Genomic DNA, 142,883 nt, shown 5'->3' on the forward strand with positions numbered 1-142,883 from the left:
TAACTTCTAGTCTCTGCACCTGGAAATGACCCTCCTTTGCCCAGGAGGGGACAAGGCACAGGAGAGATGCAGACAGAAGTTCTTGCTGCTGCAGGCAAAAGGCTGGGGCAGAAGGCTGGTGACTGTGATTTCCCTGCCTGCTGCTCAGCCTGCTGCCAGGAGCATTGCCAGGGCAATATCCTGCCCTGCTCCCTGCTCAGCCCACAGAGCACGATTATTTCATTAATCTCATGTCATCTCCTCCTCGGTTGATCCAGCTGCAATATTGCAGAAATAACTTCCCGCTGCTCCCCGAGGAGGAGCAGACTTCAGAGGCTGGGCGAGTGCTTCCCCCTACTCCCTGCTCACAGTGGGCTGTGGACCCCAAAGCTGCCAGAAGGCTTGAAAGTCTTTGATTCCTTCTAACTCCTGTAGTCAGGGATGCATAAAAAGTGGCTCATGCAAAAAAAAAAAAACCCAAACAGTTATTATAATCATCAAACCCTTCAAATTCCCAGGGCAACTTAGCGAGGTCTAGATGAAGTCACGTCCCCATCCCAGACTCCAAAACGTCACATTGCATCGGCCGGTGGCTGGCAGATGCTGTCAAGCAAGTGGTGTTGCAGATCATTCCCCATTCTCTTTGTGCACCTGGTTTCCTTGGATGCTCATCTGGTTTCTCCCCTGAGTTACTTCCCAGACCACATGCTGCTCCCTCTGTGCATGCCATCCTGATGTCATGGTCCCTCTGGCTCTTGCCCGGGCAGGAGCTTCCACGGGGTGCTGGTTTGTGGAGCCTCATTAGCTACAGATAAATGAGGAGTCAGGTGAATTCTTACTCCAATTCTTAAAATGCTGTTTTAATGCATAATATATGTCCGGGGTAACTGTTTCTATTTAAATGTGGGGAAGAGCGCACTGCTGAATTTTAAGTACGTTATCACAGAAAACAATGACTGTGCCGAGTGAGTGACACGTCTAATGAATATAGCAAGGGGAGCAGGGCTGGCATTACCACCCCCTCGTGCTGGTGCAGCCTCAGTTAGCTGCATGAGGGATGTTTTTCCCAAGCATAGTAGTGACAAATTATATGATCAATACTCAGGCTGATCTGCGGTCTAATCTTGCTTAGCCCCAGTAAGCCCGGGATTGATCCAGATCTAATCTTGCTTATCCTGGACAAACCCAGGAGCAGATCCAGATCCTGAGGTAATGCATCCCATGCAAATCCAGAATGGCTCTATTGATTTGCTGGCGTTGTCACTCTGGTTTCCCCTCATTGCAGAGGGGTTTATCAGTGTTATCTGCCCCTTGATGTGTAACGCAATCAAAGCAGTTGATGAAACTTGATGAATCTTGATTAACTGTTGGCAGTGAGTGTTGGGCGTCTCCAGCTGCAGGACTGTGGTGGCTGCTGCAGCTGGGAAACCATGAGACTTCCTATGCAAGAGCAGTACAATAGAGGGAGGAGGTTAAGTGCTGGCTGGGAATCAAGGCACCCTCTGTTCTCATTTCACCTGAGCTGAGGGAATTTTTCTTTGCTGCCAAAGGTGGTTATGGAGTCAGGGATGCCTGCAGAAGGTGCAGTCTGTGTTGGTGAGGCTCTTGCTCCTGCTTAAAATGCTTCTTGGTCTCCTCTCAGTCCCTGGAGGTTTCCACCTGTGGCTTCAGTGAGAGAAGGGCTGTAACATCTGATGTCCCCTGACTTTGCTGCATTGCCCTGCAAAGGCTGGTCCCTGAAGCCCACCATCCCTGTGTACAGCCCATGGGCTCCAGCTTGCACAGGGCTGCTGCTCCTGTGGGTCAATGAGCTTCTGCTGCAAGGCCTTCCTGTGACTCTTATAACTTCAGGAAGGAAATAAAAAAAAAGAAAGTAATTACCTTCTGGGGTGGAATTTCTCAAGCCTTTACTCAGCCCACCGGGGAATTTGTCAGGAACATGGACTGTGGTTTTATTCAGCGATTCCTGAGTTATACCAGCACTGGGAAAATGGCATGTCTTGCAGCTTGATGTTGTTGTGATGTCTTTGCTCTCAGGTTTGAAAGAAAAATACCAGACCCCCAAAATCTCTCTTCAAAACATGAAACTTGCCCTTAGCTTAATTCAGTGGAGACTTGAGCAGCTGCTCCTGCATCTTGGAGAGAAAAAAGGCCTTGTGCTATTAACATGTCTAAAGAAATTGGATGTAGAAATATGAAGGTCCCTCGTCTTTTAAGAGCTGTACTCTGTGCCTCCGGCTCCTGGCTTCTACATGAGCTGTGTGGCATTGTGGGATGCAAATAGGTTTCAGGAGCTGACCCTGCTAGGCTGAAAGGGGAATGTTGTGCCCCCCAACCTTGAGGAGAGGTGCTGTGAGGTGATGGGGGCTCTCTCCCATCCTAAAGCTTTTACAGCCCCAGGCAGGTGTGTTGTCAGAGGCTGTGGGACTGAATCCTGGAGGCTTGATGCCAGAGCTGAGCTACAGCTGTGTCTGCAGCCTGGACCCATATTTTTCAGAGTGCTTTGATCTGAAAAGTGCTTTAGCAGTGTAAATATAATGTAGAAGGTTTTCAAATGCCCCAGAAATGTTCTCCAAGAAAATATGCTGCTTTCCCCCCCTCCTTTCCCTTGAACAGGAAATAATTCCAAATTCATCCAAATGTGCTTTTCTAATCAAAGAGGCCACTTTGTACTTCTGAATCCAAGGGGAGGGGATTGGAGCACAAATAAAACAAAACTCCTTCTCAGTGCTGCATTTGTGAGACTGATCTCCCATGGCTAAATCCATCTGTGTTTCTCCTTTGGTGAGAGCAGGAGGATCTTCCCACTGCAGCTGGGCACTTCAGATGCTGAGCTGGTGCATGGGGAGAAGGATGAAGTGCTGGAGTAGCCCAGGTTTCTATGGCAGTGTGTGCAGCAGCCGCTCTCCTTATCTTTCCAACTTGATCGGGAGAAATTGCTTTTGTCAATTTTAATTTCAGCTGAGTTGAGCAGGATAAACAAAGGGAGGTGCAGGAGAAGCAGATGGTTTGTCACAGAGCACGGAGCAGTCAGGAAGACTGTGCAGCTTTTTATAGCATATAATGGCCTTTCCTTGCATCTAGCTATCCGTCACCACGTAATTCCCAAAATAAACTGGGATTGTGCAATATATGTGAGGTATGCAAATGTCACAGCAGGTCTGGAGTATTCAGCCCACAGAAGTTTTGGCAGTGGTTGGGAGCACCCACACAAAGCTTTCTGCTGGTTGGTGTCAGCTCTCGGTTTGGAAAACCCCTGAGGAGGCTTGGGCTAGGAAGGAATGCTCTGCTAAGCCTGGGTGAGACCTTTTTCTGCAGCTTGGGAGATGTGGCAGTGACACTGATGCTTCTTGGTGTAACCAGGTTTAATAAGGGGTTTGTGTCTTACCCTACAGTTCTCCCTTCTGATTATACCAACCAGGATCATGCAGGCCCCCTGGTGACTCCACCTGTCTCAGGTCAGGAGGGGACTGAAGAAGCAGGGGAAGGAGACATCTCATGGCCCTGTTCTGTGTTTCCTTGCCTCACATTCGTGGAGCTTTGTTAGCCACACAGGAATTGTTTGGAGGGTGGAGAATCTGTGCTTGCTGCCTACAATGACCTTTTACCTGGACTTGGGTGCTCCCACCACAGGGGATATTTTGGCCATGGGGTGTCTCCTCATGCCCTCCAGCTGCATTGACCTCTCCCCTTCTCCTCCAGTGCTGGTCCCAGGGTGCCATCGTGTCTGGGAAGGTGTCCTGGGCTCATGCCCTATGGCATGTGCAGGGCTGGCAGGGGGCTGCCTGTGGCTGAGATGCCCCAAGGCTGCTGCCACGGCACCGTGTCCAAACCAGCTGGGGAGATGTGATCTTTCCCAGAGCTGGTGCACTCGGAGCACAGTGCAGATTGGTGGATATTTGTTTCAATAAGAACCATGCTGGTGTTTGCAAACCCTTTTAAATTGCTCTCAGCAAGAGCTGCTGCGTTTGGAGCAAAGTCTGCTTCCAGAAAAGCCTGTGGAAAGAGGAGGTCTGGGGGGCGGCAGTAGGAACCTGAATCCTTGCCAGGTTTCCGTCCTGCAGAGCCTGTCGGGGCCTGAGCAGGGATGTGCTGTGGCTGCTGTTTCCTTTGAACAACGGGTAGGCAGTCCCCACTCTGGAACATCCCCATTAAAGCATCCCTGTGCAATTTCAAATAATGAGCAAATATGAAGAAAATCAAAGAGTGTTTGAACTTCGTTAATGAACAGAAAGAGGGCTAAATGTTTTCAATAAACTGTTTGCTGCAAATTTGCAGAATACCTAAACCAACTCTGTCCGTTCCAGCTCAGGTTCTGCAGTGCCTAAAGCCATGAAAATCTCAGTGCTGGAATGATGGGAGCAGCCAGAGCCCGATGGGCGAAGCTGCTGGTGGTGGCTGTGACTTCTGGAGATAGGAGACTTAGCCAAAATCCCAGTAAGTGTGTTCCATTTCCTGGTGTGAACAGGAACATCTCTTTAGGGAGAGCAGCAGGGAACAGCTCGCTGGTGCTGCTGGCCTCGACAGCAGCTGGAAAAAGGTCCTGGGCTTGGAAGAAATCAAAGTTCAAGGGAGGCGCCTTCGGGCAGACCGGCTCACAATAAAGAGGATGGTCCCCATGGCATTTTCGTGCACTGCAAAGGAACCGTTTAGTATTTATTTCCCTTTATTTGTTGTTTACAGGAGGCTGAGAAGTGGTGTTGCTGCTTCGTAGGGTCCACCTGAACTCCCGGCCGTGCAGGCAGAGCCGGGGCTCCCAGCCCGGAGCAGCAGCGGGCTTTGTTTGCGAAGGCAGCCGGAATTTCAACAAGCTGTGTTTTCATTCTTCAGGGCTGGAAACCTGATCTCTGTCACGGGCTGGCTGCTCAGGCCTTTTCCTACGGACAGACAGACAGGGAAGGATAGCTGAGCCCCCGCCACTGCACCCTCCGAGCTTAACGCAGGCTCGGGGTGCCTTGCGAGGGTGGCTCACACCGGTGGCTGCCTCCACCGGGACCCTCGGTTGTCACTCGGTGCCAGCCCTGGCTCCACAGCGCCGTCAGCTGATTAGCTCGCCAATTAAAGTAAATCATGATGACAAGGCTGGGGTATATGTTAGATCTCTGCCGTGGGGGGTGTGTTTTCACGTAGTGTATCACGTAACTCTGACGCGTGGTCTCGGTGTAATTGTGACTTTTCCCTTTGAGCGTGGTGCCTGCCTTAAGTTTAATGGTTACTTATTTCCTGTTTGCAGGAGAGCTTGGTGCTCTGAGTAAGTCACAGCTTGGCTGCATGAGGGTCCTGGATGCTGTGTAGAGAACCAGGGAATCATAGAAAGGCTTGGATCAGAAAAGAGCTTAAAGTTCATGTCGTTCCAACCTGCTCTCATGGCAGGGACACCTTCCACTAGACCATGTTGACCACAGCTCCATCCAATCTTGCCTTGAGCACTTCCAGGGATGGGGCATCCACAGCTTCTCTGGGCAATCTGTGCCAGGGCCTCACCTTCCTCTCTTTTAAAGAAATTCTTCCTTACATCTAATCTAAATCTCTCCTGTTAGTCTAAAACTGTTACTCGTTGTTTTATCATTATCTGCCCAGGGAAGAAATGTGTCAGGAGGATGTGCATGTGGAGCTGTGCTGTGGGCAACTGCTTTCTCTGGGATCCTGGCATGTTCCCCACAGGTTCCAAGGGTGGATCTCTGGTCCCAGCTCTGCAAAGTGCCTGGGTATCTGTCCCCAGGCTACTGCCACTCACTGCTCTTTACCCAGAGCTGGGGGTGATGGCAGTGGGGTGTCTCCATGCTCCAAACCTGTCCTGGACATATCCGTGTGGCACCTGGTGCTGCTCCTGAGTGTGTCACATATTGGAGCAGGTCTTGCTTTAAAGGCAGCTCCTCCATCAGGTAGGATGCTGTCCCTCCTCAAGTGCCCTGCCTTGCTTTCAGGGGTGACTCAAGACTGCGGAAACACAAAATTTCCCAAAATGCTCTCAAACAGAAGACTGGTCCCTTGGTCTTGTTTACATCACCTGTAAACAAGATGAACCCAGAGAGCAGATGCACCTTTTTGCTGTTAATAGATTAAAATTATAGATGATCACAAAATAACAGTGCAGAATAAATGCTTAGCTGATGTAAATTACTATTTCCTCCATTTCCTTCCATTAGCCACCAGCCATTTACCCCAGGCAGAGCTCTGTCCCTGGGAAACACCCAAGCTGGATGTGGAGCAGCAGGCTGGGTAAGTGCTGGGGAAGATAGCACTGCTGATGGACTGAGATGAGATGAAGTGAGAAAATCAGAGGGACTGGGAGATGGAGGATGCTACCTGTTATATTATCTCTATTTCTTAAAAGAAAAAAAAAAAACGGAGGAAAAAAAGGCTGAAAGCTGTTTCTGCCTTATTTGTGGTCTTTGTTCTGAGTATCACTTGCTACAGGACAGGATTTGGCCTGCAGAGCAGTAAGGAAAGTTTGCAGCATTGGCAACAACCCGGTGATTCAGGAGCAAGCCCTTAAACAAGATTATTACTCATTTTACCAGGCACAGCTATCCATTATGGTTAATAAAACACTGCATAAGTGATTCTCAGACTGACCCAAACGATATGTCTTGTGGCCCAGCTGGGCTTACTTTTATCCTGAGCCTCATACTTAGGATATGTTGGTGTCCAGTAGACACCGAGATGTTGGTACCTGAGACAAGATCTGTCTCTTACTTTCCAAAGAGTGGTGTGAGATGCTGGATATGCATGGCTGCCACCTCCCTGCTGTGTCCTTTTCTGGAGGATAGGGTCCATGTAAACTGTGTAGTACATTGTCTCAGGGTTCTGGGGAGAAAGCAGATCCACCCCAGGTTGGGCACCCTGCACACCTGCTCCATGGCAGGTGGGTGGCCTCCTAAGGGACCATGCTTCATACTTTTGCACTTCTGGAGATGCAGCTGCTGTTTTGGGTGCCCAGAGTGTGGTGTTTCATCAGCCCAGAGCAAATGAGGTCAGCAGGCTGGGGAAGGGGAGGAGGACCAGCCTGTGCTGCAGAAGCAAAGCTTTGTCCTGGCATTCCTGTTGGAAATGAGGCCCAGGAACTTGTTTGTGGAGGTGCACCTGATGCAGGGATGGTGATAAGGCTTCCTCCATGTGCTCATGCTGCTGAGCAGCCTGTGCTGTGGGAGGACAGAGCCAACAACCCTGCCTGTACATTGCCTTTTGCATCCAGCATTCCACCTGTTCTGTGAGGCACCGGGAACAGCTCGAGGAGCGCTGGGGCAGTGGTGTGAGCTGGTCCCTGCCAGGATGCTGTTACCCCACAAATAAGGAACAAGCCCTTGCTCTGAGGTGTGCTGGTGGCTGGCTGGGGGGCTCTGCTCTAGGCCATCCATCTGGCATCTTTTTGAGACACTGTGCTCATTTTTTCCACTGTGCCAAAACAAATCCTTGCAGACTATTAATCACTGGCTTGGAACACCATCCACCCAGGTTCAGTTGTGATAAGATATGCCAGCCCTTGTCTGACATCGTGTAGCCATTTCAAGAGGACATAATTACAGCGATTGTTAGGCATTTTTCTAACTTTTTCTCCCTTCCCTCGCAGGTAATGTTATGTGACAAATCACTTTCCCTGACATCCCACATCACTGAGTGCTCAGCTCAAACACCGCTGGTGTCCCGGCTGTGCTGCAGTGTGGGAACATCAGGCTCACTGCAGACAGCACAGGTGGGGTGCCAGAACGTGAGAATCTCAGTTTGATGGGTGAAAAGGATCCACGCGGCGATGCTGGGGCTTTGACAGGGGTATTCTGCAGTTTCCCTATGTCTGCAGTTGCAGGAGCAGCAGGGGGTGCCGGAGAGGAGGGAAGCACACCATGACTGATGCCTGGACTGCTAATTGCCAGGTGTAGGATAAGGCAGTGTTTGAAATGTCAAACCGTGGGATGCTGCAAAGTCAGTACCAGTGAGGAACCATAGCCAGATTGCCCAGTGTGGGCACCTTGGTGGGATGGAGCCGTGTCCTGGCCCTGCAGCTGCTTCTCATCTGGTGCTATGTGTCTCCATCAGCAACTCTGGAGCTGGGGCAAGTTGCACCAGCTGAGGAATGCTGCCGAAATCTCCCAGTTGGCACTCAGCATTGTGGCAGGAGGCTGTATATCCCAGAAATGTGCTCTCCTGCCTGTTGGCATGCTGGGCAGGAGGCTTGTGGCTCAGGGGTAAAGGCAGATGAATGTCTGGGAGCTGTCAACATTCTGCCAGTGCCAGGTACCTAATTTGTGCTGGAAGATGGAAGAATTGTGCTCTCTCTGACCCCTTGCATGGGGTCAGCAGCAGATAAAGTAGCATGCAGGAATAAAGGGGAGAAAAGTAGAAAGGGGAATGTAGAATAAGTGATTTAGTTGTGTTCATGACTGTTTTGAAAGATGGGATGGGCGTTGCTGGAGCAGCTGTGCGGAGTTGGCTAAGCTCTATGTGCTCTCTGTGAAGCTGTTCAGACTAGAGGCACTGCACTTCTCTGTTTCACTAAATCACTGTCCTTCCCCAGGTGTCTTTATTCCCCGACCTTCGCAATCTGTTTGTCCACGCGGGGACCCGGGGACTGAATTAAGATGTGCTATTTGTAGGCAGGGTGGAAAGAGCAGAGATTCTGCCATCACCCGGGATAACCTTCTCCAGCAGGCGGGTCTCCTGCAGAGAGAGGTTTGGTTGCCTCTTAATTCATCCATGGCAGTGTTGCCTTGTAAACCCTGAGGCCGTCTGTTCTTCACCTGTGCGGGGAACAGCACGTGTGGTTTGTAATCCAGGCAGGCGTCCAACGCGCTGCGCAGAAGGTCCACCATGGAATTGTGCACTGAGCTGCACTGCCGTGCTCCCCCGGCTCGGCTCCCACATATGCCAGTGGCACACGTTCCACTTTCCTTGTGCTTCATTTTCTACCCTCCCTCTTCTCTCCTCCTCGCTTTTAATCTTTGCATAACTTGTGCAGGCAATTGCAGGGCATTTAGCGCATGGTGATGTGTGTTTGGGGCCTGAGCTGGAAATACAGCTCGTTATCTGGAGTGGATAATATTAAGCACTTCTCTCTGTTGGCCATTTGATCACAAGGTTATCCTGTTTGATGGTTTTATACCCTGGAATTGATTACATGGGAAATGTTTAGCCAGCATGCCTGGAACCTGTGTCTCCCCACAGGCTGCCAGGTGCAGGCGAGCTACAGCACTGTGGGGAGCCACTTGTAGGGGGTGACAAGCAGCCCTCTTCAGACCCTCAAGTCAGCTTTTCTTGCAAGCTATGGGATTAAATCAAGCTGCACAGTGTTTTGGTGTGATCCTGCAGCAGCCAGTGGGGCACAGGGTCACAGCCAGTGAAGTGGGGAAAAAGGCTGTATCACTTATTACAGCCCCCTGAATCATGCAGCATTTTTTGTTTCAGATCTTGAAGGCTCCAGATAGATCTTAGAGCACCTTCTAGTACCTAAAAGGGGCTGCAAGAGAGCTGAAGAGGGACTTTGGAAAAAGGCATGGAGTCACAGGACAAGGGAGAATGGCTTCAGGCTGACAGAGGGTAGATTTAGATTAGATGTTAGAATGAAATTCTTGCCTGTGAGGGTGGGGAGTCACTGGCACAGTTACCCAGAGAAGTTGTGGATGCCCTGTGAGTGTTCAAGGCCAGGCTGGATGGTGCTGTGAGCAACGTGGTGTAATGAAAGGTGTCCTTGCACATGGCAGGGAGGTTTGGAAAGAGATGATCCTTAAGGTTCCTTCCAACCCAAACCATTCTGTGATGCTGGCTGCCCTTGCCTTGCTATTGCTCTGTGCAGGCTGCAGAGAGCCAGCCACTTCCCAGCTCCTTGCTGTGCCCTGTGCTGCCTTTGTTCACACAGGATGTGCCTGCTTGGCTCCTTAGGTACTTCCAGAAAGCACCATCCGACTATTTCTCCCCTTTCCCCACATTTTGCTGCCAGGCAGGCTGTGTACATCGGGAGTGGGTCCAGCGGGCTTCCTCTGGTCTGACACCAGTGTTGGAGCGGAGAATTAGCCCTGCACCTGTCACTTTTTTAATATAGGCTTTAAATCTGATTATAACTGCCTATCTGGCACTGCATTATGTGCTTCATGATTATTCAGCATTATGTAATCTTTGATAAAAGATGCTGCATCAGTAAAAGTGAATTAAACTATTGAGTGATAGGAGTTTATCGAATTCCTCGGAGTGATGTTGTCCTCTCTTTGGCACTTTAACCTCTCCTGTGGAAGGAGTGTGCCAGACGCTGCCCTTGCTAACAGCCAGGAAACCCTGCTGACTTGGGTGGAATTGCAGGAGTACAAATAAAGTTAGATTTCAGCTTAGAAAGACAGTTTTTTATAGTCTAAAGACTCAATATTTTACAGCAGCGGTCCCTTATCTGCATTATGTGCAAACTGCTAACAGAGTTACACAGACAGATGTCTGCAAGTCCTGAAGATGCTCGATAAAGTTTGGCTCTCAGAGGGCTGATGGGCAGAGCTGGCCAAGATCTCTTCACTTCAAACCCTCTTGAGAATGGGCACTGAATTCCCACAAGATGAAAGGGAAAAAAAATGGGTTTAATTCTAATGTCTTATTTTCCAAATTCCCCCCTAAATATAAAATCTCGTATTTTTCTCCAGTTAGGCCTTTCCATTTTCCTCCCACAGTAGATGCCTGATGGATGAATGGTCTAGGGATTTTGCTCTTAGTTTTCTTATTTCTTCATTTCCTTTTTCTATACTGCAGGTTGGTGTTTTTTTTTACTTTACTGTGATATTAGAAACATTGCTAGGAGAAAAAAAGCACAAATCTAAACTGTAACTCCTGACACCAGATGCTTTGAAAAGCTTTCAAGTTGTGCAGAACTGGATAAGCAAAGAAAGGAAAAAATAAATCTACATCATTTATTTTATTTCACCCAGGAGCTAAAAGGAAAAGGTGCTGGAAAGGGGAAAAACAACACTTCAGAAACATGAAATTAAGAGAAAGGTTCTGAAAAATTAAAAAGATAAAGTTCCTCCTTGATGTTTAAAACAGATTTCAAATTTTCAAACTATTTTGTGCACGTTCCTGCAGAGAAATGGGATGCTCGGGGAGTTAGAGAGGGCTTTACTCCCCCCATGCTGTAGCAGAGGATGTGAGCGATTGTTTGGGTACCACCAGCAGGGTCAGGATCCATAGGGGCCTTGGACAGGGAGGGATGCAGAGTGGGCATTGAGCCCCCAAAGCCCACCATCCTCTGCAGTCTCACACCCCAGGAAAGGCAGGGATGCGAGCAGGAGCTGGTCAGGCAGGAGATGTTTGTGGGCAAGGGCCCATCCCCTGCTTGTCCTTTTCCCTCATCCCTGCACAAGGAATGTTTAATAAAACCCCTAGGCTTGCCAGCCCTCTTATATCATAGTTTTAAATATACATGTTTCAGATGCTGAGATTTACTCTTTGACAGGTACAAGAGAGACAGCTATAAATGCTGGGTTGGAAAGCAGACATCACATTAGCACTCTAACAAAGGGCTGCAAGCTGCAACGCTTGCTTTTGATCAAAAGCTTTCCTTATTCTACAGCGTGGGCAGAACCAATATCTCCATTCCATGCTGCCTGGACCCATCAATGAGGTGGGTGACTGGCAGGTCATGGTGCTGTCACATTCCTCAGCCTTCAGGCTGGCCTTGTGCCCACCCTGGACCCCCAGTCTGATACTGAGGTCATCAAGCTGGCTCCGAGGGGGGTGATTGCAGCTCCACAATGGCAGCAGGACTGGAGCATGGTACCACAAAGTGGGCTGCTGTCTTGTATGGAGAGCTCTTGCAGGTGGTTTGGCCAAAGGGGGCATGGGGACCACTATGCCACCAGTTCCCTCCCTCCCAGCCAGGCCACCAGGTATTGATGCTAGGGACATCATCAGGTGCATTGCAACAGGAGTGTTGGGCTTTGGATAAACTAATTGTGTTGCAAGGAGTGGAGCGAAGCTTTTAGATTTCAGAGCCAAAATGTGGCATCTTTATTAATGTGTCTACTTGAGTTCCCTGGGACGCGATGTTTTCTCCTCACCCTGGCCATCCATCTGAACTGATAATAGGACTATTAATCCATTTTGTTGACAGCACGCACAGACCTCCAGTGAGGCAGGAGATGGGGAGGGGTGGGGCTGCAATTGATGCTGTTTTGTTCCAAAGGGATCTTGTCACAGCCTCTGGCAAACTGAGCATTAGCTGGAGGTGAAAGGATGGAGTGTTAACCAAGGTTATGGGTGATCTGCAGCTGGCCAGCTGTGGCCTGGCTTCTCCTTGGTCAATTGGAGAGCATCCTGAAAAAAGCCACTGAGATAAGAGATGTTCTACAGAAGCCAAACCTGCAGGAGACCTTGTGCTGCAGGGCATATCCCACTGTGCAGGTTCTACACTCAGCAACCTCAGACCTGTCATTAACACACCTCTAATGCCCCTCCATATCTGTAGTGAAGTTTCTCAGAATTCAAGGCCTTTTCAGCTCTGCCTGGTACAGCATCTATCATGTCAGTGATTTTCTCTACAGTAGCAGAAGTACATATATATAAAAGATATGCATTTTTTTTATTTATTATATATGTGATATATGAAGAAATATTTCAGTGGAAAAAGAGCTGGGAAACGAGGTGCATCCCTGCCCAGCTCTTACTCCTCTGCACAGTCCCTGCCAGTGGCTGATCCCAGGCGCCTTTATATTCAGACTGATCCTGTCTGGTTTTAAATATCTCAAGCCACAGAACTTTCTCCCTCCAGGGAACCACGTCGCAGCCTCATAATTTTCGCTGTCAGCAGAGGGGATTTTTTCCCCTGTGACATTCAACCTAAATGCTCCATTTCTTCATTTCCTGTCATCCCTTCTGGTGATGCCCCTTGTACTCTATTAAATAATTCCTTCCCTCCCTCTCTATTTACTCCAACCAGATCTGTAAGGCTCTTAGTTTGTCTCCCCATGGACAGCTCTTAACCAAGCAATATATATATTTAAGCCTTTTAATCTTCTTTCAGAAATCAGTCTCCCTGTGCCTTTGATCATTTGTGTGGCTTCCCTCTGAACTGCCGCCAACACGTCTGTGCTGAGGGAGCCCTTCACTCCGGCTCTGGCCACACCTGAGCCTCCCAGTGCCTCCCTCTGCCCTCGGATGTGCCAGGCCCAAACACCAGTGGCTGATCCATCCTTGCTGGCTTTATGCACAGCATCCTCCTGCATCCCCTTTGCTGACCCCCAGGCCCTTCACTGGGGAGTTGCTCCAGCACTTGGCTCAGCCCATCCTGCTGTTGGCTCCTGCTTGCCTTTGCCTTCCAGCCGCGCTCACTCACATCTGTCCAAGGCACAGCTCCTTTAGCTGCTTCCTGCCCATATTTCTAATCTCACTAGGCCCTTTTTGTGTTAATTTTCTATGCTTGCTGGAGCTCACAGCACCTCCCAGTATAGCATTATCTGCCAAATTCATTAATGTGTAGTTTACTCCCTCTTTCCAGGTCATTAATGAGGGTATTAAATGAGAGCAGCCCTAACCTAGATCCCTGCAGTACCCCATAAACACCTCCCCCTGCTTCTAATTACCCTTTGTTTATGATCCTTCAGCCAGGTTTTCAATCCACATGGCACAGTTCAAGTCATCAGAATTAATTTTTCCATGGAAGACTTCGAAAAGGCTTTGCCCCTTTGTGCTGTCCCCACCTGCCGCCTCCCCATGTCCCACCCCTTCCCCCCCGTGGGTCACAATGACCTACGATGCTGCTTTCCAGAGAGGGTAAGGAACACCTGGCAAAGGCTTTTTCCTCTGCCGGGGGATGGCGATCGTGGATGGATGCTGTCGCGGGGAACGGTGTCCCCGGAGGCAGGGGGTGTCCCGGTCACCTTCCAGGCTCTCTTGCAGGCGGTGGCGGCCCGTGGCCGTGCTGTGCCGCCCGAGGGGCTCCGCCGTGCGCGGGCCGGGCCGGTCCCGCCGCAGCGCCCGCGGGCGGCCGCGAGATGGCGCCGTTGTGCCTGGGAAGGAGCGGCGGGGCCCGACGGCGCGGCCGGGCCGGGCGGGGCGGGGAGCGCCGGGCCGGGGAGCGCCGGGCCGGGCGGGGACACCGCGCTGTGCCCGCGGGGCGCGTCGCCGTCCAGGTGTCGGGTCCCGCTGCCAATCGTCCCGACGGGACTTGTGCCGCCGCAGATCCGCCGAGCCTCTGCCCCGCTGCCCTTCCCGCCGGCCGGCCGCTACCGACGGGTGGGCTGCGGGGCGGTTCGCGGCGTGGGTGCGCAGGCACCGGCCCTTCTTTAACCCCCTGGCGGGGAGCGGCGTGTTGGGAGGTTTCCGAGCCGGGCGTCGATGGCACCCGCGATGCGCCGGGGTTGCGCCTCCGCCCCGTCCCGGTGACACCTCCCCTGGGCCCCGTAACGAGACCCCGGGACCCCGCGTACGGCGAACGCGGAGTCTCGAGGTGAGGCACCGGCACACGGACAACGAGACGCTTTATTTCATTGTTAGGAGGAGGCGGCACCGCGGGGATTTGCCCAGGGTTCAGCAGGGCGCAGCGAGCGCTGCCCGGGATGGAGCCTCCCGGGAGCGCCCGGCGTTCCCGGCTCCCAGGAGTGTCACACTGTCCAGCGGGGCGGGCTCCCTCCTGCCAGAGAGGGAAAGAGACCGAACGGGCCTGGGGGCGCTCCGCGCGGACCCGGTGGCCCTCCCGCTGCCCGCAGGGACCCACCGGCGCCCCGCGCGATGAAGAAGGATCAGCCGGTGACCGCGGCCGCGCAGACAAAGCGCCGGCGTGCGGGCAGCTCGCGGGCAGCGGGGCGAGCTCAGCGGCGCAGGGCAGCAGAGACAGCAGGGGCAGCAGAGGCACCCACGCTCCCGGCTGGGCGGCAGGTCCGTCCCCATCCCATCCCGTCCCGTCCCGCTCCGCTCGGCTCCCGGGCCGCCCCGGCCCCGCCTCCCACCCGGCGGCGCCTTCCCATTGGCGGCGGCGCGGCGGCCCGGCCACGCCCCCGCGCGCCCATTGGCCGCGGCTCGGCACCGCCCGCCCCCGCGCCGCCCGCCCCCGCGCCGCCCGCCGGCGCTCCGGACTGCGGGCAGTGGCGCGCGGCCGCCGCAGCGAGCGCCGGCGGGAGCGGGCTCGGCTCGGCGCGGCTCCGCTCGGCTCTGCACGGCTCCGCTCGGCTCGGTACCGCTCGGCTTGGCAACCCCGCACCCGCTCGCCATGCCCGGCCCTTCCGGGGCGCCGCCGGCGCGGAGCGCCTGAGCGGGCGGCGTTGGCGTGTGCGCGGCGGGACCGCGGCTCCCGGTGCCCGCACCCGCCCGCCCGCCCGCCCGCCGCCGGGGCAGCCCGGCGGGCGCTGCCCGCATGAGCGCGGCGGGCGCCTGAGGCGGGCGGCCGGCGGCCGTCGAGGCGCGGCGCGGCGGGCGGAGGGGCGGCGCGGCGATGGGGGCTCTCCCGGCACTGCTGGGGGCCGCCTTGCTGTGGGCCGGCGCTGGGGCCCTCGTCAACCTCAAGTACTCGGTGGAGGAGGAGCAGCGGGCCGGCACGGTGATCGCCAACGTCGCCAAGGACGCCCGGGACGCCGGGTTCGTGCTGGACCCCCGGCAACCCACTGCTTTCAGGGTGGTGTCCAACTCGGCCCCCCACCTGGTGGACATCAGCCCCGGGTCGGGGCTGCTGGTAACTAAGCAGAAGATTGACCGGGACCTGCTGTGCCGACAGAGTCCCAAGTGCGTCATCTCACTGGAGGTGATGTCCAGCTCCATGGAGATCTGCGTGATCAAGCTGGAGATCAAGGACCTCAACGACAACGCACCCAGCTTCCCCACTGACCAGATCGAGCTGGAGATCTCAGAGACAGCCAGCCCTGGTACTCGGGTGCCACTGGAGAGTGCCTATGACCCGGACTCGGGCAGCTTTGGTGTGCAGAGCTATGAGATCACCCCCAATGACCTTTTTGGGCTGGAGACCAAGACACGGGGTGATGGGTCCCGTTTTGCTGAGCTGGTGGTGGAGAAGAGCCTGGACCGTGAGACTCAGTCCCACTACAGCTACGTGATCACGGCGCTGGACGGTGGTGACCCGCCCAACTTTGGCACTGTGGAGCTCAGCATCCGTGTCATCGACTCCAATGACAACAACCCGCTCTTTGAGGAGCCGGCCTACACCGTCAGTGTGCCTGAAAATGCCCCACCAGGTACCCCAGTCATCCGCCTCAACGCCTCTGACCCGGATGAGGGTACCAATGGCCAGGTTCTCTACTCTTTCCACAGCTATGTCTCGGAGCGGGCCCGGGAGCTCTTCCAAATCGACCCCCAGAGTGGCCTCATCACGGTGAGCGGTGCCATCGACTACGAGGAGGGTCATGTGTATGAGCTGGATGTGCAGGCCAAGGACTTAGGGCCTAACTCCATCCCTGCCCACTGCAAAGTGACCATCAGTGTCCAGGATGCCAATGACAACCCGCCCCTCATCAACCTGCTCTCTGTGAACAGCGAGCTGGTGGAGGTGAGCGAGAACGCCCCGCCGGGGTACGTCATCGCCCTGGTGCGGGTCTCGGATCGTGACTCCGGGGCCAATGGGCGGGTGCAGTGCAAGCTCCTGGGCAATGTGCCTTTTCGACTCCAGGAGTACGAGAGCTTCTCCACCATCCTGGTTGACGGGCGGCTGGACCGGGAGCAGAGGGACCAGTACAACCTCACCATCCAGGCCAGGGACAATGGCATCCCCTCCCTGCAGGCCACCAAGTCCTTCACAGTCAAGATCACCGATGAGAATGACAACCATCCCCACTTTTCCAAGCCCTATTACCAGGTTATCGTGCAGGAGAACAACACCCCAGGGGCCTACCTCCTCTCAGTCTCTGCCAGAGACCCTGACCTGGGCCTCAATGGCAGTGTCTCCTACCAGATCGTGCCCTCCCAAGTCAGGGACATGCCTGTCTTCACCTATGTCTCCATCAACCCCAACTCTGGAGATATCTATGCTTTGAGGTCCTTCAATCATGAACAGACAAAGGCTTTTGAGTTCAAGGTCTTGGCGAAAGATGGGGGTAATCCCTCTCTGCAGAGCAATGCCACTGTCAGGGTGATCGTCCTGGATGTCAATGACAACACCCCTGTGATCACAGCCCCGCCGCTGGTCAACGGGACAGCAGAGGTGTACATCCCCAGGAATGCAGGGGTCGGCTACCTGGTGACAGTGGTCAAGGCAGATGACTATGATGAGGGTGAAAATGGCAGACTTTCCTATGAAATGGTGGAAGGAGACAGAGGATTTTTTGAGATAGACCAGGTCAATGGAGAGATAAGGACCACCAGAGCTTTTGGGGAGAATGCCAAGACAGCCTACGAGTTGATTGTGGTGGCTCATGACCATGGGAAAACATCTCTCTCGGCTTCTGCCTTGATTTTGATATACCTGTCTCCAGCCCTGGATGCCCAGGAGTCCATAGGATCTGTTAACCTCTCCCTGATTTTCATTATTGCCCTGGGGTCTATCGCAGCCATTCTTTTTGTCACCATGATCTTCGTGGCAGTTAAGTGCAAAAGGGATAACAAGGAAATCAGGACCTACAACTGCAGGTAAAGACATATTTGTTTCTGTGCACCTGTGGGTCTGCTTTGATTTTTGCCATCGCAGTTACTTTTGCATTTGCTGTTGCATATCTGGTGGGGGTTGAGGGAGGGAGGTAGATTTGCTTTAGGAACAAAAGTGAGGTTTCCGTCCCTCTAAGAGAATTTCCTGCGAAGCTTTAAAAAATTGTTCCCTGGGAGGAGGGTAGGAGAAATCCCTGCCGAGTAACGAATCGACTTAATTGTGCGGCTTGACAATCTGTTGCAGCATCCCTGATTTTCCGCGCTCCGTCGCAGGGAGCGGGGAGAACGGTTTTACTGGGGGCATGGCTGCTTCCCCTGAGCAGCCCCCTACCCCCAGCACAGCTCCCAAGGGCTGGTGATGGGGGGAATCCCCCCAGCCACCGCAGCATCTCCGCAGCCGACGGTGCGAGCGGCGCGGTGGCATCCCTGAGCCCTCGCTCGCCGCTCAAAAGAGCTATTGTGCGCCCGCTGCGGCTCCACGCCACGGCCAGCGATGGGGCCAACTGCATAAAATAGTGGCCACCCCCCCCTCGCCGGTTGTCCCCGGTGCGCGGCTCCAGCACCCGGCATGGCTGGCTGGGCTGGGAGCGATGGGGCGAGGGAGGATTTTTGCAGTGCTGTGTCATTTTGCCCTGGCTGGATGCGTGCTCCGGGGTCCGAAATGCCGGCGGGGAGGTCAGCCCCGTGCCCGGAGCCACTGAAAGGCTGATAGGGGAAATCCAGTCCCCCTGAATATGTAACAGCCTGGCGATTATTGTCTCTCTTTTACTATTCTCTGTGTTACACAAGTTAGGAGACAAATGCTAACCACACATGAATATCAATCAGATGCCATAAAAGAGCAGCTGCAATGCCTCATAAATGGTTTAATCCTGTTACTAGTGAAATAGCCATGACTTCTCCATTCCTTTGGCACTGAGTCGTTTCAGAAGGGAGGGATGGAAATTAATTTTGCTCTACCTTGGAAACGCACGCTCGGCCCTGGCAATTCAGCGGCGCGGGGGGATGTGCGGTCTTTAAAGTTTTATTTACGCAGAAATAATGCCGGAGAGTTCGGGTATTGTACCCCGTTTTCACAGTGTAAAGTGCGTATATAAGCCTTTTTGCTCGATGGGGGAAAAATCATCTGGAAATAAAGGTCGGTCTGTGCTGTATTATGGGATGTCTAGCTTCAAGTGAAAGCTCACAGACCAGATTTCTTGCCAGCTCGGCCCATTAAATGAGGATAGGACCTGAATGGATAAAAATCATGTTGTGGTGGTGCCCCTAACAGCTTCCCACATATGTATAAGCGCTGGGTTTACTGTGACGGCTTAGGGATTAATGAAGTGCGGTTTAATTAAATAATTGGTCAATAGAGAAAGGACAGCAAAATGAATGCCTGCAGGAAATAATTGGGCTCTCGCATTGCCAAACTTAAACATTTAGGTAAACAAAACAATTAAAGCTTCATCAAGCATTGTTAGACGAGTCAGCAGCATATAGATTGTTGGCACAACAGAAATCCCTGCCTTCCCCTGATTTATTTGCACACTCAGGGGGATGCTTGGGCTGTTATCAGTGTGTCTGAGCAGAAGTCAGCTGCAGAGGTGGGGGAGCACCAGGCAGGCTCAGCAGTGGCTTGTGACCATGGGGCACCCTCTCCCCCTGCCTTTAGGCTTTGCAGTGCCTTGATTTAGAGATTCTTCACAAGAGCTGCTGGAGAGTCTTCAAAAATGCATTAATTTATGAGGCATATATGAGGGCTCTTTGACTTGGTGGCATTTTCATGCTCAGGCAATTAGCTTTCTGGAACAAGAATATTTACCCAATATTTGCCTTCCCAGATAAACTATATTATTTATTCATCCCATTATTTCTGTTGCAGCTATTGGGGTTTTTTTCTTTCTTTCTTTCTTTTTAATGCTGTTATCATAAGAAGAAGAGGAGCAAAATCCTGACTTTCAAATGTGTATTCTCACTGTGGTTAGCATTTGTGTGCTTCCCTGGGAAATACTGAGCTGCCCAATGCTGTGCATGTACAGATTCATGGCAGGGACTGTTTTGTTGCTCACTACAGAAAGAGGAGCCACAGACAGTCTGAGCTCAGCATACCCAGCTAATGCAAGGTGCAAATAATTTGTCATTATTTGCTTGGGTGGCGTTTTGCAGTAACTTTTTTCCTCCGATGTTTTGCAGAACACAAACAAGTCACTTCATCAGTTGATTCTTTTGGCAGGTGGGAAGCAAAGAGGGAAAGCAAGGCAGAGGAAAACAAGCGTTCAGTAAAAAAAAAAAGGTCAAAAAGCAAAATTTCTCTTTGCAAAACACGATTGTTGTTATCTGATTTCCAGAAGGTAAAAGCATTTCCCAGCAGAAGGGGATGTGTGTGTCAGGGGGTGAGAGAAGAATGGGATTCAATTGGAGAAAAGATTTCGAGTTATCAGGTATAATCAGGAGATAGTCAAAACACCAGCAATTTATATAAAGCATTAATAAACAAACAGCCTTTGGAGTGTGAGAGAATAGAGTTTGCCAGCTAGGTCTGCTTCTGGATCTGCTTTATTTACTGCTATGGAAGATGAACTGGGAAAGAAATCCGCTATTCATTTTGAATTTTCATTACAAGGAGCAAATTAAATCACTTTTAAAATCCTTATTACGCATGGAAATGAATGCAGGTACCCTTTTCAGTTCACAGATTTTTAACATCTCCATTTTTCTCTTCTGTAGGCTGGACTTTACTCCTAGTAACTAAATATCAGCAATTACAAACACTAGAATAAAACAGGGGCATTTTTCCTTCCCATTATTTTTCATATTTGACCCGAAAACGTTACACATACAAAAATAAGCTGAAGACGGTGTCGTGCCACCAAACCCAAAACATGACGTAATGTGCATGACTAAGAAACCTACATGGAGAAGGGGGCCAAGCCCTCTGGGTTTCTGCATGTGTATTTAGCGAGACAGGATCTGGGATGCTCTCAGCTTCTCATTTTCTTTCTGTCCCCCAGAATTGCAGAGTACTCCTATGGGCATCAAAAGAAATCAAGCAAGAAGAAGAAGATCAGCAAGAATGATATCCGCCTGGTACCGCGGGATGTGGAGGAGACAGATAAAATGAACGTTGTGAGCTGCTCCTCTCTCACTTCATCCCTCAACTACTTCGACTACCACCAGCAGACCCTGCCTCTGGGCTGCCGCCGCTCCGAAAGCACCTTCCTCAACGTGGAGAGCCAGAACAACAGGAACGCCGGCTCCAACCACATCTACCATCACACCTTCACGGGGCAGAGCCCCCAGCAGCCCGACCTCATCATCAACGGGATGCCGCTGCCGGAGGTGAGTGCAGGGGGACAGCCCGAGCCCTGGGAGCGCCGGGAGCGCGTCTGTGCCTGGACTGTGCGGACTGCGGAGTGTGGGTCTGTTTGTGTAAGCGCTGCCAAAACGAGGTGTGGAGCAAACAGGCAGTGGTGGTTTCTGTGTGCTGGACACGCCAGGGCATGGGAGTGATGGAGGGTGGACAGGGGGGAGCAGCACGTACCCACATTGTACCCACCCCAGTGTGTGGCTATGGGTGGATGTTTCACCCCCAGACACTGCAGAGAAGGGCCCAAGTGGGGATGGGCCAGGCCAGGCTGCCTCAAGGCTGGAGGTGGCTGCTTTGCAGGTGGATTTTGAGTGTGGCAATGCTCAAGGCAGGAGACACTCGTTGCCTTCACAGCAGTTTTCTGTGTTCTGAAGTTTTCAACAACAACAGTTGTTGAAAGTGGTGTTGGTGGCTGTTACTCTGGAGGCAGCTGGTTGTATTGGAGACGCTGACAGCACAGGATGCCCCAGTGGGATCACCTGTACACCTGGCCCAGTGCTGTTCCCTCATCATGCAGGACCCTTGCTGGCATGGGAGGGATGTGTGGTACCTGCCGAAGGCAGGGAAAGGGGCCACTCTGATCCACTCCATCCTCATCAGTTTCTTCTAATTCTTCAGCTTTCCTGTACATCACAGGCATCATTTAATGTTGCTTGTTTGTCTCTCTTTGAGTTATTGTTTCGTATTAAGCAAAACAATCAAAGGTTTGTCATGTTTCCTGCTTTGAACAGGATAACAAAGCTGAAAAAGCAGTTGAAATATTTATGGCTTGCTCTGTTTTGTGTTGAGTGTGCTGGTGTAAATGCAAAACGATGTTGCTGAAGTCGGTGGAGTTGCTTCAGATTCATCTTGGTGCTGTGGGGAGCAGAGCCTGGCCCTCTGTGAGAGTTTGCAGGGCTGCTGGAGAGGGCTGGTGCTGCTGGCCTGGTCCTGTGTGGCTGTATTGGCAAAATGCTCATTGAACCCTGGTGTTTAACCTCTGCTGAGGCCATACAGAACCAGCTCTTGAGAGGCTGTGGTCCAGTGTTGGCCCAGTTTTGGGCACTTGCTCTATGGGAATGACCTGGATATAAGCATTTGTATATTCTTCTTGCGTGTTTTCAGCCACAGAGCTGTGTAGGCATTTCTGCTCCCAAATGCCCTGATGGGTAGAGGCAGGGACTTTGCATCAGAGTCTGGATGGGAGCAGTTTGGGATAAACCAGTCTCTGGTAAAATAAGGCAGAAGAGCTGCTAATGAATCCACCAGCTCCTTGTGCTGTGCCTGGGCAGGCTAGGGGTGGGAAATACCACCCTTCATGTATTAGGGGGCCTCCACTGATGCTCAGATTTGCCTGTGCTCTTCGCTGAATACCAGCTGGGGCTCAGGATGCCCAGCTACCTGGGTTTACATCCCAAGGTTGTGGGTGAGCACCGCTGTTGGGATGCTGGGGGCAGCAGTCCCTGAGGAATTCCTGCCTTCTTGGAGCAGTGTCCTTTGGAGAGGGTTCTGGTGTGCATCTCTGGCTGGTGCCTTGCTATGGGCACTGAGCACTGGAACATCTTGTCAGCCTCTGATTCACTGCCACCAGTCATAAAATCCATCACATGTTGGCACTATCCAGAAGTGCATGCCAGCAGTGGGAGGTCTGTGGTGGCAGGGAGGAGGGAAGGACCATCAGGAACATCATAGCTCAGCTGATAAAGTTAACAGCCAGCTGCAGGCAGAAGGCAGTGCTGCCCATGCTTTTCCTCCACACAGCAGATAGCCTGAGGTCGCATGGAATGTGCCCTCCAGAGACTCCCCTGCTTTGTCCAGCCTCATGTGAGGGATCTGGGACGGTTGTTGTCTCTCCCTGTAGCTCCAGCTCACCCCATTTCCCTCAGGCAGGTGGGATGCGCTGCAAAAAGCCAGTACCTCATCTGGAGAAAGAAGTTTGTCTCTTGTAATAAGTGCCCTGGAGTGTCAGCAAAACAGCAGGAGGATAGAGGGAGGCTCACCAGTCCTGCAAAGGGACCAGCAGCTCTTGGGTGAGAGAAGCATGTCCTGGTGGGGGTGTGCTCGCTCCCTGGGGATGCTTTTGGACAAAAGGGCAGGGCCAGGGCAAGGGGAGGAGAAATCCCAGCTGGAAGCTGTTTGGAAGTTTGGTTTAGGGTGGGAATGTTTATTTTTTTGGCAGAGTCCCAGTGTTATGCTTTCAGCTGTTGCTGGGGAAGTTATTGCGCTGGAGGTGTGGGTTCTACTGGCTTCTAAAAATCCCAGCGACCCACTGAGGATGAGGAGGTTCAGTAGTGACTAGAGTGAGAGCCCTGTCCTAGCACACAGGGTGACATGGAAACTCCATAAAAGATGCTTCCATGGAAGACCATCCCAGCCTTTCACCCCCTGTAGCCCATCGCTGCCGTAGCAGGCGCTGTGGTGTGATGCTGTGGCTGTGCAGTGTGCTATTGGTACACCTCTGGGTGATGAGGATTTAATGAACACAGTTCCTGCCCAGAGCTTCCAGAGCCAAACCATTCTCTGCACATCATCCAGTGGTACTTTGTCTGGGCTGGTTTGAATCGCCTCCAGTGATGAAGCCGCTGGCATTTCCCCTGGGAGCCTTTATGAGGTGTCAGCATCGGGAAGATATCACTGCTGCTCCACCTAGGAGTGACTTTTCCTGATGGGAAGGCAAAGCATCAGTTGATAACAGATAAAATACAGAGGTAAATGTGTTGCTGGCCGTGTCACTTAGCATATGATGGTTGTGGCTGGGGGTAAGTGATTGCCTCTGCAGACATGCACTGCCCCAGCAGCGGTGCATTTGTGATGTAGCTGGTCTTTAATGTGAGGCTCATTTAGTTTAACAGTCAGGCACCTTGAAATAAAAGTCCCCAAGGATGGCTTGTTTGTGGAGCCTCAGGAAATGTTTCTTCCCGTGCGGTGGCAGTTCTCTGGGACTGGTGGTGCTGTGCTCGTGCTGGCAGTAATTGGGTTTGTTGGTGCTCCCCACCTTTTCCCTGCTGATCCAGAAAGGATTAACACTAGTGTCTTGTGGGGCTGCAATCCCACTCTGAGAATGCAAAAGAAGTTTGAAACCACCCTTAATAAGCTTTTCCCTTTGGGTGGGGTCAGGCTCGGCTGCTGGCTCTGCTTGTGCCAGGGCACGGCTTCCAAGAGAGCATTGGGAGGCAGTGGGGGTTATCCTGGGGTGTTCTGGCCCTGCTGGGGTTCAGTGGTCCCTTGGGTGCTGGGGTACTGCTTGGGAATGCCTGCCTGCAGCCTTTGAGCATCCTTGTGGCTGTAGGCAGTGATGGCAAAAAGCATTTGTGAGTAGCTCTGGTGATCATGACTGACAGCGGGAGGCTTGGCCCCCGTTAGTGTTTTGAGTTGTTTTACAGGAGGGAGAGTGGGACATGTTGGAGCTGCAAGGGCATTGCCGGTCAGAGGCTTTGCTGCTGCCAAGGGCTCTTTTTTATCTTCCTTCTGAGCTGGAGGACAAGTCACTTTTGAAACCAAAAGGGCTTGTTGTCAGGTTTTGCATGTATATTGCTGGAACTTGTACCAGGAGATTAAAAATCAAAATTAATGGGAGCCATTAGGCAGCTTCCTTGATAAAAATGCATGTTGCATTGGGATGGTGTGGAAACCGGTCTGAATGCCGAGCCTTTTAGGATCCCGGGAACGCGACTTGCATGTAGAGCAGCCACCCTTGGGTAACACTTACATGCCTGGATTTTGACTCCAGGGTTTAAAAAGTAAACAGTGTATGTGTAATGGCTGCATCTGTGTTTCAGAGACAGTTTTACATCCCAAATCTGCACCACTGTGGGAAACGGTACCAAAGCCCTGTTTGCTGTCCCGGGTTGGGGAATATACCCTGGGGCATGGCAGCTTACTCTGCCCCTTGGTCTCCCCTGGGGCCACCGTGGTGGCCAGTCCCAGACAGGACCTGGCATGGGAGAGGCGAGGAGGTGTGGAATGGGAGTGGGAGAGCCTTCTTTGCCAGACTGGATGTGCAAAGGTGGAATTAGCAAGGAGGTTCTTCACTGGGGGTCTGGGATGGCTCCATCATGGCAGCACTGGGGAAGGGAAGCAGCAGTGCTGACATTACATTGTAAGCAGTGTGTGGATCAGTCATAGTCTTGCTCTGGTGCTGCTTTGGTAGGTCACTCTGGAGAAGTGGGTCAAGATGGAGCAGCCCCTGACCTGACAGGACCCGAGTCCTCCAGGCACTCACACACCCGGTGGCTCCCAGACCTGGATCTGGAGCTGGGGGGGGTCATGGTGATCTGCTGCCTCCTGAGCTGATGGCCACCATCAGTAAGATGGGGAATTACTGGTTTTAGTGATAATCCCAGTCTAATCCCCCAACCTTGATACACTCCTGTGTAATCCTCACTCACACTGATTTAGTTTGGGCTCCTCGTGGCTGCAGGGATTATTTGAGGGAGCAAGAGTTGCAGGATAAGGCCCTGTTGGTTTCAGATCTGCTTTGTACTACCTGGAAAGTGTTCTCCTCACTGTGGGAAATGGTTTTCTAAGCACAATAGAGCAATTTTCGTTTCAGGCAGCACCGGCAGCTTTTGCTCTGGCTATCTGATGGTGTTAACTAAAGCACATTTCTACAACACACAAAGATTTTTGTTTTGTCAGAAATGAAATCAGCGTGGCTGTTTCTCTTTCTCTGTCATTTCTCTACTTGTCAATTCTTTCTTCCCCTCCAGCTTATCCTCTTCTTCTCCGCTAGCCTTAAAAAGCCCCCAAAGTGTCTGTTATAATCACATTTTGTGTGTTACAACCAGAATGAATGTACTCACTTTAATATGCTGGGTTTGAGGAAATCAGTTTCTGTCTGGTATAACAGACAATTTGTTATAAACCATGCCATTTAGAAGTGAAGGGCCTTGCTTTAGTGCAGCGCTGGGGAAACGTCATGATACATAATTGGAAGGGATTTGGCTTGTTTCTGAGTAATGCTGTGTATAGAGCAGGGGGAAAAGAAAAAAAGGAGATGATTTCCAACACGGAGAAAGTTTGTGGTGTTGAGACATGCCAGGCAGATGAAATAAGGCTTATTTTCAGCAGGGATAATAATTAAAGCATTATCAGTGATGATGTTCCACTAGCAGGAAGGCTGACTTCGCAGCCAGCGTTGCCAGTCTTGTTTTCTCCTTGGGAGGTCACTGTAACTCAGCACTTTTTTGTGCCTGCGACGTGATGTGCACCGCGACGGGTAAGCACAGGTCACAGCTCTCTTCCTGCCTTGGTGTTTCGTTGCATCCCCCTCTGGGAGCCAGCCCCAGCCTTTATCCTCCAAGAACCCATCGGAGAGGAGCAATGCTTTCAGCTTTAGACAGCCACAGGTTATCTCCACCCTGGGGACAGCTCCCAGTCCCTGTCCGGGCAGCCAGCGTCACGCTGCATCGCCGAGGACCAGAGCCTCTGGGGTGGGAACCCCAAGCCTCCCCGGCTGCTCTCCCTCCTCACTCCAAATCCCAGCAGATCTCTCAGCTTAACTACTCCCAAAGTGTTTTGTGTATCGCTGTAGGTTCCCTGACCTCTCCAAGCGTTGGAGGCTGACATTATGGAAATCAGCCGCTTTTTATTCCATTCCGAGGTCAGCCTAACCAAATTATACATCTCCTAATGTAATCGCTCCAAGCTGTTGTATGGAGAAATTCATTTGAATACCTTGCAACAGAGATAAATACACCAGCTCCCATTCATGTTTAACCACGACACCCTTGCTGTGCTGGGTCTTAGGGAAACCTTTAGTTCAGCACGCACTGGCTTTTCCTGAGATCACAGAATCATTTAAGTTGGAAAAGACATCTAAGATCATCGAGTCCAACTGACAGCTGAACACTGCCAAGTTCACCAATTAACCATGTATTTTTTTGTATTGATGATGTGGGGCTGTGACCCCATCCTGACAACTCTTCAGGTTTTCCAAGGGTTTTCCAGCCTGCAGTAGGGTCCTGGTTGGGTCGGATCAAGGGGGTTTGCTCCAAGGGTCCGTGGAGGATTAGGGCTGGTGTGTGGTGTGGTGGCAGTAGCCATGCTGTATTTAACAGTAAAACCCCTCTCCTCTGACAGCAAGACCTGAGTGCTCCCATGGATATGATTATATCGTTATGTATTACATACTGTGTATTATATCTTATATATAATAGGTCATATGGTACATAGAATCACAGAATCATTTAGGTTGGAAAAGACCTCCAAGATCAAGTCCAAACATTGACCTAACACTGCCAGGTCCACCCCTTGTATCCATATTCAGGTAAAAAGTGTGTATAGAAGTTTTACATATTGCAATGAGTGTAGAGTGTCATATAATCATATACATCTCGTTCGTTTTTATGCTTCTGGTTTGGGTTTTATGGTTCATTTTTACTGAATGTAGAGAGGCTCCTCTTGTTTTCATATAATCCTAGAATGATTTGGGTTGGAAGGTTCCTTAAATATTTCCTCTTAGTAAATTTGAATTTCTGATTCATATTTCTGATGCATAACTTGTGAAGTCTATAAAAAAAGATTTTGCATGGCAGATAAGAATTTTCCCTTAAATTGGGAAAGATTTCTACTAAGCTTTTTGTAAAATTACATCAAAAGGGTGATCTTGTATGCTACTTGTGGGCTTTCTAATAGCAGTTTCCAAGTGAACTTGTGTTGTATTGAGAAATTTGAACTTTGTGGTTTCTCCATCTCGTTTCCTTTACATATAGCACACGCTCATGCAGAGGAATTGTTGAGGCCAAGTGCAGTAGCCTTTGAATAACCTTATGTGCATCTGCTTGGCTGGGTGGAAGAGCTGTATTTTCCAGCTGCCATCTCCTCAAGTCCCTCCTGAGGGCTTTGAGCCAGAGAAGCTCCTCAGCCAGGTGCCCTCCCAGGTCCTTGGGCTCCTGCCCTCCTTCACTGTGCCCTGCTCAGGTTTTTTCTAAATTCCCATCAGCCAGCAAGGGCAGAGCCCGGCCCACCCATCATCCCCTGCCTGCTTCCATCCACAGGCTCTGCCTGCAGGGTCTCCAGGGATGAGCCCTCCATCTCTCTTGCTCCTGGGAGCCCTCTCTCCTGACCCCCTTGTCTGCTCTGACAGCAGCTCCTGCTCTCATGTGAGGGCTCAGATGGGCAGGACCCCCATCCCTGCCTGCTTCCTCTTTCCTGCCAGCCTGCCTAGGGGGCTGGGCACGGCTGTGCTTCAATAAATTATTAGATATTGTTCCCAGTAGTGGCTATAGTTGAGTTCCAATCATTTTCTGTTAATTAAAATACAGGATGGTCTTATTTGTAGCATAAACAGTTGTAATCTGTGTACTTATAAGTGTAATTATAATTTAAATTAGAGCGTGCTCTGAATTGGTGATAGATGGGGTGCTCTGCAGGCAGCGCTGCCCTGGCTGTCCCTAGGAGAACATCACTCCAGAAAGGGACACTGAGGCTGTTGATGGCTCCCAATTTTGCTGCTCCTGCTGGGGCAGAGCTTGCCAATGGCACCTGTTGGAGGGTCTGCTAGAGAAGAGAGCACAGCATCATTGCTTTAGTGTCTCCCTCTAGTTTCTTGTCTAAGTTTGGAGTAAGATAGTGGCTTATGTCAGCCAGACAAGTGATTAGTGCTGAGCTGTGAAGTGACTCCCTGTTTAACATGGAATTATGGTGAGTTCTCCTTAGGCTGTTGAAGGCTGGAGTGCAGTGACTGCTGATGCTGGCAGATGTGCATGGCAGGTATTGTACTTCATACACACTCTGATGGAAACCTGGAGCATCCCACAGGTAATCCCAGCGCTCCACCTGACACCTCATACATGGGGCAGGTCAGTGATAAATGGCAGAGGTCAGTGTGTGCTGGAGCCCTGTAGATGAGGTCCTTGTCTCAACACCCTGTTGGTCACCAGAGACCTGGGTGTGAATCCTTCGTGTTTCTCATGGGTTTCTGGAGCTTGTTGGATTATACCATCTTTTGTAATGGCAGGTGTATGCCACAGGGCAGGTTTTAAAATTCCCGTGTTGGAGGATTGCATTAACCCATCCTAAGTCAGGTATGTAAAATTCCATTAAGCGAAACCCCTCTGGCATTTTCTCACCCGTGCTCGAGCTCTGCAGGCTATGCTAATGCAGTGTGTTTGCTCATCTATTAGAAGGATGATGGCTTTAAAATAATAACATTTATCTTTGGCAGCAGACCTACAATAGTGCACTCCGAGTACAATTTTGTGAAAGGCTCTGCAGATGTTGCCTCATTCAATCTGGGTCAAAAAGAGTGCTTAGAATCATAAAGGTTAGAAAGAGATCAAATAATTCGGTGGTTTTATTGCTGAATAATGTACTTGGAAAATATCATTCACTGTTATTAGACTAAGTGAGTACAGAAAACACAAGACTCAATAGTCATTTCTCAGTATTGGCTGATTTTACTGTTTTTATAATGTAGCTAAATTCCCTGTTATTGATTCTAGCATCGATTATCGATCTGGAAATCTAAATGTATGTGATGGTGGGAGTACACGGGAGTTAGACAAGTAGGGGATTAGGCTTCCACACCTCCCTGCAGTGCCTAGTGCTGGGCAGCAAACCCGGGGGGGGGGGAGATTGATGCTGCTTTTGGGGAGCTGTCAGGGTTTTGGGAGCTGTTTTCTCAAGCAAAGAAGAAAAAACAGGAAAACACCCATTATGCGTGTTCTTTTCCATGCCTGAGAGCTTATGTAAACTTGGTGAGACAAACCCAGATGGGCTGGGATGCCGGCACCAGGACGGGGCTCGGAGCCCACGCCTGCGCCTCCCATCACCTGCTCCCTCCTGGACTTTTCATATTCAGATTCACATCTGGATGCTCTGGCAGGGACCCAGCTTAGGCTACATTCAGTAAGCAAATCCGCACGGCTGTTGGCTTAGAAACAGTATCCAAACCTATCTGCCCAGCGAAACACTTTTCCAGGCGTTTGCAAGCGGTTCCTCTGCTTTCTTGTTCTCCCCCAGTGTGGCTGTGTTCCTAATCTGCGGGAAGTACTGTGCTTGGACTGAGATCCCTCCCTGTACAACAACTAATTGCAGGGGTTGGGTTAGTGAGAGACCAAAGCTGTGTCCCATACGGGCTCTGCATCCCGTGGTGAGCCCAAGGACCAGAGCTGGCAGCATCGCTGTGGGAGCCGCAGGCTCCTGCCGGGCTGGGGCTTGTTCAGCCATGCAATGGATTCTTTTGTTTGGAAGAAAAAAAGATGAATTTTGGAATATGTTCATCTCTTGTTCTTTGCACTTAGTTGTTGTCAGCATTAATATGCCATTAACACATGCTCATTAGGAGGAGAATGATTGTACCCTGCAGAGTATGGGGGAAACCTTCATTAGGCACTAACATATTGAACTGAGCTGCAAACTTCACTTGGGAAAACTGGGGAACGTTCTGCTCAGTATCAAGTTTCTCTAATTTCTGCTTGTTGGTCTGATAAAAGTGCCTCATCTCCTACCATGTGTATTTGGCCAGGACTAGGGGGAGGGACATGCAGGAGAGCCTGGGCTCAGGTTCCAGCACTGAAATCCTTCTCAGGACCTCAAATCCATCTTCCCTCAGATCTAAGATGTCCTCATCAGAGCTTATATTGGCACACAGCAAGGACACGAGCGCATGAACCCCCTCCAAGGGCCCTGTTGGCTCTTCGGGCTTAATGAGATGAATTCTTCGCAGAGCTGGGAGATGCTCTGGGAACAGATTTGTTGAGAAAGGAGGTGTCATTTCTACATCCTCGCTTTTCACACTGTAACGACGTTTTAAGCGTTCATCTGGCCTTGCTGCCTCCAGTCTCAAGCCATAACCTGCCATGTGTGACAGGGCAATTGCTCGCCCCGGTAATGATTACAGCGGAGCCCGGCGTTGTTCCCTTGTTTGCTCGGAGCGTGGCAGCTCGAGGCATGTGCATGGTGCTCTCTTAAAGTCAATCAATAAGAATAATTGCAAGTTCAGGTGGGGGGGAGAGAAGAAAGGGCTGCAGCAGACAAATATTTGCCGATTAAGACCCTGTTTACATGCAGATGCCTCTGTGATAGGCAAGAAGGGACGTACAATAAGGACCATAGGTGGTATTTAATCAGAATTTATTCTAAATGGGGTGATTTCTTAGATTTCCTCAGAGTTGGCAGCTGTCCTCTATATTAAAAGTGAATGTCATGCCTCCATCTCTGCCCCACTGCCCTCTCTGCACCAGAGTTTTGCAGGATTTTTTAGTGTGGGTGCAGTCTGGTCCCACCCCCCTTTGCAGAGGAAGAATGGTATTTGTCAGGCCTAGGTTTCCTGTCATGAATGTGATGAGAGCACAGTCATGTCAGGAGCTCAGGAAGGTGCTGGAGGAGGTAGCCCCTTCTTCTGTCTACAGCAGCCTCAGGAGCAATGATGCTGGGCTGAGTGATGCCTGCTGCCCACAGGACAGCAGTGTGCAGGATCTCCAGCCAGTTGTGGGGAAACCCAATCTGCAGGCTGGAGGATCTCTCTGTCTTCAAAGATGGAGAGGGCTAGAACTGCCCACCCCCAGCTCACGTTGCCTTTGGTGATCTGCCCCCCTTTTGTTACTGATCCTGAAACCTAACAACAAGGAAGTGTGCCAAAACCAGAGGGGTGACCTCATGTCCCTGACAGGGAGGGGACTGAGGTAGTGAGGTGAGATACCAACACGCAACAGGTCAAGCGTGTGGAAGGTTTTCAGTGTCTACCAGTGCCATCATTAGAAGTCCAGCACCGTCTCCTGGTGGCTGGCAGGGCGGACGGACGGACACTCCAGCCGTTGAGGAGGCAGGTCGGTGGCTGTCCTGACTCAACCCAACTTCTCCATGGTTGTTCCTCCTCCGACCCTAATGACGTCTCCCTCTCAGCCTGCTGTGCTGTCTGCAGGCAGAGCTCCCACCTAATCACATCTCTCCATGTTGGAGATGTGGCAGTGTCCGTTTGCTGGATGCTGCATGACTCATGTAATCACCATGCGAAATGCATCATTCATAAACTGTTTAGTGCGACCTTTTGTACAGTAGCACTAATTATTATTATCACAGAAGCCCAGTAAACTAGACTAGTAATTATCAGGGATTTATTTGAATGGACAGCTAAGCTATTCTTGGCAAGTTAGTCAAAGCAGTTGTCATGACAGCCACACAAATGTGTCTTATGAATTGGGTTAATTAGGGTAATTAATAACTGTTGTTTTGCCCTTTTTAACAAGGTATGACTTAGACGCTATCAAAAAATAGCAATTGTACCTAACAGAAATAGTCTTCTTCTAGCAGCATCCTTCACATCACAAAGTAAAAGTAGTAAATACCTGTTGGGTTGTTGTTTCACAAAGAAATGTGTCATGCATCCTTCTCCTTGAGAAAACGCAGAAGGTTAGAGGGTCTGTTGTAATTTTTCTGCTGTGCTTCCTGTCCTGGGCAGTATTACCTGGAGATTGATCATCCTCATTATTGATATTATCATTATTTGTTGTAATGCTGGGCTGCACTGAGCCATTGTCGCAGAGAGGCCTCTGCTGTGCCCGGCTCCTTGCAAGTGGTGAGGGCAGTCCCAAGGTGCTTCTGTCGGTCAGAGCAGGCCCCACAAGGACTTAAAGCCAATTTCAAAGTCATGACCATAAATTATTGTTGTTTTGCTGATGCATCGTCACCATCGTCGTCAGGACAGCGGGTGCCAAGTTACCGCGTCCTCGCTCAGCGGAGCATCTGCTTCTTTTGAAAGGAGGGTTTTGCTGAATAAATGGTTTGGTTTTCATAGAATATCCTGAGTTGGAAGAGACCCATGAGCATCATGGAGTCCAACTCCCGGCTCTCTCCAAAAATCACACCATGATTGTTGTGGTTGTTGCTGATACTGAGCAATGGTGGTAACTAAAGCTCTTAATAACCAAATAGCACCAAAAAGCCTAGAAAGGAAAAAAAAACATAGTCCCCATCCCAGGGAGCACCCTGGGCACATCTGTCTGCCTCATAGAGGGTTGTAGCCCATGCCAGTGGTCTGGGTGTTTACCAGCACAGAAGCACCATCTCCCTGAGGACTGCAAGATTTGGTGCTGATTGTTGAAAATGGCCCAAGATTGTGGATGCATCTGAGGAATGTTATGTAAGTTTTGTAGAAAAATGACCTGAATAGATGAGTGAAGGCTCTGGCTGGTTCTCCAGCTGCACCGAGCCCTGTCTATTTATATCACCTCTGGGCTTTCAAAGCCCTCTTTTAACTAAAGCTTATTTGATAATGCATGGTTTTTTAAAAAGAAAATAATAATAAAAGAAAAAGGAGGAATAAAAAAGGAAAGAAGGAAAGTGGGAAAAAAAATACCTAAAGAAAAACACCTCTATGAAGAAGGTAGGGTTTTAATGAAGAAATATTTTATACCATTCTCCTACAACCTTAGGGCTAATAGCCTGGAACTGGTACTTTGGCTCCTTAAAAAGCCCAACAAGACAAGCCAATTACGGCCTCTGAAACATTTTTATTTTTAGTTCCTTGTAATAGCAATTTATCCTTGGCTATGGTACATTAACTGGAAGGAACAAGAAGTAGTAAGGTTTTGGCATCTTTGTAATAACCAAAGGGCTGTGTTTACCAGGCTGTTAATAACGTGAGGTGGCTGCGGGCAGGGGAGAGGGCAGTGTGGGAATGGAGAGGGGCATCCAGGTCTGATCCCCTAACCTGGCAAGTGCTTTATTATCATTTATTTCCCTACAGTTTATTCTGGAAGAACACAGGTTCCTGATGGGCTGAATTCCTCAGTTGTCTACCACCTCTGAGCTGGTAGCATGGCTCAGAGGGGAGGAAAGGCTCTTTGGAGGGTGCTGGTGTGCCCCCAAGGGTGCTGGTACCTTTGGGAGGCAGTGGATTTTGAGGGGGGATGAGCTGAGCTGAGCTGGACTCTGCTCATGGTGCCGTGGTGCCAAGGACAGCGATGGCAGCAGGAGGAAGGCTGGTCCTGCTCAGGTTTACAGCCAGCCTCGTGGCTGCAGGGTAATTTTGTGGGCTGGAGAGCTGTGTTTTTCTCCCTGAGTAGGGAAAAAAAATTAAAACAGGGGAAAACTGGTTTTGATAAAGAGTTTTGTTGTGAGCGAAATTCCCTCGAGGCTTTGAGTGGGAGCTGCCTGAGGCTGTCCTGATTGCAAGCCTTCCCAAGCAATTCCAGAGAAACAATGTAAATGATAACACCATAAGCACGAAGGACAGTGTTTGCCTTGGTTTTATTATCCACCAGTGCTGGGGGATTTTAGCTGAAGCCAGGTGGGAGCTGCTGGTGTGGAGGTTCCACTCCAGAGCTGGGTCTGGATGTGCATGGCTATGTGCCCTGGGCACGCGTGGGACCAGATCCAGCCTCGGGTGAAGCCACAGGATGAAGACATCTGTGGGGTGTGTAGGTGACATGTGAAGCACTGTCTGCTTGCCCAAAAATCAGAAGAAATGGGGTTTGCACTGAAAAATGGGACAGGGCCAAGGTCCCTGTTCCCCTTGACTGCCCTGGAACTTGTGCACATTTGGGGATGCATCCAGCGGGGTGGCCAGCCTGGCATCCCGTCACTCTGATGTGCAGAATTGGCAGCAGCATCTCACACCTTCTCTATTTTTAACTGAGCTGCAATGATTTTTGGTTTTTCTTTTTCCTTCTTTCGTTTTCTTTTTTTATATTTTTCTTTTTTGCAGTGACAAATCTGTGATTTCTCCTGTTCCCTACAAAACGCATCGGCCTGACCTGCCTCTCCAGAAGGTGAATGACAAGGAGTTTTATTTAGCCCTAGCAATGGGAATGTTTAAAAAAAGGTTCATCTGTTATATTTGTTTTCATTCCTAATGGCAAGAGGCAGGGAAAGGACAGTTCTGAAAGGTTTTTTAACAAATCTGTAAGTCATGCCCCATTACCCTGGGGCTGCTGATTAGATCCAGATTGTTTCTTGCACTACTTAGGGAGGGGTGTAGTCTGTGCTGGGAGCTGCATGCATGAATCCATTACACATCTGAAAGTCCCAAGCATAGGTGATGGGAAAAAACCTTTTATTAGGTTTATTGGCTTTATATCCCTGCAGGGAATTTTCCTTGGCGTATTAAGGCAGCAACCCAGTGCAGAAGGCTGTGCCCCAGGGGGCCAGCAAGCTGAGCCCCATGCCCTTCAATGGGCACGTGGGAGGGAGGCATTGCCCCTGCTGCCCCCAAATCCCTCCTGTCCCAGCCAGGAGGGAAGCTCTGGGCAGCTGCTAGGGCATGGTCAGACTCCTGGCTGCTCTTGGTCCAGGAAATGTGTCTATAAGCTCTCCCCTGGAAAGCCTGCCTCACTTCTGGGTCAGTATTTTGTTTTTCAGTCGATTTTGAGGTGTGGTGTCAAACAGGTGCCTGCCCCAATCGTTCTGATGGAGAGACCCCTGTGCCACGTCCACCAATGAGTTCTGGGTTATAGATGCCATCTGGATGTAAGGCAGGTTTTTAGGATTGCATTTTTGCTCTTCAAAACCATACTGTGTATATCTGATCTGTTGACAAGTCCTGCTGGGTGACACTATTTATGGCTTTGTGGGGTGCAGTTTTGTTTTTGTTGTGTGTTGCTGCTCTTGGGATTCAATCTGAGTTTTTAATCCTATACCCTTTTTTGAAATCACTTCTCAGCAGCTCCTTTCCTCTTGCTTCCGATCCATTTTCAAACAAAAAATGACAAAGCCTATATTTATTTGGGGAGGGGACAGGAGTTCAGCACGGATTAGTGGGATAACTGCACTGTAATAGTCTGGTTTGATACTTCTGCTCACTCTGATGAGCAGAGTGATGCTAAAATCACTCTCCCAGTGATTTCTCTGCAATGCTTTTTATTTCATCAAGAGAAAATGGAGGCTGGACTCTTTTCCTTCGGTGTTTAATAAAGTCCATCAGAACAAATGCCCTTTATTTAAGCTGCAGTAGTAATTAGAGGGTTGGTGGTGTTAAGTAGCCATAGAGTCTAGCTCTGAGGAATGTTCATTGTACCTCATTAAATTTGAAATTACTGCTTAAAAGACCAGAAATAAATATTCTGTTTATATTTCGGGGATAGTAAATCTAAATGGATGCTGTGTTTGCACATCCTTGTCTCTGCTCGTTCCTGCTGAAGTGAGCGAGGCACTGCTCCAGTAGACTTAGGCAGCAATCAGAGTGTCTGCAAAACAGCCCAACCCCAAACCCAACCCTGGTTTCATTGATCAAGGGCAGGAAAATGATCTGCTGTATTACATCTAATTATAAAACATCAATATCAGATGCTAAATGCACTTACTTTTTCAGAGACGCTATGTTGGTAGTTCACAGTTTGCAGTCTCCTGTATGGGAGGCTTTGGCAGCAAGCTGGGTGTGGGGAGATGGCTGCAGAGGGAGATGCCAGAGGTCAGGTCCTTTCAGCTCTTCCAGGTGACTGGCTCTTAAATGCTGCTTAGAAGCTGAATCGCTTCATGTTTTCCTTCTGTCTTGCCTGGGGCTGTTGATGGTCAGAGGTGTGTCCTCTGCCCCTCTCCCCCGACTTGTGCTCTGGTGCCCATGTAGCTGGAGCTACTCATGGACACAGGTGGACAAGACAGGTCCTTTCCAGAGGCCCTGAGCCTGTGAGGGTCTCAGAGCCACAGCACAGCTTGGCTTTTGGAGGAGAGGGTGGTGGGCTGCTTGGGGGTGACACAGGCATCGCTCTCCTCACCGTGTCCATCAGCATTTGCTGACTTTCCCCCACGGTGGAAGCCCCAGTAGCTATTTGGGTGAAGTTTGCACTGGTGTTTAACCCAAAGCCTTGGGCTGCTGCTGCTCTTACATCTCTGACACAATGCCAGGTAGTTGCCAATTCTGAAAAGTTAGGAAGTGGGAAATACAGGTCTGCTTGCTGACACACCTTCCAGGCTGCGGCCACGGTGCTCAGACCCTCACACACGGTTTCGGATGTCACAGATTCTGCCAGTGCCTGAGCAGAGCTGGTGGTGAGTGCAGGGAAGGAGGAGCAAAGCTCTTCAAGTGGGTCAGGCACCGTGTATGGTCGCTGGTCCTGGCCCCTGACCCGCACTCTGAGGCAGCAGTGTCCTTGTGAGCAGCCAGTAGCACAGGGGCTAATTACGTGGCATCACACACAATGGGAGAAAATCTCTCCTGACGTCCTTTGTGATCCGCTCCCAGCCCGGAGCTGGATCTGACGAGTGTTCCACCGGTGTGCAGAGAGAGACCAGCTGCAGTGCTGGGTGTGAGAGCATGAGGACCAGCCTGGCTGTTCCTCTCAGGGCCACGGGGTTAGATTTCTGTGGGGTTTCATACAGCGCCTGCTCCCAGCGGGAAGGAATCTCAGACCGCTTGCTTATTTCCCATGGGCTAAATAAGCAGCTTGGTAAATGATAATGACTTTCCCTCATTGCTGATGCGTACTTCATTTGACCTGGGCCCTACTTTGAAATTTTCTCTGTTTCCCAAGTGCAGCTGGAGTGTTCTTATTTAATTTGCATGAATTCTATATCACCCACAATATAATTCAAACCATAAGAATTAAATGCTGGCGAGATCTCCTAATAGGCAGCAACAGTTCTATTGCAGATGCTGGAGGCTGTGATTGAGTGGCCCATGGAGAGCAGGACCGAGGATACAGAAGGACCAGGAGAAGCGGTCTTGCGAACCCTGCCCTTCCCACCAGGGAGGCCCAGTGGATTTTTGGGAACAATTTGCCATTTCTGTGGTCCCCTATGATGCCTACAGCATGGAGGGAAAGTCAGGAGACCAGTGCTCCGGGTGAAGATGTGCAGGTTGATGCAGAGGATGAGGAGCCGTCGCATGTTTCTGGAGGACTTTCTGAAACCCAAAAGGAGAGATGCACATTGCAGCCTTGGAGAAAGGTCCGCTTTGTTTTTTAATAATAAAGGGTGACATGCAAGCTTTATTAACAAGGCACGTAGAGGAAAAAAAAAGGCTCAAGGGATAACCCTGAAAAAGTGGCGCTAAATGTGTCATTTTTATGAAGCTGATTTTGTGAAGTGTCCCTACATGCTTTGGCAGGAGGTTGCAGCAGGTTTACAATAATTTGTAGAAAGATAGAAATGTTTTCACCCTGAAGTGAGAAGAAGGGCAAAAAAACCTTTGTTGAGATGCTTTAGAGTCGTCTTCTGAGGCAGAAACTGGCAGAGGGATGGATACCTGTCACTTCGGGTCAGGAGAGATGGGTCCAGCTTTGAGCAACTGTGGACTTTGCTGGGGGCTGATGTGTGGACTGAGAAACCAAACTCTCCATCAAGAGCCTGGATCCAGATGCGGTGGTGAAAGATGGATTTTCACCTCCATGGATATTAGTTTGGAAAAAAACCCCACATTTGAAATAGCTGAAAAGAAGGAAGAGTCGTAAAGAACCAGATCCTGGGCATTTGCCCTGAGGCGAGCAGGCTACATGGGCATGGCTGTGCTGTTCTGAGCCTGCTGGCATGGCCCAGGACACATCTCTCACACCCTGGGGACCAACCCCAGCCAGCATCCTCTGTTTCTCCAGCAGTCCACAGCAGTGGTGGTGTCCGGAGTTGCTGCAGCCTGCTGACCTTTCCACTGGCACTTGCATTAATTCCCCTTAAACCACCTTTGGATCCTCTGGGGTTCATTTCTTTTTCTAAGGCAGAGAGTGAGCAGTCGTGTTGCTAACAGACCTTTTGCTGTCAGGGAAGTCACCCCCATCGATATCCAGGTCAAGAAGAGTTGTTCTGATGTTTGTATATCTTTCCTTTTTTTTTAAATTTAATGGAATTGGCAGTCCTCAACTGAAAGCAACCGCTGGGGGGAAAAAAAAGTTTAATATTTCCCTCCTGATTGCTCGATTCTGTGTCTGTTGTTATATTTATATTTGTGTTGCTAAGGCAGCGTTTAAAAACATTTTTCAAATTAGGCACTGGTAAGCTGTATGCCGAGCCAGGGCTCTCTCATTGATGGCATTGACACCAATATGCCTGCATCTGGAGAGCAAATCCTGAGCCCAGAGGACAGCAGGATTTCTCTCCTCCAAGAGAAATGCAGGCAGAGACCACAGACTTTATGCTAGGTGTTTATCCAGTGCTTTCCAATGTCTGGAATGTATTGTTTATTCATAGCACAGAGGCTGAGGGGCTGATCATGACAAGTGTGAGTGTTCTTTATTTGTGTTACAACGAGCAGGAGATAAGAGTTGGCAGCGTGTTTGGGAGGTCCTTGCCATACCCAGCTCTGAACATGGAAAGGAGAGGCTGGACTTGGGGCTGGGCTCCCCTTTGATTTCTACAGGAGCGATGCTGATTAGTGAGACAGTGACAGTTTGTTTGCTTTTGCCAAAATAATGAAGAAGATGAGGGCCAGCGTCTTGATGATGCACTTGATGAAGAGCACACTTTTCATCAGCACCAGCCAGCCTTACCTTTTCCCTCTTTTTTGTACTTTGAGTTTGTTCTTTGGGTCTCATTAAGAGAGGGAGCGGAGCCTTTCCCAATTAAAATGTTGAAATGTTGAAGATGCTCTCCTTCCCATCATTTTGCCTGTGTTTATAAGTGATTGCACCTCGCAGGATGAACTAGAATTAAATCAAGTGAACTTCGATCGAATAATGCAAGCTATAAAGCAGCCGTTCTCCATGAAAAATCTAATTTCTTTTTTATTTTTCTGTTTTGATCCCCTAGTCTGCATGGAGATAACCTTGATGGATAATCCCATGGCTAAGGAAAGGTCTTGTAAACCGCTGGGCTGCCCTGTGTACTGGCAGAAGCATGCTGGTGTGTGCAGGACGGGCAGCCCACCCTCATGCCAGTGTGGGCAGCACAGGCAGCTCTCACCAAGGGTGCAGACCCTAGCCCGGGGGGAAGCGGATTTCCCATCCTTGTGGCCACGTGGCTCCTTGTTTTGTCTGAAATCTGGAAGCAATTAGCATTACTCGTGCTGTGTCCAGTGGCAGGGGCATTGGAAGCCTGGGAACGGATGTTGTGACCGACCCCGCGGGAACCCGCTCGCTCTCACGTGTGGCTGTCCGGGGTTGCATCAGTGACGTGGTGCAGAGCATCCCGAGCAGGGGGGCATGTGGGGCAGGGAGCTCACAGGAAGGACGTTACTCCAGGCCATCAAACATAAATCATGGGGAATTTACTCGTCGGTGAATGGTTTCAGAAGACCAGGATATGGTCTTCTTTTTTGGTCTGAAATCAATAGCAAAGCTCCCAGTGATGTTGGTCAGAGGGGGATTTAGCACCAGGTCTGTATCTGGGCTGTGGCAGATGTGATGGCACCATGTGTGGCATTTCCTCAGCCTGCGGAGGGGTTTTGGTGGCAATGGTCAAGTGTTCCCTGCAGATGACCTTGGGTATTCCTTGGCCCTGAAGCCTGGGTAGTGCGGTGTCACTGCTCTGAACATTTTAAAGCTCTGTGATGTATTTGTATATATTGAAATTTGCTGTCTGAGTCCTCTTGCCCACCTGTCCCTCTTCTGGTTTTCCCAGGGCTTAACTGTGCACATACAGGGATGAAGGTGATGGAGGTAGTGGTGGGTACAAGTGGTCTTGCTGCTGCCAGGCATGGCAGTGGGGCTGGGGATGCAGGGATGGAACCAGCTGAGGCTCTGGGGTTGTGGGAGCTGTTCCCATGTCTGTGGGTGCTGGGTGATAGAGGGGGCTCCCCACTGAGCAGGGATTGTGTGGAAACTGGCTCCCATCCCTCCTGCCCTACATTGTTCAGCTGCCCTCATTTCTTTTGTGGGGCTGAGATCTACACTGCGGCTGCTGTGGGTGGATGCTGTGGGGTTGCATCCCTCCCTCTGGGATGGCTGCGTCAGAGTTGATGGATAAACACAGGATCAGGTATTTTCTGCAGCATTTAAAGTCTTGGGCATCATATACTTTAAAAATACATGTGTCTGTTTGCTCCTGAGCTCTAACCATCAAAGTCGTCCAGCAGGACTGAGGATGCAGGAACTGCAGGGACCAGTAGTTTGTGCAGTAAATCTCCTGCGTGACTCTCCAGCAGTAATTACTGTGTGAAAGTAATAACTGAGCTGTGCTGAGTGCTAGGCCAACTCCCCCGGCTCGCAGCTCCTCGTGTGTTTCTCTCTGGGAGGTTCCTGTTTGGTAAATTAGATATTGTGCTGTACTTCAGAAAAGGTTACACTTAACCAACGCTGCCTTTGCTTTATTTTCTTGGCAGAGTGGTGTAACCTCTGCTGGGGTACGATTGGATTTCACGTTCGGCTCTGCTGCAGCAGCCCCTCTCCCTGCCTCCTGCCATTGTGATTACGTTAGCAGCAGACTCTGCTTTCCTTTATTTATTGAGACATTAAAGATGCATGCATTTATTTTTACCATGTTCATAATTGCCATAAAAACAGGCCATAGTATCACAGAGAGGCTCTTTGGGAAGGCGAACAACCGTGGGGATGGAGTGAGGAGGAGCCACAGCAGAGAGGAGGCAGGACATGGCTCTGGGGCAGGTGGATGTCCCTATTTCTGTCCTGAGAGGATGCTGCTGTTGTCCTAGAGGAAGGAGGGCAGAGCAAAGTCTACCTGTTCTGCTGCCCAGGAGGCAAGGAGCATCCCCTGGGCTGGGGGTGATGCTGGTGGGAGCCTAGATGGGATCTCTGCAGATCTGGGGGTCTTTGGGTGGATGGACAGGTGGACTGTGGTGCCTGACTTGTACAAAGATACCTGCATCCTCCTGGGTCCCTGAAGCTCAGGAAGGATCCTGGCCCAGCTATGCAGATCCCACCATGTCCCACCACATGGCATCCACTGTGACTCACCATGCATCTCCTACCACATCCTGCCATGCATCTCCCCCCACCACATCCTACCATGCAGCTACCACTGCATCCCACCCCACAGCTCCCATCATATCCCACTATGAAGCTCCCACACGTCCCACCATGCAACAGCCACTGCATCCCACTGTGCATCTCCCACCATGTCCCACCATGCAGCACCATCACATGCCCCCACATGGCTCCCACCATGTCCTTCTAGTTGCTTTTTTTGGTTGTTTACCTGCTGCCAGCACCAGAACCCTGGCACTGTGTAATCTGAGGTTATAAGATGCTGCTTTGAGTGCAGAGCGAGTTAGTGGGTTTTGCTTGCAAGTGACAAGTCCTCTGACTTTTCTGCCCTACTTTCACTCCCCTCCAACTTTTAAGCATGTCACCCATTGTTTGCTTTTTTATTAATAACAGAGTCCACTGTCTCTGCAAATGAAATGATGTAAAACAAAGAAAAGTGCCCGCATTAAATTCTCTGGCAGGGGATTACCTTGCTGGCATTTACATATCTATGCAATAAATATTTTAACATGTTAATTATACACTAATAAGAAAAATACCTTTTGAACTTTCAGTCAAATTGACACACACAGAACTGAGTTCATCAGGGAATTAAAAGCAATTAGTTTTCTAACAGAGCATAGGCACATTGTTTCTTCTCTGCAAATTGTTCAGTGGTCACCACCAGCCTTTCTTTTTGTTGAAAACAGGTGGAAAGACTAGGGAGAACTGGAGTTTTCCATGCCTGGCTCTGTCCTGCTCGCAGGGGTCTGTCCCATGGTGTGATGCTCTTTCCCTCTGGCAGGTTTTCATCCTGGCCCTGCAAACCTGACTGTTCCCAGTCACGGAAATCAGACTTGTAACCATCTCCATTTTCTTTTCCTCCTTCCAGACTGAAAACTACTCCTTTGATTCCAACTACGTGAACAGCAGAGCTCATTTAATAAAAAGGTACGTAGGCTCACTTGGAGGCACTTGGGTTTGCCCAGCCAAGTCTTGAGTGTTTAATGTCCTTCCGTACTGTGTTATATACTACTTGCTTATTTTAATATGCAAAACTTTTCAAGAGTAATCATTTGATTTTAAAAACAGTACTTACGTCCCATTAAGCCCCCCTGCTCTTGGTTTGCAATAAAGGAAAAACCTTTTTTCCTTCTCTTTGGTTCCTTCACACCAGGAAGGTGCAGTGAGTGAGGTGGAGTGCTGTTACCCTGACAACTTTCAAATTCTGAGAGTTTATTCCATTTGATTGCACAGGAATAAAGGGATAGATTTGGGTGGTGGGATCTCCCTGCCATGTGAGGCGGGGAAAATTTAAAGAAAGAAAGTTGTTTGGAGGCAGGTAGTTGGGTTGTGTGCACCCTCACTGTTTTAGTTTGAATAGCGAGGCAACCAGCACTTTGCTAGGCTTGTTTCTTCCATGGGTAAAAAGGAAACAATCAGTTCAATTGCAACTTGGCAATTGCCCTTGGAGGAATTTAGCCCTTTGGATGAAACACTGGTCTCCTCAAGGCTTAGCAGTGGTGAGGAAACGTCTCTGGGAGGTTAACGCCGGGGTTATCTGGATGAAACCCACTGGATTGTGTTAAACTAGAGGTGAGCATCCCCCCGCGGGGCAGGGGGTGAGGTTTGCCGCTGCCTCCCGGCGACTGCCGAGGCAGGGAAAGGCACTGACACAGCACGATCAATACTCATCAGGAGCCGCCGCCGCGCAGGGCGGGAGGACCGGCTCCCTGCGCAGGATGCGGGCGCAGAAGGTGGCCGGCAGCTCTTTGCCCACCTCCCCTCTGCTCCCGAGGGACCGGCCGAGGTGTGCGGCGAGCGAGCCATGCCCGTGCCCGTGCCCGTACTCGGTGGCTCTGCAGAAGGCATCGCTGAACCAAGGGTTTTACAGAGAGCAGGAGCCGGCTCTGAAGTGTTAAGATCTGATCTGAACAGTAAAAATATCCAATTATCTGCCTGGCTGAGATCCCATTTGTTTACATCTTAAAAATCTGAGGAGTAAGGGAGCTGCGAGCGCATTGTTTAAGCAGCGCGGGTTCAGCCGGAGAAGGGCAGGTATATTTGCCTGTGTGGCTCGTGATGTTTAACGATGCTAATGCGACTGTGAGAGTTGGCTTGCCTACACCACGCTGCTCCTCGCCAGAGAGTCTTCAGGCATGCTGAAAAAAACCCAAATCTATTAATCTTTCCTCGTTCACACCTAAGATAAAGGCAAACAGCGCTCCCGCCTGCCGCAGCGGGGCTTACTCCGAGGCTGTATTGTTTGGGAAATGCTGCTGCCGCTGATTCCCCCAGACCTGCCCATCCTTTAGAGAAGTGTCAGCCGCAGAAACATGTCGTGTGGCTGCTGCATTACGGTCTGGTTCACTGCGGGGAAGATAAATGCGTTGTAACACGGGTTGCCTGTGCATTATGAACAGCAGCTCCGTGTAGGACAGCGGTTCCCCTCGCTTTCTACCTTTGTCTTGTATCTTAAGTACAACGAGTGCCAGGAATGCTGTGCAGACATCTGAGAACAAAAAATATTTTCTGTAACATACTGCTGCATCATTTTCATCCTTTGCCTTTATGAAGATGTTTTAGCTCTTCTATCTTTGGTGAGTGAATCTCCTCAAATCCAGCACTTAATTAATCTATTTGTACTTTTCCTGTGTTGTCTGCCTGCTTCCCTTGCTCATCTACACGCACACAAATGAATTGTAGATTTGTGGTGCTTTCTTAACTTAAAAATCTTTGATGTAGCCTGGAATCAAAGTCAGTGGCTTCAACAGGGACATCTTTATTTAAAAGGTAATGTTTGAAGGTTTACCAATTTGTATGTATTTCAGAGCTCCCCCCTCACGCGCTTTTGCAGAGCATCAGATGGTAGGTGGTCTGCTTGGTTTCCGTGGAGACACAAAAGGGCTTTTCAAAGTAATGAAAATCTCCAGCTCTTTGGGGCTTTGAAGCAGAGGCCGTGTCTTCCACTGATGTTTCACACCAAACCAGCCAGCGGGAAAGTTCAGAGTGGTGGGTGCAGGTGGATCCTCCCAACAAGTGCAGATTTCCCATGCTAAGGCTGATTGTGGAAGGAGTGCAGAGTGGCTGTGCCACCCAGGGCAGGTGCATCTCAAGATGTCCCTGATGCTTGCTGCAGCCCGGTGTCCTGGGGCCTTGCCCCTCTCAAGGCGCTGGGGAGCAGCAGAGGGGACCCGAATGCTTCCAGAAATGCAATTCTTCATAGAGTCTAGAATGGTTTGGGTTGGAAGGGACCTCAAAGATCATCTAGTTCCACTCCCCTGCCATGGGCAGGGACACCTTCCACTAGACCAGGTTGCTCAAAGCCCTGTGCAACCTGTCCTTAAGGACTTTCAGGGATGGAGTATCCACAGCTTCTCTGGGCAACCTGTGCCAGTGCCTCACCACTCACACAGAGAAGAATTTCTTCCTAATATCTAAATCTCTAAATCTTTCTCCTTTCAGTTTAAAACCATTCCCCCTTGTCCTATTACTATCTGCCTGTGTACAAAGTCACCTTCCCTCTTTTCGTAAGCCCCCTTTAGGTACTGGAAGGGGCTCAAAGATCTTCCCGAGGCCTTCTCCAGGATGACCAATCCCAGCTCTCTCAACCTGTCTTCACAGGAACCATCCCTCTAGCCTGAGAGCTGGGTTCTATGGCGTGATGGAGCTGCTTAGCCCTTGGGGGAAATCTGGGAGCAGCTCAGCCCTTGGATCTCCCCAGCAAGTGGCTGTGCTTGCAGGGGCTGTCAAGGATGTTTGACTGTGTATCAGATTTAAAGCTGTGTGAACTTGGACCCAGAATCACTGGTCTGTTTTTAAAAACAAGAATGGCATCATCATGATGAAAAGAAATTCCCATTTCTAGGGTGACTTTTGTTTTCAAGCGTTAAGTGATTAGGATTTGACCTATAACCTGAAAAAATGGAGTTTAGATCCTATGTTGTTTCAAGATGAAGTAGTACAATATGGGGGAGTCAAGTTATAGACACAGCTCACTTTAATGTATATTTTTAAAATTTTATTTCAAATCCTGTTTCACTCTCAGCTTCCATAAGAGCCACAGCAGCTTGACTGTACCCACAGGCTCACACCATACCCATGGGCAGAAGAGATGGTGCAGGCTGGATGCTGTGTTTTGGGGTGCAGAGGTGCCAAGCAGGGGGTGCTTCACTCACACCCCCTGCCCCAGCTCTCCATGCCTGGGGAGCAATCCCAGGGACCTTCCCTTCCCAGCTTACTGAGGTGTCAGGGCCACCTTGTCCCACCCAGTAAGTGACAGCTGTGTTTTCCCAGCAGCTCCACGTTCAAGGACTTGGAGGGGAACAGTCTGAAGGACAGTGGCCACGAGGAGAGCGACCAGACAGACAGTGAGCATGATGTGCAGCGGGGCCTCTACTGCGACACGGCTGTCAACGACGTGCTGAACACCAGTGTCCCTTCCATGGGGTCCCAAGGCCCTGAGCAAGGTGAGCCACTGCCCTGCGCCCTGGGGGGCTTCTCATCACCCCCCACGTGACCCATCTGGTGGCTCTGCCGCCTCAGTAGGTGTGCAATGAGGATGCTTAGTGCTTGCTGGGGATAATGCTGTGCATCGTCAGAGTGCTGGGTAGATATAAATTAATCTTCATGCCACGCCTGTCAGGTAAGCAGGCAGTTAGGATTATCCTCTGTTTCACAGGCAGAAAACTCAAGGCCCTGAGCATCTGCCCGACCGTGAGTGAGCGAGTGGCAGAGTTGGGATTAAGGCAGGAGCTACAGGTGCTGTGCCCAGAGCTGGTCCCTGCCCACACTCCCCTCTGGAGCACTGAAGGTGTGCCCTTGTCCACATGCTCCTCTTGCCAGCTCTGGAGCTTGTATGCAGGCGCCCTGTGGGCAGCTTTTCCAAAGGTCAGCACAGCATGTAGGCAATTAGTCAGACATCCCACGAGGGATTAGCTCAGGCCAGTGGGTGAGGGTTTGCATCTTTTCCCCTGCATAGGTGGCAGGTTTCAGCTCTTGTCATCCCCATGTGCAGGGGTGAAGCCCTGTTCTGAAATCAGACTGGTATTAGCTAGAGGAAAGAAGTCAGAAGAGTTCAGCTGAGCCCAAGTGTCGTTTGTACTTGGGCATGAATGTCGCTTTTAATGTCTGAGGGATGCAAACATCCTATGCAAACATCCTGTCTTTTTCAATTAAGAAGCCTGAATGCGGTTTGGTGCTCCAGCGCAGGGGAGCCTCGGGGCACTTGGCTATATCTTGAGATAAGCTGTAGCTGAGGCTCAACTGGAAGCCCCACTGCTAAAAGACTTAAGGATATGAAAACAAAATGCTGTGATTATGAACTGGTCTTCAGCTGTTTAATTCAATTCATGGTAAACATCATTAAAAGCCTTTGTTTTGCTGTCATAAAAGAGTCAAACGAGGGAGAGAGAGTTCTTGCCATCTGCGCCACCGAATGTGAGTTTTTTTCTGGAGAGAAGCTGATCGCTGTATTAATTCTCGATAGAGTCTGTTAAATGGCCGTAGTTAACCCTGTAAGACTCCACGAGGAGGGGAACGCAGAGGTCACCTACCCATTCCATGCTGCCAGCCACACTAATTGGAGAGGGATGGCATCCGCAGCGATAATGTATTTCCAGACAACCCTACTGTGGCCAAAGATGAAAAAAATTAAACATTTATACAACTGTACAGTGGCAGTTTAATTCTCTGCGGACCGGCGCCGTGTCAGAGAATGCAGGCTGATAGCTATCATTTATTATTCTTCTACTACAAAGGAATGCTTTTTCATTTCGATCAGGAGAGGGTTTCCTGACATGCGTTTGCAGTAAGGGATGACTGTAGGAGCAAAAATGTTCATAATTGATTCCCATCCTGGTGAATGGTCTGAGCAACATCTGTTAATTTTTTGTCACATTTCTTCAGCAAAAAAAACAATCTCAGTGGACTGCAGATAGGGTTTTACAGGGATTACATTTCTGATAAGTCTGCGTGCTGGCTCTGATAACAATGCAAATAAGTTAAAGAGGATGAGTTGAAGGCAGAGCTCATTGGTAGAGTCAGATGGAAATAAATATGGTTCACTCCACTGTAGCGTGGACTCCTCATTGCATGTAAAATACACCCCAAAAATCAGGCGTGTTTCCAGAAGGCAACTTCCAAAAGCAGCCTCTGTCTGTCTCCCAGTCCTGCAATGGCTGAGGGGATTGGTGCTCCTGGGTCTGGTTTATTTTTGGGAGGAAAGTATCATGCAAGTGCTGCATTGCCATCCAGCTGCACCTGCAGGCAGGTGTGCTGGGGCCAGCTCTCCTGTCCCTCGGGGCCCATGCTGTCTTGTGCAGATGAGCAGGGGGGCTGCGAGGTTACTGGGGTGTTGGTGGAGCAATGAGAGGAGCAACACAGCTGGGAAAGTTAGTAGTCAATGTCATAGAAGCTGAAAAAAAGGGTAAAGAGAGTATTTTCTCAGCTGATTTGTCAAGCAGGGACTGCAGAAAATAATCAGGAAAATCAAGATGCTGAGATGATGGTGATGACAGTGGTTCCCACATGATTAAAGCAATGGTTTTGGCAAGGTAATTTTTACCCGATTTTGGGACAGAGTGGCAGGGTGGAGAAGAAACATAAGAAGTTCAATGACAAAGATGTGCAGGACCACTGGCTGACTATGGCCCTGAACACACAGTCTGTGTCTGAAGGGGCAGCCTGGTGACTCATGTTCCCCAAGCTTTGCTTTTGCTTGCTGTCTCTGCCCAAACTGCATCTCATGCAATCCCAGAGAAATGGAGTGGGAGAGTTGTTTTTGTTGGAATTTGCTTGTCAATGGTAGTGATCTCCTGGCTGGGAGCTGGTGAGGTACACCTTTGGCCAGTCTTTGCTGGTCTTAGACTTCAGCGTATGACACCACAAAAGTCCTGTGTGAATGGCCAGCTCTCAGACTTTGTCCCACCAATTTGTGAGTCTTTATCTGCTCGGTGGGTAAGCGTGGATCTGCCAAGGCAGGCAATGGTTGGCAGAAATCCTTGTAGCTGGGGAGTAGGGAACAATCCCTCTGTGGTGGCTCAGAGTGGTTAGTGTGGACCTGTCTGGCCAGCCTTTGCCTACTGAGATGCTGGATTTCCTGCAGAAGGAGGTAGGCTTGGATGGGTCCAAGCTCCTTTGTCTTCTTAAACCAGTGCATGAGCTGGCACTGGTGGTGGGTACATGGGCATGGAAGCCCCAGGGAGCTGCTGGTGCTTCGCTGCCCTGGTGCCACTCTTGGGTGGGAGTGACACCAGATGCCAGTCCTGCTGGCAGGAGCCCTTTCTCCTCCTTTGGGAATGACCTAGACTTCCAGAAAAATGGCAAACCACAGTGTGGAGAGTGTTGAGCTTTAGTGGGTAGCAGCAGGTCATCAGAAATACTGCCTGGAGCTCAGCCACATTGCTTATTTTTGGAGCAGGACTTCTGCCCAGTACCTCTTTACCTCAGGATCTTAATTATTGATTATAAATTCATCAGATGAAAAGATGGCTTTAATTGCTCTAATATGTACCCAATTTGGAGTTCATTATCGCCCAGAATTGTTTTCCTTCCCTTGCTAATTGATACCAAATGGGATGCAGAGGAAGGCGGGCACTGGTGCCGCTCCACCTTCGGTGATTGCCTCGCTGCCGTTTAGTTGTTTGTGTATTTGAGGAGGTGTTAAGCACTGCTAGAAGTTTGTATGCATTCTTTTCCTAACGGCGTCCTCAGCTGAACTTCCAAACGGGTTTGTCTGAGAAAGGGCTGCTTTCAATCGGCTGTTGGATCTTGGCAACGTTTTGGGTTGACTGCAGAAGTCTGTTGGAGGATGGGGATAAATCCTGGGGTCCCTCTTCGTGTCTCGGCCTATTTCACTGCAAGATGGGGTGGATTTTCTCATTTGTCTTGGTGTAACCTTGACTCAAAGTTCAGCACTGGAGGGAACTCTGATTTCCAGCAAGGAGACCCAGCAGCACTTTGCCTCCCTGGACAGCGGTGGGGGATGCCGGCATTCGCGGGAGCTTTGCCATCGGGTTTGAAGCTCCTGACACCTGTTCCTCCCAGCGACATGGGGGAGTCTCAGCATGAAATGTTTTCCAACGCTGTAGTGTGGTGGTGCTTTTCCTGGGAAATGGCAGTGAAGACCAGATGTTTCACAGGGTAATTGAAAATTCCATTTTATCAGAAAGTGTTTGCTGTCAAAAAGTTTTATCTTTACTTCAACAAAGAGGTTGATTAGATCCCTCAGGACCTGAATTAGCATCTTTGAGGCTAGATACTCTGTTTTGTGATTCAGGTAGTTATTCCTCCCTTGGTTTTGCTCATACTGGGATTTTTTTTCTTTAAATCCCTTTGCCCTCTTCCAAACATAGTGTTTGTGCAGGTTTGGCTTGTTTTCTTTGTGTGGATGTATACCAGCACCTAGATCTGCTTAAATGCATTCTATTACCTTTTTCACCTTGCCTTGAGCGAGAGCCATTCTTGTACTCTATAAGTTATAGGAGCTCTTGCCATCATAGAAATCAGAAAGGAAATATTTCAAATATATGTTTTTAATGTTAGAAGCAACAGATTTCAAACTTATCTTAATTCCCAGTGCCAACCAGTATTTTAACCATCAATTGTAGAAAGAAAATCATTGGTCCAATGAGGCAGTGATTCTCTAAGTAAAAATAGAAATAGAAAATATGAAAATAATAAGCACACACTAATCATAAAAAAGACAGTGTTAGAAATAGTCCCTACAGCCATAAAATAGTGGAAAAGCTTTAAAATCAAAATGAGAGGGTTTTTAAGCAATGTCAGTAATGGATCTCTACAGAGAATTGCTTCTAAAAGCATCACTTCCACTTTTCTGGTGCCAGATCAGCAGTAAAGGTTTGCGTGAAATGTCATCTGAAAAGACCTGATCCTGCATACATTTCCACATCTGCGTAACTTTGCTCACAGAGGTGGTTTAATTGTGTCTGAGTCCCATAAACTCCAGCAAGATGAAGGGTTCTTTGAATAGAAATGGGTTATATTTAAATGGTTATGTTAAGTCTTCTTTATACTATCACACAATATAGAAATAAGCTTTGGACGTGAAGTAGAATTGGGCACATGATATTCACTGAAACTTTTTTTGCTGGTTGTATCCCAAATTATTCACATATACCATCATTTAGGGGATCATGTTTTATCTAGAATATTCCAGTTGGTTCTTATGCTCATCTCCATACTATCTGGGTGCATTTCAGCTGTGAATTGAGAACATGACTAATGTTATTAACTGGAGGCAAACACAGGTATTAGAAACTGTTGATTTTTTAAGCTGATTTCCAGCAGTCGTTCCACCTGCATCTCCATTTTACTCTGCAGAAAAGGCTTTCTGTAAAGGTGTATGTACTTGAAGACCTAAGTGACATATTCTAGGGCTTTGGAGGCTGCATTTCTCTGGAAGTTTCTACAAATTATTAAAAATACCTACTTTCTTGTATTCATATATGCAGCACAAGACATAAAGTATAACATTCATATGTGAGTGACAGCACATCCCTTAAGATGGATAAATGCTGTAAGCTTTCTTTGCAGGGCAATGTCAATTATTACAGCTCTCCTGATTTCTGTATTATTGCACAGCTCTCTGGTAAAGCAGCCTCAGTGAGCTCAGTGGTGCTCCTGCAGTGGCCAGCGTGGAGGGAACAATCAGCTTCTCACAATACTTTGAAACCCCAGAGAAGGATTTTTATGATGAGTGGGTAAGCTGGGCTTTGGGAAGAGGAGTTGATTGTCTTATGATTCCTGACTTTTAAGTGATTACTTGTTGAGCATCTAAGTCAGCTCATGGATGGCTGTGTGGTGGTTACTGATGCTTTTGTACATGTTCTCTCCGTCCTCCCCAAACTCCTGCTGACGTTGCCTGACTGGGATTATGGGGGAACATAATATGTTTTGTTAGACCAGTGAGTGTAACTGGGAAAAAATTCTGTCAAGTGCTCAGGCTAATGAGTCTCTCTTCAGGATGTCCCTCATCATTGCCAGGTATGTGCTTAGCTCCCTCTGCAGAGGGTGTTGTGGACAGGCAGAAATGGACAGAGGGACAGGCTGCCCCACAGATCGGCTCAGCTCCCGTCACCACCACGTTGTGTCGCAGCAGAGCAGGTCACTCGAGGAGGTTTAATCCATGCACAGATGTTCTGGCTGGCATGGACAGATCCCTTGTTGCTCTTCCTTAGTTTTGTAGCTCTGTAACTTTGAGCACAGCTTGGAGAAGTCCTTGCTGGATAGTGATGGTGGGGCAGGGGTGACACTGAAGTAATATCTGTAGCAATGAGTGAAGCAAATCGCTTTTTGCAACAGCAGAACTAAATAACAAACAGATGTGCAACCTCCTTTGTTTGCATAAGAAGCATTATCCTATATCCCACATTTGTGGCACTCTTCCTTCAGTTTTCATGTTCCTTCAAAGGTAGTTCTTGCAGTGTCTTCATCGCTGAATTTACTTCATCCAGGGTCACAGGAGTTATAACCTTTAGATCCTCAAGTCCTTTCCCTCTAAGCACAGAGAACACTCACCAGATGTGAGCATTTTGGCAACTTCGAGAGGAAAATTAAAACTTGAATCTGTGCCCTGTTGTGTAGGTTTGTAATGGATGAATGATCAGCCCAGAAAGTTGGAGAGTTTCTAGTGTTTTATTGTACTTTTTAATGAGATTTTGTCAAATTCAGTCATTGCTTACCCATATTTTTGCTGGGTGACTGGAGAGCAATTTATAGAAGATATGAAGAAGTGCTATTTCTGATGAGAGAATTTCAGCTTCTATTTGTGCTTGGTTTTGTTAACTGTTCCTAAACTCCAGCCCAAGCAAAAGCTTTGCAGAGATCTTTGTCTCAGGGTTCAGCTGAAGGACAGGGCGGCTCTAACCCTGGCTCTTCCAAAGTATCCTTTTCTAAAACCACTACCCAATACTTGGATTTTTCAGATACTTTAATACAAATAAACAGTTCAATCAAGCTTGCAGCTTCCTTTTGCCTTAAAAACAAGTCAAAAAAAGGCTCAGGTGGACATTTTTCCCCCTCTGTCGGTAACCTCTGAGGAAACCTTTAACACTTTCTGTCTCACAGCAGTTAAGCTTAGCAAAATGGACAAGGTAATGGTCACCAGATTTAACAGTGGGGAAGGTATATGAATAAAACCAAACCTTCTGCTAACGCAGCAAGCCAGCACTTCCCAGTCTCCTCCTGTAATCAATCTACATCGTTAATGACTCTGAAAACAGACTGAACTGCTGGGGCTGGCACTGGGAAACTTGCATTACAAACTAACCATCTCTTATTAACCTTTTGGTGTTTCCTTCACAACACTAATTAGAGCCAAATAAAACTACTGTTTGTGAAACTCTTAAGTTAAAATATAATTTTCAGAGAAAATATGGTAAACTCCAAAGCTCCTGTTTGCTTGGCCTTTCTTTTTAATTATGATGGAGGATGGCTGTTACTTGTTTAACAGAGGCTTACATGATTAATGCTGCAATGTTACTGTAATTAAAACAGCAAAAAAAGATGTGATTGGGGCCTGTATAATTTACAGACATCTCGGCATTCTGGTGGCAGAGCAGCTCTAAGTGTTGCAAAGAGGAATCATAAAAATTTATTCTAATTAAAATTGCCAGATTGACTAAACAACAGGTGACTTATGTAACTTGAGCGACTTGTGCTTGGAGTGAGAAATCATCTGAAATCAGTGAATTATACAAAGCTGCCTATTATTCTACTAAATGGGAAAGTGTGTGCTTACCATGGCAACCTGCATCAATTTTGCAGCCGCTGGAAAATACAGGGCCCTTTATTAAAGGAATAATCACCACAAACAGCGCGCTGACCGTCGGCTCTGCGGGTGCAGGGCACACGGCACGGTGAGTTCAGAGCTGCCTTCTGGGCACTGGTGGTTGCCATCGGGTTAAATCCCTCCCACGGTACTGAAACATGCACCCAGCAGTGCGGGGGTGATTCGGGTACGGCGCTGGACCGGACTGACGTCTCCAGAGGGGCTCGTACAAGTTGGGTGCCTGTTGTTTCTCCCCTCCAAAAAAGCGGTGTAATTAAATCAGTATCTGCAATAATGATAAATCATTTGGACCTCTCTTAATTAGGCTGCATGCTGTGGAGAGCTGTAGGGCAGGGCCTGCATCTCCCCTGGGTGCAGGGGAAGGAGCCCGCCCGTCTCCAAAATATGGTGATATGGGCGAGTGTCTAAACTGCTCCAGTTCCTGCAGATAGCTGCTGAAGGGAGACACACCACTAGGTTTGTATGTAGGTTGTTTTACTAAATGATCTATGTAATAATATATAAGTCAAAACTCTGTAATAATTGGCACCAAACAGCAAAGAGAACTTGCAGCTTTTATCTGTCTTGAGAGAAGTGCTGCCACTCAAAACTTGCGAGCGCTATATTTTATTTCTCATACAGCATATATGAATGTAAGACTAGATATTTTTAAATGGGTCACAGAATTATTAAGGAGTTTGGCAGCCCTTCCTCATGGTACATGCAGGTATGCAGGGGAGCGGGTGGGCTGGGGAGCAGGAGTGTGGGCTGTGCCAGGCTCTGGCTGGGTGTGTGTTGCCTTTGCGCAGTGATTTCCCTTTCTATCCTGCATTTAACCCCTGTGTCTGTTTGGAAAATAAGTTCTCCATAGCAGATATTATAGATATATGTTAGTCACAATGCATATAATAACAGTAAGCATAATGTGGCCCTATTTTTGCTGAGTATCTGTAATAGTAATGATCAGCTTCCCAGCTCTCAGCATTAGCTCTCTTAGTGTTTTTATTTTTCAGCAGAAACCCTTTTCTGTTCCATTTTCCATATTGTATTTTTCACCCCTTTTCAAGTGTGAAGAATGACTTGCTTTGTAACCAGCTTCATTAGCTACCAGCACGTTGTGTTTCATTACCAACATCCACAGCTGGCTGTGGGTGATGGCACATGGCAGTGGGTGACCAGCGGTCACTGCTGTGTCACCTCACCTTTGGGCAGTGACAGTCACACCTGGAGCAGGGAAGTGGAGCCAGGTCGAGATGGGTTGGGCTTGAGGTCTGGGTGTCATAAACAGGGGGACATCTGGATATGTGCAGTGATTAGCTGTAGTGAAATCAGAGCTTTATCCTGAAGAAATCCTGGGTTAACTCACTCCCTGCAGGAAAAGGAGTAAATTGAACCACAGGGAAAAAAAAAAAAGGAGAAGAAAAAAAAAAGATGAAAAAAACCCCTCTCTGAATTGAAGCAATAGGAAATGAAAATTGCTGAGATATACTGTCATGTGGGTAGTGGTGCTACCAACCTTGTGCTGCAGTAATTACCTCTATGCATGCAATTTGTGCTCGGCTACGACTGATTTCCCACATCATCCGGTGCCCAGGCTATATTCAATCAGTCCCAGCTGGAGAAAACTATCTTGGATCATTTGGTGAGATTTCACCACAGATGCTACCTTGCATCTTAGGGAGGTGCTGGAGAGCTCTGTGCTGCAGAGCTGCCCTGGCACATGGCTGGAACTACGGGGACAGTCATGGGAGAGTCCTTGTGGCGAGGGGGTGCTGTGTCTTGTGGGGTGCTGAGGACATGCAGCTAGTGGGGGTGGAAGGCGAGGAGCTTCTGGCAGTTCCTAGGGTGAAGACTTGGTGCTGAGTGCATGCTGGAGAGAGCAGGTTTTGTGGTTGTTCTGCGCTGTTTTATGTGAAAAACGTAAGAGCGAAGAGCATTGAAAATTTTTGTGAGAAGCCAAGAGAGGTGGGTGTCCTCATCTCTTGCAAACCAAAATAGGTCGAGCACTTGATTTCCTCTGACTGCTTTGGAAGTGTCGGCTTCATTAAAGAGATGAGGCAGAGGAGTAGCTGGTGCGAGTGCAGCTGACGTCTGCTCGTTTCCCAGTCAGCTGGTTGAATGGCAAACTGCTCCCGAGCCAGGGGTTTGACCTGAGAGAGGAACGACTTCCTCAACTCAACTACCTGTGCTTCTGGGTTTGGTACAGCTCAGTGAGAAGTTATATAGGGGCAGCTCCTGTTTGGGAAAAGGCATTTGGCTAGAAAGGTGAAGTTAAAACTGTGCATAGTAGTAATTCGGGAAAAGTCAGAGCGCTGGTGTTTTGGGAGCAGTAGCTGCATTACCGGAGAGTATAAATACCTTTGGGGATTGTCTGGCACACTCAGATGTGTCCCTGGGTGGGTACTCTGTATATATTTGACTTTTTCACTCTCTCTGTTTACCAGTCCATCAACATCACAGAATGGTTTGAGTTGGAAGGGAACTTAAGGATAATCTACTTCTAACCCCCCTATAATGGGCAGGGACACCTTCCACTAGACCAATTTGCTCAAAGCCTCATCCAGCCTGGCCTTGAACACTTCTAGGGATGGGGCATCCTCATCTTCTCTGGGCAGCCTGTGCCACTGCCTCACCACCTTCATAGAAAAGAATTTCTTCCTAGTAACTAATCTAAATCTGGCAGTCTAGAGCTATTCCCCCTTGCCCGATCACTCCATGCTCTTGTCAAAAGTCCCTTCCAGCTCTCCTGTTGCCCCTTTATTTGTTATTTGTGCCACTGAAACTGCTGCTTACCAGCACTTTTCAGTGAGAGCCATGTTTTCTTGGTGCCACTCTCTGCTCAGCCTCACTGTGTCTCCATCAGCAGGAGCCATCCCTGGAGTGCAGGACTGCTGTCTGCCTCGCAGCTCCTGCCGGGTGACTTCCATGTCCTGCATCTGTTCTGACAGGCGGTGCTTTTGCAGCCGCTCTCTGATTAGTTTGGGTCCCTCAGATGCACTGATTTACAGACCTTTCCTCTGCAGTACAGCTTTTCTCGATGACAGTCCATGAAGCACATGATAACTCAGCAGCCTAAATTATTCAGGCAAATTGAATGTGTTTGGCTTGTTCCAAACTTTTGTTTCCTTTCTGCGCTGTCAGGAGCACAGGTAGCCCTGATGCTTGTATCCAACTTGTTCAACTGCCAAGGAGACACGAACAGCTCAAGTATAACCCATGTTTTACCTCGTTTGTCACTTATTTACACCTTCTGTTGCACTTTTCCTGGGTACTTCTGTGCTGCATAAAAATGTTTATCTTGCACCGAGGGTTGCTCCCCTCTGGTACACTGCTGGGATCTGGGAAGTCTTTTCATCTTGTGGTGAAAATGCCCCTGGAAAATCCAACAAAAATTCTGTGTCTGTTCCACCCTTTAGCCATGTGTCCTTTTGTGGAAGTATATTCACTCATGCAAATATTTTGACCCATTAGTCATCACCGTAGGATCCAGAAACCTCACATTCACGAAGACAAGTAATTAAAATGAATAATTCTACCTGCAATTCCCTCATTGCCTGACCTCTGCTTTTTCAGTCTTCTTCCATTGTTACTGAGTAGATATGTTCAATTAATTCGCCATAAAAATCCACACAAGCCCTTCACTGGGCAGACGTGCCTTGCAGGGACCACTGAGCTATGGCAGGCAGGTGGAGAGGTGCTTTGTCAGTGCAAACATGTCCCCTGGCTTTCTGGGGGCTGTTCTGCATCAGGAGCTTCTGGGTATGGCTGAAAGTATCAGCTTTCACCCTCCAAACACGTCTGGAGATTTAAGACCTCGCTCAAAGCCTCTTGAATCCAGCACGACTCTTTCAACTGAGACCACTGGGCTTGAAATAGGACCTGAGAGAGAAAGCATTCTCAGGGGATGTGCTCTGAACTTTACTTGAGGCAGTGGTCATCTAAGCCTGTGTTCAGAAGTGAACTTAGGGAGGAGATCTCTGCTGCTGAGCCTCTCCCTAATTCAGCGAACAAGGCAGAGCTGCTGATGGGGGATGGAGGTTTGCCTTGGAAAATTCCAGCTGCAAATGAGACGCATGATTTTAGGAATTAGAATAATTACCCCCTGGAACAGGTTCCCAAGGGATGTGATATATTCTGTATCACTTAGAGTCTTTAAATCACATTTGCATGTTTTTCCGAAAAGCGTGCCTAGTCACTCAAAGTGAAGGGCTGTGCTTGAGAAGCACAGCGTGACAGAGCTGAGCATCCCGTGGTTTGCAAGGGAGCAGAGCAGGGAGTCACCGTGGTCCCACATGGATTAAACTCTGCAGATCCCTGGAGGAGTGGGTTTTGGCACATCCTCAAGAAGAACTCACGACTGTCCCCTTGGCTGGCACTGTCTGCTGTGCGGGAATGTGCAGAACTGAGCAAGTAACCACGCTGGGGATGATTCAGAAGTGAACTCCCCCAGCCAAAATCTGCCTTCCCTTTCCAAACACACTCAGTCCCTTCCTCTGAATCAGATATCCCCAGGCGCTGAGCAATCCTGGCTGTATCAGTGTTTCCAGGACCTTCCCTCCCACCGCTCCCTGAGTGATGAGAGTGTTTTTGAAGATCTCATTTCCTGGCCTTTCCCTTTCATCTCTCCAAACAGCAAGTAAACGAGCAGCCCTTTAGTTTTTAGTTACTGCGCTGCACCCAGTGAGCTATCAGAGGCTGTTGACGATGACTTTTCTCTTTTCCATGCTCCTGCCTGCAGGATTTGGGGAGATAATTCATTTGGTCCTGGTGCTTTGTCAACTTTCAGCAGTTGTAATTGCCTAATGATCAGTGCTGATGCTGTTGTTAAGCCTGTTAAAACTTTGTCCTGCTGAACAGCCAGACTGTGCCTGTCTCATCATGTTCTGCCTGCTGTGATGACTGGGGCCGCCTTTGATGCTCCCTCCCCAGCCTCAGCTGTGGTTCCTGCTTCCCATCCACCTCAGCCACTGCTGAGGGGATGGATGGATGCAGCAGGGTGCTACCTATGCTAGGGAACCACACCTGGAGTTACAAATAGCTGAAGAATAATCCCACAGAGAGCCAGATGCTTTCCAGGATGAATCTCCTCTTGCCTGCCCCAATGCCCATGCCAGCCCTGAGGAACCTGGAGCTGAGTGGTGAAGGTGGTCCATTGTCTGCACCCTGATGGGGTGGGTAAGAGAAACTCTCTGGAGGGGGCTGTCACTGGTAGGACATTGCTTTTTAGCAACCTGCATCCCATTTCTGTTCTTCCTTCTCTCTGGTGCCTTTTCCACCCTCATTATAATTTTTTTAGGGCTCTAATGGGCCACGTTTTGTGCTCTCACCTTCTTTGCTATGCATCTGAGGTGCCCAACTGGCTGGTGCCATCTCTCGAAGCCCCCGACGCTCATTTTTGCCTCTTCCAAGGCTGTTTTTTAATGGCACACACTGAACATTAGTGCATTACCATCCCTTTTCCAAGAACAGTCTCCATCCACTCTTCTCTCGTCCCCCAGTGCCTCATCCAATTTAATTAATTATACTTAGTATATTACGCATCCTGTCAAAGTTTTTCCTTTCCGAGGTTTAATGGTTTTTTAATTCTAATGCATGCTGCATGTGTAAGTGTTTTAGAAATGAGGAGAGCGTGCAGTGGCAGAGAGGCAGCATTACATCCGAGTGCCGCAGACAGCCAGGGTGGATCCCTGTAGAGGGGCTCCAGCGGAATTACTGCAAGACTGTGCTGCCTGCCTTCCCCTTACATCCCCTTTCTTGTGCTAGGGGGGAAAATCAGGCTGATTCCCACTGCAGAGGGACATGTTTGGGTTAAACCCACCCACTTATGGTGCGTCTTGTGATCCTGCTATGGAAGCAGGTGCCTGGCCAGCAGCTCAGCCCCAGCACTGGCCACGTCTTCTCAGCTGCTGCAGCCGTGTGGTGAACCCCAGTGTAATGAACTTGACTCTTCTCCTCGCACTAACTCTGTCTGAAAGCACCAATTACGTCAGTCATTTCAGCCCTTCTTTATCCCTTTGAAGAACAGCCACCTTAAGGATGTGGTGGGTACTAGACTAATCAGGTAACGCCAGCCAGGGCTTGTATCTATCGCTCTTTATTTCCCAGTCACAGTTAAAAGGTTTGGTCAGGAAAGTGGTTCAGGAGGAATGACTTTGTGGGGTCTTATACCGACTAGCTTTGGGTACTTCCAGATAAAACCTGCTCAGACTAAGAGGGTTGTGGGTTGGTGGTTGTTTTTTTCTTGCCTGTCAGTGTTGCAAAGTGCTTAGGTTTTGAAAATCCAGCTGGGCTCTGTCTGTCTGTCACACCATCACTGGGAGTAATGATGCTGTGGTACATTTTAGCTGACAGCCCTGTGAACCGGAGCCAGTAGCCAACACAATCCAGCCTGACCTCAGGGCAGTGCTGCAGGAACGTGCCTTGGGAAACCAGAAATCATCGGAAGCTGTGCTGGCAGAGTCTGGGGCAGAGCCTGCTATGCTCCAGCAGCACTGGAGCAGCCCATCTTGGGAAGCAGGAGCCTTCTATCTCTGTGTTGGAGCCACAGCAAGGGATGTGTGGTAGGACCACAGGTGGTGTGCAGACCCCCCATGTAGGACTCGGTGTCACTGCCTGGGTGCTTGGCCGGGAGGACTGGAGCTGTGGAGCCAACTGCTTTCCTTGTAGCACTTACGGAAGTCATGAAAATCTCCCCGCAGCTCTGCAGTTAACAGCCCCAGACATACTCAAAGGCTTCTTCTCCATCTCACCCCCATGGTTGTAGGGCCAACAGAACAGAATGGGATGGGATGGGATGGGACCCCAGCTGGATTGCTGGAATTGAGGTTGTCCATGACTCACAGGCAGTGTCATTTCCCCAAGCTTACAGTGAGGTTTTAGATTTTATTATTGACCTTATAGTAATTTTACATGCATGTTTATCTGCACTCTGAATTAATGAAGGTAAACTTAATTGCGGTAATGAAGTTTCATCTAATTAAATGGGCCAGATTCCCAGACTTTGACAATTCTGTGATCTCTTCTGTTGGCCATGGGGCCAATCTGACCTGCAGCTGGCAATCCCTTGGCATCGGTGTTATCCTTCATTGCTGTGGAGCTCGAGCCTCCTTTGAGCTGTCTGTGTAAATCCATGGCCATGCAGAGAGAACAGGAATGTCCTTGTGAGTTGTGGTGCTGGGTCAGGCACTGTTGGGTGCTGGACAGTGTAGAGAAGCTTTTGCAGACCTGTCTCTGTGGCCACCCCATATCCCTTTGGGTTTTTCTGATGCACTCGCCACCCTAGGCCAGTATCTCAACAGTACATCTCTGTGTTTCAGATGAAAAGATCCACCAGCATGGAAAACTCCCATGTTCATCCGAAAAAGCAGAGCACCAGGGAAGGCATAATGCTGTGCTCCAGGGTGGAGGCATGAGAGGTCAAGGCCATGATGAGAGATGGCCAGTAACCAATATTTTGGTTTTCTAAAAAAAAAAGGGGAAAAATTCCTTTGCTATCTCTTGACGATGGGGAACGCCCTATCGTGCTGGGAAGCCTTCCAACTCCCTCCACTCTTCAGAGCTGCACACTTTTAGAAAGTACAAAGAGCTTCTCATAACGTTTTGCCTTGTGGGTATGTCTATGATTAATTCCGTGCAAGCATTACTGGTGCAATAACAATACTGGAGGTCCTAAAACTGAAAAAGGAAACACATTTGGCTCGTACTTCATACACAATCACTTACACTTAAGCTATTGATAGTTGATTGGGATCTGTAGACTGCTGGGCTGGTGCCACTGGGTTTCTGAACGCATTCAATAGCTGGAACAGACAGCGAGGCTGTAGGTTTTGGCAAGCTGTAGGTCTCATTAGTCAGGCTGACTGTATCTGACACGAGAGATTCCCATCCACCAAGATGAAGCTCACTTCCCTAGGCTTTGGCTGACATCCCAACAATATTTACATGAAGGACAACAGAGGATCAGTGTTAGATTAAGGCTCTGAGTTTCCAGTAGGCAGACAGTTAAATATTCTATTGAAATACTCTTTTGATTATTTAGATAATAATGAAGTTTATGCATGTCCTTGAGAAATCTGGGGAACGGCAGTTGTTTTATGCTAAGCATGCAAAGATGTGTTTAATCTTGATAATAGGAGTAAATTATGTATCAGCATTTATAACCTCGTCTCCTTTATTTCTCACTTGTTGTGTGGAAGCACCAGAAATGTTGCAGGGAAGGGAGAGCTGTGCTGGGCGGGTGGCAGGAGGAGGGGCCAGGCAGCATCCCGCTCCTGCCAGAGCCCTGGCCCTCTCATCCCTGCAGAGGGAGGATGAGTATGGGTTGTTCTGCTTCATCCTGGCCACGGGAGGTGCTGGTTGCAGTAATATGTTCACCATGAGCCTCCCAAGCAGCAAACATCCACATGGCTGCAGTGAGGGCAGGGATGCTGCTCCGACAGGCGCTGGGCCAGGAGCTGGCCCAGTACAAGCATCTGGGAATTGCTTCTTATCTCCCCCCACTGTAATTTCCGTTTTCTTGAATTTTTATCAGAATTGTTGAGTAACTATTTTCTGAGCAATGCCTAATTTTGAATAGGACAGAGTAATAATTCGATTTATTGCTGCCATTGGAATGTAGCTGCCTGGCTGGTCCTGCATTACCCTGACAGAATATGTGAATTTGTTTCATCTTTGACAATAGCAGAGAACAGTAACCTTTGGATTAATATACTTTCTAAAGTCCCATTAAATGGAAGGCAGCTGGTGTCAAAGGCATAAACGGAAACAAAGTTTTGCTCCCAATTGTGGGAAATATGTTTAAACAGACTAGAAATGTTTCCATCTCTGCAGGGTATAATATACTCAAATGGTTGCATTAACATGAAAAAGTATAAGAAAGAGTGTATTTAGGACAATCCCTCTGTATCCAGTGTTAATGAAATTGAATTCCAGTAATGAAGTCAAGGGGTTGTATTCTGCGCTCGTGCAGGCAGTGCAGTAGCTGCCATTAGCATTAATGGGAGCTGTGCTGATGAATTACGGAGCTGTAATGGTTCGAGATGGAAAAGGTCTGTCAGAACCTGGAGTGCTCTCCTCTCCGAGGACAGGATCCTGCATCCCGACATCAGTTAGGATGCTAATGAGCCCTGTATGGAGGCATGAGTAGTGGAGTTTCAGAGGTGAAATCTCTGCCACTCAGGGGCCAGCATGAGCTCCATGGACCACTTAAGAATAGGATTAATTGGAGTTTAAATGGTGTGTTCCGCCAGTCTTCTGAAAGGGAATTAATTTTTCCTTGTGAATGAGGTGGGGTTTGGCCTGCGGTCCCGGATAAAGGGGAGCAGCCAGCATTAAATTACATTCCAGCCCATAATACCTTCTGGGTCTGACTCTGCTGTAGTGCATGGCATGCCCACACACCAGCTTCTTTTGCTTCAGGTGATCACCATCCTTCCCATAGCTGCCTTCTCATCCCAAAGGCATCAGTATGCCCAGGAAGGCATTTTTCTAGAGAAAATCCTTTGCATCAAATCTATCCTTACCCTCTGGTGTGCAGCTGCCAGGCATCCAGGTCTGTTTGTTTGTCAGTCTTCATTCATAATACAGGGACCATTCTGCAGAATAAAGGGAGTTATTAATGGTAATACAGAGCCGGGGAAGAGGTGAATGGGCCAACCCTTGGCTGGTGTAAATCAGTGGGAGTCCTTGGTGCTTCCTGGGAGTGGTCTGTGTCTGCAACAGCTGGGAAGGAGCCCCCTCACAGCTCTCCCTTGACCATTCCAGAAGCACTGCCTGTGAGTAGCATTCAGCCATGGGTCCTTATCAGCAATTGCCCAATAAATTAATCTAATTCACATCTGTTGTTTCGTTAAAATAATTACAGTGCTTTGTCCAAGCACTGTTGACCTTCTGTGTCGGGACAGACAATCCAGGATTAAAAATAGAGCATTTTTAGCTTGCATAAATCCCAAATAATGGTGAAAGAGAGGAAAAGAAAGGCTCTTCGTTGCGGTAAAGAGCATTTGTCACTGTTCCTGGTTATTAGTATCCTCCCAGCATTGTGCAAGGGAAGCCACGCCAGGATTGCATTGCTGCATTGACTGGAGATTTCCTATTAGGAAAGGCAAGGAAGGCTCTGTAAAGCCCATAGGTCAAAAATGTAATACACTATTCCCCACCTCTTGTTCCCTGATATTATGCTATTAGAGGAGATAAGGAAGAGGTGCAGAGTCTTAATTTACAAGGAAATAATGAACCATGGCTGGGGACTGTTTGTATTTTGCTCAGGCTTGTTATTTTATCTGGAGCGTAATGCAGTGGATCACTGCTCCTGAACCAGGAACAGCCTCTCCTCTTGGAGTGGAGTGGAAGAGGGCTCTGTCAGGGTGGTGGGTGCTGCACAGGGGCTGGGGGGCCACACCTTGTGCCTTGTGGCATACATCCTTGAAAAAGTGAGGGTGCTGGAGTTGAAAAGAAACCCCAAAATAGCTGGAAGAGGAATGTTAAATAATGCAGTTGCACATTGTCCATGAAAGATGGCTAACCATGAGTAAACATCCACAGCAGTGTTTGATCCCTTCGTGTTTACTATTTATTCATGTTTATTATTCATAAATTCCGTCACAAATGTTGGGCCTGCACCCCAGTGAGACATTTGCATTTTATTTTAAGTTTGATTTCCCCCCCCCCTCAGTTTCATGAACTGAGATTTAATGATTTGCTTTTCCACATCCCTCCCGTGCTGGGTCTCCCTGGTTCTCCTCTCCTTGTTTCAGGAAGAGATTTCTAACATGGAAAAGTGATATTTGAATAGATTCCCCTAAGGCAATCAATTTACTTCTAATTTGTCTGGAACTAAGCTTTTCTTTGTTGCAATGAGAAAGGATTGAAACTGCTGTAAAATTTATTAGCTTCCAGGAAGATTTTGAAATGAATTTTTTAATGATCGTGCTGTTTGCTGTACCCAGGAGCAGTGTCATCATGATTACAGTATAATCATATGGTTGCTGAAGGAACACCGAAATGTGGAGATAAAGCCAGGCTCCTGCACAAGGGTACCTGTGGTACCAGCCCAGGTACAGGCACTGTGCCTGGCACTGCCACAGGGCTGGGGATTTGGGCTGGGGCCACTCAGCACGATGCTCACCTATGTACCTGCTGCCCCATGCATGTCCCAGCAGGCTCAGATTCTTCCAGTCACTCTTTTTTTTTTTTTCCTTATTTTTCATTTTCAAGCAACTCCTCCGCTCCTTTTCCTTGCTCCCCATGTAATAGCACAAATGAGCTCTACTTACTCACCTCGGCAAAGCTGCTCTGACATGGATTGGATTGAACTGAGCGGCTGTTTGAAAATGGAAACTCCAGGGACTATTGTCATCGCCCAAATTGCACCTTAGATTGTATAACAGCACATGTCATCTGGCCATTTATCAGGAATATTACATTCCCAGGCACTTGCACCTTGCTACGATTTAACTTTGTCTCTTTGGCCAGTGCTGCAATTCTACTGGAGATAATTCAATTGCTCTGAGAGCTGAATGGGCACCTCACACACCCGCTCCGTGTTGTTCTGCTGCAGGTATGTGGGTGTTGAATAGGAGACTGGAAGATTTGTACACCCTGGACATTCCTTAATCCCTCCTTTTGATGAGGGGAGATGCTTCCTGTGTGGAGGCGGAGGCTCTGTTGCTTCACTGACCATCACATAACCTCTGCTGCTCCTCCTGGGCTCTGGCTCTCAGGCATCCATCCTGTCTCCCTGCTCTTCTGACCAAGAGCTTTCATAGTGGGATTGGGAAGGGCTGAGAGTCTTGGCTGGGCAGGGGGTTTTGTCTCTCCTATGAGGTCTTTCTGCAGCTGCTGTTTTTTGGCATCTGCTGCCTGGCTGGGACCCACAGGCAGCACAGTCATGGCTTGGGGCTGGCTGGGGCTGGTTTCTAGTTGCCTTTGTGCTGGTCCTCCAAGTTGCTAGTAGAAAAGCTTTGAAATCTGGAGCTCAATGTAGATTTTGCTTTGCTTGTTGAGAAGCATATTTATTCCAGAGGTGGCTGTAGGTTTTATATTATTTCATATTGGCTATGTGAGAGCTTATGTTTAGCAGTGACACTTTTTTCCTGCCAAGTGTGACTTCAGGATAATGCTTACCTCTTGATGAAGATGCTTCTGCCAGTACATTTTGTACCTGGGGAACATTTTGAAAGTGACCTCTGAAACAAGGTTCGGGATTTGTGCTGGGTGAGGGCAGACTGGCTGAAACAGGGACATTGCTGCTGCAGGACCCGCTCATCTTATATACAGCCATCACCTGTGAATGACACCTGTGCTCAGGTGAGCTGCTCAGCATCTCTCCAGGCCACCTGGGTGCCACATGGGTCTCCCCACAGCCCAACTGGCAACAGGACTATCACCCCAGTGTGTGTAATGTCCTCAGCTCATTAGAAAGTCCAGCCCAGCTCAGGACAGCTTGCACAGCCCTGGGCCATGGTGTTCCCCATCCCAGGGCTGTGGTGTTCCCCGTCCCTGGGTCATGGTGTTCCTCTTCCCCTGAGCCATGGTATTTTCCTTCCCTATGCTGTGGTGTTCCCCTTTCCTGTGCTGTGGGGTTCCCCTTCCCCAGGCCATAGTGTTCCTCATCCCCAGCCCATGCCATCCAGTAGGTCTCTGCCAGCCTTGTTGGGTCTCACCCCACTCTGCCCCTCTGTTGTTTCTCCCTCTCACCCAGCCCAGTCTGGCAGCAGTTTCACACCAGCTTGCTCAGCCCCCTGCTATCCACACAGAGGTGAAGAGCTGCCTGTTTTGTCTGCCTGCCACTTATCATGTCATGCGTGTGCAGTACTTATTACCTGGGCTTTGCTCCTTGCATTAAGAACATTTTTTAAGTGCAGACAGTAACAGTCGTATTGACTAGGGCAGACCTAGGGCTGTAAAAGAATTTCCTGTTGTCCTATTTCCGATTGTTAAAGTGGTAAAAAAAAAAAGACAGAGCGGTACAGTAATGTGAATGTGAATGTGAATGACTGTCCTGGGTGCTGTCAAGGCTGGGTGAGTCAGACTTGAGCTGCAAAGGGCAGCGCCAGGAGTGTGCCCGGCGGCTCCCTGCCTGTCTCTGCTTGGGGAAGGAGGAGGATGTGAGGTAACAGCTCTGGGATCAGCCACTGGAGAAGCCCAGACCCCACTACACATGCCTTCTTTGGACCTGGGATAGCAGAGGAGTGGTGTTCCTGTGTATCAACAGGGCTTGCTTGTGGCATAAAAGTAGTATTTTATATCAACTACAGGGGTAAGACTGTGATGGATGGGTAGCTGAAGATCTCCATTCTGCCACGGAGAAGAGGCTTCTCCTCAGGGCTCTGCTGCCAGGTTAGGGCTTCTCTGGGCAGCCTAGACACATGTTGTCCCCGAGAGCAGGATGGTTCCTGACTGCAGGATGTGGTCTTAAGGCTGAGATGTGTGGTGGGGACAGAAGCAGAGTGACAGAATGTACTGTGGAGCTACCTGTTGTCTCAGGTCTGTGGGTGATGGTGACTTCTGCCCCTCTGCCTGTCAACCCAGCCTCTTTCAGTCCTGTGAATGTTCCCTTCCTAAAGTAAAAGACTGAAACACTATAATTTAATGTAATGCTTTTCAGCTCTTCTCCTCCCTGCATTTCAGCTGCTGCTGGTGTAAATTCTGGTGTCCAAAGCTGATCACCTCCCTGGCAGATAGGCTCCACACTAGGTCTTCAGTGAAACTGCTCTTAAAGCATGGATCCCTTTCTAGGCTTTGAGTAGTATCCACTTGCAGTGATCAGGGAAGTCCCCCTATTGTTTTTAACTGTAAAATGTGCCAGGTTAGAATAAATGGATCAAGGCAAGACAAACCTGCCTGTACTCTCTCTGGAGAGCGGTTTGCCTTGGCTGGATAGGTTCGGGGCTGAGACGTAATGCTGGGTGAGGAAGGTGAGGAACAGCAGCTCCCCTGTGCCTTCCCACACTGGACCAACCAGCCCAGCTTGCTCCCAGATCTGGCCTTTCATGTTTGTGGAGAGACTGAAGTGATGTGTGCTCCAGCAACGTGCCCAAGGTCACACAGCACAATAAATCAGTGTCTCATCAGGGATGAGAATCCAAGATATTTCTGTAGCCCCTCCAGCCATCACCAAGTCCTCTGCTATCACAGCCAGAATACACAGCTTTGTATGCCTGTGGCACCCTTTTGAAGTTAAGCTGTGGATAAATAGGGAGACAGCAACACTTTCTGGGCAATTTTTTGTTTTTTTTTCTTTCTATTTTGCTCAAGTACTTGAAATTAACAGAATCAAAGTATAAGATCATGGGCTTTTAGAGCTTGGTGCAGGTTGTTCTGTGTGCAGGGCTCAGGGCATCCTGCTCTCAAGCTGCTGTAAAGGCAGCTGCCAAAACCCAGACTTCCTCCCCTCCGCCCAGAGCCACGCTCCACACCACTGTGTCACTGCTCTGATGTAGAGAAAAAACCGATCTTTTACTCATAGATTTTTCAATTAATTGGCTTCTTCTCCTTTAAAAAAAATCCTCTTTTGGTGTTATTTTTCTTTTTTTTTTTTTTTTTTGAGGTCTGCCTTTTACTCGTTTATTCTCTGTAAGTGTTAAGCTGCTCATATTTTGGTGCATTGTGTTATGTGCTGAGAATTTTTATCAGCCGCCCTAGTGCTCGAATGTGGTGGAAATACCAATGTGTCTGAGGAGCGGAGGTTATGCACACAGATGTACAGAGCATCAAAATGAACGGTTTGCAGACAGACGGGGAGGAAACCCAGGCTGAGTCTGCACCTTTGCCACCTTCGATCCATCAATCCGGCACCGACCAAGCGCGGTCTCGTATGGGTAACGGCATCAGTGCTTTAATGCTGCTTTGTGTGTGTGTAGGTTATGGTAGGAAGGAAGGTAGGTCTTTGCGTAGGGAAAGGTTGTGCTTTAAGAGGGCCAGCCGAAATTACAAGCTCTTATCAAATGAAGGAAAAGCCAAGACTGAAAAGCAGCCAGGATCCTGTGGTGTTCGGCAGGAGCCACAGTCGGATGCTCAAAAAAGGCTGGGGATGGTGAAACTGCTGGATTTTATTTCCAGCTTTGCACTTGGCTGAGCCTGGCTGCTTCCTTGGGCCCCAGTTTGTCCATCTGTGATGTGGGGGTGAAGCTGTGCAGTCCCTTGGGGTCGGCCGGCAGCGTGGGAATGCATGCAAGCACCAGGCGCAAGGGTTTGCACTTGCCTGGGAGCCCTTGGACCTACTCATGGAGGGTCCTTGTAAAGGGTTAAACTACCACTCCATATTTCAGCACTGTAAAGTGGTGTTGGGACAGCCCCAAGTCAAGAGAATGGATCTTTATTGCTCTCGTATGAATAAAGCCCCAGCACTGGGAATGACACATTTAATCTTCAGTGGAGTGGACAATCTTGGAGATTTATAAAGCCTCTGTTGTGTGGGAGGTCTGTGGGGATCAAGCAACAAGTTAAAACGCACATATACACCAGAACCAAAAAGCACCTCCCTTCCTCCCTTTTTCCTTTCCTCCCTCTGTTCCTTTCCCACCTCTGCAAAAAGTCAAGCTTAAATGTCACGTCAAACCAAGCTTAAAACATGGTGGCCTTTAACGCTGGTCACTAAACCCAGGAACCACTGCCTCTGAGGGCTTGATACACAGACAGACCTGCTGTGATGGATTTGCTGCCGTCACTCCTTCCCCAGGTTTCTGGTCTGGCGGTGGCAGGTGACACACAACCTGTTGGAAATTGAACTCCAGTCTGTAGAGCAGCAAGAAATGGCAGTAAAATTCCTCCTCCAAGCCTTGCCTTAAAATCAGTTGCTGTTTGAGGTAGAACCACTGCAGTTTGGGGTAGGATCACCTCTCCTTGGGAGCGGGGGGATGCGCAGCACCCGGCTCAGCATGGTTGGTAGAAACCCCCAGCTGGGCTCCCCTCCTCACCATCCCATCTGTTCTCCCCACGCAGATCAGAGCGAAGGATTTCATTGCCGGGAGGAGTGCCGCATCCTGGGCCACTCGGACAGGTGCTGGATGCCCCGCGGTGCCGTCCCCAGCCGCGCCAAGTCCCCCGAGCACGGGAGGAACGTCATCGCTCTCTCCATCGAGGCGACGGCGGTGGACGCGGAGCCTTACGCAGACTGCAGCACAAAAAGGACCTTCGCCACCTTCGGCAAGGAGGGCGGCGAGCCCGCGGCCGAGGAGCGGCTCGCCAACCCCAAAGGCAAAAGAACGGTGGACCCGCCCGCCTGCAGCCCCAAGGTGAGCGGCGCCGTCCGCGAGGCGGGCAACGGGTGCGAGGCCGTCAGCCCCGTCACCTCGCCCCTCCACCTGAAGAGCCCTTTGTCCGGCAAACCGGCGGCGCCCTACGGTGCCGGGCACTGTGCCGGCAACCGGGAACGGGAGCCCTTTGGGAACAGTGGCCCTTCCCGGCCGACGGAGGCAGAGCCCCGGGGGGCGGACAGCGAGAGCAGTGGGCAGGAGGGCAACCCACTCCTGCAGGAACGCCGGGAAAAGGACTCGCCCGGCGCCCGGAGACTAAAGGACATCGTCCTCTGAGCAGCACCCGGCGACAGGAGGATGAGGATGCGGATGAGGATGAGGATGAGGGACCGCACGACTCCCAGCGCAGATTGTTTTTATTGCTTACCAATGGTTCACAGATTGCTGTATTTAAAAGCTTTCCCTAAATGTATTGTTTATAAATGAAGCTATCGTTAATGTGACAATCCCACTTGTCTCGACGGGCGGCAGGGGTGTGCAGCCGGAGCGGAGTAGCCGGTGTTTTGCTTTGCCGGGAGGCGGCGGGTGGCAGGGGCAGAGGCGAGACACCCCCAGTCCTCACGAGTGCTCGGTATCCCCTCCTTGGAGTTTATATATTTTTATATCTCGAAAACAAAGATAAATTTCCATTCCTGGAAAAGAATTGAGTGGCAAATTCCTTATTCGGACATCTTTAGTAACCACCCCGGCGGTTTTGTAGTCTGGACAAAGTAGCGGCTGTTTCTTGTGTGCGACTGTTCAAAGCGACAGTCGGGTGAGTTTCAACATTCACCCAACGCGAGGTTGTTTGTATTTTAAGGTGTTGGTGTTTTGCTATGGACACCCCTGCAATTATGAATCCTTTTGCTGTCACATGCTTATCTGTACTATTATTGTATTTGATATTGCAAATTACTGTATGTCTGGTGATGGCAAAAGGCTTTCAGGCTTAAAAAAAAGAATTTAAAAAAAAAAAAAATCACAGTCATCTTACTTAAACTTTGGGGAACCTGCGGTTTGCAGCCCCGGTGGAGCAAGCGCTTCTTCCAGCCCCCACCATTGCCTGCAGCCTCCCCTGGCTCTTGCAGGGCAGTGACAGGGCATTACGGGAGGATGTTTTGGGGAAAATCCTGCCTGGATTGCAATTGTCGGATGCACTGTGCTGAACTTTTTCCCTTATCCATTTCTTTTGCGCAATTTCAAGGCAATGCATGGAAAGTTTTTTTCCAGAAGTTGGTTGTTTTGGTTTTTTTCCAGTTCCCAGATTTAGATATCCCCTGTCTCCAATCATTTCCAAGTCAAAGAGATGGAATTATTTAAAAGATCTAAATTACCTTCTCAATTAGACACACACTTCCAAGTCAGCATTTCCCAGTCACAATTACGCCAAGTGTATGTATGTATGTGTGTCATCATGGCATGGATTTTAGACTGTTCTGATTTCTTTCTATCCCTGCATCATAAATAAGTATGGAATGAGCAATAGTGATGTTAATTTAGGGGCAGACAGGTGATATGTAACAACGCTACTAATTCAATTAATGTGCCTTCTTAATGGAGAAAAAATTAAAGTAATTCATTATTTTTTCTCATAATTAAGGACTTTTTTTGTGTGGGTGCAAATTTACTCATATAAAATTGATTTAAAAATTGAGCTACTTTAATAGCCATTTTGTAGAAGGGAGAGAGGGAAGGGATTCCACAGCTCTCTGCTCTCTTGCAGTGATAATTCCTCAGTGAGGTATGAGTAAGGTAGGAGGATTTCAATTAGTGTATTATTATTTTTACTATTATTTTTAACCCTTCACTGAACAGATTTTTCCTACCCTAAATAATGTTTCCTAGAATTTAAAATTGATTATGAAAGGGAAAATATATAGCTCTTGCCAATGTTTGCTGTACCAGCAAGTTGAAATTAGTGGTTTCTAGAGAAAGAGTCTTTCTAGGTCTACATATCATAAAGTATTTGTTACTTTGATTTATTTAAATGAAAACAAGAAAACAATATCCAATCATTATCACCCTCAAAATAAAATTAAACTCCAGGCATTTGTTTTTTTCAGGACAAATTGATCTTGGCTGAAGCCATAGCCAGTCTGAGACAGGTCCACAGTCAACCTGTTCCCCCTGCCACTTGCTAGGTCCAGGAATTGGGAAAGAATCAACAAAAAACAGTCATCTAATGAAATTTGTTACACTTCCCTCACTGGTGTGATGACTACCTCATTCAGCTCCCATCCCACGTATTAATGTGATGTCCTGCATCCCTCCAGAAAGCAAACCGGGGTTTTTTCCCTCATGTTCTGGATTCTGAGCCCATTTTTCAGGGATATGTTGTTTCTGTTCCTGCCGTGTTTCCTGCCTGTGTACCGTTACTGCTGTCATTTATTTCTGGGGTTTTTTTTCCCCAAATGTGTTTTTTATTATAACACAAGCAAAGAAGAAAGGGGCTGGCTTGAAACTGTTGGAGTAACTGGGTGTTCTGTAACCATCAGGCTGGGTTTATTCTGATGTTACCTGGTTTTGTCAGCTCTGGGAGGTTTTCTGGGGGGGGGAAGCTTCTCATATTTGTTTGCTGAAAGATAGAGCCTGCGATGCCCCATATATCAGATGCTCTTGGCTTCACAGGGCAACAACCCCATGTGTCCCCATCGTCTGCGCTCCACCTCTGCCAGGATGGGACCCAGCTGCCCCATGGTGGGATGGGGATAGTGGCTGTCCCCCCCTCATCATCCCCAGCTGCCTGGAAAAGCACCGGCCGTTAATTTCTGCCGAGTGTTGCCCTCTGCCTGCGGAGCTGCCACCACCAGCCCAGCATTTTGGATGAAAAATAGATGCTAACTGAAAAGGAAGAGAGAAAAAAAAAAGGAAAAATAGAAACATTTCTCTAATTTACCCAGAGGAAACGTTCCTTGCCACTCTGAATAAAAGCACAGCCGAGAAAGAATGTGAAATAATTCTCTATTAAAAGGGGGCATTAAAGAGGTCAGTAAACCCTTATGCCTCCAAGAAAATCGTTTAAACATCAGTTTTCTGGGCTGACCCAGGCTGCAGCAGGGGATGCTGAGCAAGGGGCCCTTCCTTGGTATGGCCTCCCTGTGCAGGGCTGAGGAGAGACCCAGGGAGTGGCCCCAGCTTTGCTGCCTTGGCCCTCTCCAGAATATTTTGGTACTCCTGTCACTGTCCCTCTGTGTCACTCGAGATGAGTTCAGGCTCCTGGGCAAATCGCAGTCTCGTTTTTTTTCCTAGTTGCATCAGAACTGGCCATGCAAAAAATGTTCCAAGCTGCAGGGGGGCGGGAAGGCTTTTTGGGAGAGTTCCAGATGTAATTACTGTGCTTTTTAATAACTTAAACCTGTCCTCAGATTTGGTTTAGGAAAAATCGCTGGGATCTGTTGGTTTCCTTCAGGCAAACTTGCTCTGCTCCCCTGTTTATCCAGGAGAGCAGCAGCCACCGACGATTCTCCCCCGAGCATGACGAGGACCCATCTGGAGCAGCCCTGGGGCTCGGGGCTGGGGGGCTGTACTCTTCCCTGCTCCCTGGGGAGCCCCTGGCTTTTCCCACCCTCGAGGCTGCAGGACTATGCCAGGAGGAATGGTGGAGGGCTGGGAGGGATGACTGATGGCTGGAAAAATCCCCCTTGAGCACCGTCCTACTGAGGTTGTTTCCGTTCCCTGTTTGTTGTGAGCTGGAGGTGGCCTGTGGATCACACATTGTGCAGAAGTGAATTCCTTTCTTTTTTTTATTTTTTTTTTATTTTTTTTTTTTTTTTACAAATAGGAAACAAGTTGCTTTTGTAAAGAACACACTTGTCTGATGGGTATGTTGAAATTATTCTTGGGGGGAAAAAAAAGAACTAATTATGAATGGAAAACACATTTGTCTGTCATTGGGGAAAATTGATGGTCTTGTTGCTACAGCTGCTTTTGCAGCTATGGGTAATCTCTGATCCAACCTGTGAGCTGCGGTACCCGCCGGGGAGAAGCCCAGCCGCCCCCGCTGCAAGCACTGCTGAGACGGAGCCTTCGCCGGCATCAGCTGATGTTCAGCTGATCTAAGCTGGGAGAGAATCTCCAAACACACCTCACGGAACTGGCTCTCAGCAGCACACGCCCCCTTGCAGCCTGGCGAGGCCGGCGGTGGCTGGGCTGCCGCGGGACTGAGCGCGGTACGTCTCGTCATGGTGTCTCCGTTGCCGAGTATATGAAGAATAAATTGTTGTATATGCTGATATGTATGTTATGTACATTTTCACAGTGATTGAATCATTGTAAACAACAAAATGGAAAAAGGAAAAAAAAAAAAAAAGAATCACCATTCTGTCTATTTTATGAAGATGATAAAGCAGCTTTATTAAATTATTACGATTCTGTTTCCAAATGGTGTACCTGCCACATTGGGATTTTTTCATCTGATGAGAACTTTGTTTTCCACCTAAATGTGATTTTCTTTTCTCTGCTTTGAGCATCTAATGCATTTTAGTATTAAAGCAATTATTGAATAAAATGGAAAGTAAGTGTTTGGTTAAATGTGCCTGAGTGGCTTTGCTTTGATGGGCTCCAGGTGCTGGTCCTGCAGAAGCCAGCACATGGCTGGGTGCCCTGGGTGCCACCCCAGCCCTGTCCCTGTCCCACAGCTGATCTGCTTTGGCACCCGAGAGGCTGAAAACCTCAGGCAGAACTTTCCTAGCCCTGAGGAGGGGTCATTACCATCCCTAAAAGTGACCCACTGGGGCAGGCAGGCTCTGAGTTCCAGAGTGTCAGAGCCCCTCTCCTCACCCCTGTGAAACTGGGCATGGTGCTGGTCCTTTGCACTGCCACTCCTCACCTTCAGGGGAAACACAACTATGACAGGGTTGAGCACAGGTAGGAAACACCTCCAAAACACATTTCTCCACTGAGACATGGCAGAGGAGAAAAGACTTTTCCTTAGTTTTTCAGGAGGGTGCTTTGGAGGCTGTGGCGAGATTGTGAGGAGCATCCACTGCCTCTGAATTAGCAGGCTGTTTATAGACCACTCTTACACACGGAGCATCTGAGCACTTTGTGGCTACAAGGCTAAATGCTCCCCCCAATGGACTCTGCTCTGTCAGGGTGACACCAAGGTAGAACTGGAACAGAGCAGTGACATGAGAAGCCCCTTCCCTGGCTTGGGAAGATGCTTGAACTGCAGAGCTGAGCGTCACCCTGCATAGCTGGGGCACACAGGGAACAGGGGTCAGCTGGGGTTAATCACGCCTGGATGGGCTCCCATCACTTTAAACCCTCGGTAAAGGCTCCAGTGATGCAGCAGGGGCTGTGGTCAGCTTTGGCACAGGTGTGTGTTGGCAGGGAGACCCCAGGTAACAGTTCACAGCCAGCCCAGAACCAGCACCTGCAGCTTGTTTGCACTGTCATTAGTGAGTCATTTGGTAGGTGGGGAAAAGGAGATAAATCCAGGCTGTGGAGGGGAGGTTGGTGGTTGTTTGGAGGTTTGTACCCTATCTGGAGAGGAATGTTGCTGTTGCTGCAGAGTGATGCCTGTGCCCGAGGAGGTCGTGAGCTGTTACAGCAACCCCAGGCTGTGACCCTGCCTGCACCGAGGGCCCAGGGCCAGAGCTGTGCCAGCACCACGGACTTGTCTGCCAGGTAGGAGCTGACTCTGTCTGGGGAGGAATTGTCCCAGTGAGCTACCCTTGAACATCAGCAGTGGGAGGTGGAGGAAGGCAGCAGCAGCGGGGCTGCCCAGGCTGCAGTGAGGGTCACTGGGGGACTGGTTTGGGGTCAATGCAGAGCCCCAGCCCAGGGCCAGGTATGGGCTCACTGTGGGCTGAGAGACAAAATGGGGCTGAAACCGCCCCGGAGGGAGGACTCTGCTTGTAGCATCCCAGACCAGCCCCCATCCAGAACCTGCCAGGGCCCCGCGGATGCTGCGCTTGCTCCTGGTTTAATACCCTCCCTCCACTGCAAGACCCATCAGCTCGCTGTGCCGGCTGTGGGCTGGGAGCTCGGAGGTGTCAGGTTGGAGACACGTCCCTGCTGTGTTCCCCAGCCGGTTGTCACTGTCCTCTGTCCCCGCCGGCGCACCCGGAGGAGTTGCAGGGTCTCCTCTGCTGAGACGGCTGCGGGACGGCGGCGCTGGGCTTCAGTAACAGCGCCGGGAAGGGCCGAGGTGGGCGGCCGGAGGGCGGGATTGAGCGTCTGCTGCAGACAAAAACGGGATCCTGCTTTCATGCGTGCCTGTCTGGAAACTCCACTCGTCCCTAGGGATGTGCTGCATCTCACTGCTTGGCGGCTGCTGGGTGCTGAGGGAAGGATCCTGGGCTGCACTGAGCCCCAGCCAGGTCTCTGGGGCTGGGTGGGGGGACTTGAGCCAAGCAGGTCTGTTTCTGGCTCTGGTTGTAGCATGCACAGCTGATAGATAACAGGGACAGTCAGTGTGAAGAGCAGGGTGCTGCAGGTGGGCTGGGCTACCTGGGGAACTGCTGCCCACCCAGACGTGGGAGAACCCATCACTGGTCCCCTGAGCTCCCCAGTATCGCTAAAAGAGGGTTCCTGGGGAACCTAGAAACCTTGGCTAGCTGTCACTCTCACATGGAAGAGAGGTTCTGGGGGTGCTGTACTGCACCCCAAGATACAGATCCCCCACCCCTGTGCCCCCTGCAGTGAGGGGCTCAGCCGTGAAGACCAGCTTGATGAAGCCAAAGAGAATAAATTAGCAAAGAAAGCAGTCAGCCCTCACTGGGCAAGGTTCAGAGCTGGTTCAGAGACTCGAATCTCATTTCTGTTTCTTCTGGACATTATTCTGTATTATATTTGATGTTAAACTGGAATATCTAAATAGAGCCAAATTGGATTAACAAGCAATGACTTATCATACGCTTTGACTGTTAAGCCCACAAAGACAAGAACAAATAAATTGGAGGAATCAAAGACCTAAAAGCACAGAGCAAAAATATATATAATATATCTCTGTTTGGAGCAGATCTCTGCAAACACGGAGTATTGTGGGTAGGGAAGGGGGGACAAATGTCCCCATCCTGCCTTTCTGTCTGAGCTGGACTCAGGCTCTGCTCCCATGCCTGCTTGCCTTGGGCAGGAACCAGCATCCAACTTTCCTGGCAGCCCCAGTAGGCTTCCAGTTGTTTAATTTGCAGCTGCTTTTTGTTTTGTGTTGTTGTCCTTTTCTTTTGAACGTGATGTAACTGAGTGTCCCCAAAGAGCCATCAGAGAACAAACACAGGCAGGTGTACAATTATAGAGCTCACCTCTGCTGCTGCATACAGCCCTGCTCAGCTCCCTCCCTGCTCTGGCCCTCGGTGGTGGAATGGACTGTGCAGGAAGGATGGCTCTTTGGGGACAAACTCTGGGCTTTAGGGTAGACATCACACTATTGGCGGGGGTGTCTGGGCAGGTTCTGTGGGGACGTGGCTGGTAACTGCTGTGCTGCAGCGTGATCAGTCACTGCAAGCCAGCCTTTAAAATAAAACAAGCCAAGAAAGCAGCACTGTAGTGCTGCTGTGGAAAACCCTGCCATGGCACTTTCCATTAATACAGATAAAAAATTGAGACACAGGGCAAACAATATTAACCCCATCACTGATCAAGCTTAAAAGCTTTTCCCAAGAAAAATTGTCTCTGGATTGCAGTTAAATAATGGGCAAGGGGGTGGCTGGCTGCAGAAGCCTCTGCCACAGTGCCGACATGTCCTCCTGCCCAGGGCATGGGAAGGTGGCTGGGGTGGCAGCAGAGGGTCAAATACCAGGCTGTGATCCCTTGCAAAGCTTTAGGACAGAAGAAGCTCCAAATTGCCCCTGTGCTTTAGGAGGAGATGGCACACAAGCAGATCATCAACCTTGGCAGAGGCCAATCTATGCTGCCTGAGGGTGATGAATTGTTTTCCAAGGCCAAAATAAAAAGGAATTACGATAATAAAACCTCCAAGAGAGAAACTAAGTGTAAGGGTTTCCAGTTTCCCAGACAGGAGAAATGGGGGTTAATTGATAGGAGCTCACATTTCCCCAAATATGGAGGAAACTGGGGCAGGGGCTCCCTGTGCCCTTAGGGCAGGGTGTCCAGCTTGGCCCTGCTCCATGGATGCAGCAGAGCTGGTTTTCCCTTTCTCCCCGAACCTCTGCCTTCTCTGCCTTGTGTTCACTCCCAACCCCTTTTGGAAGCAGCAATTGTGCCCATGAAGGTGGATGGCTGTATCACCAGTGCATTTTGTCATTGCCAGGCTTGGCAGACATGAGCCCCCAGCACGTCGGACCCGCTCACCCACTGTGGTGCTGATGCAGCTTCATGGGTCAGGGGCCACCTGGGAAGGGCTGGATGTGAGGTGGAGGATCTGGGAAGGGGGCTTCAGGGTTGGTGACTGTAGCAGCTACATTCCAGTCCTGCTACAAGAAACCCTCTGCTGCTCTACTCCCTCAGTGCCCATGCAGAGAGCTGGCAGAGGCGGGGTTGTTTTGACTGGGAAAGGAAAAATGAGCAAACAACATTCTCCAGGTTCTTTCTCTTTTTTTTTTTTAAACTTTCCTGATAAGGAAAGAGCCTTTTTTTAAACTACCCTCCCTGCCTCTGCTGCACACCGGCTCAAAGGCTGTTCTTTATGTATTTGATTCTCTGCAAAATTGATCTTATTCTCTTTGGAGGAGTTAGGTTTAAATCACAGGATGAAATTCTGGCCACAGTGAATCAATAACAAATCTCCTATCAGCCTCAGACTGGGGTTGAGACTTTGGACATGGAGCTTCGGTTCCCTGTTTCCCAGTGGGAAATGTCATTTTTTGATGGAGGACCTTTTTGTCCTTGCCCAGCAAACGAGTCCCAAGGTCTCCATTAAAGCACACTGGTTTTGCTGTCTTTCTGTTCCAACCCTGCCTGCCTGTGCTTGGGACTGAGACAAGGGCTGAAGTCTCCAGTTCCAAATTCCAGTGCAAAACCTCCAACCCACTGTTAGTTCTGTCCCTGGCCCTCCTCTGGCTCGTTGTCTGCCTCTGTCAGGAAGGTGCTTGTGGGTGTGAAGGCACAGCATGGCAATGGCCGGTCTGGCTGGGTGAGGCAGGAGATTTGCTCAGCCATTGAGCTGTGACTCTCTGTACCATCCCTCCTCCATCGTTTGTCCCAATCTCCAGACCCCAGTGTGGTTCTGCATTCTGCAGTGCCTCTTCTCTGGCTCGTGGCATAAGGAGTTGCCCAGTACTGTCACCCACAGACATCCTAGGGGGGGTCTCCTAGGCAAAAAAAAGATCCTTTTTTACTTTTTTGGTTTTTTTAAATCCTTTCTTTTTGTTGCCATAGTAACTGCATCCCACCTCCTTGAAGGTGATGGGGGCTGGCTGGACAGCCCAGGCATCTGGGCCATGGGCAGGATGCAGCTCCTGACATGAGAAGGGTAATCCTGGGTCCCCTCCACCTGCAGTGGGCCTGGCAGCCACATTTCTGGGGCTAGATGGTGTCAGGGTCCCAGCTCCACAGAGATGTCCCCACAACAGCCACGTCTCCCCTTCCCACTGCCGGCGGCGTGCGGCTCCCCCGAGGCAGATGGTACAGCAAAGCTGTATCTTTATCTGAGGATACTGAAAGTGTTCAGCTGCTTTTGAAGTCTCCAAAGAGAGCTGGGATATTTCTTGATCTGCTCTTAAATAAGTCATTGCCACTGCTGTTAACTCGCATTAAGCGCTGGAAGATGCCGGGTGCGCGGGGAGAGGCGGGCGCAGCTCGGCACACCGGGACGGGAGCCTGCCTGCACGGGGCACGCAGCCGCGGGGCCCAGCCTCGGGAACAGGCTTTGGGGTATTAAATATTTGATGTGCGAAGTTTATTTTAGCCTGAGCCAGACAGGAATCACTGTGACTCCAGAATGCAGCCTCGATGGTTTAGTGTTTGTTTTGCACCTCAGTTTCTCGTTTCCCTGTCACACCCAGTCCTAGCGCATCCCCGACCGTGGGGGCTGTGCCTATGCCCTGCCTGCTGCACACAGCTGCTTCCTTGCCTCCCTGTACATCCCCACACGCGTCCTGGGGCATCACATCCCTTCAGAGGACCCTGACAGAGGCGTGCCTCACTCTTTTGTCTTGAACGAATAACGGTTGGCACTCAGATATCCTTTTTTTCTGGCCCTTTGCTTGCACTAACTGCTAGGAGCGGGGTTTGCAGAAGGCTGAAGCAGTGCCTGGTGTCCAGGAGGCATTTGGTGTTAACAGAAATGTTGACAGGTCAGACTGTGTTTTTTAAATGCTACTTTTTCGCTTTTGCCTGTTCCCCTTGGACTCTCTTCCCACCCAGTAGCACCTTTAGCATTTATCTCATTTGAGTCCTCTAAGCAAGTCTTATCTCTACATTTATTGCATCTTTGGGAATAGTAATTTTCAAGTCAGCTTTCACATTACTCCATATTTGTTACTAGTCCTCTGTCAAGGGAAAACCTGGCTCTTTATTAGTTCTCTGCCTGATACAAAACATTTAATTTGAACAGAAACCACCAAGAGAGAGATACATATTGCTTTTCATAACCAAAGTGTCAACATGTTGACCAGACTGTAGCTGAAGCAATCTTTACCATATGGTGGATTTTTATACTTGAACGTCACATCTGCATCCCTGCTGCCTCTCCTTTCATTCCAGAGATGCTGTGCTGGTGATAAAAGGCGCTGTCTGCGTGTCCTTCCACAACACAATCACAAAAGGACCCCTCAGCAGATAAGAAACTAAACCAGAGATACAATAGCTGTGGCTTCCCACTGGCTTTCTGCTCAATAGCTTTCTGCTATGCAGTTAAAAAAAAAAAAAAAAGAGAAAGAAAAGAAAAAAAGAGGAAAAGAAGGAAAAGAATAGCAATGAAGGAGCATGTGTTGGGAAAATAAGCCTCTGTAAATCTCAGGGAGGGTATGGCTGGAGAACATGCTGGGAATAGTGACTAGAACTGGGCTGAAACAAGATGAAACTCTTTTATCCAGATTCCTGGTATATGGGATGTTCCCGACAGCTTCACTGAAGCTCAGGGACCTTCAGAGCATTCAGACTTGGTTTTCAGGAAAATGGGGCTATGTTAGCGTTGGGTTTTATTGCAGTATAATGCAAGAATCTGTATTAACCTCTCTCAGATCCTGATAGGAACAGGATGTACAGTTTCTAGCTTGAAAGCTTGTTCAGAGCCCCAGTTGGGAGGCACCTGTCTGTATCTGCACAACCTGTACCTGTGCGAGCAGCAGGCAAAGGTTGTGCACAAACTGCTGCCAAGGCGGGGTCAGGGCTGTGCTGACTGTTTGAGAGAGCTCAGAGCATTGCCTCTGATTTCTGCTTGCTCAGGCCCTGCCTGTCCCAGCTCCTGACTGAGGCACTGACTCGATCCTGGTCCCGAACTATTCTCCCCATCCCTTCTGAAGGATGCCAGGAGCTTTGTTCTTTGAAGTGTGCTGCGAGCATCCTCCTCTTCCTCCTGGCAGCTGAATTTCTTGGCATGCCCTCAAAATTGGCTACAAATGCCCACTTTTCTTGTACTGAGGATGAACAGGCTCTATCACCAGCTCTTTCCTTTTCTCACCTGGGCTGGTGCAGAGCTCTGACCTGTGAACAGAAGAACCAGGGCTCCCATCCACTTCCCACCTCCACACTGGGCATTTTAACTCTGGTCTTTTCTTATATGCTTGCTTGTCCTTTTTTTTCTACTGCTAGGGCCTCAAGTTTTGCCCATCTGCCTTCTCATGCCATTTTCCACATCCCCACTTCACAGACCCTGTGGACTTCCCTTGGGTGCAAGGAATGCCAGGGTTGGGCTCCATGCTTGGCCTGTGCCCCAAACGCTTGCCTCAGCATTTTGCATGCCGCAGAGGATTTTATTGTAGTGCTTTAATGGGAAGTCATGCAGCTCTGAACCCCAAATACACAGCTTTGTAAGAGTAGTGGCTGGAGGAATCCGCAGATAATTCAGTCCTGCCTCCCTTAAGTGAAATAGGATGTTAATACAATACAGTGGAGAATCGCTAATACAATCCTATTTTTATACTAGCACTTTCATGTCATATTAGAAGAAGATTCGACTTTTAGATCTTTTTTAGCAATTTAGCACAGTGAGGATTTCATTATACTGACAGAACTATTGACAAAAAGAAACACATTAGAATTGGGAGGATAATGGTCCTGGGGAAGAGGAAGTTTTGCAAGGCTTTTCATTTAAAACTGGACTGGGCAAAGTAACAGGCAGTGTGCTGAGGGGAATAATCCTGCATTAGCAAAGGGGTGGACTGGATGACCTTTTAAGTCTTGTCACAGACTAATAGAAGTCGGAGATGGAAGAGACTTTTAGGTCACATCAAACGCTTCTTCCAAGCCAGCACAAGATTATTTCTCGATATATTTGATGGTGTTTTTTTACCACTTCTAAAAGTTCTAAGTCACGAAGCTTTCTCTCCTAAGGAGCCTTTTTCACACTGTTTTACTCAGTAAGCGTGCGCTTAACTTTGCGCGCTATCATTAATTCCCCTGAATTAAAGTTGTTAAATCCTGCAGAGACTTAAATTGGATTACTCGCAGCCTGCAAAGTTAAGCACCTGCATAAGACTTTGCAAGAGGGAGGTTTTAACAGATCTTAGCATTAAGTTCTTCTCACTTTTCCACCTTAATCTTTATTTTACTTCACAGCCCTCTCACCTTTCCTTTGCCTCATTCAGCTCAACCTCTCCTCTTCCCTCCTCCTGATGCACAGACAGTTCTCACCTTCCCTGAGGTTGGTGATGTCAACCTCTCCTCACCAGGCTGACTGTGGCTCTGCAGGCATGAGAGAGATGGAGAACTGCCTTGCCACCAGCGGTGTGGTTTCTGGCACTGGATTTAAACTGGGATGCTCTTGCTGCACCGAACAATTAAAATGGTTTTCCCACCTCCTGCTCCATGGCTGCTTTGGAGCAAGAGGAGAGGGAAGCACCGGGGCTGCTGGTGCTACCCAGCAGGTGATCTGGCAAGGTGGTGAACTTCACTCGCCATGGCTCTGTGACAAGAGGAGGAGAAACTTTCCCGTTCCATCTGCTCCCAGTCTTCTTGACTAGGTACCCACTTTCCACGCCGGGAGCAGATGTTCCTGCTGGAAATAGGCTTCTCTTCTGAAGTTGGAGCCATCACTTTGCATTAGAGCCTGCAAGCCTGCTTTCTGCCTTATAGTGCTTTCCCTGCTGACAGGGTGTGAGGCACAAAACATTTTAAATGAAGATCTTTACAATTGTGAACATGCTGCAATAAATATTAATGCTAACTTGTTAAATGGCGAATCAGCAATTTATATAATGGCTGGGGATGCCTCTCCTTAAGTGACACATGGCAGTTGGGTGTTGCTCCGTGTTTCCCAGCCTTGTCTGGGAATGGGTGGAGATGAGTGTTGCCTGTTCTCCTGATGCCCTGGGACATGGTCCTTGATGCTGTGGCACACCTGCCACCCTAGGGACTGCAGCACAAGTGGTTTGCAGTGAGGACTTGAAGCCCAAGCTGCTCTGGCTGGTTCCAGTAGTATGCCAGGGGTGCCAGACATTTCTCTGTGTGAATCATGTATGAGGGTCCGAGGGCTGCCCTGCAAAGCCCACTTCAGCCTGGCATTTCAGGCATGTTTGCAGCTCAGATTCCCTCTTCCTCTGTTTATTCATCTTGAAGGGACAGATGAGACCCTTCTGTACCTCTGTGCTGGAGGGTATAGATGTGTATTGGCAGAGTTGGCATAACTGTTGAATAAAAGGCACCTCAAAAGGGTGATCTATTGCTGTTAATTAACATAATACATTAATATGAGGGAGATCTGAATAGGCCAACCAAAGCAAATGCTCAGGTTCTGTTGTTTCCCTGGTGAGCTCTGGGGTTGTAAACAGTTTGACCAGGCTCCAGCCCAGCTCTTTGGCTGCCTCTTGCCTCCTGAACAGCCGTGTATTGTCCAGGCAGGAGGTGGATTTTCAGCAGAGACAAAAGCAAGACAAGTTCCTTTTTTAGATTTTAAGCTTGAGTTCATCCAGAGGAGACAATTTACTTCTCTTTGTTGTTTCCAGCATCATTCATCCCTTCTGTTTGTGCTCTGTAGAGGCTGAGCCTGGGATATCATCTGAAAGAAGTTTCTCTTTCAGGATCTTTGATGTTAGGTTTGTTATATGTATATTTGAAAAGTACTTCTGCAATGACAAAGCTTGGTACTACTCCTGCTGGGCTGATGTGTGTGTGAACCTTGCCAGTGAGTGGCAGTGATTAATCCAACAGCACCATGTGCTTTTGTTACTGAACCACTTGCAGTGTGGACAAAGCAGCAGCACGTTGAATTTAAATTGGTGACAAATGGGATGGAGTAGTTTTCCTTGTCCTCAGGTGTGGAGGAGTTTGAGGGGGGCACTGGTGTGACCCCCACAAATGACCAGGCTTTCATGCCTGGGCTGTTGGGAATGGATGGGCTCCTGCTGTTTTGCCAGGGGAGGCTTCCAGCTCCCAGCCCTTTGTGCCCAACGAGGCCAGTCCAGACAAGGCACGTGAAATGCTGCAGTGACCCAGATGAGCCTGTGAAGATGGGCTGACTCGTGGCCCATTATACTGATTTCAAAATGAAAAGCCCTCCACATCCTCTGCAGGTGGCTACCCCCAACCAGGAAGGTTCTGTTGATGCCTGGATCTAAATCATTGCTCAAACACCTGCCCTGCATCACACAGCTGGATCCTTTGTCAGCTCCTGCCAGGGTGCCATTGACTCCAGGTTTGCTCTTTAGCACCTTCCCACCTATGAGCAGAGCAGAAGGTGGCTGTGCCAGCCCATTTCAGAACTCGGCTCTGTGCTCAGCCTCCAACACAAGCCAGCAGCAGATTCTGGGAGAAGGTCTTGGAAACTAAGGCTGAGCTCTCCTACAGCAGAGCCTGCCGGCTTCCATCAGTGAGAGACACTGGGATGCCCTGAGCCAGGGATGGCAGCCAGGCTGCCAGGCCTGGTAGCCAGCTGATCCACTCCCCCGTTTACATATCTTGTCTCTTTTGAAACAGCTTGTGCCCTTGGCTACCGCAACATCTGGTGGTAATAAACTGTACCATGTAATTGTGCTCTGTGTGGAAAAGGGTTTCCTTTTTTTTCCCCATTTAAATTTATTACCTAATAATTTCATATGCCCAGGGATGGCTGGGAATGTCATTGTGGCACTGGTGGTAATTTGTGGGGTGTTCTTTTTGCCACAGTCTGTGGTGCTGTAGAAGATCTGATGCCCAGGGGGACACACTGAGTGCACCGAGAAGGCCCAGGCGACCTGGCACGTGGCCCTGCCAGGCTCTGTGTCCCTGTTAGATGGGGCTGAAATCTGCTTTTGTTTGCTAGATGCTAGATAAATAAAATCCAGATCTGTCACATTTGCTGCTAATTGGCTTGCAAGGACTGCTTGTTTGAATTGTGGAGCTCTCACAGAAATGGGTGACCTTTGGCAGCGCTAATGTTTCCCGAGAAATCCCCAAAGCTCCATGCCTTCCATCGCTCCTGCTGTGAAATCTGGTGAGAGGAGCTGTTGCCTTGCTCTCCCATGCCTTCTCCCCTCTCCCCTGCTCTCTGATGCCTTCCCCCCCTCCTCTGCTCTCCCATGCCTTCTCCCCTCTCCCCTGCTCTCCGATGCCTTCCCCGCCACTGCACTCAGCTCCTCTTCAATGACATTGCCAGGAATGCTGCTCGTTAATTAACAACGAGTTAATTAATGAGCAGCAAAAGTCCAGTGCTTGGAATTGATAAGAAAGGGCAAGCGAAGAAAGCGTTGCCACTTTTGGTGGCTTCTGGGCTGTGTCTGCGGCAGCATTCAGGGCACGGGAACATCTGTAGGTTTTTTGCAGGCTGAGCTGCATCCTGGAGAGGAGCAAACACTTCCCTGCAGGAGAAAATCCTGGCATGGCTTGGATGGTGATTTTCAGAGGACCCTGATGTGGGGGGCAGTTGGGACACAGGTGCCAAAGCAGGGTGAGGAGTTGAGTGGGACAGCACCCCAAACCTGCCCCACAGCACCCAAAACCTACCCCACAGAACTGCCTGGAGCTCAGCAGGATTTGTGCTTTTTTCCTAGCAGGGTACTTGGCTGTTTCTTTCCCGTCCATTCTTGCAATGTCTCTTCCTATTATTCCTTTATTTGTATTGATTTTAGTTCACTGGAACCTGAATTGCTTGGTGTGTAAATAGCTGGAGTCTGGCTTTCCCTTCTGTGTGGCTCTGATTTGGGGTATAATCCCTCAAACAAAATCTACCCTGAGGGGTCAAGCCCCCCATGCCAGCCCACCTGTCATGTCCCTTCATCCTTGCTTATCCTCCCAAAATACCCGTGGGTTCTGCTCCTGGCAGGGAGTTTTGGGTGATGCCTGCTCAGCCCCTGCTATTTGTGCTCTCAGTTCCCAGCTTAACCACGGTGATTTACATGGCAACCCGATGAGGCCTGGCATTTCAGTGCCTTTATGCATTTAGCGGCATCAGCTCCCATGTAATTTAATTGTCTGTGTTTTAAACATAAATCAGCAAACTGTGGGCTGGAGCAGAGCAAACTCCTCACTGGGCATGGAGACTGCTCCTGCTGCCTGCCCCTCTGGTGAGACACAGCCCATCCTGGTGTCCCTGCTCCTCAGGGATGTGCTGCAGCAAAAATTTAGGCTGTGGGTGTTTCACTTGGATGAGCCTCCCTTTGGGGCTCCTAATTTAGGTCAGCCTGGAGCTGAGTTCTGTGAACGGTGAGACTGGGAGGTGGGTTCCTGCATCCCCCTTTGGAGCAGGCTTTGCAGCTGGGGCTGCCACCCCCAAAGCCCCTTAGAACAGGATGTCTCAAGGTCTCCCCTTTCAGCCAGTTTTTTCTGAACTTGGCCAAAGGGCTCAGAATTCATTAGGCACTGTGACTAATAGTCATGACTCAAACAGCCTCATTTCCTGAGGAAATTGGGCTAAATGCTTCCCCCCCTTCCCCATAAGTTCATGGAGAGCCGCTCCTCTTGTCAAGGCTTTGATCACCCAGAGTCAAGCATCTGGGTAAAAGGGTGTTTGAGTTTCACTCTTTCTTTGTGCAGCAGCTCCCTCATTTGAAGAGGGTGAGAGTAGTACCCCTGCTGCCTGCTGCTTCATGTAGCCCCAGGATGTGGTGTAGGGGATAATGTGCCAACAGTGTGGGAATGGGAATGAGAATGAGGATGTGCTAATTGGATGGAGTTTGGGCTGAGGGACAGGCTCCCCCTGCACTCCCCTTGGTGTATCCCTGCTGGCACCAGGGGATTGCTGCCGACAGATTCCCACTGCCGCAGCTGTGTCCCTGCGAGTGACGGTGGGAAGCGCGCGCCAAAATCCTCGAGGGCTGTTGGCCCTGCTGTCCTTCCATGCCCAGCAGGAATGCTCTGTGCTGGCCAAGGCCACTGGTTCCCATCACGGCCAAGGCCAGGGATGAGCTGCATCTCCCTGCCAGGTCCCTGGGCTATGGGGGGCAAACAGGGAGATGATCCCATGCTGGGCAGGTCACAGCTGCAAGCTGAGCAAGCCAAGGTGATGCTTTTCCCAGACATCCCACAGCCTACTGTGCCTGTCCTGCCTGCAGTCCACTACAGCCACTACAAAGGTGGGAGGGGGACTGGGATGAAGCTGCTTGTGTGGCCACCCCAGCAGTCCCCTGCACATCTCTTGTGTTCCCTTCCTGTCCCCCTGGCCAGCTGCCTCCAGCCCACAGGAGTAGCAAATATGTCTGCAGTGAATGAATGTGTGTTTCATCTTTCTAAATGTTTTGCTTTGCCCTTCTTTTGCACTCTTCCACAGAGGATTTTGCAGGCTCTTTTGAGTGTACAAATTCTCCTAAGCAGGGTAAATCAAGGACCAGAGGGAGGTAAAAAATAACTTAGGAGAAAAAATAAACCTTACACTGCCAGGTCTTAGCAGATGTATGCCAGGGTACATGTTATACTCCTACTAGATTGGAGCTATGGCAATAAGGATCTTCTTTACACCAGCTTTTTGTAAGCCTTTTTGTATGCAAGGGCTCCCTGTAGTGTAAAGCAGCTTTCCTGCAGCAGTACAGCATCTTCACACATATCTGGGGTGGGAAGGGGCTGGGAGGGTTGTGCTGCAGAGCCGGCCACAGCCGGGCAGAGCATCCTGCCAGACAGGGCTATCTCAGCGTGGAGCCTGGCTCTGCAGGCGACAGGAGCTGTGCTGCCTGTGCGTGGTAGGAGCAATGTGTGGAGCTGATTACCATGGTTAATTCAGCTCCGTGATTTTCGCTGGAGGAGGTTGGTATTTTGGGATGCATCAGGTGAGTTGGGGTGAGCCAGGCCGTGACCTGCAGGCACTCCCACAAACACCTTAGTGGGCTGGAGCCAGGAGGGCACAGGGTAGCTGAGAGCAATTTATTCCCTTAACTACATTCACACTCTGCAGGCTTGAATGGAGAGTTATCTATTTTTGTGTGCTGGGTTTATGCCCATGGAGAGGCTTGTCTTCTGTCCTGAACGCAGATCAGTTGCAGGAGCACGTGGCTTGTGCTGAGCAGTCACCTTGCCTCCCGGGATGGGCTGAAGGTGGCTCTGCTACATGAGAGCAGATCTGTGCTACAAACCCTCCTATTGCTGTGGCTCTGCTCTTTGTGGCTGATGCCAGCTGAGTCCCTCCTTGGTGGTGCCCAAGGGACTGCTCCCCCTCCTTAGCAGGAGAGCTTGGGAAGGCAATGCAAGCTGGTGCTGCTCTGCACCCCGAGGCAGAGGGGCTCCAACGGGGACCAGGGTGCAGGCCAGGTAGGGTCCTACTGGGGCACGTGGGCATGAGTCACTTGCTTACAGTAAAAGGATTATCCTTGCTGGCATCAGGGCTGGAGTCCTTGTGGCCTTGTGCAGCCACAGTTTTTGCAGAAAGAGGTGGAGTTTTGTACAGACACTGATGGCTCCAGAGGATGTGAGAGTGATGCAGAAACTGCCTCCCCCTACAGACTCGTGCTCCCAGTCACACTTATAGCAGGTCTTGCTCCAGCTTACCTGTGGCTGAGGGATGCTCTGAGCCCACTCCAAACCCCGATGTACAATCTCTCTCTCACCACCCAGGTCAGAGCCATCTCCCAGCTGGAGCTTTTGCTGCTTCCAGCAGGGCCCCTTGCATCCCACAGGAATGTAGGGAGGGTGGTGAGCACGGCCACCATAGTCCAGCCACTGCCTGGAGCCTGGGCACGGAGGGGAAGGTGCTTCTCGGGCTCTCTGCCTTTCTCATCAAGCAGCTCCTCTATAATTTACGAGGAGCCTCTGCTGTATGAATATTTCCCATAATGAGCAGCAGGCTCATTTTCACACTTTTCCTCTGCTCTGTTTGTTTTATTTTATTTGCTTTTATCATGGGAGATCCTCTCTCTGCCTCCTGCCTAGCCCCGCTCTTCCCCCTCCCGGTGCCGCGGTGCTCCCTGTCCCGCGTCCCTGCCGCTTTGTTGGCTCCTTTCAGGGGTCAGCGCCGGCCTCGCCGCGGCGCGGGCAGCGTGGGGCAGGGGGAGCAACAAAGGGAGGCAAAGAATCCTCTTCAAAAGGCCGGGGAGGAAGGCAGGTGGCCAGTGAGCATCGGGCAGGAAGACAAAGAGCTGGGAACAATGGGAGCTCCGTGGAGCACAAACACTTGCCGCTCTCATTATCCACCCATTGCCGAGATGAGTCACAGACGGGGGATGAGCTCCGCATCTCCGGAGTCGGAACAGGGGAGGAATGGCTGGATGTAAAGAGCTGGGTCCTCAGAGCACAGCACTTTGGGGTGGTTAAGGGACGGGGCTCCTCCGGGGTGCAGGCACTTGGACAGGGACAGCCTCAGCCACATGAGTACTGGGGCCACCTCCAGGCTGTAAGGATGGGGCTAACACTGATGGCCAGATGCTCCCCAGTAAAGCCAGGAGGCAGGGACTCCTCAGGGGCGCTCCATGGTTGCCATAAGGGAGATTTTATCTCCCGATGGCTCTTAAATGGCTTTGGTGTCTGCATGCAGCCTGAAGAACAGGTCCTTAGGTGAGAGAAGTTAAGATGCACTTCAGGCATTTCCCATGGAAATCTTCCTGAGCGGCTCCTGTCCTCAGCGGGACCATGCTAAGCTGCTTCTGGGGGGGGAGAAATGTGTGCCTTTTGAAAGATGACACTGTCAGGAGTAAAGTAGAGGAAAATAAACCTCTTAGCCAGATGAATTCCGCAGGTCAGGCATTGGCTGCCAGCAAATACAGCGCTAATGACTTGGTTTTTGTCATGTACCAGGCATAACTATTCCAGGGACCTGCCAGTAAGCAGATGAAGAACAGGGGCAAGTTTCAGCTTAGAACACTCATATTTAAAGGTGCTACTTTGTGACTGTGTCATTTTCTCCACCTTCTTCCATTCATCCATCTCTCTCTGTGATGAGCATCTGTTTGTGTCAGAACAAGGGGCTGTTGACAGCACTTGAGCTGAGCTGCTTTGACCTGCACTTCACTGTGCACAAAGGCTTTTCTCTTATGGTGATTAGCTCTGTGGTGCAATATTAAGGCTCTGTCTTCCTCCTTACTGCCTTTTGCAGAGTCTGTTAGGTGAGGAGCTTCAAAGGGCCTTGCTGGAGGGTCCTGCTGCTGTCTGACTCAGATCTGCTGCTGCCCTCATTCCTCCTGGAGCAGGAAAACATCTGACTCAGTGTGACTCCATCAGAAATGTGCAGAGGGAGAAGAGATGCAGGGAAAGATTACCATGTAAAACTAGGAGCCATAGACTCTGCAGTGTTGTTCTGGGTGAGATTAGACATTTTTAAGGGCAGTGGCAATGCCGTGAGTTGGAGGAATGTGGAAGCAAATTTTCAGGAGGAGACATGGAGGTGCCTGTAGGAGGCTCGGGACCACCAGAACTCCCCTCTCTGCCTGTTCTGTTGCTGGCTGCTGCTCTCCTTCATCCTGCAAAACAGTAACTGTGGGCCCTTCTCAGCACCGAATTAGCTGGGAAAGAAATCCAGTGTACTCCCAGACTGTGAAGGTAAACTGTTCAGTGCTTGAAGGTCCTTCTGAGCTATTTCATGGACTCTCCCATAGATGGAGATAGTATTTTTCCTACATGCAAAAACCTTGATTTCACATTGTTTGGGACTCTAGCTTTCTGGAAACATTTGGGAAGTGTCTTGTATGACTCCAAATGTCTTTGGGCTTTCCACTGTCTTCTTGACTCCTGCTGACATATGGACCAGAGCACAGGGTGACCATGGGCTGAGTCCCACTGGGCAGAAACATTGACTGAAGCTGGATTTGAGCTTCAGCACAGATTTTGGACTTGCATAGCACACAGAGCAGATGACCTCACAGGGACCACTCTTCCCCCACTTATGTGTGACTAGAGAATTAGTGGTCACATTAATCTCTTCCCAGTTCTTTGGTAGGATCTAAGAAGGAAAGCCTTCCCCTCCATCCCTTTTCTTTGTTAATTAATTAAATAAATAGAACCCTTGAGCAAATGAAATGTCATTTCACATTCAGGCAAATACATTTAGGTTAGAAATCTAGGTCAGAATGTAAATTATCTTGCTACCTTCTTGAAGGTGAAGTCCCTGAAATGCACTCAATTTAACTGAAATTGGGGATTTCCCAGTTTTTGCAAGCACTTTATTTTCCTTCTAATGAATACAAGGAAAAAAACTTTTCTGAAACTGCCAGGGGATACAATCTATCTCGAGTGGCTGTAATATTGTATAATAAAATAAACCTTAACAATACAAGCCTTATGCTCTTAGAGCCTCTATTTTGAGCATGACATGTAGGGTGTTAAATTTGGTGGAAAATCTGACCAGAAGTCAGAAAATCAATTGGTTTTTTTCAAGATTGCTGCTTGATGAAGAGGCTTTGATTTTGGTGCCATAGACAAGAGGGACCTATGGATGCTCCTCACACAGGGCCAGGGATGCAGCAGAGTACAGCAAATTTCCTGGTGCTGGTGGCACTTCTCTGTGCCAAAGTGTGAGGACCAGGGCTAAGTGCACGGGAAGGCAGAGAGAGAGGGATTTTTTCCCCAGTGCTCCCATCCCCTGGACAGTGCTTTCCCTTTGCCCAGCTGAAGTAGTCCCAGCCTGCCCAGCTTAGCTGGACATGAGCCACTGGTGGAAGCTGCAGCAGGAGTGAACACAGGAGGGAACACATGAATTCAGTCTTGCATTTGATAGGAAAAGACAAACTTCCAGTATTACCCTGGGGCTACGACCATTTGGACAGCAAGAACTACATTAGCACTGTAAATCTTTTGTAGGAAGGTACAACCAGGAACACAAGCTGCAATCAGTTCTGAGGAATTCTATGGCAGGAGCTCTCTCCTCTCAGTGCCCCCTCCCATCTCTTATTCAGGGAATTAAATCCTTGAGTGTTACTATTTACCACACAGTCAGTGTTTGTTTGTCTCAATGTTAACATTTCCTTTCTTTTTTGTCTTTAATCAGCTGCAATTATTCAGTTATATTCATGGGTAGCACTAAAATAAAAATAGGTGCATTATGAATATTAAACTCCTGCAAACAAAGCCCGGAATTAGATGATTCGTGTGCTTTGTGTACATAGGTTTTTCTGCTTGGAGTATACAGTGAGCCATATATTTTTCCCCCTCCTTTCATGCAATGTAAACCCTGAAGGATTCACAGGGAAGGGAGACAGAGAAATTCTGGGTGCCCTCAGAATATCATTGTGAGGTGCTGCTCACAGTGGAGTCTGCAGAGAGGAGGCTGCAAAGATGATCTTCAAATTGCACATCTGGATTTCAACTGGGAGAGTGAGGACAGTGGAGAAATGCCTTCCGCTGCTCTTCCCAGAGAGAAGATGTCTTGGTTATCTCCCATGCCTGAGCCCTGCCCAGGGAAAGCCAGCTCTCCAAAGACATGGCAGAAGGATCAGTCCCTCGGCATCCTGTATGCATTTGCAGCAAGTCTGATTTTGAGGGTCCTCTCACAACCAAGTCCCTCAGTGTGGTCTCTCATTAGGAACTTACATCATCCATGGCTTTGGGCAGCAGTGGAGTGGAGGGTTACAAAGGGTGGAAGTTTTTTTGCTCTAGATCACTAGAAAACAGAGCGGGATACCTGAGACTAGGCTTTAAGAAATTTGGGATCTCTCCCTGCTGCCATGATGCACCCCATCATGGGTTCCTCTTTGTTGGCTGCACTGGGGAGAAGTTGGACCTGACGCTCCTACCTCCAACCAGGGCTGCTGCCCTTGCTCCTGTGGAATGCTTTTGTGGGCAAAGCCAGGATTAAACACTAGCTTTTCCTTTCTCTTCTTCTGCCTTGGATTCCCTCGGGTTTGTCGAAGGAGAGCTAGGAACCAGTGCCACAGCCTGATGATCCTGCCATTGTTCATATCCCATGTCTTGTCTGGGTGGCTGGTTCTTTACATTTTTAATGGTATTTTGTATTGCTTTTCTTGTACTGCTCCTGGATATTTTGCAATATGCATCTTTGTGGATGGATGCAATGAATCAATAACGAATAATAATCTGAGTCTAGAGGGAACAGAGTTTGCAAAGCAACTCACCATTCACACTTGCTGGCAGTGTGATGAGAAATCTCCACGATAAGGCCGAGTAGAAAGAAGATTACCTGGGAGAAGGACAAGAAGGAAATCCAATCTCTGAAAATGAAAATAGATTTTTTTTTTAAGTGCTGTGTAAAATTATACATTTAATTCTTTCTCTTTTAGCATCAAACCTTGCAGCAGATTGTGCTGTAGCAGCTTCCTTGCTGCTCCTGCTTTCTAACTCAGGAGCTGGGGTGTTAGCCACTTATTTTTCCCGGTACTGCTGTAGTTTTCTATCTTGTTCCTTAAAGGATTGGATTTGGGAGGCTTTTAAATCACTCCAGTCATCTGGGGTGACTGGTGCCTTTGCTGTTTAAGCCCTGCAAGCTGTCCAAAGGGGAAGGCTGCCATCCTTAGCCTGGCTCTGAACAGCCCTTGACACAAGCCCATTCCTGGGGCTGCACCTCCCGCCACTGTTCTCCTTTGAGCTGAAGATGGACTGTGCCTCTCAGGCTGCCGTGCCCTGATGAATGTCCCCAGTGTAAATAAAATCTGATACAGGGTCTCGAGCCAATGTCCACGTTCATCCCTGCTCCCTCCTGCTGCCCACTCTGCAGCCGGGACGATTGTCTCAATCTATCACAATTACGAAGAGGCTTGAACTAAATAACTTCGTAAAGATCCACTGGGAAAATTCATTGGTTTGAGAGCTTAGAAATGGATTTTATTTACAGTGTCCAGAGAGCCACAGAAAAGAGCTGGGCCCATGAGCTGGGCCATGGCCATGCTTGGGAGAAGCCCAGCACCATTGTATGGGCTGTCTGTGCCCTGTGTCCCCCCTGTCCTTACCACCCACCAGCACTGGGAGACCTGAAAGTCTTCTTGGAAGGGGATTCAATAACATAGAAAAACAGAATGGTCTGGGTTGAAGAGGACCTTAAAGATCATCTAGTTCCAACCTCTCCATACCATGTTTAACCCCACCTTTACTGGGAATAAAGGGATAGAAGGGATTTTATGTCTTAGAGGATTTGATGGCAGTGCCTCTATCGTGGACAAAATTTTCCAAACCCTTTCCTGTCTGGACTGCCCCTACTCCATTTTCAAAACTAATGTTAGCATGGGAGGGCTGGACAGAGATAGGATCGTGTTACGGCAACATAACAAATTACCTCCTGTCAGCCGAACCGTGATAGCCGGGTATGGATGTGCTCTTCCTCTGTGATCTTTCACTGACATTTAAACTAAGCTGTTTTAAGGATTTAAGAGCAGTCATAACAGGTCATAGCAAAGGGCCAGCCAGCCTGGGAGGGGCTCTGGCCGCAGCCCTGGGAAGCGCGTAGGAAGAGGCAGACCCACCCCACTGCCTCCCTGAGGGCTCTCACCACCCCCAGCGCTGCGGTGGGCTGGAGGAGCTGGGATGGGATGGGATGGGATGGGATGGGATGGGATGGGATGGGACACTTTAGCCCACAAGGGAACTTTCTCCTACTCATTTCCTTTCTTTTCTTCAAATCAAGTAAATTTTTATCATCTGTAGAATCCTGTGATGAGATATTTCAAAGCTTAACCCCATGCTGGGCTTAGGGAAGTTTCCTGGTTCAGTTTTTGATGTTCCATGGATCATTTCTGCTGTGGTTTGGGGTGCACACGTGTGACAGTTGATGTGTTCCTGTGTCCCAGGCCATATCCCTGGGCTTAGCAGGGGTGAGGCTCCTAAATCCCACACATTTTGGTGCCTAAACCCTGTGCATTCCAGGAGACTTTATACAGTGGGTTAGGACCAGCAAGCACTCATTGGGTAGGGTGAGATGCCCATTCCCTTCCCACCATGTGTTTTGATGGATCACTGCGTGCTGCTGGGGGTGTGCTGGGCAGAAACAGCCTGACCCTGCTCCAGTTGTGTCCTTGCTGTCAAGCATTCCAGGCAGAGTGGCGCATACAAGGCATAATCATTTGTAAAAAAATTATGTGAGTGGTGGTAGCTGAATAAATCATGCTTATTTGGTGCTGTCTGAGGGAATGTGCCCCACATGCCTACGCCTCGTCACTCTCTGGAAGGCAGTCGTGCATGCTCTGTCGGGGATAACACTTGTTCCAAGTGCTAAATGCCAATTTGGCTTCCTTCGTCCATTCCCATTTTACTACAATTAACTGTCTCTCTGCCGAGTGTGATTGTGGCAGTGAGTCTGGGCACTGGTTGGATCCTGGCTCTGCTGGAAAGGGGCTGGTCGAGGTAGGGAGTGGGCAGGAAGTGGGGATCCATCTCTGCCAGCATCCATGTGGACTGCTGCATTGTCCCTGCTGGATGGACCTTCCTTCCCTTGCTAATTTAAATATGATCATCTTCATTTAGCTACTGCACGCAAATCCCTAAATATCGTAATTTTGATTGCCTCCCTGGCAGTTTAAAGGATTATATCTAGGTTATTTTTAGCTCAGATCATTTCCTTGATCTGATTTCCAGGCTCTGCCCAGAAGGAGCATGAGGCAGGTGGGATGCAGAGAGAAGCCATGGGGGCTGAGTATCCTAGGCAAGGCGGCAGCTGCAGTGAGGGGTGAAGGAGGGACCTCCAGGGTGTAGGCGCAATATTTCCATCTCCTGGAGAGTGATGAGTTGCATCATTGCAGCACAGCTGGGCCGGTGGAGGCGGACTTGGTGCTGCAAAGTGGTCCCTTGTTTCTTCATGGGTTTGGGGAAAAGCCCTGTCATTTTCTTCGCCTCCCTCTCAGAGCCAGTTTAGGACAGAGAGGAGGTGCAGAGCACCCTTCAGCAGCTCTAGCTGCCCTCTTTCCTTTACCTCCATCCAGCTGGCACAAGGTTCCCATGCAGCCTCCTCCCTCTCAGCCTGAGGAGGGGCATTATCTCCTGTGCTTCAAAGGCAGCATCAGCAGCACAGCAAGCCCCCTTGCTCCTTTCACTGGGGGATTTAGCTAATGCTCTCTCCAATCCATTTTGCTGCCCTGCAGCTTAGTGTGGATTTCCATCCCCATCTCGTCAGCCCACTTAGGGTGTGCAGCCCTCTGCCAGATTGGAGGCAGTTCAACCCTGCAGGCAGCCTGCCCATACTGAGGGCTCCTTAGGGCTGAGGCAGAGACAAGGGTGCTGAGCACCAGGGAAGCACATTGTTGAGCAACTCCAGAGCCAAGAGAAGAAGTTTAAAAAAGAAAAAAGCCTGTTATGTCATGTTCAGGCTCCAGAAACCCCTGCTTCTCCCTCCCTTGTGCCTGCACATCCTGGGGGGCCCTGGATTTAGAGCCCATGGAAGAGCAGCAGTACGGCAGCACCAGCTGCGCCATTGGTCCAAGTGATGGCTCTCAGCCTGGTGAGGCTTCCCTGGTGATGGAGCAGGAGGTCTGGATTCATCAGTCATGTCACATTATATTATGTGATGCAACGCAACATGGCATGACTGATGCAACCCAACGTTAAATGTCATAGAGCAATGGATCAGCTCAAGGCTACGGTAATTTTATGTGCCCATTTAATCTGGTATTTAAAAACAAACACTCATAGCAATCTGCATCACACGCTACATTTTGCAAAATTGAGCAGCAAATCTGTACCAAGCAAATTATATAATTCTGTCATCTCTCAGCCTTATGTACATGTGTGTAAATACTGCAGTCAGATTTAAATTGGTGTCTGACTTTCCTCTCACACCATGAGCATCACCAGATGCTCATCAGCCTCGCAGAGCTGTTGTGGACTGACCAGGGATGGGGTCTCCACTCTTCAGGCAGGGCTGTAGGCAGGAACTGGGGGCATGTCCCACTCCACTGGGCTGCCACTCGTCACCTGCAGATGGAGCAGCCCCTACCGTGGCCTGCTCCAGGTGAATCAGCCAGGCTGGTTTAGGTCAGCCATTTACACTCTTAAGCTGAAGATGATAAAAGGTTTTGCCTGAAGCTCGTTTTGGGCATGCTTGCCTGAGCTAAGGAGTGTGCAGGCATGGGGCATGAGGTTCTGCCCCCTTGGCACAGCTGCACCCACAGCTGTCCACAGCTGCACAGAATTTTGGTGCTTCCCTCTCCCTCCTGGCCTGCAGATGCATCTGCTGTGTGCCCTCTCCTTTCTGAGGTGCAGGCTATCCTGCAGACTCAGTCTTGTCGTGTCTTTCAAAGCATTTTGGTGTTTTGAAAGGGAAAAGCCTTCCTGTTGTTCTTCCTCCCAGCTCTGTGTCTGTGTGGCCTTGGTCTGGCTCTGCTTGGAGAAAAAAAAAAGCCTTAAGTGCTTGCTTACTCCAGTCCAAACGAGGGAAACACTTGGACATGAGCTGAATTTTAAGCAGGTTTTTAAGGGCTGTCCTGGGATGCTTTCCCAGATCAGACCAGGGCAGACCTCTCCAGAGCAGGGACCATTCCTCCTTTTAATGGCTGGAGCAACAATAATGGTAATTGATGCTTCCCCAGCCTGTCGTAGCACCGTCAGATTTTATGACCAAAAGAAGTGCTTCAGTCCTTTTGCCTTGTTGGGCTTCTCTCCCGTGTCCCTGAGCTGGGACAGTAAGGCAGTGGCTCTGCAGACAGGTTCCCAGCCCCCTGCCTGTCCTGCCCAACCTGCTGGGCAGCGATTCGTGGCAGGTAAGGCTGCTTTTCCTTGAAGAAGAAAAAAGGAGAAAAAAATCATCGAACCGAAGTAAAGGAGCAGACTCACACCCAGGTATCTCTTCCCGTGTGAGTGTTTTCTGGTGGCATGTGCTAAGGATCTGCCATTGGCATCAATCTATGTGGATTTCTGCTCATTCTGTCCCCAGTGTCTCTCACCTTTTTGGCACTTGCTGTGTTTGCAGGGCTCGTGTCTGTGTTTGCTAAACATGCTCGTGTCACATCATCCCCTTTCTGACCAAAGATTGCCTGTTGAGGCCTGGAGGTGACTTGGGAGAGCATGGGCTTTCCCATCAAAAATTCACCTCTCCAAGGCTGGGTGTTCCCAAGGCACAGTGGCTCGGGCAGGAGAGCTCACCACAACAAAAACCAGAGTGAACAGCGGAGCTGGTGGCCAGGCTGGGCTCAGACGCTGCCAGGCACGCTGGCTGCTGAGCTGGGATCCTGTTTTTGTGTGCATGGTTGTTGCTGCACAGACCTTTCCATGGGGTTCTGTGTTTTCCAGCAGTTGCCAGGCTTTTTTTCCTTTAATTTCTGGAGCTGACTGGCAGCGTGCAGCCAGATAAGGATGCAGAGCAGGACTGGAGTGAGCCATTTCAGAGCAGCCGACAGCACAGTCAGACGCTGTCGCTGTCTGCAGGGTGTGTGCTCAGCAAACCCATCTCCAGGGCTCTGGAGGTGGGGGAAAACAGGTAGATGCTTGCAGCCTCGGAAGTCTGTTTTTACATCTTGAATCAGAAACATGCAATGAAAAATTCATATTTCAGTTCAGATCTTATTTTTGGCTCAAGATCAGAAAAAAAAAGTTAAGTGGGGAATCTAATGTGCATTTATATTTGCGTAACTCGCTAGCAGTGGAACTGCTTTGTGTCTCATACAGCTCATGCCAAAGTGAAGGATTTGCTCTTTCATTTTCAGCCTGGGGTGAAATTTTACAGTTGAGATTATAGGATCCTGAAAATAATTGTTGCCCCAACCTTAACTCTTACATTATGAATGAGGATGCATCATACTCAGCATGACTGGGAATTACAGAAATTAAGGATGAAAAAGACCTCATCTTCCAGCCAGTCTAGGATTATTTTGTATGGTGTATTTGATGTTTTAAAGCATTCTCTCCCTCATCATGATGACCATTTTTCTTCCAGGGCAGTGCTGTTAATCAATACCTCCATTTCAGGAAAGACACAATGGTGGTGCCCTCATGCTGCTCTTCTCCAAAAAAGACAAAGGCAGTTTCTTTACCTTGCTCTGATATTCTTCAAAGATGTCCAGGGCTGAGATGAGGCTGAGGTTTGCATTTCAAGGGACAGCTGGATGCCAGGTCTGCCAGCGTGGCTGGCTGAGCAGTTGTAGCCAGGTGCTGGCACCCGGGCAGGCACCTTGTGCCATTGTCAGTGTGTGAGCCTGGGAACAAGGACATTCTGGCTCCATCCCCAGCAGTGAAATCTTTAACTTCCTCCCCTTCCTGCCCCTGCTTGCCTCACTGCCCCCCCTGCCCCCCCATCCCCATCCCCTGGGCTCAGGGCAGCAGCACTGGGGCTGTCTTCACCAGGTCCCCACTGTCCCTCCTGCACAACAGCACCAAGGGAGAGGACAGTCACAGAGCCACAGCTCTAATGACGCTGGTTTTCTCCCTAAGCCTATCAGGACAGATTTCTGTGGTGGAACAAATAACCAAAAGCTGTAAAAGAGAAGTTTTCTTTCTGTTCTTTCTTTTTCTCCCTCTTTGCCCATCCAGGCTGGCTCCTTTCCACCCTCCTTCCAGTTCTCTTTGTTGTTGCTAAAAAGATTAAACTTGTTTGACCAGGTTCTGAGTCAGCACAGTTGTAAGGGGAAGATGAATGAGGCTCTTTAACCCTGCTTATCCCTCCAAATGCCCTCCTCCTGGAAAGAAACACACACACATTTGCTCCGGGAAACATCAGATTTAATGTTCCTTTTATTTATAAGTCATTCTTTCCCCCGGTCTTATTTCTACTTCTGTCAGATAATGGGGCTGTTCTCACTCCTGCTGCTCTCTGTGCTGAACCTTTCTCTGCTTTTCCATACTGAAAGGGCTCTCCCTTTCTTCTGGATCTTCTGCAGTAAGCCAGAGTAGGACGTGTGATCCTGGAAGGGCAACGTGGCTTTGTTCCTTTGTCCCCAAAACCTTTCCCCTCTCCCCTTGAGTCTCACATCTTGATCCTTTTTTTTTCCCTTAGCCCTCAGAGGAGTCTGCTTTCAAAACCCTTTTATCCTGGTAGTAAAAACTGGAAGTGTGAAGAGAGAGATGAAAGATGGTACAGAGGGATGGGGCTTATACCCAGGGAGAGCAGGTTTGGGATGGGATGGGATGCTGCTGAACAGTGAGGGGAACACATTGGGGTACACACTGACCTTGGCACTTGGATCTCCTTGGGAACCACTGTGTGGTCAGACTTGACATGCCCCCTCTGTCCATTCCCCGTGCACTTGCACTGAGCACTGGCACACCAGCTTCCCGGGGCTTGCAGCCCCTGGCACTGTAGCCAGCATCCCGCTTTGCCAGCACCTGGACCCAACCAAAGAGCACCTTCATGCCCCTTGGTATGGATTCCAAGGCAGAATGAAACTTCAGGGCAGGATCTCAATCCTGGCTGTGTTAATTGCTCCCTGAGTTCCTCTTTTGTTTGACAGCCTGTCCCCAAAGTCCAAAGGGCTCCAGGAAATTTCTTAAGCTTAAGGCTCGGGAGAGGCAAATATTTTCGTTTTCTCTTTTGGGGATAAACAGAAGTAAATGGTGCATCCATAATCCTGGAGTCTGCTCTACAAATGCCTTGTGGTGGTACTGTGTGTCATTCATGTAGGTGACTTTTACAATGAAAAATCCCATTTAAGCCTGACCTTTCACGTTCTGGAACATAATAGACTGTGCAACCAAATTGCATCCTGCTGGCAGGGACACCAGCGAACTGGAATATTAGTTTTGTAAGGGAAGGGGACATTTGAATCCTGGAAATTCATTTGTCTGAAGTTGTGTTTCTAACTATGGGTCCAACATGGGGAGCGGGCAGAGGGAGCTTTGTGGGCATGGAGGGTGCCCCAGCCTGCCAGCACCGTGGTTTGGTGCAGGTGAGCATCTCCCTGGGGGAGAGTGATTTGCATTTGGGAACAGGACCCCTGGGAGCCCTTTCTGCAGGGATGTCTGTTTGCCTCCCAGGGAGCAGGAGGAAGGAAACAGAGAAGGTAAATGAGGTAAAAACAATATCTCCTGCTCTTCTACAAACACAGGGTGATGACAAGTATTTTGCCTGAAATGGATGGGATGGGGTGGCCTGAGATGGGGTGAGGTGGGATGGGATGAGGTCTTGTTCTTGCCCCCCAGCACCACTCCCTGTCCTGCCCCTGCCTGGTTTGCAGGGCAGAAGAGGCAGCTCATGCAGGTGGGCCAATTTGGCCTGTTTCCAGCCAAACAATAAATTATCGCTGCAGTGTTCCTCGTGGGGCTCTTTGTGCAGCAGCTCCCTACACTGGCTGACAAGGCTGCTAATTCCCCCTGTTCCCGCTGGCTCACGGGGCCGTGGCGGCTGCTACTTGAAGCATTTATGTTAATACACTATCAGGCAGCCACATCCCATGGCTTATCATTTTCATCAAGTCTTGGTTTTATGGTTGAAAAGAAATACTTTCAAAAGACCATTACCACCTCCCTGTTTCTCATGGCCTTATGCCTACCTGCTGTTAAGCTTTCATAAAGGCATATTTTTTTTGTGTAAAGCTCATAAAAGCTGCTACTCAAGTCCCATGCTTGAGTCCACTTCCCTCACTCGTTGCCTGGGACTCTGACTCAGTTGATCCTGGCTGGTGCTGCTGGGAAGCTGGGCAGTGGAGGAGAGAGAAACTACTTCTTCCCTGGGGCTGCAGGGCTGAGTGATGGTGCCTGCACAGATTTATACCAGGCATGATTCTGATGACGATGTCCCAGGTTCTTCTTGGGGAGGACAAGGTAGGCTTGGTCATCTACAGGTATGGAGAAGGCAGAATGCCAGTGGCCTGGAGCCTCTGTGGTCCTGCTCATCCCAAGCACAAATTTCAGCATCTTCTTTACCTGTAGATCCTGTCTTCCTTTTGCAACTGAGCTCCTCACCCCTGTGCCAGTCAGGTGTTCTTGCCCCTCGGGCTGCACTGCAGGCTCTAGGGCTGGGGCAGGCACCACTCAGAGCCTGCCAGCAGGGCAGTGTCTTCTTTAGCATTCCTGTCACAGTCACTGCTGCTTTACTTCTTATTTTTTCACTAGTGAGTTGAAAGGGGGCAGGCAGCTAGTCACAGCGCCTGATAGTCACTTGCCAGTAACATAAAAACTCCTATGCGCCAATATATCAATCAGCGTTATGTCAGCCTTGACTACTGCATTCAGCTTCCATCACCCAAACAAAATCATGCTGTAGCAGCTGAGGAGGAGGCTAATACCGATGGCTGGAGGCATGGCTGGGCATACAAAACACGGGTGGGGAGCTGGGTGGCCAAGCTGACTGCTGGAGCTGCGGAGAAAAGCCAGGGAAAGGCAGGGTGTAGGTGGGGAAGGGGGCCAGCAGAACCTGTGGGGCTTCCTGCCCCATGGGGACAGATGTGGTGTTCACGATAGGGTGAAGGTGCTCTGCACACTCACTGCCCCTTGAAGGGCTGTGGCACCCTGCAGGTTCATGTCACTCAGCAGATGAGAGATGCCTGTGGCCCCAGGCAGGAGCAGCCAGGGGTCACTGCTTACAGCCCCCCCAACCTCCTGCTGCTAGCCTCTACACCTGCTCCTCCTCTTTCCATCCAATTAGAATAATTGCAGCTAATTAAGAGGAGGTAATGGTTTTCAAGAGGGGCACTGTGTGCTCTCACGATCTCTCTTTCCACCAAGGCTGCCGTGAGGCAGTTGCTCCTTGTTAGCACTCTCTGCAACACAGGTGCCTGTGGTTGTTCCCAGGCAGGGAGCACAGCTGTGCCCTGGTCCTGGGAGGGGTAACAGTGCCCTGTGCAGGGCCAAGGGACTGGGGAGCCCCCACAGCTTGTACTGGACCAGGCAGGTATGACTGACAGGGAACACGAAAGGTCCAAGGTATGCTTTGGATAAAATGTGCATAAAAATGTGACTGAGAGCAGCCCCCAGGCCGTTGGTAACCTGCTGATGCAATGCTTGGTGTCTGCATCCCTCTGGCTTTGGGGAGGAGAAGAGGTGCAGCGGGGACTTCCTGAGGACCCCGTCACAGACCACCTGTGGCCCAAGGCTGCTGCAGGGACTGGTGATGCTCCTTGGCTCCCGCAGCACCACTGCTCCTGTCCTGGCTGTGGCTCTGTGGAGTTTGCTGGATGCAGCCATTGGCACAGGGTTGGGGTCATCCTCACAGCGCTGCTCCTGGCTGGAACGGTGCTGGCGTCGGCTCTCCCTGGGGTAGTGACTCTGGCATGGAAAGGCTGCAGTGTGGGTGCTTTCACAGCAGCAGAAAACTCCAGGGTTTGTGTTTCTTCATATTCAATATGCGAATGGCCACTGTATCTCCTGATTATTTAATTTGACTGGAATAAGAGGTATTTGTATTCATTTCCAGAGATGATGTACAAGCCTGATCTTAAACTGATTTAGACAGTATTGTACATCATGAAAAATGAGAATAGGGAAATCTAATGTATGGTGGTTTTTTTTTTAAATAGGGCACTTCACAAACCTGCATGGAATTACAAGTGATAGGCAAATGCTGTCACAAAAGTCTCTCTTAAATGACAAAAGGACATGAAGAATGGCACAATACAAGCTCCAATAATACCATCACATGCTTCCTCTCGAGTTGTTTGTAGTACGAGGGCTTTGACAGATGTCCTGTGTCAAATCTTCCTCTGGTTGCTGGAGATGTTACCTGTGTCTCCTGTGCCCTCTGCCAGCAGCCCTTGACCTCTCAAGCAGGGAGCTGGCTTTTCCAGGTGCCTGCACATTCCCTGGGCATGTTCACCTCTCCATGTCCATGCTGCAGGTCTGGACTCATCACCAGGATTCACTTTGTGCTTGCATTTTGACTGGGCCAGGTAGAATGCCATATCATAGAATCATAGAATGATTTGCATTGGAAGGGACCTTAAAGATCATCTGGTTCCAACTCCCCCACCATGGTGTCATCCCTGTTATCTGTGCGAGGAATGGATTGTGAGCCTGGAGGTTTCTGCAGCCTGGAGCCCTCTTTGGGATGTCTTTGTCAGGGACAGCCCAGGTTTGGGAGGGTGAGTGGAGAAGCAAGCAAGCAGCAGGCAGAGCCAGGTGAGGAATGCTGTTCTGCTGTTCTGCACATGGTTTCAGCAGCATGGCTCTCCTTGCACACAGGGATACACGGAGATAGAGGTGCTGCTCAGCCTCTGGAGCAGAACACTCTCAGTGCCTGGGTGGGCTGCAAGCCACCCACTGGGAGAGGTGACATCAGTGGCTTAAAGCAGCACTCCAGGTTGGAATTAAAGCACTAGCTGTGCCTTAGAGGGTGCTGCAATCTCTACAAAGTCTGATTCTAAGCAGTCATTAAAGCTGATGTGATGAAAGGGGAGAAGCTCGAGCGAGTGCCCTGGCTGGGTCGGAGCACAAGTGCACACCTTGCCATGTGGTTCCTGTAGCATTCGCTGTCATCTTCCTTCCACAATCATTGCAGAGCAATTCTGGGAGCTGCTAGGAAACAGCTGTATTATTGGAGGTGTCTGTGTGCCTGTCAGAGGTATAGCACATGGATCCTTTATGGGAATCTCTTAAGATCAGTTCAGACCTTTCCATGGAAGTATGTATGCCTTGGATGAGGGCTGTATTTTGACCTTGAGTAGAAGAGAGGTTTTAATTATCAGAGCTGTCTGAGTAAGACACAACATTTTGCCACGAGCAATTTCTAGGAATTATATTTAGCATTGCTTACACCTTTTGGGCTCTGTGTGTATGAACACACAAATAAACCCACTCCAAAGCAGGTATTTTCACCTAAGTCAGGTGCTGAGGGGACTGTGATATTGTTTACATGCTCTTTATGCTGCTTCTTTACCATGGATATAAATACAACTTACACATTACTCTGTCTCTGAAAAAAAGTGTGAGATCCCAGTTTCAAGGAGTCACAAACTTTCAGTCAGTGCTGCAGGGTGGTTCAGGGGTCAAACCTGGATTTGCAGCTCTCCAACACCTGCTCCTGTGTAGTAGAAGCAGAGGAGCCATTGCAGGCAGCATGACCATGCTGGGGCATGGCCTCTCCCACCCCACCTCACCTCATCCCAGCAAGGTGCCTTCAAAGGTGTCCTGCCTCCTTCACAAAGAATCCTAAAGTGTTTCCTGGGCTGCCCCTCCAGAAAACCAGGGGAGCATTGGCAGGCTTGTAACTTTGATCTTTAAGAGATGCCTGTTGCTGCTTAAATATATAATAATCAAATGAAAACGGTCTTTTGCCGACTCATGGGAGTGTTCCATCTTTGCAGTGGCATGAAGTGATTTAGCCATTAAGGTTAATGCTTGTCTCCCTGCTGTCTGTTGGAACTCTGGGCCAGGCAATGCAAATAGCTTAGCCAGTACTTTTAAAGGTCATTGTGCATGAAAAAATAAAGATCATACACCGCTCATGGAAATGTCCTTAGTAATCACTGCCTGCTCAGGGGAGGAGGGACGAGGCGCTCCTGGAGTGTTTATCTCATCCTGCTGAGAGTTCAGTGACAGCCCTTGAATTTTTGGCAGCTTTAGCTACAGGTTGGCATCACCTCCAGTACCCATGTTCTCCTGTGTGCTGGTTTGTGTGCTGGGTGATGGTGGTGCTGGCAGTCACTGAACACGGGGGATGCTGACTCCAGGCAGGGTCCCCACCACCAAGGCACACGCTGCAGTAACAGGCATGCAGGGCAAGTCTCACCTCCAGGTTTTTCTCTAGGATTCTTGCAGGAACCCTTTGGGTTTAGATCTTCCTTCCTTTACCTTTCCCACAGGATATCTTGCTCCTGATTTATCTAGGAGGTAATTTTAATCCTTCTCTCCTCAGACAACTGGCTACCTCAGTGCATAATTAATTTATTAACACACTAACCTACTTTAAGGTGATAATCTCTTTTAGGGTCACAGCAGATCTCAGCCTGGTCTCGTGGCAGGGGTTTTCAGAAAAGCTAAATTCCTTGGCGTCAGGAGGCATCCCTCTGGATACTGACTGTGTCATTGTCTTCCTGTTGGATCCACTCTCTGCAGCCACTCCATTCCAAATCTCGGGGCTGACCCACAGCCACAGTCCCATAGCAAAACCTCTGCATGCAGGGGAACTGCTCATGCGTGGGAGCGGGAGGAGTCAGTCCTTTCGGCGGTGTCCTTTAGTAGTGCCTTTCTCTTTGTCTTTCTGAGTGGAGCTGTTGGATTGTGACTTCCCTGAGGAGAGGAGGGAGCCGTTGCTTTGCAGCCGCTCTGATGTGGGTGTTTAGCAGCAGCTCTAATAGCCTCCCCTCTCAGAGAAGTGAACTACATCCTCTGCTCATTACTGCAGCCCTTCAGAGGAAGAAGAGAGGAAAAAAAAAAAAAGATCCCATTCATTCCCGCTGTTTCCAAACAATGCAAAGAGGACGAGGACTCCTGTGTTTGTAGTGAGCTCATATAAGAAACAAGCAATAAACGAGGAAATCCTGGTGACCTGCAGTGTGCCCCAAGCCCTAACGTTTCTGGAGTTTTACTGTCGATGGACAGAGCTGCAAAGTGAAATGAAAGCAGCTTTTAAAGTCTCTATTCTTCTCGTCGGCTGTGAAATCTCTGCCTCTCTTTGTTGAGTATGATCTTTGTTGGTGTTTTCTTTGTGCCTGGAGTAATTTCTGTGTTGAGAGTCTGTTGTGCCGCTTCCCAGCGCTGCCACGCAGTCATTGTTCATCCTGACACCGACCCTTCCCGGGAAGCGCCCGCTCCTTGGCTGCAGCGCTGGCTGCCGGGCGGCTGCACCGGGGAGGCGGACAGGGCAGGGGGACACCAGAAAGGCTCCCCACTGCCCCTGGAGAAAGCACCCACAAACCCTTGGGCTCCCCTGAGGCTCTGTGCAGCCAAAGGGAGTCACGAACCTCACAGAAATGTCCCTGCCCAGTGAGGTTTGGAGAGTGTTGTACTTCAGGTGGAGGGGAGAGGGTGAGACGGGCATTGCCCAGCCCAGTTCATGGCCCCAGGGCTGGAGAGATACAGTCCTGCAAAATGTGCTGGAAGAAGCAATCCTGCCTTCTGAAAGAGAGCCCAGAGCGCTTCACAGGATCCCGAGACTGTGTTCTATGCCATATAGAATGGGTACTAATGAATATGAATAAATATTGATACTAATTATCTCAACCTGCTTGAAGCTTCTGAAAAGTACATGTTTGAGGCTCTGCAAGATGTGAGCTGACCTTAATTCTGCTGGCACTGAGCTGGGTGTGCTGACAGCCTTGCACAGGTGCCGATGTCTCTGCAGTATTGGTTGTCCATGGGGACAGGTGGGATTATGCACAGTGTGAGACGTGAAATGTGCCCTGTATATCTGCAGGAGAGCAGGGATTACACACTGTACTTTATAACTTTCCCGGCTTCTCATCTGTAAACTTCACAGTCAGGGTAACAGATGGGGACAGCTTGGATGTTGCAGATACAGTTTGATGTATATGGACTTGAGCCAATGTCCTATTGAAGCTGAGGGTTGTCTTCCAGCCTCTGGATCACGGGAAATGAATTAATGCAGGCTCTGGGGTCATCATAAATACTCCCCCTGTCCAAGGAGTGATGGTGTCTGGTGTGTGGCTGGAATATTACACCTTGCAAAGGCAGGCTCTAGTCCAAAGCTGTGCTGAGCTGTTTCACCCCTGATGCAACACTTGTTCTTGCTGGGAGTTTTTTCAGGCTGGCTTGGGAAAGCAGGGAATCACACACAGGGAGATAATGAAGTGATAACGGCAAATATTCCCAGAGAAGTCTGCATGGCTGCTGTGAGACCAAAGCCAGGGTTTGGGAAGGGTGTTTTGCTGAGCCAGTTCCTCTGGAGAGAGCAGTGGGAGCACAACAGTGAGTGCCTGTGGGGGCTGCTCACACCTGCCAGCAGGGCTGGCCAGGTCCTGCTCCTCAGTTGGTAGTGAAGAGAGGTGAGGGGGCACCCAGCCTCTACCCATTCTCCTCCGGAGGGAGGGGCTCCATGAGCCCCTCCCTGTCACTGCAGACATGTGCTTCAGTGTCTTGCTGCCAATCCGAGGCATTACAGCCTGGGTAGGCGACAGCATTTATTGGTTTTGTCCCTCTGTTATAGGATGTCTCCTGGGTGTTTGGAGAGGCAAATCCGAGCTTGTGCACAACTTGGCTGTGTGACTGGGAGCTGGTAAATCATGCAGAGAGACATGTCACCCTGGCTTGAGATGTTGTGGTTGTCCCTGGCTTGGCTGACAGTCCCTCACTGTTCCCAATGGCTCTGGGGACGCAGTGCCATGCTGGCACTAAAACCTGGCTGTAAAATTATAGGTCTCTCTGTTTGGAAGCAGAAACGGGGGATTCAGTCTTCCCCTTCTCCCCTCCCTTTCCATCACGTTTCCTTGGAAAAAAGCTGCTTTAAACTTCTTCCCTGGCTTGTCCTGCTGAGGCAGAGCTCAGCGAGTTGCATCTGCCTGTCATGTCACGTTAGTGTTCAGTGTGAGCCACTCCATGACATCCCAAGCAGACTGGCGTACCATGGAAATAAAGTTGCTCTATGTGAAAATGGAAAAGTCGTCGCTTTCCAGAAAACAGGCTGGAGAACATCAGCTGCAAATGGGAAAAAAAAAAAAAAAAAAAAGCTTGTCTGAGTGGATGAAGGGATAGCTTTTAAAAGGCAGACCCAGCTTCCACTGATGTCAATGGAAAGCCTTACACAAACGTTAATGGCTGTGGAGTCATGCCCTAAAGCATTATATTTTTTGGGATGATGTCAAATTGTAGCATCCCAAACGAAGCTTTTGTGTTACTATAATAAGGGTTTTTTTGATTCAACTACTTAGGTTAGGTCTTTAGTGAAGTCACTTCACCTCTCCCTGCCCCAGAAAAGCAGCTCTCATGAAACCTGTGAAACTTTATTGAGCGCTTTGAGATCTATAGGTGGAGTAGGCTATTGGGGATGCATTGTTATCACTCTCACTAGAGAATGATTTGAGGGAGGAAAAATGTTTGTGGTTCTTTGGACGGATCTGCAGAGGGTGGAAAAAAATAAGTAATTTGTCCCCTATTAAAACATTATGAAATACTTCAACTCTGGAAGGATTTCCCTTGTGCTTTTAGAAACCCCCTGAGTTCAAAGCATCCACCCCCTGACGCTCCAGCCTAAGCTGTATCTTGTAATCTCCGTTGTACCCTTTGGGAAATCTCCCCATGGCTTTGTGTACACAAGAGAGACTCTTCTAAGGAAATGTTATTAAAAAAGACATTTTTTTAAAATGGGATTTAAATAGTAAGCTACATTCTCTCTGTCAGCAGTTCTCTCCCTTCATGTATAGTGGATCCTGTTCTTGAATAGATATCCATCTCCTGTCTGGCACATTGGTATCCCTGATAAAAAGGGCAGGTACTGGATGAAAAGATTGAAGAGAATGGTGGACCTGCTGCTCCCCAGCTGGTTTGTGAGTATTTGGAGCTGTCAGCTGGTGCAGTCAGCTGCCACCACTACTCACACCATCTCCACAGATCCTGGATGCTGGGAGAGGTGACTTTGCACAGAGGAGGAGCACTCACTCACAGAACAGGTCCACCAGCCTGTGGGAGGTCACCTCCAGCTGGCCACAGGACAAGCATGGTGCTCACCATTTGCATGTCTGTAAATTACATCTCCATTCAAGGACACATGCTGAAGCAGGCTGATAGTTATTTTTTATTGTCCGTGGTGGTCGTCATGTGTGGTCCGTGTTTGGGAGGACACTGAAACTTGTCCAAGTGTTTCCTCGAATTGCCATCATAATCCTATCATGGAGGTAGCAACAGATAGCTGAATATTATGGATTCTTTTTGCATTGCTTTGATAAATACTGTCTACAGGGTATGTTGCAACAAATATTACAAGTCCCAAATAGAGCATTTCATAGGCAGTACACAACCCGATAATCTCATTATTTGCTACTCCTACACAAAATAAGAGCATCATCAGATCAGCCTTATGTTTTGCAGCAATAGAAATAATTAATAAAAATCAAACTGCCACCTATAATGTCTTTAAAAAGCAATAGAGAACATGGAGAAGCTTCTCCAAAACGGCTCTGCCTCCCAGGACTGGAGCTGAGGGTAATATCTTCTGCAACTTCTCACATGAAAAAGGGAAGAATTGTTTTGCATTCAGATTCACTTTGAACATTGTGAATACTTTATGGTAGTTTACTTGCAGAAAATGGTGAATTTTTAAGGGCTTATTTGTAAAACATGAATTTTGAGCCTTTAGGAAGAACTGGTTTTACCAGGTGCTTATTCTCAGTCTTATGGATGGCTGAGCAAAGCACAGTACACAGTGCAGAGCCTCACTCACAAGTGTCCACAGCCACCTTCCCTTGACAATCTGCAAACCTCAGATTTTTGACATGGGTTAACAATCATATCATAACACAAATCTACCTGCCCACACATTGGTTCTGAACTGCTCATTTGGTTTTGCCAAATGTGGAGAAACCCACTCCAGAAAGCAGGAAGGTAGATGAGGTAGGACATTCAGAGAACACTGTGGGAAGCATTTCTCAAGGTGCCCTCACGGGCTGCAGCTCAACCAGGAAGGAAAAATCACAGAATAATGTGGGATGCAGAGCTGCATGATGTTTGTCCCTGTAGTGTGATTGCCAGTTGTCTCTGGAGGACACAGAATCATAGAATATCCTGAGTTGGAGGGGACCCACAGTCCAATACCTGGTCTTGCACAGACAGCTCCACGAATCTCACCATGTGCCTGAGAGCGTTGTACAGACAAACTCTGGCAGGCTTGGTGGCATGACCACTTCCCTGGGCACCCTGTTCCAGTGCCCAACCACCCTCTGGTTGAAGAACCTTTTCCCAATATCCAACCTAAATCTCCCCTGACACAACTTCATGCCGTTCCCTTTGGTCCTGTCGCTGGTCACCAGAGAGAAGAGATTAGTGCCTGTCCCTCTGCTTCCCCTTGTGAGAAAGTTGTAACTGCAATGAGATCTCCCCTCAGCCTTCTCTTCTCTAGGATGACCAAGCCAAGTGACCTCAGCTGCTCCTTGTATGGCTTCCCCTCTGGGCCCCTCACCATGTTCATAGCTATTTTTGGATGCTCATCATTATGTTACAGACATCACCAGTATGTTTGGGCCACGGTTTGAGTTTGGGCTAGCCTAACTCAAGTAGGAGTGTTTCCAGCACAACATTCCCCTTATGGTGGCTACTGGATTATTTTCCACTTAGAAACACAGCCATACTTTGACCTCCCTCCCATTACCAGCCCTCCATGCTCAGGGAGGCTCAGGCTGTGTCTGTGGTGTACCCCAAGGGTTTGGCATTACTAAGCACCATTTAAAAGCAGTGGCAGCAGCAGGAGCTCTGTATTCATAATGAAAAATTCTTCAGCAAGCAAAGCAGTATAAGGAGATAGAAGGGAGCCTGCCCAGTTGGGAGTCATTTGCAGATAGTTCTGGTTCATTTGTTGGCTGCTTTTTCTCTGTCTTCATCAGCCACCACTTCCTTTGGCTTAGCGGCACACTCAGAGCACATTCTTTGCTTTAAGCACCTGAGAAGTCCTATTGACTTCAATGGGGCGACTAATGTGCTTGATTAAAGCTAAGTACCTGCTTCAGTGTTTGCTAAATCTGAGGTTTTGGAATAAAAATAAATGGAAGGATCCTGCCTGCACAGGGAGGACCTTCTGGGCAAGTATTTACTCTGGAGGTAGAAGATACTAGTCCTATGGAAAATTTCCTATCTACAGTGTCTTTGGTGATCTTCTTTTGGGAAGATATCCACACCAAATGTAGGGATCTGAACTGAGCTTGGACTGTTTACTGTCATGGTTGCAGGAGGAGAAAATTTATTTCCCTGCCATGGCCTGGTATGTAAATGTAAGAAAACTGTGAGAGTGAGTAGCTCTTCTCTTGAGGGGTGAAGAAGGCACTGTTCACCCTTTTTATCTTATATTGTCTTACATTAGGATTAATTTAAAGCTGGGAAATATAGAAGTGCTGTAGAAAATCTGGGTTAGATTCCCAGCATGCTGCCTGACCTGAGTCAAGCCCCATCTCACAGCTCCCTGTGTGCCCTGCATGCCTCGTTTATCCATCTGCAAGACAGGGATGATAATCCAGGTGTCAGTAGTGAAGTGCTTCACAACCTATTGACAGCAAGTCTCTATTTACAGTGGTGAGAGTGAAGAGGTCAAACTTTGTGCTGGTGCAAAGTACTCAGTCTGTGGTGCTCTCAGCTCCCAGTCAGTGGGAGCCATGGCTGGAGATCCCTCACTGCACCCATGTCCATACACACAACAGTTGCTGAGCTTAAAGGAACTGACAGCCTAATGAGGTTTGTGATCTTTTGTCTCTAATAGTTATGCCTGCTAATTATTGGTATTAATTATGTACAGAGTGGTGTTTTATAGGCAAACAGAAGACAAGTCCTGTCTCATAATATCCATAATGTCAAATCAAGGATGAGAGAATCAGAGCAGACCCAAAATGTTTTGGAGGAGGAAGAGGAAGGTGAGGAAGCCCATCTCACCTTTCAGATCCCAAAGACCATGGCAGGATGACCCTGCTCAGTACCAAACCAGGGCAGCAGAGGTAAAACCAGCACCCCCCGAGCACTTTGTTTGAGTCTGGCTTTGTAACACCCCAGGCTGGGCCCCTGCAAGGGCTCCCAGTCAGGGATGCCAGGTGGGAACAGGTCAGCTATAAACACTCTGCCTGGCGGCGAGAGTGAATCTCTTTGAGAGCAATAAGTGCTGGCAAGGACCAGGACAGAACTAATGGGCTACTGGCCTCGGGGGACTAATGGGCTGGCTAATAAGGACATGGATTTTGACATCGCAGAGCAAATAAGAATTGGCAGGCATTAACCTCAGACATGTCTGCTACCTAGAGAAATCCAAGCCCCTCTCTCACTCTTCATTCAGTTTAGCATATTAATGTTTAATTCCATTAGCATCAGCAGTGGGGGCTGCCGTTCAGCCCGGGAGCTGTTTGGGCGAGCCTCAGGAGGTGCCACTCTTGGAAGGAGGACCCTGTGGCTGGCTGGGAGCCAGGATCAGCCCCTGCCCCAGCTCAGCAGCAGTTGCTAATGCTGCCGTGGCTCCCAGCATCTGCCTCTTGTTTGTGCTCCCCTGCTAATTCAGCATCAGGCACTGCTGCCCACTCCACAGGCTGTCTCCTCCCTGACACATGGCTTGTGTGTTCCATTTCTGTTCACCGAAGGGATTTTCCATTCCTCTTTCTCTCTCCCCTCCACTTTTCACCCCTTTCTCTTTCATGTTCAGAGTGCAATTCCTATGTGCCTTCCAGGAGAAGCAAGGTTGCAGGGGCTGCTTCCAGGATGGAAATAGGACAGGGCAAGGGCTCCTCACAGAGAAATGAACCATGTTGATTCATCTCCTCAAGTCTCCCTGCTCTGCTTTCCTCACTAAGTGGCAGTGGCAGCAGCAGCATGGTGTTCAGTGGTGCATTTCCCTGTGTTCGACCCGCCAGCCCTGCACCTCTGGAGAGAGGATTGATCACAGGAGGACAGGAGAGAAGCAGACCCAATGTCTGGTGTGATTCCTTACAGAGCTTACAAATCTAATCAGCGAGGTGGTGTTCTATTTTTCTCTCCTTTTTCCCCTTAATGTTTCCCTTTAAACGAGATATTAAAAATAGGAATATTAATTTGGCAGATGGTGCAATTGGGCTTTTGGCAGGAGTCTGCACACTGTGCTGCGGAGTTGCAGACCTCTGTCTCCATGCTGGAGCACTGAGCGATGCTCTGGCTCCTCTCCAGGCTCTGCCTTCCTCCAGCTCCTGCTCCCTCCTCCAGATCTCAGTGCTGGGGTGGAGGGAGCTCCAATGGGTCCTTGCTCCAGCTGCAGCCAAGTAGGTTTGATTTCTGACAGTTCTGAGCCATCACCAAAGGGTGGAGAGCTCGTTTCTGCTTTAATTGCAGCAGGTCTGATAGCAGTGGGAGTGCTGTATGTGTGGTGCATTATTGCTGTGGGGGATAGTTGACCCTCAGTCCTGAGTTTATGTGGAGCTCCTGGGTGCCCTGGGCTTTCTGCAGCATCCAAATTTCCCCTTCTCAGGAGAGTCTGTAGGGGCTGAGTGTGATGGGGCTTGTTTCAGATGTGGCATGGAGGTAGGTGGAACATTTCCAACTGGAGACTTCTCTGGACCCTGGGTCTTTATTTTTTTTTCTTCTTTTTTGTTGGTGGTGGTCTGGTTGGTGTCAGCTCCGTCCAAGAGGAGGGTTCTGGTATTTCATTGCTTTTCATTGCCTGAATTTTCAGAAACGCTACAGAGTTAAATATCCCCTAAATTTTCCCTGCTGGAGCTTTGGCCCAATGCTGCAATTTCACCAAGGGCAAAGTGAGCCCTAATTAATGCCAGCATCTATGTTGCATCCCTTTAGTCCATCTGTAGCATCCTGTTGTTTAACACGTCTCTCCCCATGCTGTGCCTGAGACCAGCCTCAGTTTCTCGGGGCTGCACCTCAGTAGGGTCCTGGGAACAGCAGGGACAGGAAAAGCGGAGTCAGGCCCCTCACTTGCAGTTCATTTCTCACATGCACACAAAGGTTTTTGTTTTCCAATTCTTTTGGCATTTTTTTGCTGTCCTTTGAACTCCTTCTGGCTTGTCTGTCTTTGTTACAATGTGATGCCCAGATATGGGTGTGCTGCTTCAAACAGCAGCCTGAGGAGCACAGGGGGAAGAGCAGAATAATTACCTTTCTGGGCTGCAGCAGCCTGGTGTTATTGACTTCTGTTCAATCGATCATCCCCCCAGACCACTCTCTGTTGTATAGCTGTTTGGCCAGATATCTCCATACAGCCTCTGTCCTTTTGTTTATTCCTTGCTATGTGTTAATCTTCTGCATTTGTCCTGCTGAATCTCTTTGTATTGATTGCAGGCCACTTCTTTAATTCATCAAGCTTGTATTGCATTTTATTTCTGTCTTGCAAATTATTTGCTACCCTCCCATCCTGGTAAAATGCTTAGATTTCATTAGCATACCCTTCGTCTGGTTTCCAAGTTGTTAATAAAACTATTGAATCATATTGACCTTGCAGGACACTCAGTGGGACCCCACTTAACATTTCTGCCCACTGGACTCTGAACTGTTGAGGTACTTGCACATGTATTTTTAATCAGCAGTACATCTCTGCTCTTGTAGTTCATCTCATTTACACTATGTAAGTAGCCATATAATGTTTTGATAATAAAAATTATGATCTGTGTAGTTCCAACCACCCACCTGAGGATCTTCCTAGTGATAGATATAGTATCTGACACGATGGTCTCTGAGCCCTTCTCTGTTGATGAGCTGCCAATAACAATGAGCAGAATTTGTGTAAAATCTGAAGTTAAAATATCACATTTGCACTGTCAGAAAGACCTCTTCAAGGCCTTGATCATGTAATGAGACTCCAGAGCTTTCCTGCCCAACAACCTGGCCAGACTGGGGCTTGGATTTGTAAAATCATGGTTGTGCTCAACATCTCTCTGGTCCTGCTCAGGGAAGGCTCATCAGCAAGCAGCTTGCTCAGAGCCCTGTGGACTTGGTTTAATTGTGAGCATAAAGATGGGCAGTTTGCAGAGGCAAGGGCTGTGCTAAGCAAGTGTCAGGCAATGAGACTGTTGCCTGGACTGAGGGGATAACCCCACGGGTCAAGTCCCCTACGCCAGGGTGGGTGGCAGCATCTCACACCTTCTCTGGCTGTTCCAGCCCCTGGGTGTTCTTGCCTCCCTACCAGATGTTCTGCTCCACAAAAGAGCTTATCTTTAGCAGGTTTTCCTCGCTCTGTTGGGGATAGAAGTTGCCTTTAAGTAAAGGGAGAGGTGACAGAGAAAAAAAAAATCTCACTAATTCAGTTACATGCTTCTGACTGCCAGAACCAGCTTGCATTTCACACGCCTGTTTTAGGTGGTTGCTGCTGCCAGGACCTGGTACTGCTCCATTTGACATTGACAGAGAAGGCTCAGTTTTGGTCCTGACTGACACCATGGATCCTTGGCTAGTGAACATCAGCGTGTCCTTGACCACTGATGGCAAACATGTTCCCTACAAGTGAGAAAATGAAGCCCTAATAAAAATGGATCCTACTGCTCTTAAGGCCTTTTTAGAAAAGTTGGGGATAAATTGCTCTGACCACCTCTGCCTGGATGGGGCTTGCCTGACTTTCATCTCTTTAGTTGGTCAGTGGGTACTCCCCTGCATGATTCATTTAATGCCCTTTCATTTTATCTAATGTTAAAAGATCTGTGGTTTTCCCACTTTCCCCTTGCTGTCCTGGGAGACAGGATGTTTTCCCCCTCACCTTCTCTCATCCTCCCCGAGGTGCTGGGGACAGTCCAGAGGTCTCACACAGGTCCTTCCAGCCCTAGGGCTGTGCATGGCTGTGTCCCACTGCTCTGTTCCTCTGCAGGGTGTCTGTGCTCTGGCAGTCCTTCTTCTGCCTATGACAGCTCCTTTTCCTGCTAACTGTTATTGAATTACACAGTCTCTTAATTGTCTCCTTTTCCTTGAAGACTAAATCAAAGCAACTCTTTAGTTCATTAGTCTCCTTGCTGTCTGTCAGAACTGACTTTTTTGACTGAGCCTGTCAGGCGATGCTCCTCCTCCCCTCTCTCCCAGCAACTCTGAAGGAATTCAACCTCCAGTGCTGTTTCTTATGCCTCAAAGATGCATTTTGGGGACTCCCCCTGTGATTTCCAGTGAGAACCACTCCCGGTTGCGTGGGGGGATGAACCAAAGTGAGGGGATGGGATGGCCTGTCCTGTCCCACCTGTACAATGCTGCACCCCCAGTGGTCAACTGAGCTTCCAAAAGCACTCAGTTTGAAGCTGAAAAATCTGACTGAGAGTGACATGTCCAAAGTTCCTGGCCTATGGGGCAGAAGCATCTCTTCCCCCAACTCTGGGACCGTCGGACCTCAGGAAACCAACAGCTTCTGCTAGCAAAATTATGAAGGGCCTTAAAGCTGAGGGGGTTGAGATTCAGTTAGTGAGGCTAAATACTACTTGAGACACTGTTATTTTTACATCATGTGAGAGCTGTGTCTCCTGACAGCCTGGTTTTCTTCTTTGGGACTCCTTGCAGAATACAACAGTGGTCTGACTGCTTTGGAATGAGGCTGCAGAGATGCCATGGATCCAGATACGTCAGACCTCAGCTGCCAAGATCAGTCCCAAGCAGCACTGAGACAAGAGGCAGAAAGGTAAGATGGTCCCTCTCTCACAACAAGAGATCACCCTTCTGCGACGCAGAACCAAACCTACAGGCTTCCCCTTTGCCTGCCCAGTTTGACCAAACCTAGATAAAATGAGTCCATGCTATTTGGGTGTTCCCACAGAGATATGTGGGACTAGTCGTGTGTGAGAGTACAGCTGCACTTGGGGAAGGCTGGCAGGATCTGGCCCATGGAGGCTGACATATGGTAAAGCAAGATATGTTCCCAAGCATGTGGATCTAAAAATTATTCCTACAAGGTGCAGAGTTACATTGATTGTATTACTGGATTATCAAATGATTAAAGCCATTAACAATCCACTCTTGAGCAATCAACATAACAATGTTTAGTTGCCTCGCAGTAACAATTAAAAGATGAAGCAATTTGCAATAATTAGGTAGTATCTGGAAAAAAGTAGTCCTCATTAAGAGAAGTTAAAAAGACTTTTTCTTATGGTTGAGATGAACTTAGCAGGCCAATTTTGCTCCTTCTTGCCCTCTCTCCTTCCCCCCACCCCCCTCCATTTTAAGAAAACAATCTGTTCTTTTTTAGCCTTTTATTCTAGAAAAGATCAAAGGGGACCTAATGACTGGTTGTCTCGCTCTACACTCAGGGGATGGTGGGAATCACAGGACCATGGTGCTGAGTTTGGGAGCTCCTTTTCCTGGGGAAGCTGTCCTGAGTCGGTGCTGAGTCGTCAGGCTGTTTTGCTGCCCAGTGGGATTTCAGACTGCAGAGTCTCAGCAGTTTCTCTAGCAGGGGAGGTTTAGGGAGCGAGCACTTGTTCAGGCATGTGCCTGGCTCTTCCCCTCCCTCAGCCCCTCAGAGAGGACTGGGCATCCCTTCCAGACTTGTGTTGTCTTGGCAACTCATCGGGTGTCAGTGAGTGAAACAGGAGGCAGAGCAGTCTTGGACAGGGTCAACAGCAGACCTGGCTGCTGCAACAGGTGATGTGTTCTCCTTGTGGCACTGAAGCAGCCACTTGCAGAGGGGTCAGAGCTGCTGCTGCACGCCCAGATCCTGCATGACCACAACAAACACATGCAGATGGGCTCACATGTGAACTCTTGTACATGAGAAGATAGTGCGTCCTCTGTGTTCAGGAATACGAAAGGGAATAAGAGCCCAGTATTTATTTTCTTTATAATTATTTAGCTGAACTCAAGCATTTTGGGCCCCTGAGTGAGGATTATGGATCACTTGATGCAAGACATACCACAGATGAACATTGGAATTCGCTCTAAAGGAAAGCTCATCTATGTACATATATTATTATTAACATATATATTAACAGGCTTTGCTTCCTGGGGTTGGTGATTCAGATGATGTTCCATTTCCTCATGCAGTGAAAAAGTAGACATATTCCTCTTCTGAGTCCAGTCTCCAGGCACATACTTGGGTGATATTCCTTTGTGTTTGGTGCCATCAGCCACAGGGAAGTGGAGAAAGAGGGATGTGGGTTGTGTTTTGTGCTCAGACTTTGAAAGAAACTTGTGTGTACAAGTGTTTGTGTATGAAAATAAAAACTCATCCAGTGCCTGTGCATGGAAGTGAATATCCATTGAGGAGGTGTACTGAGGAACTTCCAATAACAGGTTTCTCAGATCCATAGCTCATGCAGGGATGGGTATGTTACTTCACTGAAAAATAATCTCCTTGGTGACAGTCCAATCATCCTGTCTGGACGATTCTGCTCCAGAATGTCAAACAGATTTTCTACCTGAAGGTACAAGTGAAGATGTTCAGGTCAATAAGTAATTACAGACATTGGGATGTGGCTAGTATCCTGGGATTCCCTCTTCTCCTCTGGCAGAATGAGCAGTGGCCAGGATCTCCTCTGGCTGGCAGCAGGCAGGGTTTGGATTTTCTGCTCCACCCAAATGGCAGCTGGTCTGTGGCCTCCAAACCATACTGGGACACATGTGACCCTGGAGAAATGCCATCTATCTCCACGTGGAGTTTGTAGCTATCCTGATGGTGCTCAGGAACTTGTGGGTGGAGCAGAAACAGTGCAAGCTCAGAACAGCAGCTTGGGACAGAGTGCACACAAATAGGGTGGCCACACTTGCCTGCAGCTCCCTGAAGCAGAAAGCTGAAGTGGCCTCCACCACATTTTGGGTCTCTGTAGGATGCAGAAATGAACAGAGAACTTGAGATATACGATCCCCAACACCACGTACAGCCTTTAGAGAGAATATGTTGAGGGGGAAGGGCCTGGATTGCCACTGGTGATGCAGCACCAGTATGTCCTCCTCTGCTGTGTCCATATGGAGTACCATCTGGTGGCAGGATGCAGACTGTGCCTTCGCGCTTCCCTGGAACACGCAGCTGCTGGGATAGCATTGCCATTCGAGGCACAAAAATTAGAAATTATATCAGATACTGTAAAGTTGTCATGAACGATACGAACTGATAGGAGCCGATGTTCTTTAGCAAACTACTGCTGTCACAAATAGAAAATGAGAGTGGATTGAGCTACATTAGGACTGTGAGAGTAAATCATCTGCAGTTTCTGGAATATTTAGAAATACGAGGATACCCTGAAGGTATGCTTTGCTGATGAGAAGACTGGAGTGAAAAAGGCATTTAAATAGTGGATAGACAGGAAAGATGTGGTCACTATGATTATTTATATAATCCTCAGAAGCAGAGCAGCATTTGAAATTAATGGTCAAATATACCTCAGAAAATACTCTTGCATGTATTGCCTACAGCTTTTTTGGTCTTTAGTGTCATGGCTGAAACAGGGCTGACACCAACAGAGATCATTCCATGTCTGCTCTTGGGTGGGATAGATGTAGATCAGACAGGTTTGTTCTCATATTCAGTGAAAGGTGAACGTGGATTACAGGGCAGGTGTGGCAACGAGGCCCTGACTCCATACATCCAACACTAGTGGGTGTTGTTGGGTGCCACTTGAATACATCATCCATTTTGAGCCCAAAGTTCATGCAAACCAAGCACTCCCAGCAGGATTAAAGCTGGGGAATCCCTGGCACACGTGTGGCTGGAAGGAGCCCTCAGCTCAGCTGCAGCCTGTGGGGTTACATCAAACCTCAGGGAGAGAGCTGGAGGCAGGCTGAGCAGCCTGGCCAGAGCTGAGGGTCTGAGCAGGGCTGCTGTTGGGGTGTGCAGTGCTCTTGGGCCAGCTGGGAGCTGGCACGTGAGGGTGGCAGAGCATGGCTGGGTGGTGTGGGCAGCGTGGCAGTCACCCCTCACTTCTGCTTTGGGTAGGTTGGTGGCAGCCCTGACCTCAGTAAGAGGGGATCTAATGCAAAAGCAAAGTGACTGAAAGATGTTTTGATGATTCTCTTCACTGTCATTCAGTATTTCTTAAAGAATACTGCTAGCTGCATATTTAAATGGAAAAAAAATTATTTTTCCACTGCTGTCCTCTTCAGCTGCTGCCCATTTTTTCTCAAAAAGTACCAGAGTGCTCTCTCTCCCACAGGGAAGTGTCTGCTATTAATCATTCCTTGTAGGGAGCCCAGCCCTCCCCAGTGCTCCTTGTTTGAGGTGCCCATGGGCTGTGTGTGCCCAGGCTTGCAATGAGAGTGCTGGCACTGGGTCTCTTGGGTGTTGGCACAACTCAACATGCAGCAGCAGCAGCTGACTTGTGATGAGGGTGGGTGGGTAGAAACCCAGGTGTGAGGCTGCTGCTTTCCATGTGGCAGCAGAGTGAGTCCCTTGATGATGGACCCAGGGCCTGTGGGCAGCAATGGGAGGATTCACACTGTTGGTGCTTTGACTTGTGCTCAGCAGAGGTAATGTGGGAGTCTGAGACAAGTGCTGCAAATGCTGGTGACAGACTAGCATTAGTCTTGGTCTATATTTATGTTGCCAGCTTGGTATTCAGACTACTTCCCAGAGTAATGGGCTCTGCCAAAATAATTTATTCCTGATTTCAGCAATGTGTGTGCATCTTTCTGCTTTTATTCACAAATAAAAGTTATGTGGAATGCTGTCTTACAAGAACAGAAATATATTTAGTGATTCAGGTGGTGTTATAAAGCATGAAAATGAAGCTCATGTTGTCAGTCACTGGTAGGCTAAGACGTATTTATACCTTTGGTCATAATTTCATTGCTTTAAAATACCTGGTTCAGGGTTTGAAGTTGCATAGGAAAAACAATAGCACTTAGAGAAGAAATGTAACAGAAATGCTTTAAAGTCCCATGTGTGTGTATACATGTATATCTAATGTATATTTTGTAATATCTTTTTATCTGTCTATAATAGGTTTTAAACAAAATATACTGTCAGTGCGAGACAGAGCTCTGTACTTTGCTGAATTTCTTAGGAATTTTCAGAGTCTGAGCATGTCATATGAGCCCTGAATTGGCAACACTTACTAATGCTGGGGCTTTTATTTTAATGGGGCTAGACACCTTGCTGTACTGGGCAACACACAGCTACCTGCAGCAGCTCATGGTGCTGCTGCAAATTAATAGAAATAAGTTATTTCCATTTTGGAAAGGGAGATAAATGGTATATTTGGTCCCATCCAGGAAATCTGCAGCAGAGTAGAAAATTGAGCCTCTGTCACTGAGTCTCCTCCAAGCACTGCAGACATGAGCCTGTCCCACCTCTTGTCTCTATCAAAGGTTTCCAAGAGTTTTGAAGTCTTGAGCTCAGTTTGGCACAGTTCTATGGTGCTTTTATGCCAATCCTGAAAGCAGTAATTATATAATTGCTTGCAAAATCACCTATAAAGATTACACAGTTCCTGACTACAGCTGGATCTCCTGGAATGCCTTTCAGACTTCTGCCTGCTCCCCTGGGCCATATCCAGGTGGATGTGAGGTGCTCCATGCAGGTCCTCCTCTACCATCATGAAGACCACCTTATTTCTGGTTTCATCCCTGTGTGGGTTCCCATGTACAGCAAGCCATGAAGGAAAGCTGAGCCCGGGGTCTCTGACCGCTGGCAAAAGGAACTGTTGGGGAGGGTCTGCCATGACCAGCTCCCATGTCGTGTTGGTCCCTGGCTGTTGGGGCACAAAGTGTTTTGGGTGCATGAAGCAGACTGAGCGCTTCCATGCTATGATTTATGCTGGCACTACTTGTCCTTTTCCTCAGGAGGAGCACAAGGCACACCTGCCCTCTCAGCAAAGGAAAATCCCATGAAAGCAAGGTCCATGACCCTTCCTCCAGCCCAGGTGAATTTCCCAGCTAGTGGCTGGTCATAAATTCTCATTAGGCTGGTGTTGCCACAATGATGGGTGGCTGAGGGTTGGCAAAGGATAAGTCAGCTCCTGACTACTCGGTCATATTCACACTTGGACTAATTTCTGGTTGCAATGACGGCTGCTCAGCAGCACACACAGAGCACAGTATGTGGGGAATTAATTAGCTGTGTACTTCTCCAAGGGAGTTATTCTGCTGGTGCCTTGGGCACCGCAGTGATAACGTGCCTTCTCGAAGCAGCAGGGTCAGCCCTGCCTTTCTGCTGCCATAGCAGCTCTAGAGCAGCCAGGGCAGAGCTTTGCCTCTGTTTCTGTATTTGTCTCTGCTGAGGAGGTGAAGGCACCTCCGGGGCTGTCCCTCTGGCCCCTGCTGGGCCAGCAGCAGCTCCCGCTCCGGTGAACGTGCTGCTCACCCTGCTGTGCTGGTGAGGAGGCTCGACCTGCTTGAGAGCTCTCTGCACCCACAGTAGGGGATTATTATTTTATTTTTTTCCCTACTTGATCTTGTAATTTCACCTTGGGCTGCCGTGGAAATAAGCTGGGAGATGGGCTGGGTGGCGGAGTTGGACCAGAAGCTGGCCAGAGGCCCTTTGCATATGTGGTTGTTTGATGTCTGCTCCCCGTCCTGATCTATTTATAGCGAAGAACTTTCTCCAAATTTGATATTCGTTTTATGAAAACTTACCCAAACTTTCTTTAAATGCTTTCTTGTCCCTGCAGTTCTTGTGGAAAGGTCAAACTGTACTCATCAATGCATCGATTACGCATTTCTCCTTCTATTGATCCTGGTTAAAGACTCTCATGATAGGTGCCCTGGATACTAATCCTAACTGCACTGGAGGCTGCAGGAAAAGAAGAAGAATCTCCTAAAATTTTTTCAAGGTTTACTGGCTTTTTTTATATCAGGCAATGATTTACCCCCATAGAACAGTCCTGAAAGCTTGGGGAAAAGATGATTCCTCTGATTTCAGGATTTTTGATGTTAGGTATTTAGGGAACAACAAAGATTTAGTTGCTCTGTGCAGCTTGAAGGGAGGAAGTGGTTTTTTTTTTTCCCCTATGCCAGCTTTGTGAAAGAGTATCTCTTTTGTACCAAAATACAGAAGGAAAAATATAATCCCGGTTGAGACCCGTCCACATGTAACTTGTCAGAAGTCTTTATGTTTCAGCCTCAGCAGCTCCTCACAGCCAGGAGGAGCTGTATTTCTTGTTACTGATGCAAGGCTGTGGCTTATCAGGAAGTCTTCATTTCTTTTATTATGGGGCAAAAGACCCATGGTGGCAGATACATTTAGTGGAATTATCTCCTGTAGTGTTGTCACGGCTCTGCTGACACTCAAGTTTCACTTTCTTACACCGTGTTCAGTCCAATTCTGTCAGCTTCATTGCGAATTCCTTTCAAGCTGCAGGATGTAACGCAGTAATTAGCACCATTCCCTGCACAAGTGCTGGAAAAGAGGCACCAGGGGATTGAACTAATATCCCCTCTGTAGGGGCTTCTTGCAAAGCAGTGGACAGGAGCAGAGGAGAAGGAGAAAGCCTCAACCAAAGTGTGCAGCTGAACACGCTCAGAAGGTTTGGCACGGCAGGGGAAAGGAAAACTCCGGGCGGGAAGCCAGGCCAAGCAGGGTAATCATGTCAGGGATGTGATGGAGAAGTTCACCTTCACTGTATGAAGCAGATAATTTAGCAGGAACCTGTGGCTGATTATGTTTGAGCACAAGAGGATAGTTCCCAGTGGCACACCTGGCAGATTTCTGCTGTGCCCTATATAGCAGGGGCTGGCTCCATGCTGTGCCAGCTCCGCGCACAGAGCTCCTGGGATGAGGAGGAGGAGTGGAGTGGCCAAGACAAGGCTGTTTCTGCCACCTGTACTGGTTTAGGTGACAAGGACAGCAAGCATGGCAAGGGCTGTCTGACCACCCTGCACAGAGATAAAGAGAAGCAGGTGCCAACCACTCACAGACCCAACCAAACTGCCTGAAGACCATTTGGCTCTAGTTAATTAGTTGCCAGAAAGATGGTAATTGGAGCCATCTTTGCTGCTGTCAGTAAAAGAATTTAATGTGCAAAGACCTCGTGCCATCCAAGACACTTGAGACCTTGAAGGCTGCAAGCAGAATGAACACAACAAGCTTCAAGAGGATGCTGGTCAATAGCTGCCTGGGTGGGAGAGGTGCCAGCTCCAGCACTGCCTGGCACAGCCCCTCGCAGCCACCGCTCCACGTTCGCTCAGCCGCGCTTCAAGGCAGAGCAGCTCTGCAAAGACAACATCGATCTGAAATTTAAATCCAATCTAGTAACTTAAGCATTTTCAAATGCCTCTGAATCAATGAAAATGATTGAAGTAAAAATCCAGATGGCCACATAGCTGTATCATATAATACCGGCCAAAGGTTGTCTTTTTCTGAGCAAGGGTATCTTCTAACACAGACTTAATCTTCAAAGATTTTTAAATGCTGCAAAATACTCATCCTAGCAAAAATCTTTAATATGAGCCTTTTCTCAGCCCCCCTTAGTAATCGTCAATGCTGTCACTGGGATTGTGATCTAATGCTTTATGGATGTTTTTCTGCTTCATGCTTCCTAACGTTCCGTCAGTGAGTCATGTGCACTGGTGATCCCAGTACCAGAAGCGAATCTGATTGAAAAATGCACGGAGATTGTCTGAGAATACGCTCAGGGTCTCCCAGGATCTTTGCTGCAGACCGTCGTAGAAGTTCTAGCTGGATAAGCCGGAAGATACTGAATGTGATGGGTATTTAGGATTTGTTTTCAGAGCATAATCCTACTAATACTTCCCTCTCCATTTGTCTGATCGATGCAAACATCACTGAAGCAAGCTGGCCAAAGCCTGCAGGATGATTAGGTGGAAGTCATTGCCTCTGATCACACATAGGGGACTTGGAGAGACAAGGAGTGAGGGACCAGGGATTTCTTATGGTACCTCCAAGGTTCTTGCACTGAATTAAGCTGCAAATGTATGGGATTTGCTCAGGGTACTGGACTTGAAGGAGGAGCTATCATAGAAGTCCTATCTTTGGAAGGCTTGACTAAGCCCATGCCCACGTGTGCCTAGGGAGTATTCTCTGATATGCTTCAATTTAATTTAAAAAAGAATTTCTATCCCTTGGACATCAGTGACCAACAGCACTGTGTGCCTGCAGAAGGTGTTTTGGGGCCTGCTGTACTTTAGTTTAACTACACAGCATGGGAAAAACTTATTGCTTCGGTTTCTTTTGAACCTGCTATTAATCATTTCTAGACAGTGATATCTCCTACTTCTTGTGCTGTGGGAAACAGTAAATCATTGTCCCCTTTATTTTTTCTACATGACATTCCTGCTTTTATAGCCTTCTTAGGTATATTTATCCCAGGGGTAGGGAATCCCAGCCCAGGTGATGGCTTCTTGGATGGGAGCCCTTTCACAGCTATGTTCACATCTGTACTCTTTATGTATCATTTCCAGTTGAACTCATCTGGAAGCTGCAAACCAAAGCAGAGCATTTCCCATTTCACATAGAAATACGTTGGGCAGACTTGAGTGCAAGCACTGACCATTTATTCCCTTTTTCAGTTTTGTTTCTTTGGAAGAGTTGTTATTTCAAAAGAAGTTTTGATTTTTGCACTGCAACACCTCATTTTCTTTAAAGACCCTTGGTGCCAACAGCACTTTGAGGACTCCCATAGGTTACATCAGCTGGATCCCCCTTATTCCCACACCAAGGGGAAATAACTAGATTTTGGTGCTCTCCACAGGTACCTCCCAGGACAGACAAGCTGATAGGGTATTTACAAACAGGTGGCATCAATGCCTGTGCTTCAATCTCTGTCCCACATCCTAAATTTCCAGTTTCACATGGCCTCTACAAGGTCAAGAATCCAAGCATGAGACACTCAGCTATTCCAGTGGTGAAGACTCTACGTGCACACAGGTATACATAAAGATTATTTCCACCTTCAGATTGGAATAAAAATTCCACATGAGCCATTTGGGACTACCCAATCTATAGATTTTATTGAGCTAGAATCCTGTCTTCTGAAAAATCCCTGTTGTAAGGTTTTGATTGCGTCTCAGAAACTGCTAGAGGAATTGTATTTTAATGTGGTTTGTTTTCCTCTCACGGCTCTCGGGAGGCACACACCCACATGAGGCTATTCTAAATGATAGTGTCGTTACATTTGAACCCTTAGTAAAAGGGTGTTTTTCAGCAATTGAATTCAAATGTTTAATTTTAAATTTTTGTTTTGTTTCTGTATACAAATTAAGGTCTCTGCCAGTACAAACACATCTTTCTAGTAAGCCTGGAGGTGTTGAAATGAAAATTAGAGCTGTGCAAAGGTGGGGGGTTTTGTTTGATTGATTTTTTTTTTTAATGAGGTCTGTAAGGCATGGGTTTGAGCTTGCTGCAACCTGAAAGTTCAGTCCAGACCTGAATTACAGCAGTGTTCCCAGGGCCTGGCATTGTGGGACCCTTGTGAGTGATGTGTGATATAGGTGAGAGGAGCCAGCTCTCAGTGACAGCAAATTCACCCTTAATGCCCTTTCACATGCTCTGCAGTCACATGGGGAGGTGAAGTCGTAGGTTTGGCAAAGTCAGGAGAACTTGTGGTAGCCATTGGGTCCTTTTGCACATACTAGGGATGCCTGTGTTAGGATGTAGAATCATAGAATTGTTTGGGTTGGAAGGGAGCTTCAAGATTATTCAGTTCCAACCCCTCTGCCATGGGCAGGGATAGTTTCCACTAGACAAGGTTGTTCAGAACCCCATCCAGCCTGGCCTTGAGCATCTCCATGCGTGGGGCATCCACAGCCTCTCTGCGCAACCTGTGTCAGTGCCTCACCTCCCTCACTGTAAAGATTTTCATTCTAATATGTAATTAGGAACCCAATATCTAATGTCTAAACCTGCCCTCTTTCAGTTTAAAGCCATTCCCCCTTGTCCAAAGTCCCTCTCCAGCAATCCTGTAGCCCCTTTAGGCACTGGAAGGGGCTCTGAGGTCTCCTTTGAGCCTTCTCTTCTCCAGGCTGAACAGTCCCAGCTCTCTCAGCCTATCTCCACAGCAGAGGTGCTCCAGCCCTCTGAGCATTTTCATGGTCTCCTCTGAACTCACCCCAACAGGTCTATGTCCTTCCTGTGCTGGGGACATGCTGTCTCAGACACTAGGGACTGACCATTTTCCTATGACCTGAAGTAAATCATCAGAATGCTACTTTGTCCCTCAACACACAAAAATTGTGTTTCTGTGTCTTTTCTCTGGACATGGGATTTTACTGCCTGTGCTCCATCACAGCAGAGCAGGAGCAATATAGACCCTTATTCCTCTCCTTGCATTTTAAGTTATGATTTGGAAAAGCAGCAAGTCCTGCTTTACTTCCCACATCTGGGTTATGAGATATCCATGTCTTGAATTATAATGTTTTAATACAGACACATAAAACTTCCTGCCTTAAGACACAAAATGATCTGTAACTATTAGGGATTACAGTTGAATGTTCCTGTTGGGGGGGTTTGAATCCTAAGGCTGCTCATGGGATTTTAATACTCTTGTCTGGAACAGCTGGTGCCAGTGGAAGTATGCTGGATGAGACAGGCAATGGGCCTTGTCTTATCTCCCATTCCTCTTTTCATATATTTTTATTTCCATCTGTGCCTGTGTTTCAAGATATGAGCAGAGAGCAGGCAATGTGGATTATCAGTGGAAAAACTGAAGAGGGAGGCAGGAGAGCCCAGAGAAGTAGGAATGTGGCAGGGAGACAGAGCAGAACTGGAGACCAGGAAATGGCAGAAACAAGTGAGGGTTTTGGTGGGCCATGAGTGATAGAAGCAAGGGAGTTGGATGGCGGAAAGGCAGATGGGCAAAAACTCCAGAGGGAGACAAAAACTGGGGACGGGTAAAAACAGAGAAGGGAAGAAGTTTGAAATGGAGAGCAGGCACTGGACAAGAAAAAGGCAAGGGTTGAAGGTGAGGAGAAACCAGCAGAAAATATCTCAGGGTGATGCCACCCCTGCACTGCATCACAAAATATGCAAAGGGGAAGAACCAATTTCCTTTATTATTCTGCAGCATCAGCTGCAGATTCTACATCATGGAGCAGGACCACAATGTACGTGTTGCTCTACAAAAAGCTTGTCTCCCCCTTACAAAACTTTTCAATTTAGAGAAAAGACAAATGGAAACACAGACATTGGAAAAGTAGAGGATAATAAGACCATGGTCTGGACATGCAAAACACCCTTTTAGATGCTGTTTGCATCACACCAACAGTCTAATTAATGTCTATCTTTTTATAGCACAAACTGGCATCTTAAGGAAATATTTGGGGAGAACAACAGAGTGAATGTTTATGAAGACTCTGTGTAATCCTGAGGGGTAAAGAAAGAAAGTAAGAAAATGTTTCCTCAGGAATAGAATAGCAGAGGTCTGCACCATTAGGCTAAAAAAGTGAGTGTCAGTTTGGACTGGGGATGATGGTCAGTTGTGTGGAGAACACGGGGAGATGTACAGGTTATGTTTGGTACAACAAGGATCAGGGCTATGGGAAGGCTGTACAGAGTGGTGATGTGGGCAGGAAAGGTGCTGATTTTGGCAGCAGTGTTCACCGTGAGATTTAGTTCCTCAAGATCAGAGAAGATGTAATGTTAATGGAGGTCTGGAGATAATGAGAGTGCAGACAACAGCTCTGGTGATGTAGCTGAATGCGAAATGCAAGGAGACATAATGCAGAACCTTTAAAAATTCAGACATGCTCTGGATGTGAGGTTGCAAAGGCTCCAAGTGGGAGCTGGTGTCTGAGCAAGGTGCCTTAATGACCAACAGCACAGTGATAGTATGAGGAGAAGGGAATGACCATATGAAGGAAAGGGATGTCCTTCGCCTTGAGAAGCTGGATCCACTGTCCATGGAGGAAAATGAGGACAGCAGACAATGGAAAGAAGAAGTTATCTTCCTGTGTTTAAGAAACATTCTTTTAGCACAGAAAAGATTTACCCAGGGCAAGAGAAGAAATAACACCACCCACCTGCTCTTCTCAGGCATCTTTGCTAATGCTTCACTTCAGTGTGGTACTTCACCAGCTGAGGCAGACTGAGATGAAGAACTGCAGTGCGCAGCTCCTCCATTTACCCTTCTTTCATCCTCCCAGAAACCTCTCAAACATCCAAGTGCAGGAATATTGCAGGGTTATTGTTCATCTATGGATGCAGAGTGCAAGTGTGCAGTGCAGGCTCACAGCTGCTGAGACAACCTGTGCTTATACCCAGCTGGGCAAACATCTGCTTAGGTGCTTGAAGATGATGATTCTGTTGGTCATTTATGTTTAACTCATCCTGTGTATCCTAGGATACTGTAGGGGAAGAAGAGAGAATCCTAAGCCATTAACTGTGAGCATTAAGACCACAGCACTGGATTTTATTCAGCGTCTACATCCTCACTTTGGCAGCCAAAAGTCTCTAAGGCAAAAGCCCACTTGCCAGTGGCTGTGCTTGTACCATAGGCTTGTGGTGACTTTCAAAAGAGCTGTTCCACAGTGCACTTCTTAGGGCTGGGAAACAGTTAACACCTCCTGTATTTCTCTGCATACTTCCCATACTGCTCCACTTTATGCAGTGTCATTCATCACAGCGTGAGAGGTGCTTAGTGAACACCCACCCAGCCAGAGCATCACTGGAATGCCCAGTCTGGCTCCATCCATGCCTTGCCATCCTCCTCACACCCATCCCTTGCGCTGCTCTGGGAAAAGACATCTCATCCTGCCTCAGGAGCACCATTAAGGGAGAAAACAATCTGGCAGATATCAGTTTTGAGCCACTTTTATCTGATTTATTGTGGAAGTCACCTCTTTTGATATAGGTGGTGCTGATAGTGAATGAGAAAACATGTGTTTCTAAAACAATGGCAATGAAAACATTTCTTGTCAGGGACTGTAGTTTATTGTCTTACTGCTTGAAAAGTAAAATATCCAGCAGGGAAGACACTGTGTCATCATAAAGCAAATGTGGATTATACAATACGACAATAACTTCACGGGTAATGCTCAGAGCCGCTTCTGAGCACAAGTTATATCAAGTTGTTTGTGCTTGGTGATGGTGTGAGCCCCCTTCATCACCCTGAGGTTTTCCAGGCCTGGCTTTCTACAGCTGAAAATGTGACACCTCTGGCTGTGACTCTTATTCTTCATTTCATATTAGCTCTTGACCCGGGCTTTTCTCCAGGGAAGGATCCCTGTGGTTTTGTTCAGCGCCTCCTTGCTTTCCCGTGTTAGGTGACCCTTGCAAATGCAGCTCCACTGAGACGTGTCTCAGGGCACCTGGGTGGAAGAGCCTCTTCAGAATCAGCATTTGTATTCATAATTAGTGTCTGAGACAGAGCATAACTTTGGCTTCCCTTCTCAGAAGGAGCTGCCGGTGTTGGCATCTCTCTGTCCCTCTCATTTCACTGTGTGCGCTCCTCTCCCTGATTCTGTTTGACGGTGTTTTCTTTCCCCATTTGGCAAGTCAGCTCACCTCTAAGCCTTATCATATTTAAATGTTTAACTACTCTCAGACCTTAATTAAGAGTAGTAGCAACAGCAATAGCTGTAGCTGTAGGAATGGCAGCGATTTCTCCTATCTTAAATTTTAATGGCTTTTGTATAAGGCTTTCCAGAAAGGGTGATTAATGGCACCCAGAGAGGCTGAGGTAAATGTTTCTCCATGCTGATTTTTACCCTTTATATTCATGACCCCCTTTCTTGACATGAAAAACTAAAAAGTCCATTTAGAAATAATTCTGTGATTATATTTTCTCTGGGGTTCAGTAGGTGCTTAATACAGCACTTAATATACGTGTTGAATAGGAGCTGATCTTTTAAAGACCCAGCTCTTGGTGGTCTCCATGCCAACTCAGCTTTGCTTTGAGCAGTAATTACTAATATTGTTGGTAGTCTCCAAGGATTTGATGGTTTTTGGAGACTAGCCTTCCCTAGACTAACCTTTATTTTTTTCATCTTTATACCAGGCTGAAAAGAGTAGATGGACTTTTCCTTTAATAGAAACATCAGTGCCTGAAGTTTTATTGTTTTAGGTTTGTAGAATGGGTCATTGAGTCATAAGATGTGACTGTTTGCATTTGCAGTGAGACAGCTAATAGAGTCTTAAGACTGAAAAAAAAAGAAAAGAAAAGGGAAAAAAAACCCCAACATCAAAAGATGTGAAAACCCTCAGGTCAAGTGGCAGCAAAATGATTATTTGCTCGGACAGAAAATATTTATTGTGGCTTGTAACTGTGTCCACCAGGCGGTTAATTAGCAAATTGTAGATATTGTCACAGTGGAAGAAGTGAATGCAATTCATAGAAAATCCTCCAAGATAAGCAGCAGACACAAAGGTGATTAAGCTGTCAACAATGAAAAAAACACAGAGCAGGGGGAAAAGCAGGTGGACTTCAGTACATGCCCACAAACTAAACCTAGGCCACAAAGCAGGGAAATTGTTTACATTGATAATATTTGTACTCCCACAATGCCTCTGAGCTTTAGCCATGAACCAGGTTCCCACACCACACTGATCCTGAGCAAGAAATGCCTCTGCATTAAAGATCTTATGATTTAAACATGAGCCGAGAGACCGTAGATGGGCAGGAGCAGACAGCAGCGTGTCCGTGGTGCTGGTGAGGGCTGCTCAGCGTGGTGCAGGCTGGCCCAGCACGACCACAACCTGCCTGCTGTCATTTGCTTGTCTTGTAAGCAACATGGCAAAGGCATTGGCATTTTGACAGTGCAGATACCGTGCAGAGATCTTCCCAAACGTTAATTAAGCATCGTGGAGCCACAGCGGTATTATTACAATCCTCGTTTTGCAATCAGGAGATCCGAGACAGCTTTGTGATGCTGGGCTGGGTAGCCCAAGGCTACTTGGCTGCGCAGTGGCAGCGTGAGGGGATGAACCTTGCCATCCTCACCAGCATTCCCGTGCTCGCCTCTCCCAGCTGACTGCACACAGAGATGATTATTAGTGGTATTTACTCGTATTTCAAAGAATGTGAACAAAGGCAGTAGCAAAAGCAAAACTTTAGATGACAGAGTGAAGAAAAATTATAATACATTTTTAGAATTACAGTATTGTCATCTTGAGTTGGAAAAAGCTCAGATCTAAGCTCCCAGTTTATTTTTTTTTAGCTATGTAGGAGCATTTCTGCTTCCTCTTAGCTTGGCACAGTCTAAGATTAGCATGTGAGCGCCTCTGGCTTACAGAGCCTAGCTGTACACGTGCCTTTTTTCTAGATCATCAGAGTACTGGGTCCAGGTTTGGACAGGTTGTTTCAGATTATTGGGCCATTCATGTGATGATGGACTTCTGTAAAACCAGTACTGCAACTCATGCAGTTTATAATAACATACACATTTCATAACAGGTATATGGTGTTAAATCTAAAATACTTTAACAGATGTTTTTAGGCTGTATCTAGGAAAGACAGTAACCTTTGATGATTTTTATTTTGCCTTTCTGGAAACCTAATGTGTTTCCTATAGCTTATGACCACAATTCATTTCTAAGTGCTTTTCCCTGGCCAATTTCCATTTATCATTTAAATAATCTAGCAACAAAGATGAGGTATTCTGCAAGAAGGTATATGACTCTGTAATCATTCTACCTTCATATCCCCTTTGGGGGGAATTATTTGAGACTAAATGACCTTCCTGGCTATCAAGCATTACCACTGTAACACGGATGGATAATATGACACCCCTGACACAGAGCCAAAGGCAGGTTGAGCTGAGTGTGCTGTACCCGCACCTGAAAATGACAGAGATTTGATTAAAATGAATGTGAGAAAGAAGTCCAAGAATGATGGGAGCCCTCTGCTAGCTTGCAGGAGAGTGGGGAATCTCACTGTGATGTATGGCCTTTGCTGTACTTCTCATTTGGATCATGATGAGGGAAATTTACCATCTTTACTGTCCTCTCGAGGGACTTTCTTCTGTTCCCTTCATGCTCTTTAGGAGAAAACCATGCCTAGTGGATGCCTAGAAAACATCAGCCACTGGCATCCTGTACAACAGTGTTTGACACTGGTGAAACTCAGTTTCCCCATTTGTCAGGTGATGAGTATTGTACATCTTTTATATGAGCTGCTGAGAGCTTGGGTTGGTGAGCTTGAAGCATGTTGCATCATACAAAACTACATGGAAAAATCAATATTATATATTAGTGTGACTGTTTATTTTTCCTTCAGAGACTTCTAGAGCAGTCAACAAAATACAAAATACTTTAGCACTTATTTACTCAACTTTTGGGCTGAGAAACATACATAAGATTTTTGCTTTTTATATTCTCAAGAGCTCTTATCACGCTTCTTGGGTAGGCAGCCATATGTGGCATGTAACACTGCAGAACAGCGTCTCACAGATCTGAATTTGCAGAGGAAAGTCTGGAAAAGACCATGTAGACCCTCAAACTTGAATTTGGCCAAGGGAAGTAATTTTGTTAGTACTATCAATATTTTTGCTGTTAAGCAACATATGATAATATATGAGAATTGATATGGGAGCACTAATGGTCCCATTGTAAGCTTACTTAAAGACTAATTTAGGGTGTTTATTAATAAGGATAGGGCCAAGGGGACTGACCTGACTTGATGGTGAGGACTTTGGCTTTTGTCATGGCTGGTGTGACTCTACTTGTATCCATATCCTTAAAAAAGAGTGTTCTATTTAACACAAGGGTTTGCAGAAGGAATATCCTAAGGAGCTGTTTTCTTTAGATACCATCTTCCTTTAAATAAGAAACACTGAACCTGGACTGTCAGGGAGAAAAATAAGCAGAAGAGATGACCAAGAATTCACTGCCTCAGATGTAGGAAAGCAGGGCCAGAGGCACAGCTCTCAACAGGAGCCATGCAAGCCTGTGGATCTGAGGGAAGATGAGTGGTTCCACTCATCAGGTCGTGTTAGTGCCATCGGGATGCACTTGCTGCTAAGTATCCTGCTGACGGAGCAGAGAGGTCCTGAAGTCCTCTAACTTCATTTTCTGGTTCATCTTCAGGAATAGTTGTGCAAAGAGCGTGATTTATCATGACTGTTATGGTGATCTACCTTGATTTAGTGATGAAATTACAATGATGGATCATACTTAATTATGATCATTAAAAGACATCAAAAATGTAATCGGCTGTTCATCATATACCTTATAAAGGAAAAAAAAATACCTCAGGATTTTAAAGACTGGGACTCTAGCTGTTGATAAAATTAGAATATGTTTTATTCATGCTGTGACACAGCGTTCTTTCTTCACTGATCTCCTCATCTGGGCGTTTCTCTTCAGAGGCATTGGGGAAGGATTTGAACGAGGCTTTAATGAAGTATAAACAACCATGGGTCCTGGTTTTTCCATGGGCCCCGTGGGGTCCAGGTCATGCCCCATGTTAAGGAAATCCATGGGGCTCTATCCACAAGGAGAGGTTGTGCAAGAACACAAGCTGCAGATCAGCACCCTGGCATGAGCTGTTTGGATTCTGGAAATGCAGATTTGCCCCCATTTGACCTTGATTAAAGTCTAGCACAGTTTAATGAGGCAACATAAAATGCAAGTCAAATGCTCAATAGGGAAAATCTTGTCAGACATAAGGAACAATTGGGATCAAGTCAGTCAGGGCTTCCTTGGGCTTTTAATGACCTGTTAGATTCAGCTTTACTGAGGGTTTTATAAAAAAAATAAGTGATAATGACTGAAGGGAGCATCATTAGTATTGGAGTGAAATGGCTAATGGCTCCAGATTGCTCACAGGTGTCAGAGAAGAAAAGTTTCTCCCTAGGCAGCAAGCTCTGTGATCACCACAAGCGTTATTATTTGCACTGCAGGAGTGCCTATCAAGGTTAATGGAGACAAGGCCCCCTTTCTGCCGGGGAGCCATTGGAATTTGTGCAGAGGAGAGGAAAAGGGAAGAGCGAGCTCAGTGCTGGCGTCCCTACCTTGGTGCAAAACCCACTGAGGGGAGTTTGGCAAGATCCGGGGAGGAACCAGATGGCTGAAGGCAGGGACTGGAACATTTGATAAATATTACTATTAGAGTGTGTTACTAGAATAATTCAGTGCCATAACAGAAAAGGTAAGGTGTGCTTTGATCCTGGTCTGTAGCTATCTGAGCAGCAAACCTTTTTGTTGGACTCTCCTGCTCAGCAAAGTATGGGAGTCTATCCAGGGAGCTGAACACAGACATATCTGTCTGTGATGGTAATTAACATTGGCACCACTTACCACATTTCCTTTGGATCCTCAGAGTCTAGCTATAAGCAAATCAAAGCAGGATACATTTTCCAAGAGGTTTGCTTTGATTGAAAAGAGAATTCAGGGAAGTCCAGTGGCCTCTATTATACAGCACTCCAACTCAGATGATTGCTTATCCTATTTGGCTTTAAAACCTGTAACATATTATCATGCCCCAGTTAACAGATGGCAAACTGAAGACCAGAGAAGATGTGCCCAAGGTCATACAAGGTTGGGAGACTCAGAGGGTATGGAAAACATCTGGTAATTGCATGTTGTAGTGAAATAGTGCCACAGAGAATCTCTGCCAGTGGTCAGCAGGAGAAGCAGAGAGGGTCTTCACGCTCTTTGCTCTCACAGAAGACAGCTGGGTACCCAGTAAAGGCACTGCTGCCTTCATTGAACAACAGATACAGGTTGAACACAGTGGGACATCACTGGTTCACTTTTTGCCCTTCTTCAGGGTGAGGCTGTGGCTCCCCTTGCAGTTGGGGTGTGAGTGCACTCGGTCCAGGGCTGAACTAACTGCTGGGCTGCTTGTGCCTGAGGAGAAGGAACCACTCTTCCTCTTCTCACCCAGCTGAGACAGGTCTAAGTCTTGGGCTGGGGGCTGAGGTGGGGTGTTCCCAGGGAAGCTGGCATGGAGGAAGGACAGTCATGGTGTGGTGAGGCTGACTCAGATTTCTCCTTTCTGGACCTGAGAGAGGTTGGACTCTAATCTGCTCTCTGCAGAAATCCGAGTCCCAGACAGTGGCCGTACAGCAGGATTTCGACCTTTTGGTTTAGAAAAGCTTCACTTCTTGCCAAAAGGGCAAATACTTACAAGTGTATTTTCTTCTCTCCTGTGGGCCCGGTACGCACGTCACGCACTTTTAGTCCTAAGAGCAAAGTGTTTTTGCAGAGACAATTGAAAGAAATTAAGAATGGCACATCATGATCATTTATATCATGTGTATCTCAGAAAGTTCATCAATTCATATTACATTAGGGAATATGTAAACTAAATGTGCACTCATTTGGCATAGTCCTCAGAGCAATTATTCTTCAGTTGATTTAGTACACTTGATAAAAATAAAGGTTAAGGAGGATGTTAATTTGGGATTTTTTATTTTTTTGCTGGTTTTTATAAAGTATTAGAATGCAGATTAATTCCAGACTTTATAATACTGCATTCAATTCACTATCATATAAAAATAACTTGCATAAATCAGAGAAGCGGGCCTGATCCTTGTGCTCTAACACTCGGAGGGAATTTTGACATTGAATTCTATAGGAGTAGGCCCAATGTCAAAACCTAGATATAACATGAATCCGTGCCAGACATGTTAGAGCTCTGCTAGGAACATCCTCATTGGAGCATAATAATTTGTGAGAGAGACACACACACTGTGAGCACTCCTGGGGTTGGGGGCCCTGGGCAAAATGTTGGTGGCAGAACTAATTCTAGTCTGAGGAGATGAGAAAGCCAGTGTTGTAAAATGTTGTTGCTTCCAAATCTCAGCCCATCAGACTACCAAGGACCTACATTTTTCTGTCCGATTTTGGGGGTGGGGAAGTGTTGGCAGGACATCCTCCAGAGACAGTGAAAAGAGATAAAACTACTGAAGCTTTTTTTTTTTTTCTGAGTTCAGGAGAGAGAAGTTAAAAACCTGCCAGAGCTGCCCTAAAATTGCTAATGAAAGAGAGTGAGAGAGGCATTTGCTTCAATATGCTCAGCCAAAATGGGATTTTCAAAGGAGTCTGGATAAAGACATCAGACACAAAGAAATCAGTACCTAATAAAAGAACTTACCTGAGTCAATCCTGCTGATTGGCTTCAATAGCAGACATGTGGGTGTTGAAGCAGAATTCACTGCAGAAGTAAAAAAAAAAAAAAAAGAGAATGAAGAGGAAAAAGAAAAATAACCTGCAAGTAGTAGGGAATGCTAATAACATGAGTAGGAAAGGGTTCTTCCTCTGCAGGGTTAAAGGACTGCTTCACAGCATCTGGGAGGAGTGGTAGTAGCCTTCTCCCTTAGGAATAAATCAAACCTATATCCTGATGTGGATCTGGGGGCAGAAGTAGTGAGGGAAATCTCCCCAGAAGAAAAATGAGATTATAGAAGTATTGAATAAGGAATTACATGGGAGTTATATACGGGGGATTTCACTGTAGAAAAACAGGGTTACATATATAAACCTGTGGCTTAGTTCAGAAAACTCTTATCCATGGCTTTCTGACTGAGGAATTGCATGTCTTCATTCTTTTTTATTTCCAGTCCTCGTCACCAGTGCTGGGGGGACAACTCTTGTGTCCCTGGAACTGACTCAACCCATCACAGCCATGGGAAAAGGATTTCTCCATGAATTTTTGCCCATGCACTGACCCTGCACCCCTGGTGCATTTGGGGTTTGCAGAGACCCTTCCTCCCTGGCAAATCCTAGCGTCAGCTGCACAGCATCAGGAGCAGTTGGGAACTCACATGCAGGGAGTGAGAGTTGCTCACCATCCTTTCCCCATTCCTTGGCATCACTGATCCTGGGAAATCTGTTCCAGAGGGTGCTCTTAGCAACTGCATCTGCAGAGGGATGGAAAGTCATTTTATCCTTTCTCCATCACCCTCCTGTTCCATGCCCAGGCGGGTCCGGGTTCTTCCAGACACACGTATGTAAGCAGGGAAGATTTTATTTTGCTCCTTTCACATAGACTTTATTTGGATTTGTAGGAGACAGCTGGATTCATGAGGCATGCCAAGTTTCAGACTTCCTTGGTCCAAATCCTGTTGAACCATGTGCATCCAATTCTCCTCCCTCCCCCGTGTCCGCAGGAGCGGGGGAAGCACTGGAAAGCCCCGCGTGTGCATCGCCGCCGAAAAGAGCCTCGCCTTGGCTCGGGAGACAGGCACTATAATTAGGAGCAGATCTTCTGTCCTAAACACACTGTTCTGAGGATTTATTTCTATCATTTGCCCATCCTTGGGTTTTTTTCGGTAGCGCTCTCCAAATGTGGGCCTAGGGGGTTCCACTGCGGGTGGTTGGGATCTCTCGTCCGCAGGGGGGCTTTGCTTCATATTATCGGGAAGCACAGGCAGGCCCATGGTGCCTTACTTCCATTAAGCTCATTTTTTGGACCAATGAGTAAAACCACGCATTTCTACATTTTTGTAATAAGAGAAGCATGCTGAGCTGGAGTTCTTGAGATGCCAAATGTGATTTCACAGCCGCTATCCAGATAGAATTGCCCTTTAACATCATCCAAGAAGTTCTTACACACCAAAATTATTCTGTCATACATAAAATGGCCCAAGTAATTTGGAGCAAGTTATTTAATAAACTTTGCCTTGCTGTAATCCACGAACAATTTATGATGTTCTTGAATTTCCTCATAATTCAGTTATTTCTTGCTAGATAAGTTAGATGAATGAGTTGTGGCCTGTCGACTGCATGCAAGTGATTAATTAATTGCACATTTCTGGATGCTGGAGTTTAAGTGTATTGGTCAGTTTAATTGGATCAGTAGGTCACATGGTGTACTTCTATTCTCAGATTGGATGGATGCTTCTCCTTGAAAGAATCCTCCAAGAATAAAAATTCCTGATCAAGCATTTAAGCTTGAAACGCCAGGATGCAGGCAACCACAAACTCAATCAATTACATGAGTGCTATTGGCATCCTGGAAAGTGAAGTGCTGCATTGTGCAAGCCTTTTTCCAAAAGAGACTTTCAGCTCAACAAAATATTCATAGAAGTATTACCTAATATTCACTTTGCCAAGCTCGCTCCTGCCAGTAAGTTCAGTTGTAAAAACATGTGTAAAGTACAAGCTCAACTAAAGGAAATTTCTATGAAAATTATGTACAGCACATGCTTTCATCCGCTCTCCTGAGCTCTCGCAGTGCTGATATTAGAAGGATCAGCAACACACCTCTCTTTGCACCAGGTTTATTGCAGTTTTCTATAATGTGAATGCCACGTATGTTCTGGCTCTGTCATTAATTTTAAGTTAGGTCAAATTCATACATATTAGATAATAAGCATTTTTAGTCCCCAAATGTGTGCGTTAATTAATTTTATTTCATTCAGTGTAATTGTCCTTATAGCTCCATGCTCATTAAAAGAAGAGGTTTAGAATCCTCCTTTGTGCTAGGCTTAATTTGGGTGGAAATCACAGAAGCTGCCTCACACCTTCTCTGTCAATGTAGATGAGTTCTGACTTGCAGGCAGCCCCCCTCCTCCCCACCACTGTTACTAACTCAGGAGTCATTTCCAATTCCTCAGTGTAAGCACACATCACTCTAAGGAGACAGAAATTACATCCAAAGGAGTAGAAATAGCCAGGAAGACCTAGTTTTGTGTATTTTCCTTTTGAAAGATCTGAGCACGTGGTACTGAATGGAAACACCTATAATGAAGCAGGTGCTGGAGGGCCTGTCCATCTCCCCATCATCCAGCTAACTTGTCCAGGGGATAAACACTGGCAAAACCATCCTCCCTGGGGGGCACTGAGGGTCTGTTACGGTGCATGTGCCCCATTCAGTGGGTTTCTAATGTGTGGTTGACAGCAAGTATAGATATATGTGCACTGGTAGACTATAGTTTATAAGTAGCTCGGGTGATGAAGTAGAGCTTGCAACTATTATTTATTTATTCATTTATTTTATTATTATCTAGCATTATTAGCAGGCCTTGTGTGCCCTAGACTTGCCTTTTCTCTTCTGCAGTGTCAAGAACGTGAGCCTTGAGACCACTGCTGCAGTTGCTGTTCATTAAAGAACCTATTTGTCATTTATTAGGAATTTGTAAATGAATCCTGAACAGACTGGTCTCTCAGTACATCCTCCAGTGCTGATAGCACTGGTTCTCTCGTGTTTATGACTCATTTTCGCTGTGAGAGAAGGGCTCTTTAGGGGGTTTGATGTGGAGATGGTATTTGAGATGTTGGATTTATACAGGAGGTGTGGCTCACACTCAGCTCTCACAGATCAGAGAAGATGATGTTGTTCATCACCTGCTTGGTTGGTGAATATCCCCCAGTGAAAACTGTGCACAGCTTCTACCCCCTGTCCCCCCACTTTTCACTTGCATTTGACATCTTTCCTGAGTTGACCAGACAGATAATACTGAACAACACATTTTAGCTACTTTGAGGTGTGTCTAAAAAATATATGAAGCACTGACCTGGGTCTTGGCTTCTTCGGTGAACTTCTGGAGATGTGATCAGTGTGGAAGTGTCTGAGGAGGAAGCAGTCCCACAGGGTATGTGTCCCTCCAGAAGGTGATCCTTAGGGAATATAACAACTCAATCTCTCCTATAAATACACCATTTCTCCTCATCTGAAGAGGGCACTGAGATGTGCAGAGTGTCCAGGTGATCATCAGACATATGCAATTCCCTGGCCAAAGGGGAAAAGGCCATCTAAAACCAGAGGGCTCGTGGAGACTTCTCTTCCAGATAATAGACTTTCACAGAAAGTGCCTCTGATGGCACTGCACAGGGAAGCCTGCTTTTCTCCAGCCCTCTTGAAGGTTTTTTTTTTTGCACTGTTTTTGCAGCGCTGGTCTTCTTAGCTAATGTCTTGAATTCCTCTGCCTGGTAATGCAGTGTGGTCCTCTGAGACCCCTGGGCCTATTTAATTTCATGCATGTGTAAGATACCTTTTCCCTTTTGGCACTATGATACCAGCTGCAGTCACTTTAAACACTGCCAGTCAATCCTAGTTATCAGAATCTGTACAGGGGACAGGAGGAGGGAGAAGATAATGGATTTGCCTTGAAAGCTCATCTAGAAATCCATCCCTACACAGCAGACTGCCTACGTAATGTATTACTTTTTAATAATGTAAATATATTAACATTAGAGCGGTCTTCTCAATCTTCAGTACCTAAACATTACATCACTATCAGAAGCAAATGTAATTAGATATCATAAATATGAAAAATATCGGGACATTAACATAGAGAGCACCAATAAGTTGCTTTGCTTGTCATGTAATTGGAAAGCATTAAGGGTGCACTCTGCTGTGTGCGTGGTGAGCAGGGATCAAGCCTAATGCGAAGGGACAGCTCCGGTATGCAGAGCCTCACCCGAAATAACTTCACAGGGACACTGTCAAGGGTTTTTTAGGTCTGAAAGTTAACATTTCTGTGAAGTTGATTAGTGCTTGCAAACGCTCTGTGCTATTTTCTAATCAGTGACATTCGCTCTCTTGGTTATTTAATGGTATTAGCAGAGGCAGAAGTGGAACCATTTGTTTCAGGCCAAGCAATCATAATCCTGCTCACTCTGGATGCTGGTATTTAAATATGCGTGGGATGCTGTTTTCATCCCACACTCCTATTCTGTTAGATTTTTGCTTTGCAAAGTTTTCCAGTCTCTTGGTCTTCTGCTTAGCACCCTCCAGGTAAGCCTGGAATTGAAGAAATGTCAACCATTTTAAATAAGGTACAATGCCAAAATGACAGATGAAGATTTTAAACTTCCAGAGCAAAAAGGAATTATTTAGCATGGCTCTACTGGGAGTACAGACTCAGGCTGAGAAAAAATGGGATGCTTTGAATGACTTTCTGGCAATGAAATCTGTGGAATAGCCCAAGAGGGAAATGTCAAGTCCTTGTTGCTGGGGTAGATTAGATCCACACTAGAAGATATCTAATCTTGACTGAAAGACAAGTCAGTGGTGCTTTCCCAATCAGCCATACAAGGGATTTCCTAGGCTGGTCATGAGCTCCTTAGAGCACCTAGTTGCACATTATCCAGGTGCAGGGGAAAGGCTTGGCTCAACACTCTCTCAGTGAGGACAGGACTTGGAACCAAGAGTGACATCCTCATGGCACAGGGAGGAAACAGAGCAGTGCAGCATGACTGTGTGCAACCAGGAACACTGTCTGGCCTTAGATAAGGTTGTCCCTCCTTCCCTCTACCCTGTGCTGTTTTTCTGTGCTAAGTTTTTGAAGCATCCACCATTTCCCTACCTGCTACAGCACATGAACACACAGCAGGGATGTGCATGGTGCGTGGAGTCAGCCTGGGTTTGCATGGAGCACCTACCCTGCTGGGCTGAGCAAGGAGGTGGGATTTTCCTGATATGGAACACCCCTGAGCTCAAGCCTTGTCCTGAGCTGCTTAGTGCAAGCAAGCCCAGCCAATGGGGTGTTCAATGGGCCTGGTCTTACTTGGGCTTGGAGAGTCAGAAGTGGTCTGTCAGGGAGTGCTCTCCTGGGTTTAGGGTAGAAGGGGACCCACCCGAGACGAGCAGTGATGACTGGCTGCTCTAAAGAAGCCTGTCACTGGCATTTCTTCATGTTTTCTCTCCTGGAATTATCCTTGTTCTAGGTTTGATGTGAAATCCTCTTTCACCTTCCTCCGTTTCTCTTTCTGTACACACCTTGTTCTCTAATTAGTTGAATTTCTGTCTCTGCTTTGCTTCTCCCTTAGTCCTTTT

At 48.4% G+C, this 142,883-nt stretch overlaps 1 protein-coding gene across 2 annotated transcripts; it reads left to right on the plus strand.

The window, feature by feature from the left end:
* The first annotated feature begins 15,376 nt into the window (after nucleotides 1-15,376).
* Nucleotides 15,377-74,148, plus strand: PCDH19 (protocadherin 19). 2 transcript variants are annotated; one of them, XM_051785452.1, is made up of 5 exons: nucleotides 15,377-17,517; nucleotides 20,529-20,856; nucleotides 42,485-42,543; nucleotides 45,889-46,061; nucleotides 69,326-74,148. In XM_051785452.1, exons 1-5 carry the CDS (start codon nucleotides 15,377-15,379, stop codon nucleotides 69,913-69,915), a joined length of 3,291 nt encoding a protein of 1,096 aa, XP_051641412.1. In that variant the 3' UTR covers nucleotides 69,916-74,148. The 2 variants fall into 2 exon arrangements, with proteins under 2 accessions (XP_051641412.1, XP_051641415.1); XM_051785455.1 differs by having other exon boundaries at nucleotides 45,892-46,061.
* The last annotated feature ends 68,735 nt before the right edge of the window (nucleotides 74,149-142,883 follow it).

Source organism: Manacus candei, unplaced genomic scaffold (assembly GCF_025592945.1).
Source record: "Manacus candei isolate 608988 ecotype Guabito, Panama unplaced genomic scaffold, ASM2559294v1 h1tg000003l, whole genome shotgun sequence".
Taxonomy (NCBI): Eukaryota; Metazoa; Chordata; class Aves; order Passeriformes; family Pipridae; genus Manacus; species Manacus candei.

Coding starts and splice junctions, on each gene's coding strand:
- PCDH19 (XM_051785452.1), top strand. CDS start 15,377: ATGGGGGCTCTCCCGGCACTGCTGGGGGCCGCCTTGCTGTGGGCCGGC. Junction 17,518..20,528: donor ATCAGGACCTACAACTGCAG/GTAAAGACATAT, acceptor TCTGTCCCCCAG/AATTGCAGAGTACTCCTATG. Junction 46,062..69,325: donor GTCCCAAGGCCCTGAGCAAG/GTGAGCCACTGC, acceptor CTCCCCACGCAG/ATCAGAGCGAAGGATTTCAT.